The 142,160-nt window shown below is 32.8% G+C and overlaps 12 protein-coding genes and 2 pseudogenes across 24 annotated transcripts; 6 read left to right on the top strand and 8 right to left on the bottom strand.

Annotated features, from left to right (window-relative positions):
• Positions 1-3,444: 3,444 nt before the first annotated feature.
• LOC114418639 (chlorophyllase-1-like) lies at positions 3,445-5,414 on the top strand. Its single transcript, XM_028384096.1, has 2 exons — positions 3,445-3,826; positions 4,527-5,414. The coding sequence occupies exons 1-2, from the start codon at positions 3,569-3,571 to the stop codon at positions 5,217-5,219; spliced, it is 951 nt and encodes a 316-aa protein (XP_028239897.1). The 5' UTR covers positions 3,445-3,568; the 3' UTR covers positions 5,220-5,414.
• A 2,431-nt stretch (positions 5,415-7,845) lies between these two features.
• On the top strand, positions 7,846-8,976 carry LOC114419940 (chlorophyllase-2, chloroplastic-like). Its single transcript, XM_028385762.1, has 2 exons — positions 7,846-8,001; positions 8,767-8,976. The coding sequence occupies exons 1-2, from the start codon at positions 7,846-7,848 to the stop codon at positions 8,974-8,976; spliced, it is 366 nt and encodes a 121-aa protein (XP_028241563.1).
• Positions 8,977-24,347: 15,371 nt separating this feature from the next.
• On the top strand, positions 24,348-31,149 carry LOC114418638 (phosphoacetylglucosamine mutase-like). Of its 2 annotated transcripts, XR_003668069.1 has the most exons (9): positions 24,348-25,126; positions 25,209-25,328; positions 25,753-25,895; positions 26,017-26,268; positions 26,821-27,233; positions 27,306-27,487; positions 27,758-27,854; positions 28,467-30,947; positions 31,046-31,149. XR_003668069.1 is itself a non-coding variant. In XM_028384095.1 (8 exons), exons 1-8 carry the CDS (start codon positions 24,803-24,805, stop codon positions 28,619-28,621), a joined length of 1,680 nt encoding a protein of 559 aa, XP_028239896.1. In that variant the 5' UTR covers positions 24,348-24,802; the 3' UTR covers positions 28,622-29,212. The 2 variants fall into 2 exon arrangements, 1 of the variants encoding a protein (XP_028239896.1); XM_028384095.1 differs by lacking the exon at positions 31,046-31,149 and having other exon boundaries at positions 27,312-27,487; positions 28,467-29,212.
• LOC114419914 lies at positions 29,631-35,974 on the top strand. The gene is made up of 7 exons (XM_028385728.1): positions 29,631-29,706; positions 30,173-30,212; positions 30,311-30,411; positions 32,335-32,527; positions 32,603-32,701; positions 32,927-33,091; positions 35,925-35,974. The coding sequence occupies exons 1-7, from the start codon at positions 29,704-29,706 to the stop codon at positions 35,972-35,974; spliced, it is 651 nt and encodes a 216-aa protein (XP_028241529.1). The 5' UTR covers positions 29,631-29,703.
• A 420-nt stretch (positions 35,975-36,394) lies between these two features.
• LOC114418637 (kinesin-like protein NACK1) lies at positions 36,395-41,680 on the bottom strand. 3 transcript variants are annotated; one of them, XM_028384094.1, is made up of 15 exons: positions 41,602-41,680; positions 40,697-40,937; positions 40,475-40,564; positions 40,269-40,369; positions 39,978-40,094; positions 39,717-39,798; positions 39,563-39,630; positions 39,391-39,450; positions 39,188-39,312; positions 38,858-39,056; positions 38,662-38,772; positions 38,483-38,575; positions 37,454-38,404; positions 37,010-37,335; positions 36,395-36,850 (listed from the first exon to the last, which is right to left on the bottom strand). In XM_028384094.1, exons 2-15 carry the CDS (start codon positions 40,932-40,934, stop codon positions 36,523-36,525), a joined length of 2,889 nt encoding a protein of 962 aa, XP_028239895.1. In that variant the 5' UTR covers positions 40,935-40,937; positions 41,602-41,680; the 3' UTR covers positions 36,395-36,522. The 3 variants fall into 3 exon arrangements, with proteins under 3 accessions (XP_028239895.1, XP_028239892.1, XP_028239893.1); XM_028384091.1 differs by having other exon boundaries at positions 41,519-41,672; XM_028384092.1 differs by having other exon boundaries at positions 40,697-40,934; positions 41,519-41,651.
• A 1,472-nt stretch (positions 41,681-43,152) lies between these two features.
• On the bottom strand, positions 43,153-48,742 carry LOC114419902 (annotated as a pseudogene).
• Positions 48,743-60,980: 12,238 nt separating this feature from the next.
• LOC114418636 (LEAF RUST 10 DISEASE-RESISTANCE LOCUS RECEPTOR-LIKE PROTEIN KINASE-like 1.2) lies at positions 60,981-64,395 on the top strand. 4 transcript variants are annotated; one of them, XM_028384089.1, is made up of 4 exons: positions 60,981-61,310; positions 61,738-61,951; positions 62,116-63,147; positions 63,246-64,395. In XM_028384089.1, the coding sequence occupies exons 2-4, from the start codon at positions 61,774-61,776 to the stop codon at positions 64,052-64,054; spliced, it is 2,019 nt and encodes a 672-aa protein (XP_028239890.1). In that variant the 5' UTR covers positions 60,981-61,310; positions 61,738-61,773; the 3' UTR covers positions 64,055-64,395. The 4 variants fall into 4 exon arrangements, with proteins under 4 accessions (XP_028239890.1, XP_028239889.1, XP_028239888.1 ...); XM_028384088.1 differs by having other exon boundaries at positions 61,690-61,951; XM_028384090.1 differs by having other exon boundaries at positions 60,982-61,951; positions 62,116-62,931; positions 63,055-63,147.
• A 7,078-nt stretch (positions 64,396-71,473) lies between these two features.
• On the bottom strand, positions 71,474-73,420 carry LOC114419896 (LEAF RUST 10 DISEASE-RESISTANCE LOCUS RECEPTOR-LIKE PROTEIN KINASE-like 1.4). The gene is made up of 2 exons (XM_028385700.1): positions 72,890-73,420; positions 71,474-71,545 (listed from the first exon to the last, which is right to left on the bottom strand). Exons 1-2 carry the CDS (start codon positions 73,418-73,420, stop codon positions 71,474-71,476), a joined length of 603 nt encoding a protein of 200 aa, XP_028241501.1.
• Positions 73,421-83,571: 10,151 nt separating this feature from the next.
• Positions 83,572-88,000, bottom strand: LOC114418635 (probable serine/threonine-protein kinase PBL3). Of its 3 annotated transcripts, none has more exons than XM_028384086.1 (6): positions 87,686-88,000; positions 86,743-86,819; positions 86,499-86,602; positions 85,120-85,935; positions 84,822-84,914; positions 83,572-84,726 (listed from the first exon to the last, which is right to left on the bottom strand). In XM_028384086.1, the coding sequence occupies exons 3-6, from the start codon at positions 86,593-86,595 to the stop codon at positions 83,918-83,920; spliced, it is 1,815 nt and encodes a 604-aa protein (XP_028239887.1). In that variant the 5' UTR covers positions 86,596-86,602; positions 86,743-86,819; positions 87,686-88,000; the 3' UTR covers positions 83,572-83,917. The 3 variants fall into 3 exon arrangements, with proteins under 3 accessions (XP_028239887.1, XP_028239885.1, XP_028239886.1); XM_028384084.1 differs by having other exon boundaries at positions 86,397-86,602; positions 87,686-87,999; XM_028384085.1 differs by lacking the exon at positions 86,743-86,819 and having other exon boundaries at positions 86,397-86,602.
• A 14,135-nt stretch (positions 88,001-102,135) lies between these two features.
• Positions 102,136-116,905, top strand: LOC114418632 (LEAF RUST 10 DISEASE-RESISTANCE LOCUS RECEPTOR-LIKE PROTEIN KINASE-like 1.2). Of its 4 annotated transcripts, XM_028384080.1 has the most exons (5): positions 102,826-102,943; positions 105,876-106,669; positions 114,790-114,822; positions 115,410-115,685; positions 115,779-116,905. In XM_028384080.1, the coding sequence occupies exons 2-5, from the start codon at positions 106,027-106,029 to the stop codon at positions 116,702-116,704; spliced, it is 1,878 nt and encodes a 625-aa protein (XP_028239881.1). In that variant the 5' UTR covers positions 102,826-102,943; positions 105,876-106,026; the 3' UTR covers positions 116,705-116,905. The 4 variants fall into 4 exon arrangements, with proteins under 4 accessions (XP_028239880.1, XP_028239881.1, XP_028239878.1 ...); XM_028384079.1 differs by lacking the exon at positions 105,876-106,669 and having other exon boundaries at positions 102,136-102,943; XM_028384077.1 differs by lacking the exon at positions 102,826-102,943 and having other exon boundaries at positions 105,428-106,669.
• Positions 116,906-117,360: 455 nt separating this feature from the next.
• LOC114419886 lies at positions 117,361-118,733 on the bottom strand (annotated as a pseudogene).
• A 123-nt stretch (positions 118,734-118,856) lies between these two features.
• LOC114418634 lies at positions 118,857-123,178 on the bottom strand. 2 transcript variants are annotated; one of them, XM_028384082.1, is made up of 5 exons: positions 123,014-123,178; positions 122,739-122,798; positions 121,554-121,688; positions 119,550-119,705; positions 118,857-119,114 (listed from the first exon to the last, which is right to left on the bottom strand). In XM_028384082.1, exons 1-5 carry the CDS (start codon positions 123,114-123,116, stop codon positions 118,984-118,986), a joined length of 585 nt encoding a protein of 194 aa, XP_028239883.1. In that variant the 5' UTR covers positions 123,117-123,178; the 3' UTR covers positions 118,857-118,983. The 2 variants fall into 2 exon arrangements, with proteins under 2 accessions (XP_028239883.1, XP_028239882.1); XM_028384081.1 differs by having other exon boundaries at positions 122,682-122,798; positions 123,014-123,171.
• Positions 123,179-124,734: 1,556 nt separating this feature from the next.
• On the bottom strand, positions 124,735-132,558 carry LOC114418630 (LEAF RUST 10 DISEASE-RESISTANCE LOCUS RECEPTOR-LIKE PROTEIN KINASE-like 2.5). Its single transcript, XM_028384075.1, has 8 exons — positions 132,427-132,558; positions 131,285-131,377; positions 129,941-130,060; positions 129,309-129,347; positions 128,786-128,857; positions 127,469-127,543; positions 127,007-127,042; positions 124,735-126,342 (listed from the first exon to the last, which is right to left on the bottom strand). Exons 1-8 carry the CDS (start codon positions 132,524-132,526, stop codon positions 125,249-125,251), a joined length of 1,629 nt encoding a protein of 542 aa, XP_028239876.1. The 5' UTR covers positions 132,527-132,558; the 3' UTR covers positions 124,735-125,248.
• Positions 132,559-137,718: 5,160 nt separating this feature from the next.
• LOC114419882 lies at positions 137,719-138,303 on the bottom strand. The gene has a single exon (XM_028385682.1). The coding sequence runs from the start codon at positions 138,301-138,303 to the stop codon at positions 137,719-137,721; it is 585 nt and encodes a 194-aa protein (XP_028241483.1).
• Between the last annotated feature and the right edge of the window lie 3,857 nt (positions 138,304-142,160).

Below are 142,160 nucleotides of genomic sequence, written 5' to 3'. Positions count from 1 at the left end.
TATGAAATCTCTGAGAGATAAAAAAGAATACGCATGCTTTATTTATCACCAAGTAGAGATGAATACTATATGGTAGCAACAGGAAATTCTTTGGCACTTAATCGAGATATTTAGGAGGAAATTCTTTGGCACTTTATTTATCACCAAGAATTTCTTACGATAAGTTAAAGTGATAGCTAGCTTTTCAAATACGTAAAAAGAACTCAAATACATAAATTGGTTTAAACTCAATTCCAGAATTTTGGAGAAAACAATTTAATGTGAATGTATAAATACATGGTTTTGATGATGCCAAAGAATAATCAAACAAGGTTGCTTACAAGGTTGCTTCAAGATTAAAACAAGGTTGCTTCAACAAACATTCAAAGATTAAACATTGCTTCAAGATTAATACAAGGTTACTTCAACAAACATTCAAAGGTTAAGCATTACTTCAAGATTAATTCAAAAGTTAGGCATTGTTTCAAGATTAATTCAAGGTCAAACAAACAAGATCAAGAAAAAGATAAGGCCTCAAACAATCTCATTGGTTGATCAAACTTTTGCCTCAAAATACATTGTTTCCAACATCCAAGGCTTTGGTAATCGATTATCGGGCAGTGTAATCGATTACCAGAAGACAATTTTGAAAATCATCTTTTAAAAAGGGTTTTAAATTTGAATTTTGAATCGTGTAATCGATTACCATATGTTTATAATCGATTACAAGCAACGACACTTCAGAAAACACTTTAAAAAGTCATGACCCTTCAAAATATAATTGTGTAATTGATTACCAGAAACCTGTAATCGATTATCAGTGAAGAATTTCAGAAAAAACTTTTTGAAAAGACACATCTCTTCAAACCATTTTGAAAAGGCATGAAGGGCCTATATATATATATGTGTGTGTGTCTGACTTCGAAAAGAAAGAGAGAGATATTCTAAAGTGAACTTAATTGTTAAATGCTCTCTCAACAACTCTTGGGCAAACACTTGCAAATCTATTGAGAATTCATCCAGGAACTTCAAATTGTATTATCACCTCTAAAAGAGAGAAATTCGTCTAGGAACTTCAATTTGTATCATCCACTCTAAAGGAGAGAAATCTTTCTGTTCATCTCAGAAAGTCAGTTGTAATCAAGAGATTGATTGTATCTTGAATTGTGAGAATTGTAATCAAGAGTCGGGTTGTTTCTTGGAGAATCTTAATTTGAACACAAGGGTGAGAGATCACAAGGTGTGTTCAAAGTCTGTAAAGGATTTACAGATATAGTGAAAAGTCTTAAGTGGGTTGCTTGAGGACTGGACGTAGACATGGGAAGTGGCCGAACCAGTATAAATCGAGTTTGCATTTTTCTCTTTCCTTATCTCATTTATGTTATTGCAATCAATTTTGTATTGCATGTTTAAAGAACATTATTAAATTGATTGTTACTTCTTCTTCTGCATTTTGAGTTTATCATTTAGAAGGGGTTAAAAGTTTGTTAGTGGGAAATTTCAAAACTTAATTCACCCCCCTCTTAAGTTATTGATGCCACTTGTCTAACATTTAACATTTTAAATATCAAATTAATCCATTAATTAATCAATTGAGTCCTATATAAAGGACTTAAATCTCTTGTATATTCCATTATTGAGAGAAAAATTTGTGAGATGTGAGATCTTGAGAGAGTTGTTAAATAAGATAATCTTGGACATCTAACATAGATTCTCGAAGATCAAAATTAAAGAGACTATGCAATTTCAAAAGGATGTCGAGATCACTCGTCAAACTTAAAGGATGTCTCAAATAGGAATAAGAAGGATCGATGATAGTTCTATGTCAGTGTTAACAATGATTTAGTCAACTTAATATTTTATCAGAAAGACTTTGACAAGATCCAAACCTAATTTCGAGATTGATTGTAACAAAAAATTATAACATTTGTTAACTAATTTCAAAATGTTGAGAATAATGAAAATAAATTGAAAACAACAAAAGATAGTGGTAAACTTAACATTTGCCTCCATATAATTATCGTAATCTAAGCTACTCAAATCTTTCTCCCACTCATAAGAAAAACTACTACTGAAATAAGATTATCATCATCAAATTAAAAACTATAAACTCTTATTTTGGTGATGAAAGAAAACACATTCTGACTTATAAAGACAACAATGAATTCAATATTTGTAGAATACATTCTTAAAAAGGAATGAAGAGTCTTAAGTAAGATTAAGCCTCGAACTGAGTGATTATAATTGTTGTTAATAAAAAATAATGACGATAATGATTAGAAAAGAAAGAAAAATATAAACACAAATATTGATGCATTGAAAAATTACAACCATGATGTTAAATAAAATTCATACCAAATTTGTGGGTACTTAAAGAAGGATCATCTTTGGAGTTCCAAAGGGTGAGGAACACTAATTAATTTAATTACCTGAAGTGAAGTTTCCTATCAATAATTTTAACACCATTAATAAAATATAGAAGAGTATCATGTCTGAAGATACACCTATTAATCAATGATCAATCCCGCCACAAATTAAAAAGGAAAAAAAAAAAGGGAAAACAAGTTAAGAGAATCGTTGAGACCATGGTAGAGTTGGAATTAGTGTTCTGTACTCTGCACTCTTCGTTATCCATCTTTCCATCTCTTTTTTTGTCAAACTCTTTAATATTGCTTTGTATTTATGTGAAATTACTATTTGCCAAAAACTATAAACATTTTAATTTAATCTTTGAATGAGTTAAGATATATCGAAGACGAGAAAGAATTTCTCAATAATAATACTAAAACCTTTAAATTTCAGAAGGTAGTATAAACTCTTAAAAATAAGGAATTATCAAATTTCTCTTGAAAATTTATGACAAATATTTTTTTTTGTATGTCTTTGAACAATGAAGAAAATATTATTTAAAACGATTTAAAAATTAAAATAAAGTAAATATATTTTACAAAAACTAAAAGAACAAAATTATAAAAAACAAAAAAATGAAAAAACAGTACTGGAAAAAAAATATTTAACAAAATTTATTCTACCTTTCATATTCAGTCATGCATTTGATTCAATCTTGACCACTCATTAAATAATTCATATATCTATCAGTTACTATAAATTGGTCCAGGTCCATGTTAGGCGTCCCTTCCATTATTATGTGACGCCATTAAACGAAATGTCCTCTTATGGAATTTTTTTAACATCTACTTGCACTGTGGTCCCCCATATATACTATAGTATGAAATCGATCTTGGATGGGATAGTGGCCTGAGTACAACGCGCGAGGAGCAATGCAATTTACTCGTGCCAAATATCCTACCCACAAATACTTTATTTTGCATTTTTTTCACGTAAAATTTTATTGAAAGATATATATTTCTTTGGTCCAAAATAATAGTTCGTATTATCCCCATTTTACTGCCCGTTACATTATGCAAATTAATTGTATGAAAACAATTTATTTAGATAAAAAAAATCAAACACCGATAGTTGACACAACAGTTTTTCCCGTGAAGAAATATCTGTCTGAGATAGAAGCATAGAATAAATTTTACACTTAGAACATAGAAGCAAAGTGTTTGGTGTGAGAAGAGAGATAATGGCGCAGAGAGCTCAACCAGCGTTGGCCACCACGGATGTTTTTCAGAAGGGAGATATTCATTGGAAGCAATTCAATGTTGAAACATCCACTGCTTCTTCCTCACCTCCAAAACCATTGCTTATTTTTACACCAACCGTGCCTGGCTTATACCCTGTAATATTGTTTTGCCATGGCTTTTGTATTCGCACTAGCTACTACTCTAAGCTCCTAGCCCACATAGTTTCACATGGATTCATACTTGTTGCTCCTCAGCTGGTATATCTAGTACTCTTAACACTTTCGAATTTTTCTTCTTCTTCAATTTGCGCACCATTAGTTTTATATACAACTTTGTTTAATAATTTAAAACCATAAAATTAAAATTTTCAGGGTACTATCTTTATTATTTTATTTAATTTCAAACAACGAGTGAGGAATGATAAGGAAAAAACATGCTATATGAGAAACAGTTCTCTATTAATTCTTGTCTTTCTGTATTTTTTTAACTTCCTGGGTTATTTTAGAATAAGAAATGCTATTTGCACGCATACCAATATTTTTATATTATATTTATGTTGGTTAATGCATGTTTTTTTTTTTTTTATCAATAGTGTATATATTATACAAATTAGTTAATAGATTAGTAACTATGACCTGCTTATACAAATTAGTTAAATCATCTGAATCCGATAGTCAACTTTTCTCAATTTGTTTTCAATTTTTTACGTAATTGATAATATATTTTTTATAAATAAAAAATTGAAAGAATTTGATCGCTGTGGAACAAATCAAGAAAAAAAACCTATTTTTTAATTTTTCTATATACAATAAAATAAAGTTAAGATATTGATAGAATTCGTATAACAATTAATTAATAATTATTAAAACAGAACGATACATGGAAAATATATTTAACTCATTTTTAATTCTTTTTGGATTCTCTGACATTGCTAACTTTTGCCTCTCCGATGTTTAGTTTTCCATTGGGGTGCCTATGTTTGGACCAGAAGAAGTTAAGTGTGAAGGAAGAGTTGTGGATTGGCTAGATAACGGGCTTCAACCATTGCTTCCCGAGAGCGTTGAAGCCAAATTGGAGAAACTGGTTCTAGTAGGTCACAGCAAGGGTGGAAAAACAGCATTTGCTGTGGCACTTGGTTACTGTAAAACAAAGCTCAAGTTTTCAGCACTCATAGGCATAGATCCTGTGGCTGGCGTATCAAAGTGTAAGCCTTGTCGATCACTTCCTGATATCCTCACAGGTGTGCCACGGTCCTTTAATCTGAACATACCTGTTGCTGTAATTGGAACTGGGTTGGGCCCAGAGAAGGCTAATTCTCTTTTTCCACCATGTGCTCCAAATGGGGTGAACCATAAAGAGTTTTTCTCTGAGTGCAAACCACCTAGTGCATATTTTGTTGCAACGGATTATGGTCACATGGACATGTTGGATGATGAAACACCAGGGGTAATTGGGACAATGATGTCAAAGTGTATGTGCAAGAATGGGAAGAAGGGTCCTAGGGACTTGATGAGAAGGACTGTGGGAGGGTTAGTTGTGGCCTTCTTGAGAGCACAGTTGAATGAGCAGTGGAAGGATTTTGATGCTATTTTAGCGAGTCCTAATCTAGCTCCCGCCAAACTTGATGATGTGCGATACTTACCAACATGAAGTCATCACACAAACATTCATTTATGCAGTTTTTATTCTATTTCTATGAAAGGCCTATAATGTCTTTCAAATTTGTCTATATAATGATGTTATTCACATTGCACTTTTCAATTGGGTTTTTACATGGGACAATGCTTTTTTTATTTTTTATTATTATTATAGTTGAAATTAACAAAGGATTACACGTTCAAGTCACTGGGAATTAATTGTCCTGCTCATGTTTCCTTTGGCTTCCCTCGGATCAGGTGAACCCAATTGATTAATGAGTTAGACCTAATTAGGGAGTTAAAATTGTTGAACCAAGACTAGTTAGGAGAATAACTCATCGCAGTGATGTTATCAGACTTAAATCAATAATTGGATATCGATGTATATATGCTAACAAGAAGGTCGATTTGCCTTCATGATGGACAAAGGGATGTATTGATACACAAGATGATGTCTTTTGGAGTCATGAATGCTAGGGTAACATAACTAAAAATTTAATTTAGTTCTTAATTTTATTTTTTAAAATATTTTTTATTTTTTTATTTGCAATAAAAATTAATAATTTAATAAATAATTTATTTAAAAATATATAATTAAGTAAATTAAAATTTTCTTTAACACAAAGTGAGGGGGAATCTCATAAATTTCATAAACCTTACAAAACTTAATAGAATATAATTGGATTTAAATTTTTTAACTTATCTTTTTCACTACTTCACTCTTGATGATGTTAGAGACAAGTCAAACTCCTTTTAACTCATCTTATTATCAGGTATAGAAGATAAAGGTGGATCTTAAAAACTAGTTTTCATGAACTAGTATTTCAACTCAATGTCATTTATGAGATTAATTAATATTTGTATAACAAAAAAAATAATTAAAGTGATTAATTTCATTAATAAAATATATTATAAATCATTTAAAATAAACGTATAATTTTTTATACGTTCAATTAATGAATTATTTAATTTACCCGATCTTTTCTTTTTCTTTTTTTCTTGTAACAGAAAAATAATTTTATTGAATAAATGTACTAAATTTGGGTAAAACAGAAATATCAGAGGCACCTCCTCACTAATACAGGTTGATCCATGCCCTCCTCCTGCAACTTAAAAATTTTCCTTTTTTTTTCTTCTTCATTTGAGTTGGTAAATATGGCTTAAATATTTCTAGACAATTACTAAATGTTGTTTCTTATTGTTAAATGTATTTTTCAATATATATTTCTATTTTTTCACCCTTTTAAATAACACCATTTTTACAACAAGTCCCTCATACGTGTTCTTCATCAACAAGGACCACCACTAGACCCTGCTGCTACTCGTTTACAATGCATCAACCTTGTATTGAAGTTCACATCAAAGCCTCTACCTAATTAATGCTTGTACAACGTTGGTAGCAGTGTGCACTGCTGCCATGTGCTCCCCCATGACTCATAAAAAAATCGTTCTCATTAACTTGTGTTCATGGAATCAGGTGGGAGACCAGGAGAGAATTTTATCTACCGAATTGAAAGTAAATTAAAACCGCTCAAATAAATTTTGAAAAATCAATTAAAGATTATATTCTTTACGTTACGTTGTAGGAGAAGTTACTATAACAAGATACGCCTCTTGTGTTGCTGAGTTGTTCTGTCATGTATATTTAATATTCTAGGAAGTTTATAAATGTTGGAAGTGGAACACAAGTTACCGGTATATTTTACTTTTCTTTTTTTGAGGTAACAGTACTTTTTACTTTATGCTCTTTAATTTTGCATACCATAACCAATAGCAGCTGTATATATAACCACTACACCAATAAATTGATTAAGATTGTACATATGGTCATTTGAATAATTTGTCCCGAGGACAAATCTTTTTACTCTCTAATAAGGGGTACATTAATTAATTAGTAATTTGAAGCGTATTAATATCTAGTAAATTCACATAAATAGTTTGTAAATGAAAGGATCAAAATCAATAAGTAAAACATTATATTACATGAATAAAAACAAAACAAAATAAAAACTTAAAAAAAGAGAGACATAGAAACTAAAATAAAAAAGAGACATATATATGGAGATTACGAATACATAAAAGTTAGATATTTATCATTTATTCCATTAGTAGACATCCTAAATCTAAAACAAATTAATTGCGTGTGTAATGCAAAGTTCCTGTACATAGATGTAACGAACCAAAAATAGTTTTATATAGATTATAGAGTATACTAATCGATCATAAATCATGTTAAAGAAAACTTTTATGTTAATTAGTGTAAAATTTAATAAAATTATCATATTATATATATATAATAATAATTTATGATTCATTGATAATATAATTTTTTTAGACTGTTAGTATATATTAGTTTTTCCATCAGAAAAAATAATTTATTGTTTTTTATCATCTTTTTTCATTACACTAATAATCTTAATTTATTATAAATAAAAAAATCTTAACTTATGTTTTTCTTTATTAAAAAAGACGTACATCTAATTGTATAAATACAATTACTATTTAAGAAAAAAATGAGACAGTGACATTCTGACGCAACAGTACTTGTTTCTCATGAAAAGATATCTATATGAGGTACATCCATAGAACTCAATTTGGGTATTCTTAGAAGCAAAGTCTTTGGTGTAAGGAAAGTGATAATGGCGCAGAGGGCTCAACCAGTATTGGCCACCACAGATGTTTTTCAAAAGGGAGATATTCATTGGAAGCAATTCAATGTTGAAACCTCCACTGCTTCCTCATCACCTCCAAAACCATTGCTTATTTTTACACCAGCGGTGCCTGGCTCATACCCTGTAATATTGTTCTGCCATGGCTTTTTCATTCTGAATTGCTACTACTCTAAGCTCCTAGCCCGCATAGTTTTACATGGATTCATGATTGTGTTGCTCCTCAGCTGATATATCTTCTACTCTTAACACTTTTTAGTTTTTCTTCCTCTTCATATGTATTATTTATGCATGCACCATTAATATTTGTATACAATTTTGTTTAATAATAAACTGAACAAAAAATTACATTTTTCAACGCACTCTTTATTATTCACTTTAATTAATTTCAAACGAGGTGTCATGAATTGTATGAAAAAGTAATATATATGAGAAACTCATCTCTATTAATTCTTGTCTTTTTGTAATTACCTGGGTTATGTTTGCAAAAGGAATTTCATTTGGATGTCTACCAATATTTTTATATTATTTTCTTATGTTAGTTAATTAATGTTCTTAATTAATTAATAAAGTTAATATATTATAAGAATTAGTTCATTGGTAAATATTAATTACATATACCCATCTATATTAAAATGCAACATAAGAGATTAATATATTATAATTAAAAATTCGATTCTTCACAAAAATAATTTTTTATATCAAATTTTATTTATTTTTTGACTAAATTTTAGACTAATCAGAATCTATTTTCTTTGATGAATAAAATGGTTAATTAAAACAAAAATAATCCATCTATACAAATAACTGATGAGACATCATTAATATAAAAAAAATATTTTTAATTCCTTTTGGGGTTCTCTAACATAGCTTTTGCCTTTCCAATGCTAGTTTTGCAATGTGTTTGCCTGTGTTGGACCCAGTCAAATTAAATTTGCAGGAAAAGTTGTGGATTGGCTAGTTGAGGGGTTTCAACCTCTACTTCTTGAGAACGTTAAAGCCAAATTGGAGAAACTAGTTCTATCAGGCCACGGTGGAAAAACTGCATTTGCTGTGGCACTAGATCATGCCAAACAAACCTCAAATTTTCAGCACTCATAGGCATAGACCCTGTGGCCGGCACATCTAAATTTTGCGAAACGCATCCTCATATTCTCACGGGCTTGCCACGGTCCTTCAATTATTTACATTCTCTATCGGATTTTTACGTGGGACAGTGTTTATTTATTTTGGAGTTGGTGATCAGACAACGAACTATGTTTAATCACAGGGTGTATTACTCAAGTTTCCTTGCGTTCTCTCTGGATCCGGTGAAGCTGGTCGATTTGTGCACTAAGACCCAATTAGGGGAGCTATTGAAAGTTGTAATTAGATAATTGGATAGTAGTTGTAATTGAATAAGGGAGGACATTAACATGTAATCTAGGAATTTTACAAAGAAAGGTATTAGATTTTTTCCGCACAATAATGCATAGTATAGCATGTTCTTCTCACACAATTTAATCGATGTCTTAAATTGTGAGTGTCAAGAAGAAAGCTTGAATCTATAGATGTCCATAGTTTCGATCTAATTTGTAGAGAAAATTATTTTCTATTTAATCTCTATAGTTTTTCCACAAATATTACATGCATCAAAGTTGTTTAGTGGTCACATTTATTGGACTACAAATGAGCAACTTAACTCATCAGTCTACGTGCCATTCACGCATAAAAAGTTCAAATGATAAATATCTATAATTTAGTAAAATTTTATAATTAAATTAATTAATAATATACCATAATTGAAATATTTAATAGTTTAAACAATGTATTCTAAATAATTCAGCTGTAACTATCATAATGTAAACAAAGACAAAGAGAGAAAGATTGTCAGAACTCAGAAGTGTGGGAAAAATTAATTAGTAGTAGAATATATATTACTATTTTTTTTGTTGGTATTATATACTACTATTTTCGTAATACTTGAAATATTGTGGGAATAACGTTACTCTGCACGAAAAGGACAAGTTCTCTTTCAGGATATATGGGACTCAATGGGAAAACACCTTCCTATCAATTCACATTAATTGTTAACAGCAAGCCTCAATTATAGTTTACGCAACTCTAATATATGTAATATCAATTTAGGACATGTAAATTTAATTTTATCTACCATATTGCAAGTATGGCACATGTCTTGTAAAATATAAATATATAAGAGTAAATTTTAAAATTGAATTTTTTAAAAATTAATTTGGTTAATAAAATATCATTTTAATGATAATTAATTTACAAATGTCTTTAGTTAATTTGAAAATTTTGAATATTGATAAAAATAATTAAAGAAATTTGAAATTTTCTTTAATTTCACAATTAATTAAATAAAAAAATTGATTAAAAATTGTCTCATGTGTGACAAGAAAGATGGGTAATTACACGAGAAGAAAATTACAAATAAAGATTGTCTCATTTTTTTGAAAAAAAAATAAAGAATCAAATTTGTAATACAATACTAACTTATATTTAAATATAACAAAATCACAACAATTATGTTGTATATTATTTAGACATATTTTAAGTCTTAAACAATCATAAATTCACAAGAAGTCAAAAACAAATACTAATAACTTTTCCGTTACACCAAAATAAATAGTAGTTTACAAATTATAATTCAAATATGTTATAAATTTTATATGAAAAACACAAAATAATTTAGCTTTTTATATATGGAAGATAATTTTATTTTGGTTTTGATAATAGCCGAACAAATAAAGAAGGGCTATATATGTGCCAGAACCGTGAGATTTTAGGGTGCAAATATTGATAGGAAGCACCCATAACTGATATAGCCATATAGGTAATAGCTATTGAGGGATCCATGAAAGGGAGCCTTTACTGGTTGATGCTATTAATAATTCTTTTTTTTTTTCTTTTTTTACTGGTTGATGGTACGTGAACACGTTTTTAACAAGTGCATGCATACAGACATTATCGTAAACATGTATTTAATACAGGTGCCTTTTTAGAATTTGAATATTATTATATCCTTGCAATATATTGCGATATGCTAATCACCACTCCCTTCCTATGTTAGTAAAAATAAGGAATTTCATATTCTTTTTAACTTGTTGCTCTATGAAGATATTGACAAGTGATCACAATGGAAGTTAATTTTTCCGTTTGCTAGAACTAGAAATTGTATATATAGAGAAAGGAGGAAATTAGTATTTTCTTATTCAATAGAATTGTGACACATATTCTAATATAATTTATGAAATTACATGTTATTCTTCTAATTTTTTGAACTCCAAAATTGTTAATTAAAACTTAATAATTAAAAAATTTCGACATCTCATTCTATGGTGTCATTCGTTCAATCAATATATTGCAGGGACTCAATAAATAATTCCCTTCTTCCTATAAATTCACTTCGAAGCATTGTATGCTTATCTATTCTACCCTGTGAACATGGGATGAGTGTGATACCAACCTTCTTGAAGAGTTGCTTGCTCTTCATGATTCGGTGAGGGGACCTATCACTATCATCCATTACGAATTAATTAACAAATAGTAGAAACAATTAAAAGGCAACGAAATTCCATAATATTAGTTGGCATTTTCTTTTCGGAGATAAATTAGTTGGCATTTTTTAAATAGGTATATGCTCGAAGACTAAAGACTAAACACGTGCTGCAGGGGAATGTCGTCTGTGCAGATAGAAATGCCTAGACGTGGAAGATAAAAAATTTCAGACTTAAAAATTCTCACTTTTTTTTTTTTTTTTTAACTAAGGTCATTTTGGGATCTATACTAATTTGAATGTTCGGAGAACACAGTTATAAGAAACTATTGCTCTCTCAATTGGCTTTTATTTATTCTCGTGACATGTACTTTAACCTTGATTGCAACAAGTTCTTTTAATCTCTTAATTAACCTTCTTATACATGAAGGAAAAATATGATAAAATACTTTTCTTGAAAAGAATGTTGTAATCACGTTTCATGTTTCTTTTTTCGGAGCAGTTTTCCATTAAATTTTCCGGGGATGGAAATTGACAAATATTATACTCTCTTGGGATACCCCTTTCGGAAAACTAGCCACATTAGCATGCCTAATTAATCCCACGTCTCATACATGATCATAGGTTACTACATACTCTATTCTAGTAAATTATTCTGGTCCACGAAATCACATTATTTTTTCTGTGAAGAGTTACAGACTAATATTTTATAGAGTTAATTACTAAAATTCATCCAAGGACCAACCTCTTGTGATAAATGCTACTATTTTGTACAGAGATCTGAGTCAAATTCTTAACCACATACATAAAAAAATATAATTATCTATCCATCATCATGTTGATAAATCACATTATTAATATATTGAACGACACTGACAGGCTAGAAAAGCTGTTTAAAGGCTGAAATTAATATTGATCCATTCATCTTAACAAATTGGTGGCTTCAGCAGGCAAGGGTGACCTTGGAAGATTACTGCTAGATCTCTTGTAATAGTTATTGAGTTAAACTACATAAAAGAAACAGATAGCCTTGATTTTCTCCCTAAAGGAATATAGCCAAATAAATTAAACAAGCAACTAAAATGAAAAGAGAAGGGACATGAATCTTGAGAAAAAGTAAAGTTGGATGCTGGTGTTGGAGTTGGTGCTTGATATAATAATAGTGAGCTAAACTTGTGGAGATTGATACGTGAGATTATCATTATTGATGAGCACACTCTCTAGGACAAAATTGACTGATGTAAGCAATGGTAAATCATCAATGATCAACTGAGCATGAAGATTAAAAGTTGAAGGTGTTAGAATAAATCTCTTAACCTGTGATATTATAAACTACAAAAGAAACACAAGTTATTAATAAAATGCAGAAATTACATATCAAATCATACCTCCAGTCATTGTCATGAAGAGTTCCTTGTTTTGGTTCTTCCAAGCTCTCTCTTCCTCTCTCTAGATGGTGTATAAGTCTGAATTCGAAGGGATGAGCTCAGGGACCAAATTCATGTGTTTATATAAGCATTCTACCATCAAGAATGCATTTACTAGCCATTACCACTCATTATTGGCTGTTACAATTCATTAGTGGTCATTACCACCCATTAACAGCCATTCAATTTGGCTTCCAAAACTGACGAGCGTTACAGATTTTCAAAATGCTAGGACCAAATTATTACATTCTCCCACTTGGTCCAAACATTTTGACTTAATGCTCAATCTTCTTAAGAAATGAATATACGAATCATAGCGAAAGTTGCTCCTATAACGAGTAATATCATCCATGTATTACAATATACTCAATTTCCCAAGCAATATACTCAAAGTGGTAATAAAACTTAATGAATAAACCCAATGTTTATTCTTGGTCCAAAACATAATTTTTCTCAAATAAATCAATGTGCACCCAAATATGAGAAAATATCATAATATAAAAGTTTTAATTTTAACATATAAGTATACAATCATAAAGTGGAACCAAGTCTCATTCTTTCTACTTGATCCTTAAATTTAAACGGTGGCATGCCCTTAGTTAAAGGATCAACGATCATCAACTCAGTGCTTATATGCTCAATGACTACTTTCTTGTCTTTTACTCTTTCTCTAATGGCTAAGTACTTAATGTCGATGTGCTTACTTTGACTTCCACTTTTGTTATTCTTAGCCATAAAGACAGCAGCTGAGTTATCGCAAAAAATTCTTAAAGGCCTTGAAATAGTATCAACTATCTTTAGCCCAGAAATGAAACTTTTAAGCTATACACCATGTGATGTAGCCTCAAAACAAGAGACAAACTCAGCTTCCATGGTAGAAGTAGCAGTCAAAGACTGCTTAACACTCCTCCATGAAATAGCTCCACCAGCCATTATGAAAATGTACCCAGATGTTGATCTACGAGAGTCAACATAACCAGTAAAGTCTGAGTCTGAATAACCAATCACATCTAGATTGTCTGTCTGTCTATACATAAGCATGTAATCTTTGGTCCCTTGAAGGTACCTCAGCACTTTCTTAGCAGCTCTCCAGTGGTCAATACCTGGATTACTCTGATATCTTCCTAACATTCCAACTGCAAAAGCAATGTCAGGCCTTGTGCATACTTGAGCATACATGAGGCTTCCAACAACTGAAGCATAAGGAATGTTTTTCATTTGTTCCCTCTCAAAGTCATTCTTTGGACATTGGTTCAAATTAAACCTATCACCCTTCACAATGGGAGCAACACTTGGTGAACAATCTTTCATCCGAAATCTCTCTAGAATTTTGTTAATATAGGTTTCCTGTGAGAGACCCAAAATACCTCGAGATCTATCTCTATGAATCTTAATGCCGATGACATAAGATGCATCACCCATATCCTTCATGTCAAAATTCTTAGAGAGAAATTGTTTCACCTCATGTAGCAAACCCCGATCATTGGCTGCAAGTAAAATATCATCTACATATAAAACAAGGAAACATATTTTACTCCCACTGACCTTGTGGTATATGCATTGATCCATGGGGTTTTCCTCAAAACCAAATGAAGAAATTATCCCATGAAACTTAAGGTACCACTGACAGGAAGCTTGTTTTAAACCATATATAGATTTATTAAGCTTGCAAACCAAATGCTCACCACTATTAGAGGAGAAACCTTCAGGTTGTTTCATATAAACCTCATCCTCTAAATCACCATTAAGAAAAGTTGTTTTCACATCCATTTGTTGCAACTCAAGGTCAAAATGAGCAACTAATGCCAAGATTATATGAAGAGAATCTTTCTTAGATACTGGAGAAAAAGTCTCTTTGTAATCTATTCCTTCATTTTGAGTAAATCCCTTAGCAACAAGTCTTGCCTTGTATCTCTCAATGTTGTCTAATGAATCCCTTTTGGTCTTAAAGACCCATTTACATCCAATGGCCTTTGCCCCATTAGGCAACTCTACAAGGTTCCAAACTTTGTTACTCTACATGGAACTCATCTCATCCTTCATGGCATCATACCATAAATTTGACTCTTTACAACTCATGGCTTGATCAAAAGTTTCAGGATCATTTTCAGCTCCAATATTATAGTCAGATTCTTGCAAATATACAATATAATCACTAGGAATAGTTGATTTCCTTACTCTAGTAGACCTCCTTAATGTTGCATCAACATTTTCTTGGGGATCATGTTGTTCAACTGGTTGTTCATCATTTTCATGAATTTGATTATCAACTTGATCTACTAGATTATCAACAACAGTTTGTGGAATATCAATCATGTGTTGTTCATCATCCCTTTGAACTTGAGGGGTATGAATTACAAACAATCTTTCATTTGACGTGGAAGGTTGAGATTCTATATAATCAATTTCAAAACCTAAGTCCCTCAATTGATCACTCCCACTGATCAAATCATTTTCAATAAATTTGGCATTTCTTGATTCCACAATCCTAGTAATATGATGTGGACAATAAAACCTATAACCTTTATACCTTTCGGCATATCCAATGAAATACCCACTAATGGTCCTCGGGTCAAGTTTCTTCTCTTGTGGGTTATATATTCTCACCTCAGACGGACAACCCCAAACGCGCATATGTTTCAAACTCGGTTTCCAACCTTTAAACAACTCAAAAGGTGTCTTTGGGACAGCCTTGGTTGAAACACGATTTAATATATATACTGCCGTCTTTAGTGCTTCAGCCCACAAGGATTTAGGAAGATTGGAGTTGCTAAGCATACTCCGCACCATGTCCAATAATATTCGGTTCCTTCTTTCTGCCACACCATTCTGATTTGGAGAACCAGGCATAGTGTATTGGGCAACAATCCCATGTTCTTGAAGAAACTTTGCAAAGGGACTAGGTGTTTGTCCATTCTCAGTATATCTGTCATAGTATTCTCCACCTCTATCTGATCTCACTATTTTTATTTGCTTGCCACATTGGTTCTCAACTTCAGCCTTAAAGACTTTGAAGGCATCCAATGCTTCGTATTTGTTATGAAGCAAATAAACATTCATATATCGTGAATAATCATCTATAAAGGTGATAAAATATTTCTGACCATGTGCATCCATATCTGGACAACAAATATCAGTATGAATTATTTCTAATATGCTTGAACTCCTATTAGCACCTTTCTTAGACATGTTGGTCTGCTTACCCTTAATGCAGTCCACACAAGTCTTAAAGTCAGCAAAATCTAGAGTATTGAGTACCCCATCTTTCACTAACATTTTAATCCTCTCAATGAAGATATGTCCTAATCTCCGGTGCCACAACATAGAGGAATTCTCATTAATATTACACCTTTTAATACCATTTTGAACATGCATAGAACTATAAGTGGCATTATTTTGTAAACCAAGAAGATAAAGACCATCAGACAAGATATCATTCTCAACACATTCAGAATTATAAAATAACTCAAATGATGTGTCTTTGAAATTAAAGGAATATCCAAACGGTACAAGCCTTGAAATAGAAATCAAGTTTCGGGAAAAACTTGGTACATAAAAAGTCCTTTCTAATTTTAAAATAAAGCCACTACTTAAAGTCAAAATGCAAGTTCCAATGGCCTCCACATGTGAGCCTAGCTTATTGCCTGATAAAATGCTTTGCTCACTTCCCACTGGTTTCCTTAGGTTTTGTATACCCTATAAAGAATTTGCAATATGAATAGCAGATCCAGAATCAATCCACCAGAATCAATCCACCAGGTGTTAATATTAACACTAACCATATTAGATTCATAACATACTAATGAGATTGATTTACCTTTCTTCTCAAGCCATTTCTGAAACCCGGGGCAATTCTTCTTCATGTGTCCCTTCTTCTTGCAAAAGAAACACTTTGCCACCTTCTTAATATCAGCTTGAGGTGGTATTTTACCATTCCCCTTCTGATTAGCTTGAGACTTAATTTATTTGTTCTTCCCATAAGCAGTAGTCAGTAATGCACTCTCACTCATTAATTCATTGATAGACCATTTATCTTTATGTGTGTTGTAGGAAATCTTAAATGGCCCATATTCATGTGGAAGGGTGTTCAAAATGAAATGCACTAGGAAGGACTCAAACATATCAACTTCTAGTTTCTTAAGTTGAGCTGAAATATCTCGCATTTTCATGATGTACTCACACACACCTTTCACACTGGTGAGCCGAAGAGAAGAGAACTTCATGATCAAGGTGCTTGCTAAAGTCTTATCTGAAGTGATGAACTGGTCATCAATGGCCTTAAGCAAGTCTCGGACCTTTTCATGCTGGTCAACAGAACCACGCATCCCAGCCGAAATTTTGGTCTTAATGAACATCACGCTGAGCCGGTTGGATCGCTCCCACCGCTCATATAGCGCAACGTCAGCTGGGCTACTTTCATCAGTGATTGCAGGTGGTTCGTCTTTCCTTATAGCATAGTCTATGCCCATCCACCCCAATTGTAAAAGAATTCTCTCCTTCCATATCTTATAGTTATTTCCTTTGAGTTCGGGAACATCACATTGAATATCAGAAAAACTAATAGTTTGAGAAGCTGCAAAATCCAAAGGCTTATGTCAAAATTTGAGGCATACTAATCTTAATTGTATCTTTTACCAATGTAAACATACCATAAAATTGAATCTTGTGACATAAAAATTTCCTGTGGGCTAAATTTTTAATTCAATAAGAAACAATTAAACCTTATGATAGAATAATCAAATTACTTGCTCAATATTCATGCTTTACGGGTACAACATGAAAATAATTTAATTTCTATCGTAAATATTTACTTTATGATAAAATCGACAAATTATATATACATCATGATGCCTATGGGTAAATCATAAAAATAATACGTCATTTTATCTCAATTAATTATACAGATATAATAAAAATTCTTGTGAGATAAAATTCATTATATAAGTATAATTAATTACAATATTATGTCTAATTCCTTATATGATCTTTAACCAACTTAATATATAATTTTAATCAAATATAGATGCTATGGCTAATCCATAATTAATCAAAATTATAAAGATCACTTAGACATAAAACTTTATTATATGAGAATAAATGGTATTTTGCATTTTAAAATCAAGATACAATATAATTATGAATAAGATTCTCATATAATTTTATAATTGAAATATAATATTATGCATTTGATTTCATATATATATGCATAGAATAAAATTTTCCAAAATATATTCATGCATAAATTAAATCAAAATTCCAAAAACTATAAAGAATGAGTATATAACGTATTAAAAACGATTGCATATTAGAAAAGCTTTACTGGTTTAGTGGTCTGCTTGTACTACTGCAATCTAGGAGTTAAGGGTTTGACACCCAATTAGCGCAAAACGTAGGATTTTTTTTGACAAGGCAGAGCCAATTGTGGCTCTGATACCAAATGTTAGAATAAATCTCTTAACCTGTGATATTACAAACTACAAAAGAAACACAGATTATGCAGAAATTACAGATCAAATCATACCTCCAGTCATTGTCATGAAGAGTTCCTTGTTTTGGTTCTTCCAAGCTCTCTTTTTCTCTCTCTAAATGGTGTATAAGTCTGAATTCGAAGGGATGAGCTCAAAGACCAAATTCATGTGTTTATATAGGCATTCTACCATCAAGAATGCATTTACTAGTCATTATCACTCATTATTGTACGTTACAAATTTTCAAAATACTAGGACCAAATTATTACAGAAGGTACCATAATTTTAGGGCCCCACACGTTGCATGATAACAACCACTTTAATTGTTGAATAAAAATACAAACCCCTTTAATTTTGACTTAGAATAGACCAAAACAATCCAGTAAATTCAATGATTATGTGCGTGAATTCACGCCAATTTGATCACTCTTTTGCTTTTCCCATATGAATTATTGTAGAAGTGAGTTGATGATTATTATTGTTTGGCGTGCCTAACTAAAAGTATATAGTGTACTGCCAAGATAAATGTAAACTATGAATCAATTTGCAGCTATATATACGTTGATTATAGAAAATAGTAAAAGTATATAGTGTACTACCAAGTGCATTCAGAGATAGTAACATTGGGTAATTAAACTCAAGATTTTCCAATTAATTAAAATGACAAATTTCTTTAGTAGTTTGTTTTATTTTTCCCTTTCTATGTAATCTCTCTTAGAAATTTACAGAAGATCAAAATAAAACTTTGGAGGATTAAGAAAAAAAACAGCAGCCTTGTCTTCACAAGGCAGAGTGCGATTTGCATAATTTGCCTTCCACTCACACAACAGATCAATGATCATTGTAGCAAATCTGAACAAAAAATGTAACTTTCAAAAGATTAGGCGCCTACAAAGGCAAACACTGCACCTTCTAATTTGAACGTCACATGTCCTCCACTTGGTAGTTTTTTCACTTTGGACAAAAATTTCACATTCAAATAGCGAATCAAATCCTCACTTTTTCCCCATTTCCTATAGAGAAATCTTGTAGTGATGTGTCCAATAGAATATAGAACACTTAAAATTGGCAAGAATTGTTTAAGGTCGATCAATTAGATGGGTCTTAATCATTATGATCATAGGGATTTCATTAGACAATTAAGAAATTCTTATTAATTACTGCCTTTTACAACACACTAATTAACCCTATAGTGATCAAACTCATTCCAAATCCTTTGCTTCAATGAAATCTTAGAGACTGCTCTCAATTAGCTTGCTCCTTGGAAATAATTTTACATTGTTAATCATAGAATGTCAGCACTCTATTCCTTGTAATCCATTGCACTATGTAGTACCCTGCTTTATAATGATGGCTAGTGATTGTAAACTTCATCTCCCCAATTTCCCAGTGCGTGTTATAATCATCATAAGAGAGCATGTAGCATGTGACTTTATAATAAAAGAAGCATATACATGGGTGTAAATTACAAATACTCACCACATCAACATCACCGAAAGGTACCACGGCCGAAATGGTGGGTCACGGATATTCATGCACGGTAGTACGAGGAGATAATATTAGTGTTATTTTGATAAATATTATATTATTTTTATAATTTGTTATATAATGTGATTTTTATTGATCAAATTGTTAAATTATATTTATATATGACTAAGATTATCAATGTCAAATTTTGTCAAAATTAAACAACAATAAAAAGATAATTAAATGATTCATATTTTAGTATATTTTAAAATATTTATATTTTATCTTAATTATATGAATAAGATAATAAATAATTTTTGATTAATATAAAGTTTTGCATATATGATTTATGTGAAAGAAATTTTTAATTTAATAGTGAGTTTTAAGAAAATATTATCCAGATAAAAATTATAGAATATTATAATAGTTATCAAAATTATATCGATATAATTTGATATCTCTTTGAAAACAATTATACTATTTTTACAACTTAATATAAAATATAATTTTTATTGATTCAACCATTGAATTTTAGTTCTATATTATTCAAATGTAATTTGTATTATAGTCATATAAAATGTTTACTACATTTTAGTTTTTCCTCACTTATGGAGAGTGCATTGTAACATGCACTATAACAGTTTGGACAGCTACTCAAAGATGCACTTATTAATTTTTTTTATCATGAAGCTAATTCGAATGGAATTGAAATTCTTCAATTACAATTGTTTATTGTAATGAATAACTTCTAATGGTTTAACAATAAGTTAAAACATGACCTTATTTCAGTACAGTTTTATTTAACATTTTGGTGCCAAGAGTATGACCCTTGATGCCGCCAAGAAAAATTTGTTCTGAATTTTCTTTTTTTAAAAAGTTACCTATGTATTTTTTATGGGAGACTTTTTGCTCAAAGAATTATTATAAACATTAAAATATAAGTATTGACAATTATATATTTAATAAATAAATTTAAGATTATTGATTAAACTAACATAATTTCATACTAATTAATTCACACGTTCGGTGATGTGATAGAAATTAATATATATATATATAGGTATATTTTAGTTAAATTTCTCAATAAGTTTATAAGAAAAGAAAAGATAACCAATGTTTCTTTCATACATTAAAATCTAAATTATACACGTCAACATTTTTAAAAGTTTTTTATTAAATTATTTTCAAAGTGATGTATAAATGTTTTGATTTTTGGAGAAAAAATTTACCTTTTCAATTTTTTTCTTATAATTACTTATTACTGGACACAATTTTCTTTTATCCCTTTCTAAATGTCTTTTAGGCTGAAATCAGCAATCTGGCTTTTAGACTGAAAATAATTTCCCCGCATGTTTTGGAGTCGTCTTCCTTTTCTATCTTTTTACTCCCATTTGCTTAGAGATTGAAATTTTGCACTACAGTGAACAGTAGGAAATAATTGCATTTCGGGTGACTTTGGCTTCAGCTTCAGCAATTCAGTGATTTCAGTCTAATCTGTCTGTTACAATCGGTTTGACCACGAAGTTCCACCGAAAGGTACTAAAATAATGTAGATTTTCATTAACATATCTAAAATTTCAACTCTGAGCTATGTGACCAAGCCATATAAAATACAAACTAGTCATATGATCTTGACCTTCGTCCTTAGGAAGAAAAAGAAATTATAAAGTCAATATATAGATAATTACATCGATCTAAAAGTATTCAGCTATGTTAAATTTCTAAAATGATAAGTTTTATTAGAAAAAAAGCATCTATTATATTTTTATATAATAAGTGCTTAATGCTTTATTTCTTAATTAAAACCTATCTCTTTTAGATGTTTAAAATCAATCCTAAAGTCCAATTTAATGTTAACATTTTACATAAATATTTGCTGTTACCTGAAATCATTAAGCAGTAATTTGGATGCTAAATCTCTGGACTAGTAATCTTTACCATTTAATAGTGGACCAAATTAAGTTTAATTAAAGTGGTGGGATAAGGGGCAAACCTACATTCCCTCACTCTTATAATTTGATCCCACACCTTCCCATGCTTATTTTTATTTTTGTTTTCCACTAAGCTCACAGTATAAATAGGGACTAAACTAAATCCGAAATGCACCATCACAGAAGCAATTAACATATTCTCCTCTCATTCTCACTCAAAACACAAAATCCTAACTAAGGTGAAAATGAAGGCATCACGCATTGCTTTGTTCACTTTGGTGGTGCTTCTTTTTGTGGCTGAAGTTCAAGTGTCAAAGGCAGTGACCTGCAGCCCAGTGCAGCTGAGTGCATGTGTGAGTGCAATAACCTCTTCAACCCCTCCATCAAACCTATGCTGCTCCAAGATCAAGGAACAGAAACCATGCCTTTGCCAATATCTCAAGAACCCCAATCTCAAGAAGTTTGTTGACTCTCCTAATGCAAGGAGAGTTGCTAACACTTGTGGAACTCCCTTCCCAAGGTGCTAAGGTGTTACTAAATTTGAAGTGGTTTTAATTTCTCTGCCTGATTATGCATCTTGATATCTATCCATGTGTTCTGGCCAGAGACCAGAGAGTGAAAGAAATTATATATATATGTGTTATCATATATATATATATATATATATATATATACATATATGGTGTGGTTTAACGTCTCTATATATGTTTTAATGTTAGTGAGAATACTAGTCCTAATGGATATGTGATGCTTTGGTTTCATGTCATTCCATTTCAGTTCCATGGTGTGCTCTATCTCATCTTACGTAACGTTAATTAATTAGTTGTTGCAAAAGGCTGTATTTATAATTCAGAGAAGTATCTGTATCTAATCATATGTTTCCTCTTCTTATTAACTCTCTATCTATCTTATTAGTTTATAGTTGTTCATCACTTTGGAATGGAGTTGTCTGGGTAATTGACATTACTTATGAGAAAATTAAAGCATTCAACATAAATGTAACAAGCCATCAAGAACGTACATACAGAGAAAACAGAAAACAAAAATGTATTTTGGTTGCAGCATTGTAGTTGCCTTATGATTGTGGAAATGCCATAAGATCAGTATTTACACACTTTTTTCCCCTATTCTTGTATTTGTCATTCGACTCTCGAGTACACCCATCAAAGTTAAGAGGGAAATGAAAAAAGGAAACAAGAATATTTATATTGGTGGTTCCTCTCACTAACCGAGATTACCATTATTGACAATAATAAAGATTTCTACTAATTAATAATATTTACTAGTTTTATAGAAAATGTTTTTCAAATAATTGAAAATAAATTAGCATCTAAAAAAATCTCTGACTTGTTGACTCTTGAGATTTATATATACAATGTTGAAAACTAATCTTTGTGAAAGCTTTTTTTTTTTTCCTCTTATTTTAAATGAATGTTCATGCATTAAATGTTTTTCCCGTTTTGACAAATATATTATTTTATTTATTTTTTACTTTGTATGACATGTAAATTTTTTCATACTTATACTTATATTTATTTATTTTCTTTGTAATGTTGTCTAGTCCACTGTTATTTGATGTGAATCATGCTCTTTGATGTAAGAGAGTTGATAAGTTCTATCTTTTTGGTTTTTTTAAGACTACAAAGACTCTTGTTTGTAGGATACGCCATCAAACTTATAATGTTGAAGATGCCTTAAAGTCTTGAAGTTCTTATCAGACAAATCATGTGACAGACGAAGGTTTTAATATACTAATATAGATGGACATGTTAAGACGTATCAAGTTATTACATTAGGCAAATCATTAAGAAAATTTGTAGTACATAAATATGTTTAGTCTTTATGAAAATATCATAATTTTACCAAAACAGCCTAACAGGATTGGTGAAACTGGATTAGTTGGATGCTTTTCCTTGCTCTCTAGCTATATATTATTTGTTATCGTTAAAACTAAGCACCAGATAATCTTATACTTTACATCACTTATTTATATCTCTAAATTTTAGGACATTAATTTATTTTTAAAAAATTATTATAAAAAATACTTTTATGAGTTTTAATATTTAGTATACGTTTTTACTGTATATTTAGTATACTTAATAACTAATAAGTATCACAAAGTTTTTTTTTTTAAAAAAATCTAAACTAATTAAAAAGAAGTTGCTATATCCACTTCTCACCTTTTCTTATTCACTCTCCTTTTCAATTTGTTTTTCAAAAATATCTTCTTTCCATAAATAAATTTGTTTTAAAGTGTGCAATGTCATAATCGATGTGATGAGTCTCGTCTAGATTTGCACGTTCCTTGTGGTCTTGTTGGTTTACTCACACAACACCATGTCCTTGAAAATTTAAAAAATTTCTTTCGGTATAGCAATGAAAAAATAATGAATAATTAATTACCTTGAAATATGATTCTCAAAAGAAACCGTCATGATTAAAAATGTGTGTATCGTCATCTGATTATTATAAATTATCTTTTAAATTATTTTAAAAAATAAAAAATTTATCAAACATAAATTATTATTTAAATTATTTTATTTAATTAATAAAATTAATAAATTTTGTATAATTTATACTAGAGTGCATAATTTATTTTCTCTAATAAAAAACAATTAATAAGAATTAAAACTAAATCAACGAATACAAATTATTAACTTATAATAGTTTCCGGCTGGGGTTTATTCCCTTTTTTGTTAAAACTATATCTATTCCTAAACTCCAGTGGATCCGAAGCCACCTTCAGCTCTGAGTGTAGAATCCAAATCCTGAACCTCAACAACCTCCGGCATCACGATCTGCTGGATTATCATCTGTGCAACCCTGTCACCAACTTTTACTTCAAAATCAGTGTCTTAATGGTTGAACAGTATCACCCCTACGGGACCCCTGCAATCCGCGTCGATCACGCCCGCTCCCACATCGATCGAGTGCTTCCATGATAATCCAGATCGCGGTGCTGAAAAACAAAACAAAACGGGGAGATTTAAAGTTAGCCCTCGGCTGGGAAAGAAAGAAGGGAGGGGAAGAGATTGCAAATTCGAATTCCCCCAAGTCATTCTAACAAACTAACATTTGCACAAAACACACCAAAAGGAGTGAAGATCTAAACAAGCAATCTGTGTGTGTTCCGCCATGAACGAAGAACAACAGTGTTTGCTTCTCAGCTCAGCTTCTCACTTTTGGCCCCCCAAAGGAGTGAAGCTATCGTACGGCACTGCGGGCTTCAGAGCCGATGCATCACTTCTCCAATCGACGGTGTACAGAGTGGGAATCCTTGCAGCCCTTAGATCGCTCAAGACTCGCTCCGTCATTGGTCTCATGATCACCGCCTCACACAACAAAGTCTCCGATAATGGAGTCAAAATCGCTGACGCAAGCGGCGGCATGCTCTCTCAGCATTGGGAACCCTTCGCCGACGCCCTCGCCAACGCCCCTTCTCCCCAACACCTCCTCCTGGTTAGTTAGCTTAACACTAATAATTTCTTCCCACACTATCTTTTTTGTTGAAACCGTGTTTGGCGAATGTGGTTATGTACAGTTGATAAATGAATTCGTGGAGAAAGAAGGAATCTCGGTGGATGGGGACTGGCAAGTCGAAGTGCTTTTGGGGAGAGACACGAGACCAAGTGGAGATGCTTTGCTTCAAGCAGCTAAACAGGCATGAGCAAGGTTTTAAATTACAATCACAGTTTCTTGGCGCTCCTTGACATTGAGTGGACAAATGCGGTCAAGTTGGTCACAGTTGGGTTGAAGACAACCAAACACCCCAAAAATCGTGACGTTGTGGCTGAAATCACTGTTGCAGACCCTTTTTTATAACCTTGAGGGTATAAGAGTCATCATAATTTTAGAAAATGGTCTGCTACTATGATTTCAGCAGCAATGTCAAGGTATTTGGAGTATTTGCGACCGCAATTGTGGTTGCATGAGCTGCATTTGTCTGCTATTCCCTCAATGTCAATAAACTTGATGAAACTACAACCTCAATTTAAAACCTTGAGAATCATATATGATTGGGAAATTCCACCATCTTTTATTTTATTGAGTGGATTTTAATTACATATAATTGAATGAAAATGAAGGGCGTCACTTCAATTGTTGGAGCTGTTGCGACGGATATGGGAATCTTGACAACTCCACAATTGCATTGGATGGTTCGTGCTAGAAATAAGGGTATGAAAGCTTCAGAGCAGGATTACTTTGAACAGCTTTCAAGCTCATTCAGGTTAGTCCAATCCTGATATTCTTGTGGTAGATGAACATTGCTTCATGTTGTTCCTTTCTTTTGTTGATTTTTAAACCATCAATGAGCACATCCTTTTAGGGTCATTGTGTGATTGGATCAGGTGCTTAGTGGATTTGATCCCAGCTGAAAAATGTAAGTTTGATGGGGTGAACGACAAAGTGGTCGTGGATGGAGCTAATGGGGTTGGTGGAGTGAAACTTAAAGATTTAGGGAAATTGTTGAATGGTTTGATTATTGAGGTTCGGAACAGCAGTGAAGATGGAGGTGTACTGAATGATGGAGTTGGTGCTGATTATGTGCAAAAAGAGAAGGTTCTTCCAAACAACTTTGGTTCTAAAGACACTGGGATAAGGTTAGTCTGCTGATAATCTTGTGTTAGAAGTGAAGTTCATGCAGGCAAGGCATGCTGCTTGACATTTCTGTACTAATATGAAATTATGAAGTGTATATCTGCATCCCAGTAATATTCCAATAAATATGTTTAGATTTTCTTTCTAACAATTTAATCAGTCTGCAATTCTGCATGGCTACCTTACCGCAAGTAATTCCAACCACAATTGTAGAAATGGAAGGCTTGTTGTTCATTGAAACTTACAAATTTGTAACCATGAATTGATAGTTGTTAACATAATCCTTGAAATAATTTCACTTAAAAAAAATAATAAACAAAAACATTCGACTTAAAAGGACTAGGCTTCTGGCTTGTAAGTAATTTTTTTTTTCCATTTTTAATTGGTAGGGGGGAGGGTGTCTGTGATATGTGCAGGTTAGGGGAAGTAGGAGGAGGTCTTACTGAAAGCTGGATAAGTTAGCCCTACCATTTTAGTATATGTATTCTTTTAGTGTTGTTATATTGGTGTTCTTTATTATGGTCTTTACTAATGGAGCTAGTTCTAGTTTGTAGGTGTGTTAGTTTGGATGGAGATGCTGATCGGCTGGTTTATTTTATTGTGCCACCTAAAAGCAGTGGTAGGATTGACCTTGTTGATGGGGACAAGATACTATCCCTGTTTGCCTTATTTATTAGGGAGCAACTAAGCTTTCTTAATGAGAAAGAAGACATGAAAAATTGCCACCAAGCCCATGTTGGTGTCATACAGACTGCTTATGCAAATGGGGCATCTACTAATTACCTTAAACTGTTGGGACTTGAAGTCAATTTTACTCCAACTGGAGTGAAATATCTGCATGAAAAAGCCACCGAATTTGATATTGGTATCTACTTTGAGGCAAATGGCCATGGAACTGTCTTATTTTCAGAATCTTTCATAGAGTCGTTGGAGGCTAGAACTAATGAGATTTCTTTAGGATCCAAAGGTTTGTTCTGAGGTTCTGACTATTTTCACTTCACTTACAAGATTCAACTAAACATAAATGTGTGATTGTTAGTTTTAGGTTCAGAAGGGGAAAAAGCTGCTCTGAGATTATTGGCTCTTAGTAAGTTGATCAATCAAGCTGTTGGAGATGCTTTGAGTGGATTGCTCTTGGTGGAAGTCATATTACAGCATATGGGATGGTCAATAAATAAATGGAATGAACTTTATCATGATTTACCCAGCAAGCAGCTCAAGGTCAATCATTATTATCTTTTATCTTTTCTGTAACTAGAATTTTTTGCACTGCTGTCTGAAACTTATTTATAAGAAAATAGTGTGGTCCCTCCCTTAGCATATGGATTGAAGTTACTATTCAATTTAAATATTTTAATCTTCCCTCCCTTAGCATGCATGTGCCAATGTAATATATGTGATTATCATTCTAGTGTCAATTTATTTGTTTTTACTAATTAATTCATGGAAATTCAGAAATTAATGCTTGGTTTGGCTTTTCTCAACTGTCAGGTCAAAGTTGCTGACAGAACGGCTGTTGTTACAACAAATGCAGAAACTGTGGTTGTGAGCCCTCCGGGTCTACAAGAAGCCATAAATGAAGAAACTGGTATCTTTTTTCAATTCCTTCTTTTCAATTTGTGCGACATGTTTGTTTGAATTACCAATGTGTTTTACCAACTTTCACATTGATTCAACAAGTGTCTAAGATTAATGAAAAGAAAAATGTAGTAACATAGTATGGCACCACTCCTTCTGACATTGAGACCAGTTGCACTTCTCCCCACTGATTGAAGGAGGCCGAAGGGAGAGGGAGGCTAGTGACATTTCTCCACACCAATTTTGCAAGATTTGTTGGAGGCTTGTTTTTGTAATGTGTATATATTGCATTGTTTTGTTCAAAGACAACATTGTTTTTTGGTTTTATCATTGCTTGCTTGCTTTTATTTGTGAAACCACCAAGAATGGGCAGAGTGAGGGAGGCAAGGAGGCCTAAATAATACCAAAATTGAATGTTATATTTCTGAAAAGTTGGTGTCTTGTTTATGGGATTATACTATTACTGTTATCAAGTCCAAGTGGCTTGGCAAAATTTCACTGACTGCGAGATATTTGTCAGTTTCATCCATCCATGAAAGCCTTTTAGTGTGAAAGATTAAAGTGCAGAATTTCAGTTTACTAATATTGCAGCTTGATACTCTTTCCTCTTCTGCATTTACAGCTAAGGACCCCCAAGGTCGATGCTTTGTGCGACCATCTGGCACTGAAGATGTTGTTCGTGTGTATGCTGAGGCATCCACACAGGAAGCAGCTGATACACTTGCCAACTGTGTGGCTAAGCTTGTGGATCAATTCTTAGGGTTCAATAGCTCGTGACATCACAACAGCTCCTCCTTCTGTGTCTTTTTAATTTCCATTTGACATTACAACAGAATGTACTTGGCTTTGAAACTTAGCTAGCCATCGTGATTTTCCAATAAATTTTCTCCTGCATTTTACTAAGCTTATCCGAGAGTATTTGAAAATCTTCTTGAACACTCTTACCCAATTGCCAGAAAAATTACATAAATAGCAGAAATAAAAAAGGCTTAATTTTCTTAAAATTTTGCTCCAAAATTCCCTTCCACTGTACCCGAATGCTAATCTGAACCTGTAGGGTGCCAAGTTGGAAACTTTTTCCCTGAAAAATGATGGGGTTATCAGAATTAGAGGAGCTACTGCTTCTTCAGTGGCACCCAGAATCTGAAAAACAGCAACATGTTCTGTATCGAAAGATGGTAATGCCTCTGTTGAGACTGATGTGCCTTTCCCTGCTGATTACTCTGAGCTTCTGGAACAATTAAGTGTTTCATTGTCCTCCCTTTGCACCAATCTTTTGTTCATTGCAACATTCAACTTTGATATTGATGGACCGATGTAGTGGTGGTTTTGTTAATTTGTTATATGTCAATCCTGTGTTGATCGACAGAGCAGGTAAATTTTACTCAATAAAAAAGGTTTCGAACCTACAAATATGCAATTTTTGTAGTCATAATCCAGGAAATATTCAAATATTTCATCAGTCTCCTTTAGATAAACATTTATTTGGTTCCATCTAATGTTGCTATGTAAGCAATTTGTAACGTGGCATTCCTATGTGGCAACACTTCGAAGGAGTCGCATAAGCATTTTTTTGTAACAGAAGAATAAAAACAGAAAGTTTCAACATTATTGGGATTATAAACAAAAGAAAGAAAATTACAAAGATTAAAAGTGAAAACAAGTAGTATATTTACAAGAATGGAAAAGGTATTTAAACCACCCTAAACAATATAAGAAAAAATGGTTGGACTTATAGTTGTGTATCATGTACACTCAGACACATGCTAATTGAACACCAAGATTGGTGTCTTTGTTATTGAATCAACCAACAGGCCAGAGTAGCTGCAGATTTGGCTATAAAGGATAACAGACAGCTAATGGTGAGTAACATATGATAGTAGTTTTATTAGGAATTAGGAATCCAGAACTAAAGTTGCACACACTAAAGTGAGGAGCTAATCTATTATAGAGCCTGTAATGAAACCATCTTAACCTGGACCATTTGGCAGCACAGAAACAGAATCATCTTTTCAAATGATTCTTTCAATGGAAGCAAGCTGTTGGAAGATGCAGTGTTCCTAGTATGGTCATGGCTTAGAGCAAGGGAGACAGATTTTGTAATGCACTACAACCAATGGTCTAGTAATCTAAATGTAGGTTTTGGAAAATAGGACAGCTCATTAGTTGATGGATTGTATATTGGTACATATGGTAACTAGCTTGGATCCTATAAGGTCGAAATCCCTACTGGATCCAGTAGGTTGCCTATAAACCTATTCTGTAACATTAGTACCTCTGGTACTCCCATTTATATATATATAATACTTTTGCTGATAAAAAAAACAGGAGATTGAGTTTCCCACAGCTGGACTCGGGTCTGTGCCAGGTTCTACATGTTTCAGTTTCATTTTTTTGGTTTGAGCCCTGTTTTATCATTGTTTCAATCTAAATGGAAATTGATTCATCTCACTCATTACATCACAGGTGATGGGGAAGGTGGAATTGAAATGACTGAGAGCATGCAATTGATTCGTGAATTTTGTGACCGCTTCATTAGTTCAGAGAAAGCCACACGAACAAGAATAGTAATCTTCTTGATTTAAAGAATTGTTCTTCTTTGTGCCCCTGGAATGTGTTTCTGGATGAAAAGCTTTCTCTACATGTAAAAAAGGGTTTTGTGCTCCTTGCATTTTTCAAATAACTAGGAACTTTTTGTTGTTTTAGTTTTCTTTTTCTTAGCATACAATCTAACTATGTTTAATGTTAGTTACAAGTCTCTTGCTTTATAATTCCAACTCAGCATATATACATCAATTATGATCGATACACCTAGATGCCAAAATTTAATTCCATAGTTTGATTGTTCCAAATAGCTCTAACTTTCTTGTTTATGTATGCGGTCTCCCCCTTCTTCATTAGTTGATGGATTGTATATTGGTACATATGGTAACTAGCTTGGATCCTATAAGGTCGAAATCCCTACTGGATCCAGTAGGTTGCCTATAAACCTATTCTGTAACATTAGTACCTCTGGTACTCCCATTTATATATATATAATACTTTTGCTGATAAAAAAAACAGGAGATTGAGTTTCCCACAGCTGGACTCGGGTCTGTGCCAGGTTCTACATGTTTCAGTTTCATTTTTTTGGTTTGAGCCCTGTTTTATCATTGTTTCAATCTAAATGGAAATTGATTCATCTCACTCATTACATCACAGGTGATGGGGAAGGTGGAATTGAAATGACTGAGAGCATGCAATTGATTCGTGAATTTTGTGACCGCTTCATTAGTTCAGAGAAAGCCACACGAACAAGAATAGTAATCTTCTTGATTTAAAGAATTGTTCTTCTTTGTGCCCCTGGAATGTGTTTCTGGATGAAAAGCTTTCTCTACATGTAAAAAAGGGTTTTGTGCTCCTTGCATTTTTCAAATAACTAGGAACTTTTTGTTGTTTTAGTTTTCTTTTTCTTAGCATACAATCTAACTATGTTTAATGTTAGTTACAAGTCTCTTGCTTTATAATTCCAACTCAGCATATATACATCAATTATGATCGATACACCTAGATGCCAAAATTTAATTCCATAGTTTGATTGTTCCAAATAGCTCTAACTTTCTTGTTTATGTATGCGGTCTCCCCCTTCTTCATTAGTTGATGGATTGTATATTGGTACATATGGTAACTAGCTTGGATCCTATAAGGTCGAAATCCCTACTGGATCCAGTAGAATGCCTATAAACCTATTCTGTAACATTAGTACCTCTGGTACTCCCATTTATATATATATATAATACTTTTGCTGATAAAAAAAAACAGGAGATTGAGTTTCCCACAGCTGGACTCGGATCTGTGCCAGGTTCTACATGTTTCAGTTTCATTTTTTTGGTTTGAGCCCTGTTTTATCATTGTTTCAATCTAAATGGAAATTGATTCATCTCACTCATTACATCACAGGTGATGGGGAAGGTGGAATTGAAATGACTGAGAGCATGCAATTGATTCGTGAATTTTGTGACCGCTTCATTAGTTCAGAGAAAGCCACACGAACAAGAATAGTAATCTTCTTGATTTAAAGAATTGTTCTTCTTTGTGCCCCTGGAATGTGTTTCTGGATGAAAAGCTTTCTCTACATGTAAAAAAGGGTTTTGTGCTCCTTGCATTTTTCAAATAACTAGGAACTTTTTGTTGTTTTAGTTTTCTTTTTCTTAGCATACAATCTAACTATGTTTAATGTTAGTTACAAGTCTCTTGCTGTATAATTCCAACTCAGCATATATACATCAATTATGATCGATACACCTAGATGCCAAGATTTAATTCCATAGTTTGATTGTTCCAAATAGCTCTAACTTTCTTGTTTATGTATGCGGTCTCCCCCTTCTTCATATGTTTGTTATCTAGAAAAGTTAGTCCTGTTCTCTAAAGATGGCCATGCAAAATGTTTTTATTGACATAATTCAACTTCATCACTTCCAGTTAAAATTGATGCATGACCTTTTGATCAGTTTTTTCCAGAGGCTAGCGAAGTTGACTTTGCCAGACAATCAGTTTTTAGTGGATGTTCTTTTAAGTTGGACTATTTGACAAATCCTTCATTTTTTGAAGATTTTGGCTTTGTTGAGAAAATAAAAATGTCAGACAGGGTGAAGACCGGAGATGAACATTTCTTGGTTAGCTACCCATATTTTAATGCCAATGGTAAATCTAAATACCCTTTGTTCTTGTTGATTTAAACAATGAAAGTATCATGATTACTGCTCCCTTGTATTTCAGAAATACTCGTTGTGGAAGAACTTTATAAAGAGGAGGTCTTGAACACTGAACGGAAACTGATTATTTTCAATGGAGAACTCGATCGCATAAGATCTGGATGTATCCTTTGCCAAATTTTGCAGCTTTTTAATATGGATCTACCTGCTCCTATCCCGCGTATATTAAGAGTTATTTTCTTTCAAAATATTTGTTAGGTAGTAATTAGAAAATGAGTTACCAAAGAAAATAGGGTCAAATATGTGATTTTGAGAAAACAACAACATCAGAAAGTCTCGGTCTCTTTCTTGCTTTTTTCAGAAAATAGTTATCCTTGATTGGATCAAGATTATCCATCATTCTTCTACCCAAAGCTTGCTGCACTTACGAATGCTAGAGGAAGGACACCACCATTTCCATCTTGTGATGTGGCCATTAAGAGGGTCCCACGGTATTTGCCGTACAAATGGGTGTCGTCAACTTGTATGATGTCCAAAAAACTCTATGAAACTGACGGTGTTCGCGACTAACCGTATTCTCAACGATAAAATCGTCATGTAGTATTTGAAAATATGATCCAGGAGAATGATTTTGCATGTGTGTTAGCCACGACGAAAGTTTCGCATATGACTCATCACAATCGCTATATTCAATTGCAATGGCTTTCTGTTTCGCCAACCAAGCTTTTTTGTACAACACCTTGTACGCAAATTCACTGTTAATCCTCTCTTGAATTAATGAAATTTTTATTGATGGATCTTCTTTGATCATGCCTGTCAATAGAATAACAAAATTTAAATGACAATTAAGACTAAGCAATAACATAATATGAACATAAAATACGTACCTATTACACAAGTGGCAATTAAATCTGAATCAAGCTTCTCGTGATCTTAGGTCATGGTCATATTGAGACATGTGTGTGGTCCACCCCATTAAGTGACTTTCCATGAATCAATTTTTTTAGATAGAATTGCCCTCATATAGAAAGGGCAAGGACAATCTGCATTTTTATTCAAGCAACAAACGACATATTTGTCCCATTTGCTTTCAACCACTTTGAAACTTTGATGCATCTTCATAACATATTGTTTGACTGCATTCTTGACCGCATCTTTACTATCAAATTCCATGCCAACATATAATTCTTGGCCAACATTAAAACTGGATGGCATCTCCAAACCACAAATGTCCTCCTCATCAGGATGACTCCAATTGATATTATTATAATGCAAAGCATCATTCCAAAATGGATTTTGAATTCCTTGTACACCTTATAGTCCAAAAAAAAAATTCAAATCATACTTATTTAGTCTTTAATACAATTGTCGTCAAATAATAAATGTATTGACGTATTTTTTAAGAGGAAATTGTACCTTCTGCTGGGTGAACAATTCTTACTGGTGGAATCATGTCGGGGATTTCATTGTCTGTATCAGATATACCGTCAACACTGTCATCTTCGTCTAAAGACTCTTCAACGTATGAGTTAGACACAAGATCATCATCATCATCATCATCATCATCATCATCTTCGTCAAGATGTAAATTGCTCATATTTGTTGGCAGTTGTGTCTCATCATTAGATAAATAATTTTCACATGATGTAAGCGAATTTGCAGAATGAAACATTGAACCACCAGCCACATCCTTTTCTATGTACAATTCTAGAACTGACATTTGTTGTTGTCATTTAAAACTTTCCAGCATCGTTTCAACGTCTTCGTCATCACAAATTTGTAAGGCAATATATTTTCCTGACACTAAAAATCTACAACTGATAGCAGAAATAATTTCATTATTTTGTAACTTTACCTTGTCTCCAATTTTTTTCTTTAAAGCATTGAAACTAATTCCACGTTTAATCTGAATCGCTTTTTTACTGCCTTCAAATATTACACCATCATTATCTTCATATACCCTTCCATTGAAATACAACACTGTTATAACCGAATTCATCGTGTACCTACAAAAACAATATTTTAATTAATTATTCATAATAAATTCAAAATAGTAAAATGTAATCACAAAAAGTCTCTTTAACACAATTTGACATCAAAATTGTATTCTATAAAAAAATTATTAACTTTAAATATTTTTGATGGTAAACACTTAAAAAAATAAACGATTCCAAGGTAGTAATTTTAAAGCCCAAATAAATCATAAACAAAGTTAGTATTATTTATAAATAATTCATTTTCACAATAATAACTTCAACATACGTACTACAAATAAATATAATGGGAAAAAATTAATTTTAAATACCGTTCAAGTTGAATGCTCATAAATTTTTAACACACACCAGCAAATCATGAAGATCAATCTTATCTAATTAAAAAATTACTATAACTTTATATTAAAATAAATTTCCACTCAAAATACTTACTTCAAATAATTATGATGTTACAAATTTTAACACACTAACAAAGTATCAACACCAACCTAATCTAATTAAAAATATACTAAATATTTCATATTTACCAAATTTTTTCGGGACTCAAATATTTTCTTTAAATAAATATCATGACAAATTTCTTCTATTTTATACACACAAACAAGCATATAAAATATAAAAATAATTTAATTAAAAAATTATTAAAAACTATAAATTCAAACTACTCTAAAAAATGACTTAAAAATTATTTTATAATACAAATTATTTGACTGAAAATTACGAACCTCATTCACAAATTTAAGCCTCAAGAAGCAAATTTCAAACCTTATGCGGACATTTAAATCTCAAGAACGCTCACACTTTTTGAAAGCTGAAATCTAGTTTTGAATATACACCAACACTGAAGTAATTTAATTAAAAATTTGATGACAAATTTCTTCTTTTTATACACACAAACAACCATATAAAATATAAAACTATTTTAATTAAAAATTTCATAAAAGCTATACATTCAAACTGCTACAAAAAATTACTTAAAAAAAATTATAATACAAATTATTTTACTGGAAACTACGAAATAAAATATAAAACTAATTTAATTAAAAAATTAATAAAAACTATACATTCAAACTGCTATAAAAATTACTTACAAAAAATTATTTACAAAAAATTATAACACAAATTATTAATTTTGAAACTAGATTCAAATATTTAAGCCTCAAATATGAAACCTTATGCAGATAAATCCCTAAACACTCACAGTTTTGAAAAAAAATTATAACACAAATTACAACAAATATGAAACCTTATGCGGACAAATCTGAGCAAACAGCAACATACTTAAAAAAAATTATAACACAGATTATTAATTTCGAAATTACAAACCTGATGAAACCTTATGCGGAATCCCTAAACACTCACAATTTTAAAAACTGAAATCTGAGCACACAGGCAACATTGAAATGAATTTCGCGTATATAAAGCCTTTAAATCGCCATTAGTAATGGCTAATCCTTCTGCCCTAACTCGCCAATGGGAGTTGCAACTTGCCCTTAACTCGCCAATGGCAGTTGCAACTCTCCTTTCTCTGAAAAAGCAAGCCTATCACTGAAAAACCGAGCCTACGGCCTGAAAAAAGCAAACCTGTACATGCACCTCCTGCAAAGCAAAATCGCCAATCAAACCAGCGGTTTCCGAAACCACTGGCTGGCTCGCCAGCAGTGGTGGCAAGATCCACCTTGGGCGAAGTCGCCAACCCTACTGGCGATTTACTCGCCACATGTGCTCTCCGCAGTGAACCCGCCATTGGCAATGACGGTTTGCTTCGTACTGCATGCATGGTACGTGAAAAACAGCCCCCAACTACCCCATTTGGGGAATTAGTTTTTAAAAGTGCCCCATCTGGGGAAATTTGCCTAATGGGAATCCAATGAATTGGATTAGCTTATGGGGAAAAAAAATAGTCCAAAACAATAATTTTGAATAGAGAAAAGCGCCAAAATAATGAGCATGTACAAGATTTTAATGGTACTTTACAAACATAAATCCATTACAAATTAAGCAAGTTTGTCAAGTGATTCCAGCCCATCAACCATGGCCTATTGTCAGATGGAAGCACAAAGTTCAGCTCAAACATCTCCTTTGACATGTTGCCTCCTGTCCGGAAACTCACAAGCTTTGCAACTATCTCTGCACTCTCCTGTACATGGATTTGGTCATGAGGATCAGTCCAAAGTTTGCTGATAAACTGCATCTTCCTCTGCTTCCCATCAAGAGGGACATCCCATTTCATATACAACGCCTCCCTCTCCTCCAGCGACAAACGTGATGTCAGTCTCTTGGCTAGAAATTCCCTTTCTCGTTTCAAAGCTCTAATGCTGCATATTATAAAATGTATATTCAATGAAAAATTCTCATTCATAATGATGCATAATAACTCTACTACACATCTATCTATATTACTACACAGTGCAAGATATATTATACTCGATGAAATTTTCGGATCCTTTAAGGGACTTTTATATGAGAGAGTGAACCTTGAAGACAATGAGATAGTAGGTTCTTCTCCAACATGAGGAGCTGGGCTTGCATTCCCAAGTTCTGCTAGGTGTTGCTGCAACCATGTCAAACGCCTTAGTTCTACTTCCATGTATATTTGATCGGCTGGGTCTCCCTTGAATAACAAATAAAACTGGGTCCTGTGAATAATGGAGACATAACATAGATCCCATAATTCAAGAATCTGCTGCCGCTGCTCTTTAAATGCTATTTGCCACGAAATCTGGGGCTCCTCCGGTTCACATGAGTACTCTTCATTGTCTATGTTGTGGCCATTTGCTTCGTTTGCTTCAAGTTCAAGCACCTAGATATCCAAATAGAAGGACATGAGTCAAAAGCTAATGGAAAATACATTAAAATGAAGAATGTGCAATGGCATTGAAAGTAGGAAGGACTTTTTATATATATGTATATGTATATACCTGGCAAACAAGTAACTGCTTTTGGTACTGCAGTTTGGCTACACGTTCTTTCAATTCTGTCACATATGCTCTTATACTTCTTACATTCTCCTCTGCTGCATTCTGAAACATTTTCTGCATTTTCTTCATGTTAACTGAACTAGAGCGTCGATAAACTGGGGTATTTTCCTTTGATGAAACATCTCCAGCTTCTTCACTCTTTGATGGAGTCTCCTTCTCGGACTCAGGAAGAGTATCAGTTGAAACAATATCATCATTCTCAGGGGCTCTATTTTCAACATCAGATTCCAAAACTTGCTGCGTAGCAGATAATGGTGAGCAGGGAGATCTTAGGAAGTTTTGGCGATTGGCAGCATTGCTTGAAGACAAAGGAAGCAACTTTTTCCTTTTGTGTTCCTTTTTATTCTTAGGGGATGCTTCATTGGGTGAGTGTTGGAAGTTGTTCGGGAGAGACATCACCAACTTGTCTATGGACCTTTGAACATTTTCAAGCTGCTGTTCAAGATTTGCAATGGTGCTTCCTTGTGAATGAAGTCGGGTAATCTCTTCCTTGAGATTAGCACTGACACTCTTGTTGATAGAAACCATGCTTCCAACTCCAACATTCTTGGGTGTTATTGACCTAACAGCACGCATTTCCCTTATTTCTGCTTGCAGCTTTGCAATTGTCTCAGCTGCATCTTGGTTACCTAGTCTATGACATGCCACTTCCTTTTGTAATACTTCCAAAGCTCTATTGGCTTCTTCGCCCAGCTGCTCTTGGAGGTGCTCAAGTTTGCGAATTTCATGCATAAGGGTAAAAGGAGCAGTAGAGGATTGCCTCATCGACTGTCTTAATATTGAGCTTCTTACTCTCTCACATCCTAGCTCTGGTTTTAGTGATGATAGTGCACCAGTGAATGACAGGCACTTCTTGACTGGCTGATGCGGTGATTCAACTGGGTTTGAGACCTGAAGTGCAAAAAGTTCTTAAAAGTCAGTTGAAATGAATCATGACAGAGAGAAAGGGAGAGAGAGAGAAAAAGAAACCTTCTGGTCATCCTGAAGCTTTCTGCGTAATTCATCCACCTGAGTTTGTGCAAGATCTCTCTGGCGTCTCAGCTCTTCAATTTCCATTTCCATCTGGACAAAATCCGGAAACAATATTCAGTACTATGGTCATACTTGTTCCTAATGATCAGTTTTTTTTTTTTTTCTTTTCAATTTACCTGTTGAATTTTCCAATCCTTTTCTTTAGATGGATCAGGAGTGCGCAACACTGCCTCCAGCCTTGCAACTTCTTTTTGTAAATGTTTAACAAGCTGCTTGTCTGATACAACCTATTGACAAGAAAGCTGTCAAATTTTCTTCTGCTAATTTGGAAAACACAAACAAATCATCTGGCCACTGCGAACCAATAGTTACCATGTTAACATGAGCGTTATTTGTTACTTCCTTTGCCCTTGTAGCAAACAGGAGAGTGTTTCGTGATTGCTCTACATGGCTTAGTGCTGGACTCAAAGTACAAACAATTGCAGTGCGTGCATTCCCACCAAGGGAATGTTGCAATATACGTGTGAGCTTTGAATCTCTGTAAGGTATATGACCACTTCTTTTTCCAACACTGCATATGATGATATGAAAACAAGCAGTTAGAAGAAGGTGAACTCAGTACTCATTTGTAATGCTGCTACTAGATGATATTTGCCATTATAACAACCCAATAAACTTTCTGTAAACAACAGTGATCCTGACCTGAGCTTCCTGATAACAGTTGTAAGAGTCATCAAGCTAAGGTTAATATGGCAACCTTCTTTCAGCCTAGTGCCATCCGCATGTGTCTGTGCAGCCCTCTCACTTCCAGCTAGATCAACAAAGTTCTGCAATCACAGACATGAGTTATTCAACAAGAACTAATCTGTCCATTCAAAAGTAGATAAGTGGGAAACAACAATTACCAAGGTTGCAACAAAAGATTTCACACAATCAGAATTTTCACGAAGAGTACTTTGAATTGTCTGCAATATACACCAAAAAGGAATAAAATAAAAAATTGTTTCCATAAGTTATGAGGGAAAGGAAAATAAGATAATCTTTCGAGTTCCAACAAATAATTGTACTATCACTTACCAGTCTTATTATTTGGTGAGACCGCGAACTGTTATCATTTAGAGCAGTTTCACCAACCTGCCTTTGAGCTGCCATATAAATCAAGTTGAGTATGTTAAATTGTTTCAGTAAGGAAACAGGTATATACTTCATGCATGACAAGAGAGATTCCTACCTTCACAAATAGAGATTAAATGTCTCAAATGCCTGTCATCTTTTGCTGTTTCTTCCACTAATTTCTCAACAACAGTACCTTTCTACAATAACATGAAGGAAAGGTATATTGCTGAATTAGCTCATTAAAAAATGAAAAAAAGAAAGAAACTTCAAAAGATTGTCAAAGATGGATATTAAAATATGAAATTACAAATCCAGGACAAGGAAGCAACTGAATTTTGTGCTTATTAATTTAAAAATGGGGAAAATTGAATATTACCTCGGGATCATCAAGAAGCTTCAAACTGCGACCAGATTCTGAATTTAACAAGTCCCTTACATTCTCGTTGTATATCTCTAGTCCAGATATTTTTATAGTGAAATCCCTTTCAGGGCTCTGTAATAATTGAGAGATTAGTCACAATTTAACAACCTCCAAAATCCTATCTAATTTTTTCATACATATATTAGAATTAAAATTAGACAAAATATTGTCTTCATCTAGCAATAAGAATCCAATTTTACAACTGATAAAGAATATAACTTACAATGTAGCTTTCGAAAAACTTACATTCATAATATGCTCGTAGATATCATTGACAGCCTTCTCTGTTATTCCTCTCATTGTGTATGTCTTTCCACTGCTAGTTTGTCCATAAGCAAAAACTGTAGCTGCAATGAATAAGCATGCAATGGTTATGTAATGCAAATGGTCCTTAACAGTGTCACAAATCATAAGGAAGGTTAAAACAAAGATACAAATATCTGAAACAGTACCATTAATGCCGGTTAATGCAGATAATGCAATTTTCTTCACTCCTTCTTCATACACTGCCTCAGTTACTGAAGCAGGACCAAAAACTTTATCTGCAAGGCAAAAAGCTATGTCAATAAATATTTAAAAAAAAGGATGACATTAAATTAAGAAAAGGATAAAAGGAACTATGAACTGATAATGAGTAACAAAATTAAATCAAGGTGAACAATTTCATTAGATACCAAAAGTAAATGATGCTGGTTGAGAAGCGCGTTCATGTGCCGGTGGTTTATACACAATAGTATAATCATTGATGCAGTCCCATGCCACCTGATCTTTAGCCAATTGCTCCCTTCTGTTCAAAGGCCTTAGCCTCACTGTGACCACAATCTTCTCTTCTTTAGCTCTTGCCCCTCCCGGGGTTGATACTGGAGTCCTATCTATATTCGAAGCTGGTGTTCCAGGTGTTTTCACAGTCATCTTCTAGAAAAGTCATAGTGGAGAAATCATCAACAAAAAAATAATAGAAATAAAATTCAGTAAATAGAGAAGTCCACATTTATAATTCAACTGGGGTTAGTTCACTAGTTCCATAAATAATTTCTGTTCCTGATTATGTTCAACACGGAATTGATGTCAGATCAAAAGAAATCTCTTCCAATGTACATATATGGTGCTAAAATTAAATACCAAACAGAAAGCTTCAACTTTTAAAAAAATAATAATCGGTTTAAGATTTTATCAAAAATAAAATGAAATTCAAATGAATTTTAGGTGAAGACGTAGTATAGATTCGCCATGGAATAGTCAAATGAAAGGATTAAGGTTGGAAGAACATGGAAATGGAATGAAATTGAATTTTAGTGCACTAAACTCAAAAAAAAGGAAAGATTACATCTCAATTCAAATTCGACGCTAATTTTAAGCATTAAACTAAGCAAAACCATAAATCAGGAAAGTGAATAAATAAGTGTCAAAATCCTCAAATGAAAAAACTTGATCAACAGATCAGAAAGTTCAAAACGAAATCCACAAAATAAAAGGAAATGGAAGCATAAACTCACATCAACGTTAGTTGAGTAATTTCTTCAACTCAGACTCAGGAGAAGAAAGAAGAGAAGAGAAGAGCGTGCGTCGAAACTCGAACCTGAAAATTAAGGTTGGGAGAACAATCGCTGTGTGTGTGGCGATGGTGATATAAATGAATGGAAGGGCATTGGTGTGTGTGCGCGACACGAACATTTCATTTGAATTCGGAGAACCCTTCTAACGGCTAGTTTTCATTTTTTCCATTTTTTTCAGTTTATTTAATTAACTGATTCTATTGTTTTAATTATTAATTATTAATTTAATTATGCGTTCTTCCAACGTTTTCATTCGCCAGATAATCATTGACAAGACACTCACGCAGTGGGGGCCCCGTTTTGAATCGTAACGTTTTGTGTTTTGTTTTGTTCTGACATCGTTTTTTTTCTCGCTTTTATCTAATTTAAACTGTTTTTTATCCGACAAAAAATATCAAAAAGAAATGGTTATTTTATTGCAGTGATTTTTGTATTTCAATTGTGTTTAGGCATTTGGAGAATTACTGTTGAAATTGCAATTTTTTTAGCATTTTTTACGTGCCTAATATAATGTTTGTTAGAAGTATAGTATCAATTTAGTTAGTCTAGTATGGTTGGGTGAGTGTTTACAAATTTAATTTTAAGTAATCTTTATATTAAAAAAATTAAGTAAAATCAATTTTAAAGTAAAGTGTTGTGTGTTTATAAACTTATATTTTATTAATAAATTTATAACAAAATTTAGCATAACAAAAGCACCTATAATATTTCATCTAAATTTTACAGAAATAATAATCATACATCTATTTTCTTTTCCATCCTACTTTTATTCCATTTTTTTCTCTATTGCTCTCTTTTTTTTTATTTCATCATTTATTACATTTGTCACTTTATCTATTTACTTTGGGATGGTAGAGGTTAATCAGACTCTTGGTCAGTGGTCATGCGTTTGTGAGGTTACATATCTTAAATGAAAATATATCCTAATGATGATCATAGTTTGCAATATTACTATATAAGGTTCGTGATACGGGGTGTAAATCAATTGTATTACAATAGAGTATTGCAAAAATTATTTATGGAAATAGATAGTATTGTTGAGAATTTTGTGGAAAAAAGTTAGTAATATTATAGAATCTAACAACATAGTTGTATTGATTTTTGGTTGAAAGAAAACACATGCGTACATTTTATGAGTATAGAAAAGTGTTTTATTTAATTAGTTTCTTTCTGATTTGTTTCAAAGTTTATTTTATTTAGAGAATAACAAAAAAGAAACATTTATGAAATTGTTTCCAAAGTTTATCCCGTTGCATTACAAGCTGTAAGAATGAAGTTTTGTATCATCACCAATCAATACACATTATGCTTTCATCATAAAGTTTCATACTATTTCCCAACACATCTTTTTACTTCATCAATGTGAAAACTGAACAATATTATTTCATTAGGTGGGACCATTGACGCTCCAATGTGCCTATTTAGACAATGCATATTTTGCAAATTTTTCCTTACTTTAATAGTCAAATTGTGACTATTGGGCGACAACCGCTTATTTTCAGCTAACATTTTTTAGAAAACCTTTGGGGAAAAAGGATTATTTCCCCCATATTAATCCTATCCAAACATGCCACTAACACTGCCAAGAGCTCCATTCATACTCTTCCAAATAATAGAATTTTAAGTACATCACTTATTTTGAAGTAGTAGAATATTGTACAGTAGCATCTAATTTCCTCTCCCCAAGTAGTAAGGTGTTCATCAGATACAGACTCGGCCAAAATTGTACCTTGTTATACAGAAAAATCTACACATTTCATCCATTTTTTTCTAAATCACAACAACTACCAGTAAATATTTAAGTCTAAGAAAAACTCAACCATTATTTTAGCTGAAAAGTCTGGGACCATCTAGGTTAATCCCACATATATTCTTCCTGGTGAATCTCTTTCGCTGTATGTTTAGCTTTTCCTCCCTTTCCCATAAGGGCCCTACCACTTATGTGACAGTTTTTCTGCATACAAAACCTCTTTTCTTTTAATTTTCACTTTAGCAATCTCTCTTTTTTTTCTCTATTTTTTTTACTTTAGCAATCTCTATTTCATTTTTCACTTGAGAAGAGCTCATCTTTTCAGCTGCTTATGCAATGTGAAACAGGAATTCACATTAGAAATCCCAACACCATCAGTCTCTATGGATGGATTGATGGATAGATGGACCATACCAAGCTTGTATAGAGCAATGAACACAGAAATTTAAGGCTAATAACTTTAGGATTTAGCCATGAGAATGCAACGACAAAGTCATCTCATTTGCTTCACCTGTGGTATGTGCTATGCGATACGAAGAACTGATAATCAGGGTGATTCGCCTGAAGCAGCCTTAACCAGTTATCTGCAGCCTGCAAGAGAGAATTTGCTAGTTGGCTCTCACTAACTCCATTTTGTATCCAAATAGATCGATCCCTTTAACTTGTAGGAAGCCATTGCGAATGTCGGTAAGGAAATCTTTGGCACACCGCCATCCATGTCATTTGGATAAACCAAAATTGGAGCCTGAGTACTTCCATTTCCTGCAAAATGTAATCAAAAGAAAGTTGAAAATAAATTAAAAAGTTATTAGCATTGCACATAAACTGTGATTACTTCATTTTTTGCAATAAAACATTACTTATATATAAAAACTCAGATAAAATCAATCAGCAAGTGAATTTTCTTGTTCTTATTTGACCTTCAGAGTGCCATGCTTCTAACAAATGCAGGAACACTTGCAGTAAAAATATTCACAACTGCACAGTTTGCAGCTTGAGTACAGCTGGTCCCACTCTGTTTTTGGACAACTGCATTCAGCCACTAGCAACTGTAGAGGTGTTAGTCATGGGATTGTAAAGTGATGGGTATCTATATTTTTCCAAAACAGGAATTAATAGTAATGTATCTCTCTTTCTTTGTTTCCACACCTGTTACTATGTTATCATAATCAACTACACTCCTTATCCATCTTGAATTATTTTGCTCATTTCAAACATAAACAAGCACTAAAGCACAATATGATTATCTTTATTTACAAGAGTTAGTTGAAGAAGCACTTATTAATGTCAAATAAAAGGAAAAGATAGAAAATAAAAGCTTGATTCAGTAAATGTGTGCCATTGGGGTAGATGCTGTAGTAGGCGATAATAGAGTGCTATTCATAACACAGCCAAGCAGTCATCAGCTGCTATTTTTTTCCAGTGGCAACATCACATTTATCTGTTGTGACTATTGAAGTTGCAATCACCTAAAATGACGACATTTCATGAATGTTGACACTACAACTGTGAAATACTTTCAGAAACTCATTTTTGCCCTCAACCTTAATGTAGCAAAGGAATTTTCAGGGATTTTGTTTGATTTAAAGAAAAAGGATCAAAAAGGTTTTGGACAAAAACCCATTGTCTTGTACATTTCAGCCTTTTACCTTCATTTCAACCAAATCCCATTGGACCCATTGTTCATCAGCATTATTCCAGCCAAGCCCGAGGGTTTACCGGCCCTGCTGCATTTTCCTGCCAAGCATCTGTTCTTGAAGTCTTCACCCTTGTTTCGTAAGTTTCTGTGCTCTTTAGTAGCTGCGAAGTCTTTTTCTTTTTGTCTCTAGCTATTCACAGTTCTGTTTTCTTCTTGCTTCTCATTCCTTGTAGGCTTAAACTTATTTGATTCCTTCACTTTACTCATATATATGGCTATTGATTATTACTTATGCATTTGTATTTAATTTTTATTGTTTTTAGCATTTATACGTGCAGCATATATTGTTTAACCTATATCTAAATTTCAGTATATGACCGATCTATGCGCTATACCACTATAACATTTTTTAGACTGGCTGCTATGCGCTGCCATCTGGATTGATATGCTATGGTAGATGACCATCTTTCATATTTGATTACCAAAAAAAGAATATTTACTGGAGAATTTTATGTTCTTGAGATATGGTAAACAGGAAAAGAGGAAATAAGTTTTAAAATGAATTAATACATTTAATACTATTTACTCCAAATGAGTGCAGAATCTTGACATTAAAATGCATGAGTGCATCTAACAAAAATGAGCCCATTCAATTGATGAATCATGATAAGCTAGAACCACAATGCCACTTCCGATCAAACAAAGGGTTAAAGTTTCATGATTACCAGCCAAGGGTGTATGGAGTGTATGGTATGTAAGAAACCAGGCATCTAAATCTTTTAATGTTGGACCGGTGGGTATTCGATATATAGGATACCTGAAAGATTCCATTACAAAAACGTTAGTTGGCACAAAGGACAGCACTAAAGCAATAGATCAAGTTATTCTCACCATGCTACACACATCCAACTGGCTGGCAACAAATCACAAATTCTTAGTGATTTGAGGCTAGGATAGTGGTGTGCAAGATCAAGTATCTGTCCAAATATAATAAAATACATATGGATTGTTCAAATTAACTGCAAATAAGCCACATATTAATTGAGACCAGTACTAACCTTGTCAGAAAAAGGTTCACGGCTATAAGGAGGATCATGATCAAAATACTCAAAAAGAAGATCTTTAGGATTCCAAGTTTCACTATCATCGGTAGAAAATCCCACTTGCATTGTATTGTTATTGTGTTTATCATGTACAGATAGCCTGCTCATTTCAAACGAAGCATCACCTGTATGATATTGACTATTTCTTTGTGCTATAAAAAGTTCTGATCTTTTTCCAAATTCACTGTCACTGTTTCCCTCACTGCTTGAATCTCGGCAGTTCACTGGTGTACCTAATGACAACAAAAAAATCAGATCATGTTATAAACTAAAACACAATAGCACATTCTTCAGAAAAATGCATAATAGCATAAAGGAAGCAACAGATTAACATACCATGAAAATTATAACATTAAATTCCCAAAATACAGAACCACATTGACAACATACAGTAATCTCAGTAGCCAGAAAGAAAGAAGGAGAATGAAGAAAGAATGCAAGATTTTCCAATAATTGAGATAAAAAAAAATGTCTTAGTTTACCTAAATTAACACTAATTGGTAGTACAAAATGACCCAATTCCACAGAGCACAAGAGAGATCCATGAAGCACCACATCAAAACAAATTATATATAAATCAGATGCACAACATGTTAAATTTAAGAACAAAAATTCTCAATTCCCTCAAATGCTGCCTGTCTGCAAGAACCTCACAGTCAACAGCCATTAATTTGCACTTACAAATTAAAAAAAGTCTTTTACCAAGGATGAAAAGAGGATGGAAAATGTAAATGCATAAAAAAAATAAACTCTAATGGCAAAACAGCAAAAAGGTTTGTGATCTAGTGCAATTCAAGCATAACCAAAATTTCATGGTAAAAAATCAGAATCAAACCCATCTTATTCACTATAATAATCAGTTCCCATCCTAATTCTTCCCAATTTTTGCTACAATTTTCAATTCTTTCACTTTTTATATCTACCACAAGCATACATTTTACAAAATCTAAAACCACAAATGCATTTAACTTTTGTTGATTTCACCTTCCAACCAGTGCTACCAACATAATCAAGCAATTCATAAAATCAATTTAACCATAACACAGAACAAACAAACTACAGAAAAACTATAACCATGTTTCCAGTGATCAGTGTAGTCTCAACTCAAAGTTACAAATTCCTACACACATAAAAGCATGGCTCTACAAATGAAATGCCAATACCTTGGCTTAGCATTTAACTTCTTATCTGATTGACCATATAGTTGAATAGCCGACAAATACGGAACATAATATTGCACAACAGATATTCTTAGATCAAGTACCAAAGGGACATTCATCAATCTTATGTCTAAAGCAAGTAAGTAGTAAATTATTCCTGCTAGAGTTAACATTTCATCAACAGACCAAAAAAAAATGTTTGTTAAGAATCAAGAATTAAGATTAAGATTCCCGTTGAATCATTCAAAATCACATTTAAATACCAGCTAACATGATTTTAGTTAGATGTTCACATATTTGGTCACACACTGAGGAATTGATTTTGAGTTGAAAGAACAAGTAACTTTTGTATCAGAAAAAAAAAAAAACTGAATTTTGCTATCAACTTGCTTTTATAAGGAAAACATCCTAACATAAATCACTTCACTTCAAGCTCAATTTTAACTAAAATCAATTTCATTCAAAATTGATTTTGCCAATTCTCACACAAGCATACACTAAATGGAGCATGTTGTACCCTCCAAATCCCACAAACCAAAAACCATAACTTAAAACATAGCTCAATTGCATAAAGAACAAGATGAGATGAACCTTAGCCAAATATTGAGCTGTGACTGAAAGAGTTGTGGACTCCAAAAACCTATCAATGTTACTAGCAGGCTCTACAGAAGGGCAAGAAGATGGTTTGTTCAACGAGTATGAAGACTCATTGGGATTCCCATTCTCAGAAGCAGCAAGTTCCCTCTTTGAAACGGAATCAGTGCTCTCAGTTTCACCACCACTCTTCTCTCTCTGAACCGGTTTACGCTGATTCTGGTTCTTCCTTGCCTTCACCGGAATGTACAACCGATCATCACCACGAACACCTCCAAATTGCAGAGCAGTCCCCAACATTTTCCAACACTCAACAAAGTAAAAAAAAAAATGAAGGAAAATATGGTATGATTAAGAAGAAGAAAAAACAAATAAAAAAAGACAAGGCCCAGATTAAAAAAAATCTTGTCTTTTTAAGTTTTTCCAATGAAGAACGATGAAACGAAAGTAAAATCAGAAGTGGGTCATGCAGTCTGAGGTACTAGACTCCACAAACAAAAGAGAAAAATTTCTGAGCGAACAGAGGATGAATACACGGGAAAACATTGTTTTTTCTTTCTCGGTGATTTTCAGCAACCAAACACCAATTTGGAATTAGAAGATAATCACAGTGAGGTGGTGATGAGATTCTGCAGATGAAAGAAACCCAGAAGAGAGTTGACGAGAAGAAAAAGGGGATCAAAGAATATGTGGAAGGGAAGAGACGAATGAAGGGTGCTTTGTTGAATGGATTGGATGGGAGAAAGTGGAATGAATTTGAAGGAATATATGCGTGAAGTAATGAACAGAGTGAGAAAAGAGAGGAAGAAAACTTTTCTTCTTCAGCCCCTCACTGGAACAGAACAGAGAAGAATGGGTGCATAGAAATTTTGGTGCTACCTCAGAGGAGAATATCTTGTTTCTCTATTTTACTCTGGTGGGGTTAGGAGCATGATTATCGTGGGAAATTTTTATTAATTATTAATGCAAACACTTTGGATAAGTTTATGAATTAGTTGAAAGACTGGTACACATCCTAGGATGCAACTATTAGCATTATGAATTATATTAATTCCTTATTCTTGTTAAAAAAAATTAATTACCTAATCTCATAATAATTTTAAAAAATATATTAAAATTAAATAATTGTGTAATTTAAAGATAATTATCTCATATAAAATTCAAATGATATTAATTTCATTGTTCGTAAGGGAAGCAAATTTAAATTGCTAATAATACACCAACGTATAAACATGAATCAACACAAGCACATGTAATTTGATACGGTTTTTGACATGAATCAACCGCCAATCTCGTTCTATATAAGGTCATTGTTCAGGTTCGTCAAGTCCACCTGTCATGAGAGCCAAGAAGACTTGTTAGACACTTATCCATATAACCCCCATATAGAACTAAAGTCATTGAAGAATGAATATAATGCAGTAGTATTAAATAGTCATCTTAAACTTGATATAACTATTTGTTCAAAGTTAAAAGTTAAAACAGGATCTAGAAATATTTGTCTTCAGTTTCGCATGGTGTTGATATAACTATCATAAATTTAAATGAATAAATTATTGATATAAAGTTGTACAGTAAAAACCATCAGTGCATTCAAAAAATATATGTTAAAATAAGAAGGGTGGGAAAAAACATAAAATCAAGAAGAAACACACAGTCCCACTGATCAATAGAGACACAGATTGCTAGTTGAAATTATGAGTAAATAATTACCTGCATACATTAAACAGTGTTTATCCATAGCCCGAAAAAATGGCCTTGTTTTCTTCTCTTACGCAGCTCTTTGAAGTTCATCCCATGCTCTTTCACCATCTTCATGTGTAACTTTGCCTGTATTCACAATCTGCAATCAAGAGTTCATGGGAAGTGTCATAAAAAATTAGACAGAGCAAATGACATGGAAAAGCAAATATAGACAGGGAGTTCGAACCTTAGAAAATACATGGTAAGAGGGGCGAGGGATCCGTGCAAGATTATTTGCCCAGTCAACATCAACAACTCCAAACTTGGAATCATATCCATCAGCCCACTCCCAGTTATCAGAAATAGTCCAGAATAGGTAACCAAGTACACACACACCCTGTAGAAAAATTGCATGAAGCCTAACATGAAATTGGTGTTTAGAAAGAATAACTTAATTTTAAGCAAATAAAAATTTAATTCATAATCAAAGCCATGATCATGGCAGCATAAATAGCAAGCAAATGCTCCAAGAGATATGGCCGGCGGATCAAATTTGTCTCATCTGAAACCCCATTTTTAGTAATGATGAATGGAATATTTAGATGTTTGTATCTTTCATGATACTGAAGCAGCCTGCGGTATAAGCCATCAGGGTATACCCCACGACCAGATTCACTGTACTCAACATTTTCCACCAGCTTCAGGCCTGCACCTGAAACCACTTCCTGAAATAAATGTGAGAATTGTCATGTGAGTATGCCAGATATCATGCACAGTGCACTGTCAAGGTTAATAAAGCAAACCTACCCATAGTAGTTTATGCCTCTATAGTCCAGCTTCTCAAATATTTCATCAATGTATGGGAAGAGAGTCAATGAATTAGCCAATGAAACAACAACAATATCAAACAAACCATAGGATCACATAAATGACACATGATGTGCTACACCGGCTATTGAATTTAATTAATGGGTTACTGCCAAAAAGATAAGTTCCAATAATAAAAAAAATGTTACTTTGAAACTTAAGGAACAACCACAAGCTTCCTCTATTCCTTTTCACAAACTTCTAAAAGTCATATAAACTCTCTCATTCTTTATTATTCTCTAAAACTTTCAAGGGTTTGTTCCAATAATAAACACAATGTTCCAATAATAAACATAGTGCAGTTTGAATTTATAAACCAAATTGACAGGAAAGTTCCAATAATAAGCACAAAGTGAAGAAACCAAAGTTCTTAATAGAAGAATAAACACAAACACCTACAGTGCAGGATCTGTTTCTAACAAGTTTGCAAAAATACTCAAGGTCTGTTCCTAACAAATTTGCAAAAATACTCACAGTACAGGTTAACAAAATCAAACAATGAGCAACGGAATCAAACAATGAGTACCCACAGTATAAAACCAATGAAATCAAACAACTAAATAAAAAATAAATCACAAATTAACGGAAAAAAAATGAACACACTGTGGCACAGCGAGAGTGTGGGTCGAAATCGTAAGGAAATGAGCCTGCAGGTCGAGATCGGAGTTCTCAAAACCTCTGAAAAAAGACCCCGAGAGAGAGGAGTGAGTACCCGCAAAGAGAAGAGTGTTGCTGGTATGGAGAAAGGACAGAAAGGAGTGGAGTCAGCGCAGATGATAGAGAAAGGAGAAGAAGTGAGTACGAGCACGTTTTGAGAAATTGAAATTCTTAGGTTTTTAGGAGAATTTCATATGACTCAATTTTGGTTAATTAAAATTTCAGGTATTTAATTTCTCCTTAAATCATATCCAAACACTAAATTTAAAATGACAACAATTCAATATCTTATTTAAAATGAATTACTCAAATGAAAGTATTCATCCAAACACATTGTAAAGGTTTCCTTTTGTGCTTGGGATAGTGAAGTCTCATCTTACGGCTCCTTATAGCATTTTTCAACCATTTCCCAAACATTGTGTGCTCCAAGAAGGACCTTCATTTTAACGCTTCAATTGTCATAGGTGCTCCCCTTTAGAAGTGAAACTTGGAAGGATGCCGCTCCATTGCTCGTCATAGGATTTCTTATGAGAACCTAAGCTTTGATACCACTTTATTAGAAAGGAGAAGGTTATATGAAGTATTTGAGAGAAATGAAGGAGGAGAAAATATTTGAAAGAATGCTAGCTTTTATGATTTGAGAAATGTTTTTGTTTTAACTTCTTTGATTCTTTTTTGGTTCACTTATAAATGAGTCTAAAACTTGATTAATGGACTAAATCAAGTTTATATTATTCAACACCAGTGAAAGAAGCGTAACCTGCTGACCATCACCTTTGCTGATTAGTTTATAAATCACATTCAATAGAGTGATTGGCTGTAACTATTTAAAACTCACGGGAGGGTTTTCTTTAGGTATTAGCACCAACAAAGCCTCCATGACACTCGTATCAAAGGTTCCATGCTCAAACGCATTCTTCACAAAGCTCCACACATCATCTCCCACCGTATGATTTCATGGACATGAGTGTCGTGTATACTTCACTTTTCGTCACAGGTTCAATGAGCCTCAATCATGCTTCATGTGGCAATTTGTTCACATTCGCACCCAGTAGCTCTCCACCTATCGCTTTCCTTGTGCAAAACAACGACTAAAAGTACTTCAATGCTTCTTGCTTAAGGATTTGGGCATCAGTGCACCAGCTTCCACCTAACACAAGCATTCCATGAATACGATTCCGCTTTCGATGAATGACTGTGTGGGCATGAAAAAAGGCAGTGTACCCTTAAGGCGCCCTTCAATCTCCTTCTTCCTCCCCAATACGCTACCAAAAACCTCCTTATTAAACTTCACAAAATCCTTACACACATGCCTGAGTGCTCTTGGAACAACTGCTTCCCCTTTATGCCAAGCTTGGCTCACCAACTGCGAGTAGTCTTCATGGTTGCACCAGGCCACTTGGAACCAAAATGGCCTATTCTGTATGTTTGAAACTGGATTGTTGCAGCGAATCAACAAGGGATTATGGTGAGAACGTTGACGTGCCAAGTGTTCCTCCGATGCTTCTGGGAACCCTAGTCTCCACTTAATGTCAGATACCCCCCTATCCAAGCGCTTGGTCACTAGTATTCCACCAGAACACCGCTTATGTCATGTAAACTTACTCCCAAAGAACTCCATGCCCAACAAAGCTCAGTTGCTCGTGTCACCGAAAAGGTGCGACAAATTGACCAAAGCAGGTTCCTTTTAGAAACTTATTTCCAAAAGGGGTCTGTTTTGAAACTTTTTCCGGAGGGGTCAGTTTTTGGAGGGATTTTCGCCAGTGGAGTTGGCGAGTTAGACACGTGGCAGCAGCTGGGGGAACTCGCCAGTGGAGATGGTGAGACACGGTCCACGTGGCGGGTTCCACCATTCGTAATGGCGAAATGCTTTTTTTATGGAATTTTTTTTTAACTTGAAACGAATATAACTTTTGATAGGAATGTTCGTTTGAGACCCATAATATGTCAGAATGCTCAATATTTTCCAGGGGATTCCTCATTCAATTTCGAGCATTTTGACATATCATGGGCCTCAAACGGACATTCCTATCAAAAGTTATAGCCATTTCAAGTTAAAAAATTTCCATAAAAAAAACATTTCGCCATTACAAATGGCGGAACCCGCCACATGGACCGTGTCTTGCCATCTTCACTGGCGAGTTCCCCCAGCTGCTGCCCTGTGTCCAACTCGCCAACTCCATTGGTGAAATCCCTCCAAAAACTGGCCCTCTCCAGAAAAAGTTTTAAAACAGACCCCTCTTGAGAATAAGTTTCTAAAAGGAATCCGCTTTGGTTAATTTGCCAAAAGGTGCCCTCCTCTTGCTCCGCCAGCATGATAATATCATTAAAATCTCCCACCGCCATCCTGGCTCCTGCACTCTTCCCGTAACCTCCTCAAGGTACTTCCACAATAATCTTCTTGTGGCTACTCTTGGGCTCGCGTACACCCCAAAACAACACCAGACCTGCCTCTCTTTCATCAATTGTAAAGTAATGCACTGTGGCATAGACTCTATCATAGTGAACGAGAAGGCAGCTCCTTTCATACACAGCGCCCATATACCACCTGCATGGCCCTGCGCCTCCTTTACCCTGACCAGGTTGTAACCAAGTCTCTACCAAAACCCTTCTGAGCCCTCACTAGAAGTATGAGTCTCAAAAAGGAAAATTATGTCTGGTTTCAATCTTCGAGCAAGATCCCGAAGATGGTTGAAGCTATGGTTGTTCGCGCAACCTCTAATATTCCATGCAAGTATTGTAATATCCTTGAACCCAATCACGATAACAATAAATGCAATGGAACACTCGACTCAACACTGATCCTTTATTACTTCGTTTGACTCTGGTGACTGTTATCCAGTCCCCATACAACTGATACAAGTCAGATTCTCCTTGATTTATGAGAATACTAAGATCTCCACCCCATCTTTGGGTAAAATCACCAAATTGGGTCCCTTTTACAAATTTATTACTAGAATGGGTATGTTTCATAATTATTTACCAAGGGGTCTATTTTTTTACTATAAAGCGCTTACGTGAGGGGCGCGTTCCACAAGAAGACGACACGTGGCGTGACGTGACAAGTTGACAGGGGACGATGGGACAGAGGGGGGGGGGGGGAAGTGGTGGCCTGCCAGGCATGACCACTAGTGGTGGCCTACCAGGCATGACCAGTAGTGTTGGCCTGCCAGGCGCGACCACTAGTGGTAGCCTGTCAGGCGCGTCCACTAGTGGTGGGCAGCCAGACACTTTCCTCTTTCCTATAAAACCCCTTTTCCTCCGTTTCGTTTTTTATTACGAAATCGTTTCATTTTTCATTACATGTTTTTGTAATTTTACCTTGTCGTGTATCCTTTTTTTAAAACTCTCAAAACTAATACCACGCTTTATTTGAAGAGCTTTTTTAGGGCCTTCAAATGTGATACCATCATCAGTTTCGTACATCTTACCATTTAAATAGACGAGTGTAATAATTGAACTAATTTTTCAAAAATATACCTACAATAAATAATTAATGTCGTCAACAAACAATAATATAAAAAATATATTAACATAACATAAATTATTAACCTAAAATAAATTAACAACAACAAATTACTCAAAATAAATTAAATTACTGTCACAACAATTTCCTACTTCGCACACTCATGACGCAAAACAATCGGCATTTATTTTTAATGTCTATGTAAATTTTGGCTATTAAAAAAATATACCAACAACATCAATAAATATGCGCTTAACTAATAATAATAATAATGTGTTGGACATAAAAACTACTACAATAAAAATTATTATCATCAACAAACAAATATAACATAATTATAACCAAAAATTAAATTATTAAGTTACAAAAAATTACTAATTATCACACAAAAAATATAAACAAAATTACTATTTTATTTTATAGTCCGTGTCAATTTGTTTATGCACCTACAAAATATAATCATTATTATCATCAACAAAATAAATATTAATTAATGCTATAATGTATCGAAGATAAAAAAATATTTACTAATTTTGAGCAAAATTTCTAACTGATATAAAGCGTTTCAACACTAATGCATATAACAGCAACAAGTCAAATTCAACTCAGCTCACTTCAACGATTTCGTAATGAAAAAATGAAACGGAGGAAAAAGGGGTTTTATAGGGAAAATGGAAGTGTCTGGTTGCCCACCACTAGTGGACGCGCCTGATAGGCTACCACTAGTGGTCGCGCCTGGCAGGCCAACACTACTGGTCGTGCCTGGCAGGCCAACACTCCCCCCCTATCCCATCGTCCCCTGTTAACTTGTCACGTCACGCCACATGTCGTCTTCTTGTGGAACGTGCCCCTCAGATAAGTGCTTTGTAGTAAAAAAATAGACTCCCTTGATAAATAATTATGAAACAGATTCATTCTGATAATAAATTTGTAAAAGAGACTCAATTTGGTGATTTTGCCCCATCTTTGAGCCTTTCCCCAACATGCGGGATTTGATATGTTTGTCTAGTTAATAAGTACTAATGCTTTCTTTCAATTAACTTATGATTTTTATTAATTTATCGGTTTAGTATGATATTTTTAATTATTTATCATTTGAATTTATTTTATTTATTCTTTTGTAATTAGCTTTTGTAAATATAACTCAAATTTTCTTTCTTTTTTTTTGAAGAAATATATAACTCAAATTTTCAATTATATAATTCTATTTTTTTTATTTTTCTTATTTAGGAAAAATATATATCATTATATGTTTATAATAATTATGTAAAAAAACTTATACAGACGAATTATATAAAACTTTTTAAATGAAATAAAGAAATCTTTTTTGATACTCTTAATTTTTCTGTCGAAATTAAATTCAACCTAGTTATATATGAAACTTTATTTTTTTATTTAGGATTAATTTTTGTCATATACGAATCAAAAGAAAAATATACTCTTAAATAATTTGTTTTTATAAAAAGTATGGATGTAATCTATAGTTATAAAATAAGTTATTGCGATTAAAAATTATTAATATCGATTTTTCATGTGCATAGATATTTAGATAATCTCGATTTTTTATTTCAATGATTTTAACATTTTATAAATTTTTTAATATTTATAGTTTTCAAAGGAAATTCAAAATAAAAGAAAATATAGTAAACTAAGCATTAAATTCATAAAATGAAAGGTTATTGCCAAATATATAAATGATAAAAAAAACATTTTTTGTATAACAACTTTTTTCATATGAAGGTGTTAGACACAAAAACTAATAATGCTGGGCTCGAGGCCAGCTTCTCTAGAATTAAGAGAGGGAAAGGAGACGCAGACACAAAGAGAAAGGAAGCTCTATTTTCATTCATGTCTTATTGTTATTACAATTGCTTATTTATACTAACTTCCCTACTAATAGAATTTGTCTTCTTATGCTTAGGGAATATTTTCCAAATCATTGGCTAAGTCTATTGTGATCATGTTGTTCCCTGCAGTACCATCAACCAACAATTCTAAAATTGTGGATTCTCCTTTGCGCAATCACGTCAGCTTTCCTTCATACCAGCCTCATCATATGTAGTGGTTGAGGTAAGAAGGTCTTGTGATGATCCTGTTGGGCTTTCCTACTGACTACACCCATGTATTTTGTGACTACACCCTTACGTTGTGTTCTTGGTCCGTTGTTGCTATTTTCACCTCCTTCTTGTTTGTGCTTGCTTCCGTCTTTGTATCAGAAGGTTTACGAGGAGATATTGCTTCTTGTTAAGGTTAGGGTGAAGTTTTTAATTAGTAAATGAGAATAAGAATGTCGTTCTATCTTTAAAATAATTTTATATAATTATTCAATCATAAATTATAATATAGGATAACTTTATTAATTTTTATAATAATTATTTTAAAATTATATAAATAGTGAGTTGTATTGTCAATACATTACCATTAATTAAACTCTTAATATATTACAAAATAATTAAATCTATATCTATAAATAATTATTTATGTACGTGGATAGCTACATAAAACTACCTGCTTTCGAACAAGCTAAATAAAACTACCAAATAGTCTCACCGTCCCTTACCTCAGGCATGTCTTTAAAACAAGTGGTAGTATGTATATTTAGATGTTAAAATATATTCAATCTCAAATTCAATGAATAATGGATCGAGTTGAATGCAATGATAAATAAAGGACATTTGTACGGGAATAATCATCTTCAAACATTAATAACTGTAATTACTTAGAGCATTTTTAACAATATTTATATAAGCAACTCAATTTATCTCACTCACTCTTAAATAATTTAATTAATTTTCTCATTAATATTTATTTATATTTTTTTATAATGCAATAGGTATTTATATTTAAAAATTATTTAACTCATAAATATTTTATTTCTCTCTTATATTTAATAAAAAATTAAACGACTCAGGAACAATAATTGATTATATAAAAAACTCTCTCTAAGTTTTTAACTCACAAGTATTTTATTTTTCTTTTCTATATTTAATTAATACACAAAATTAAACAACTCAGAAACAATGATTACTAACATAAGTAACTCATGTCTTTACGAACCAACCAAATTTTATATTTTGATCATCACTTCCTTAGTCAAAATAGAGAAGAAGAAAAATCGAACTCTCACGTACTTATAGTATAATTTTGAATAGATATGCACTAATAGTATAAGCACTAATAGTATAATTACATAAATGATAATTAAAATTTTATTTTATTTTATAATTTTTAGGATTATTATTATCAAAGGTTAATTTTAGGATGTATTCATTTACACTCTATTTTAATTCATTTTAAACAGTGTCAGTCATTAACAAACTTAGCATAACTAATACATAGTATTTGCCATCTTCTTACAATTTTATTTGAATAGTTCAGTTACATGACACAAACTAAAGAATGAAATGATAAATTAATATAGAAGAAATATCTGCCAAGTTTAAATTTGAAAAATATTTACTTAAATTTCAAAAATTTATTATTTAAAAAAAACAAAGGCATATTAAGTGTTTTTTTTTTTAAAAAAAAAGAGTAGCGAGGATATTAAAATGAGCTTTAATTATCTCCCGAAGAGGGTTTCAAGTTATTACAATTTTGAGTTACTGATAAAGTTACAAATTAACAATTTAATGTTATGGATTAAAAGACTAACGATCATTATTATAACTACGGAAAATTATGAAAACTTATTTATAAGCATCGATCTTCAGTATAACTCTGTCATAAAACATTAGTATTGTCAACTTGTCTTATATATTTTTGGGTACATCTTGACAGTTTTAATATCACCAAACGTCATAAATTTTCACGTACGTGTTAATATTTTGTGTGTGACTAATAATTTTTTTTTTCATTTTGCATGTAATTTCTATTTCTATAAGTTTAATAAGTATTGCATTGATGTATTGATAGTATTGTTAATAAAAATATTGCACGTACTATTTTTATATAATTTGTAAGATAATAATTATAAAAATTAATAAACTTATTTAATTGGTTTGTAATTACATTAGTTATATACTGTTATTAGTATTTATTGTTGTTATTTTTATTTTAGAGCGAGTTTTGATATTCAAACATAAGGTTAAGGAAATTGTGTGATTAGATTTAAAGAATTGGATATCGATTGACTGACTATATATTCTTAGACTTTTCTAACTAACATGAGTGCAATATTTAAGTTAAAATAAAATGTTATCGTAATTAGAAATTATTGATATAATTTAATGGTCTATTTAAAGAAAGATAGACCTAGTAAAGGGTGAATTTAAAATCCGTGATACTTGTTTAAAATGAATTAATTTACTATATAACATAATGTAAAGGACTTTTATATTATTATCCAACATAATGTGTGATATTTTTTTTATAATAATTTTCTTGAAAATTATATTTCTAATTAAGTTATAATATAAAAAAATTAGCTTATAATTCATACAAATTAAACTCAAAGGGAAATTAAAGAAATAAATATGTGCATATTAAATTTCATTTAAGTATATGTTCGTGCATTGGGTATTTTGGCCAAAATATGTCACTAAGGCATAGCCCACAAGTCAATTTCCATCTTTTAATACATGGATATGACTGGGAAAAATATACATGATATATCTCAATCGAAAGGGAGGAAGCCAAATAATGTGTAGCAGAGAACAATTTAAGCGGTGGCCCCAGCCCTTGGGTCGATGTAGGTTTGTCACAGAAACTGAAGAAGGGACAATTATATAAAGGGGTACTTGGTGAAATTAAGATAAGACATATGACGACCCTCAGTCAGTGTGATTATCAAATGGATGGGACCCTTGATGGGTTCTTTTATTGCTTAAAAAATTAAAAAAAAAGAGTTTTATTAAAGTATATAAAATTATACTGTTTATAATTTTTTTATATACTTTTTATAATTCTTTTATAATAAATATTTCTTTGGGTCAAGATGAAATAAAAGAGATACAATTAATCAAGATGGAGTCAACAAGTTCTCTTTTTGGACGGACGCAAACATGAAAGTATTAGGAACCACGTTCTGTGTAGTGTCACCATGTAGAGGGAAACAAAGAGCATACCCTGGGTCAGTGGCCGACCAACCAACGTTCAAATAAGGGGTGTACTTGCAGTCTCTCATTTTTTTAAATTTATTAATTTGTAAATAAAATTTTATATTTTTATATTTTATTTTATTTTATCTATATTTATATAATTAAATCTATTATTTTTATTTTTTATAATTTGTCTCCATTAATTTAAGATTTTGGATCCGTCACTTCCTGCCGTGAAATTTTCTTATTACTATTCTGTTTTGATGTCCAGTACTCTGAATTAACATGTTCAGCTTTCAACTATCCAAAATCAGTATCTTACCTATGGACAGAGGTTTTCAGCAATTTATGCATTGGCGAGAAAGGGTATATATGGACACCAATTTATATAGTTGTTCTCTCAGAGAAATACAAATTTGGAATTTCAATCCATAAGTTTAAATTTGGAATTTGGTGGGAATGCTAGATTTGAAATTTGTCTACATAAAGTTGGGTCTAGATAGAAGCTTCAACAAAGTGATAATGGCTGCCAAAACAAGTTTGGTCTCTTATATTAGTGTTGAGAGGAACCATTGGTCTTTGGTAGCGAGGGTAGTTCGTGTCTGGATGCATGGTGGCTGATTTGAAGGTTGCTGTAATTTTATAATTTGAAATCACAAAAAATTTATGTTTTTTTACTGCATTTGACCAAACATACCAAAATACGAATGTTTGTTTTACTGCATTTCACCAAACATACCAAAATACTAATGTTTTTAACACTGGTCTACAGGTTTCATAAGGATATAAAAGAGTTTGTCTTATAAATAATAAATGAAATGCATTAATGGCTTGAGCTCTTTGATAGTTTAATTTTGTCTTATATAATAAGCATTTTGGAAACTTAATCTGACTATTCAAATGAATAGCCAATAAGAACTGAAGCAATAAATATATTAATAATGGAAGACGTTAAAAAAATTAAACAAAAAAATTTTAAAATAATAAAATTATGTCTTATTAATATTAGGAGTAATTTTAGAAAATATATAAATTTAAAATAAATTTAATTGTACTAAGTACGTTAACTAAATTCTTCAAGTTCAGATAGATAATTGAATTTTATAAATAGAATTAGGTAGACTAACTGGTACTACTTTCGTTACTTTTTTATTTGTCTTTTAAATTTTTTATGCAAAAGTAAAAAAATGCAATAATTTTTTGTTATCTTAATAAAATAGCTATAAAATTTTGTATTTTCTCATATATATTTCACAATAAATTACATATGTTTAAATTAATTATAAAATAGGTCAAAAGTTAAGATAAAATCCTCGAAAATTATTGTAGACCACAAAGTTATGATTCCCATTTTTTCAACTCATGCAAGAGAGACACAATGTGAACTTTTATATTGAAAACGCGTCTACCTTTCTAACTTTAGTTTGAAAACACGAATTAGAGGAAAAGCCATTATATCCCTACCTACTAAATGCATGTTGGAATTTGGATACAATCCGGTAGAACTCATAAATCCTTGTCTGTTCTGTTCTGCTGTATATCGTTTTTTCTCACCATGTTATGTTACATTGCTGCTTCTTCGCTAGCTCTTTCCTTTTAAATACCACCCTGACTGAACCTTAGCGCAAATTAAAACTTCACTTTCAATTATTTTTGATAAAGTTCTCAACTTCATAGAACAACAATAGCTAGCTAAGAAACTAAGAAAGGGGCAATCCATAGTCCAAAAATTGTTGGGGGAACCTTGTCTTTCGAGGGATTGCTTATTCTACACTAGGTAAGAAGTAAGAATCCTTATATACTCAATAATTGTGATGAATTATTTTGTATAAATGGCATTGTTCATCTCATTCTTTTTGTTTATTAATGTTTACAAGGAATAAATTTTTTATATCCTCGTAATACTTAGTCCATTGTAGTTAACTGTCCTTATTCAGTAACTTGATCTAGTATTCGATTGTTTGTTATAACTTAATTAGTGATTTTGAGTTTGAATTTGGGATATATAGCTGAATTAAATACTTAGAATAAGAGTTGGAACAACCCATTTTATTTTAGTTAATCCACCGCACTTTTCATCTTATTCCATCTAATTTTTAATTGTTTGATCTTAATTTAACATGAATTAGCTAGACGACATAGAATTTAATGTGCAGAGAAATTTGTAATTCTGATCAGCCATCTTTTACCTCACTCAAACTCAGCATCTCAACGACCCTTCAACGTTTAGTAATTACCTCATGAAATTTGGGTGTAAACTGTTTGAGTGCTGCTTCACTAGCTCATCTTCTGACAAATTTCCAGAGCACAGTAAGTTGAAGTGGCGAATCTTCCCCTACAAGGACCTTGCAAAAGTCACAAATAATTTTGATCAATCTCATTGTCTTGGAAAGAGAGGCTTTACCACTGAATATTATGGTAAGAGAACATGAAGTAGCCCTATGACAAAAGACTCACAGTTATCCAATCATAATAAGTTTGTTGATTTTTAGGACAGTTATTTAAAAGTCACATGAAGGATATAAAAAACTTAAAAGGACCATACTATAGGAATATTTTCTTCTGATTATTTACTGTTTTAGGAAAATTTGAGGATGGATGTGAGATTACAGTCCAGCGCTTTAAGGAAGACAAGCGCTACATTTTGCAACAGTTTATCAATGAAACTGTTATCCTAAATTACTTGCCTCACAAAAATATTGTATCAATTTACGGTTATGCTTCTCATCATGAGGAATCCCTGCTAGTGCATGAATACCTATCCAATGGTAATCTTGCTGCTCATCTTCAAAGTGAAATAGCCAAAAGCAGCAAAATTCCTTGGCTTACACGATTGGATATAGCCATTGATACTGCAAATGCGTTGGACTATCTTCATTATCATGGCATCATCCACCGCAATGTAAAGTCTAGCAACATTCTCCTAGATGCAAACTTTTCTGCTAAAGTTGCTAACCTTCATTTATCACGGAAACTTCCTGATGGAGTTCCTGTCCATGCCACCCATGTTACTACTGATATAATAGGGTCAGGTGGTTATGTAGACCCAGAGTATATGACAAAAGGCTGGCTTAGCGTAAAAAATGATGTTTATAGCTTTGGGGTGGTGTTGTGTGAGCTTCTATCATCGAAGCTGGCAAAATATTGGGTTCTGAATGAAGAGGAAAATCTTGCTACCCTTTTAAACAGAAAAATTGAAAACCAAGCTTTGGTGGAATTGTTGGATCCAAGACTTGGCTTCCAATCAAACCTTAAGATCAAGAGTATGATGACTGCTACAGCTGAGCTTGCAGCTTTGTGCATGCAATGTCCACAAGATCTAAGGCCAAACATGGAACATGTGCTAGAGATTCTCAATGGCATAAAGCAAGGGAGATACGAAACAAACTCGATAAAAGGTATAATAAGGCCATCTTTTTACCTTTTCCTTTCTCATGGATTTCTTGCTTTTATGGGCTTTTGGTGTCAACAGACTGGGGATAAAAGTTTTTTGCTCATGTCTTATAATACTCACATCTCAGCTTTGAAAATCTTCCACCATGCTGAACTTGAAGAAGCTACTAACAATTTTGGCACTTTCCTTGGAAAGGGAGGGTATGGCTCTGTGTACTATGGTGAGAAGCTAATTATTCTACATATTTTAAATAAGCCTCCCCTGTGAGAAATATGCACATATCTATACTTGTTCTGATGTAGTGCCATTGTATTATAGGAAAACTTCAAGATGGGAGAGAGGTTGCAGTAAAACGTTTTCATGATGAGAACGAGACAGAAAAGACCATTAATCAATTCATGAAAGAAACTGAGATCTTAAGTCTCCTGCACCATCAAAATCTGGTTTCACTTTATGGCCGCACTTCTTGCCATTGCAACAAACACATGCTAGTGTACGAGTACATTTCCAACGGCACTCTTTCTAAACATCTTCATGAATCTTCTTGTGGTAAACTACCATGGCAGACTAGATTCAACATTGCCATAGAAACTGCTGCTGCCTTGGTATTTCTTCATGACTCAGGTATCATCCACCGTGATGTAAAAGGGAGTAATATTCTGTTGGATGAAAATTTTACTGTTAAAGTTGCAGATTTTGGACTCTCACGGTCTCTTCCAGATTATGTTACGCACGTTTCAACTATTCCAGTAGGAACTCGTGCTTACATAGATCCTGACTACTATGACTCAGGAAGGGTCAGTGACAAAAGTGATGTCTATAGCTTTGGGGTGGTCTTGTTTGAACTCATATCATCCAACCCCCCAAGATTAATGGAAGGCACAGATTATGTTAGTCTTGCACAGTTTGCAAAGAGAAAAATCTTAAACAAGGAATTAAACGCAGTGGTGGATCCAAGTTTTCTGTTTGGTTCTGACAAAAACATTATGGAAATGATAACAGCAGTGGCAGAGTTAGCATTTCAGTGTGTGCAGTGTCCCAAGGAACTCAGACCATCCATGAAACAGGTGCTAGATACCCTTGAGGGCATAAGGAAAGGAACATGGGGATTCAACCAGGTAACATAATCTTTATTTTTTTTAGTGGGGTACAAAATGGCGCATACACTATGTTATGAATAGAACACATGAGGCACCACAATTGCAAGCAGCACCAGCAGAAGCACAATCATTATCTGAAGGATCACGGGTAATATCCTGACTAAAAGAATGCTGATGTGGCAGGATGTTATTGGCTCCCAAAGATCACCTTGTCTGCTATTTTTATAATTCTGTTATGAGCAAATCTTTTCTGTTATGCCCTGTAATCATAATCAATAGGAATGTTGTTAGCACTAAACCTCTATATAAAGAAATCAATCATATGTAAGGAGAAGCAGAGAAATATAATCAGAATTTCTTCTCTTTAATTCTCTTTTTCTGGAGGTCTCCTAGTCCTCGAACTTTAGGATCATAACCCATTAGGTTTAAACTTAAAAGATCCTATCAATTTACTCAAATTGATGTCATTAGAAATTTGTTATTTATGTTTGAAATATTTAGAATGTTAAGTTTAGATTTAAAGATATTATCAATTTGTCTTAAAATTTATTTTTTCTTTTAAGATTTGGATGTTGTTAGCATTTGAATTTTGCATTACAGTATAGTTCTATATACAAAGCTCAAGAAACAATGTTTTTGAATTTTGTATTACAGTGGTTCTATATACAAAGCTCAAGAAGCAATGTTTTTATATTCTTTATTACAGGCTCTATTATTGAGTAGTTGATAATTTGAAATTGTATTTAATTAGTATTTATATATATTAGTGATTTTTTAATTTACAATTAGTTAAGAGATTCAATTTGATAAAACTATCTGTTATAGAAAAATAATAAATAGTACAGTAATTAATATTAATAATAAAAAAACAAATTTCTAGGTCTTAACATTGCCTTTTCAATTCCACATTGCAATCCCACACTGTTAGTTTGCTAGCCAGTCACAAATTCTGCAGAACTCATCCATAGAAATCCAAAACAGAAAAATAAATATATATTTTAAATTAAATTTTCCCTAAGTAATTTTTTTTATTAAAAATTACATTCAGCACAAGAAGTGCCAAACTCATATACACAAAGCATGTTGTCTAGAAAGCCAAGAATGGCATACCCATACAACTTTCCATCCCACACCATTTTTCCAGCCCGCTAATAAACACAACGTGAAACAATTACTACAATTGATGTCTACACTAAAGAATTCTGCAAATGGCAACCATGCTGCTGAAGAATAATAAGTATCTGTAGTCTAAAAGTGATTAATCTTCTTTTGGGGTCGCGAGTGTACACAAGGTGAGTATTTTTCTCACAACATAATCTATTTCATACTGAGACCCTCTATCCCAATATGCATATAAATGAGAAAAATATATAAAACGTGAAATCTAATTAAATTAATTGTATTCAATAAAATCGTAAGTAAATCTATGTGGATAAAATATTCACATTCACTTCAGTGTTACTAAACAAAACTTCTCATAAATATTTTCAGCTCCAAACAAGGTCGTTTAATTAACAAAAGAATTCATGTTAAGCAGAATAAAATAAAGTAAAATAATATGTTCAGAATATCATGTAATTCAAACAGAAACTTATGCCCCAATTTCACATCCTATGAGAGCATTGCATTCCGACATTCTTTAGCACGAGGTTCCTTAAAGTAATCTACCTAGTCATCTACTCACAGAACACAAGGTTTGAGATCATCGCAGGATCCAAATACAAACAACACACGGGGAGTGAGTCATCACATTCATCAACAAACAGAGATAAATAAAAGCATACAAATATGATATAAACATAACAATAATATAATTATAACACCAATATAGGTATAACAAGACTCAACTTTGACACAATTTGTATCATTTCAACACTCAACACATAACATCACTTGTCCTAAAATTTAATCACAAATTACATTTTGCGCCTTCACGATTAATCACATATTCAAGACAACACATCTCAAATACAATATCACATCTCACACTTACACAATTCATTAAATACCATTACATAACAAGTCACAATCATCATTATACTAGTGTTATGCAACAGATACATAAGACTCAATCATATATACAATGTGGTACCATGTCAGTGAAAAACCTCGTCGGACGCCTAGGAGTACATGACAAGGCAGGCCATACACTAGTAAGTCAAGGTCACTATCACTAGGCAAAATCATAGGAAAACTAGTCAGGATCACGCTGTTTTGCGAGAATGCTTCAATCATATGAGATCGGCACAAGTTTAAAGAAACACTCAAACCAAGTGTATTTACCCCAATGCCTAGACTCCGAAGAGTCTACCAGGGTCTTCCCCTCCTGATTCAAGTCCAACCCAGAAATCATTTTAACACGTAGGCTTTTTCTATGAATTATAGAAAACATACGACTCCTCAATTGTTCTCAAAATAATTTTAACTCGTCGCGTCTCAAAGTGATTCAACTCGTCGGGTTCTCACAGTAGATTCCATCACAATACTCGTTGCACATTAACTCGTCACCTTTAAAGGATCTTACAATCGTGTGAATTTACGGAGCATAGTTAACAACTCAATTCACACAAACATCTCAATATATGTGTGATCTCACAATTTAACACATACTCAACTTGTCACTTACATACAATTCATCACACTTTCATAATTCCAAGACATCACATTATCACACCTCATGCATTATATACATATCTCACAATAATAATATTAATATGTTATATTCATATGACTAATCATCTCATTAAAACAGACATTTAAAATCATACATGTGCCATTGAAGTTTGAACTATGCAATTCACATAATTACTCAATTATTTTTAAAATTATTTTAACCCATCGTGTCTCAAAGTGATTCAACTCATCGAGTTCCCTCAGTGGATCACATCACAATACTCGTCGTTCATTAAATTTTTGCCCTTAAATGGTCTTACAGTTATGTGATTGTACAATTCATAACTCACAACTCAATGCGTACAAAACCTCAATACACATATATCTTACAATTCAACACATACTCAATTTATCACATACACTCAATCTCAATCACAATGTTATAATCCCAACGCAATATATTATCAAATCTCATGAATCATATAAACATCACACAATATTAATATTTACATGGCACAAAACACATATATATTAAATCAAATTATATTATTTTCAATTAAAAAATTAACAAATAATTAAACTAAAAATACATTAAAAGTATTTATCATTGAATCTTAATATATTAATTTCCTTTAATTTAATATTATTATTTGAACTATTAATTCCTAATTTATTTTAACAATTCATATACATATATATGTGTTATAATCATCAACACCTAATAAGCTTATGAGATCAAAACATGACAGAACATTTCTAACAATCTAATTCTCATGTTAATCTAATAAATCTTGTTCAAAACACAAATGAATTATAAAGAAATGATTTTATTAGAACCTAACCAAAAACTTGGATCCACTACCTCGTTGAATTGCTTGTTTAAAATTTTTCTCTTTGCATACTGTGTGAGAGTATCATCATTTGTGCCTTCCATTAAACTTGGCGGATGGATGATATGAGTTTGAACAAGACCAACCCAAAACTATAGACATCACTTTTGTGACTGACCCTTCCAGATTCATAGTAGTCAGGATCTATGTAAGCACGAGTTCCTACTGGAATAGTTGAAACATGAGTAGCATGACCTGGAAAGAGACCGTGAGAATCCAAAATCTGCAACTTTGACAGTAAAATTTTCATCCGGCCAGCAGAATATTACTCCCTTTTACATCATGGTGGATGATACCTGAGTCATGAAGAAATACCAAGGCAGCAGAAGTTTCAACGGCAATATTCAATCTATTATGCTATGGTAGTTTACCACCAGAAGATTCGTGAAGATGTTAGTAAGAGTGCCATTGGAGATGTACTCGTAAACTAGCATGTGTTTGTTGCAATTGCGAGAAGTGCGACCCTAAAGTGAAACCAGATTTTGATGGTGCAGGAGACTTAAGATTGCAGTTTCTTTCATGAATTGCTTAATGGTCTCTTCTGTCTCGTTCTCAACATGGAAACATTTTACTGCAACCTCTCGCCCAAGTTTTCCTAATACATTGGCATGCATCAGAACAAACATAGATATATGCATATTTCTTACAGGGAACACTGATTTAAAATATGCGGACTAATTAGCCTCTCACCATAGTATATGCTTCCATACCCTCCCTTTCCAAGGCAAGTGTCAAAATTGTTAGTAGCTTCTTCAAGTTCAGCACCGTGAAAGATTTTCAAAACTGAGATCTCTGAATTACAAGACAAGAGTATGAAAAAAACAGAAAAAAAAACCTTTTACCCTGGGTCTGTTGACAAAAACACACAAACAGAAGCTAGAAAACCAAGAGAAAAAGGAAAAGTGCATAATATGGTTTTCTCATACCTTTTAATGAGTAAGAGTTTGTTTCGTATCTCCTGGCTTTATGCTAATGAGAATCTCTATCACTTGTTCCATGTTTGTGATGCACAAAACAAATCAAAGCAATAACAAATTCAATAATAAAGTAATAGATAACAAAAATAAATTTTTTCAAACTTGCATAGGAGCACCAATAAAATATAAAATGCAAGATAAAAATTAAAAACACACAAGAGACACAATTTGTTTAACGTGAAAAATCCCTCAATTTAAGGGTAAAAATTACACTCAAGTCAAAATAGAGTATCAATGCTTACAATAGAGACATGAAACTCTAAAATGCAGAGCAGAAAATGCGAAACACTTATCTCCCTTTCTAGATATCATTTTGACAATCGAACCAGGCAATTTGAATTATTACATGTGTAAAACCTGCTGTCCAAAAATCAGTCCGATCCAACGGTGAACGAATCCGCAATTGCAATCTCCAAAACGCTCTTGGGTGGGTGTGCAAAAATTACAATGATTTTCTCTCTCCTTTCTCTCTCAATGTTTTGTAATTATTTTTTTTCTCTCAAATGAGTTTCTCTCTCATCTTAATTTGATCTCTCTCCACTTAAATAAGTGAGACAAAATGAATCTTTTCATTTGGACATTTACTCCACATATGAAGGAAGTGTTGGACATTTTAGTGTAATTGATCTCTTTATTATGTTAAAATAAGAGTGCACGCTTGTTTTAATGTAATAACGAGATGTTCGGTTTAGGCAAAAGGTTGGAAGTTACATGGAAGTTACTAACTTCCATCAACGGTTGGAAGTTACATGGAAGTTACTAAAACTTCCATTAACGGCAATTTTTTAAAAAATAAATAACTTCCATCAACCGCCAAAAACCACCTGTTCTTTGATTATAAATAATCATTCTGGTTCAGAAAGCATAACATGTGAAAAACTCACAAGATCAAAACAAAACTCTTGAATTATAATCTTCTGATTTTATCCGATTGAACAATTTTGGTTGAACCCCGAAATTTGATTCAATCTGAAAGTGTTTATACACGACTTCAGATTTATCCAGGATTATCTCGATTTTCAAAATTAACCAACAAAAGATGCATCAAGGTATTGTTATGTATATTTATTAAATACAAAAGATGAAGCTCTTGATAAATTTAAAATTTATAAGAAAGAGGTAGAACTTCATCAAAATGGGCTAATCAAAACTCTTCGTACGGATAGGGGAGGTGAGTATTATGATCCGGTTTATTTTCAATCTACTGGAATAATACATCAAACTACAGCTCCCTATACACCACAACAGAATGGTGTAGCCGAAAGGAAGAATAGAACCTTGAAAGAAATGGTGAATTCCATGTTATCCTATTCGGGTTTAAGTGAAGGATTTTGGGGTGAGGCTATGTTGACAGCCTGTTACTTGTTGAACCGAATTCCTAACAAAAGGAATAAGGTTACCCCATATGAACTTTGGCACAAAAAGACACCAAATTTGAGTTATCTCAAAATTTGGGGATGTAGGGCTGTAGTCAGGCTTACAGAACCTAAAAGGAAAACCATAGGTGAAAGAGGTATAGATTGCATATTTATTGGATATGCTGAACATTCTAAAGTATATAGATTCTATGTGCTAGAATCTAATGATTCTGTTGCTGTGAACTCGGTTATAGAGTCACGGGATGCTATCTTTGATGAACAAAGGTTTACATCTATACCTAGGCCAAAGGACATGAATTCCATGTCGAAAGTCTCAGTTAATATTGAGGATATACCTTTAACTAGTACTGAAACTAGAAAGAGTACGAGAGTAAGAAAAGCTAAGTCATTTGGTGATGACTTTCAACTCTATTTGGTTGAAGGGTCAAGGAATGATATTGAATTTCAATATCAATATTGCCTTAATGTTGAGGAAGACCCAAAGACTTTTAGTGAAGCAATGGCTTCAAGGGATGCTGTATTCTGGAAAGAAACAATCCAAAGTGAGATGGATTCCATCATGCAAAATAATACATGGAAATTGGTTGACTTACCTCCTGGATGTAAGCCATTAGGATGTAAGATGATCTTTAGGAGAAAGATGAAAGTGGATGGTACTGTTGACAAGTACAAAGCCAGATTGGTTATCCAAGGCTTTAGGCAAAAGGAGGGTATTGATTTTTTCGATACATATGCTCCTGTTGCTAGGATATCCACTATTAGACTGTTGTTAGCACTTGCTGCTATCCACAATCTGATGATTCACCAAATGGATGTGAAAACTGCATTCTTAAATGGTGAATTGGATGAAGAGATATACATGAAACAACCTGAAGGGTTTGTTATGCCAGGAAATGAAAATAAGGTGTGTAAACTGATGAAATCTCTTTATGGCTTGAAACAAGCGCCTAAGCAATGGCATCAAAAATTTGATGAGGTTGTGTTGTCTAGTGGTTTTGTTATAAACCAAGCAGATAAATGTCTATACAGCAAGTTTGATACTCATGGAAAAGGAGTTATCATTTGTCTGTATGTAGACGACATGTTGATCTTTGGTACCGACCAAGATCAAGTTGATGAAACTAAGGCATTTTTGTCTTCTAAGTTTGATATGAAAAATATGGGGGAGGCGGATGTGATCTTAGGAATAAAGATCAAACGTGGAAACAATGGTATTTCCATCTCTCAATCACATTATATTGAGAAGATATTGGAGAAATTTAATTTTAAAGATTGTTCTCCGGTAAGTACTCCCATTGATCCTAACCTGAAGCTATTACCTAATAAAGGTGTAGCAGTGTCTCAACTTGAATACTCAAGGGCGATAGGATCACTCATGTATGCAATGATTAGTACTAGGCCTGATATAGCTTATGCTGTTGCTAAACTCAGTAGGTTTACAAGTAATCCTAGTTCTCATCATTGGCAAGCTATGAATAGAGTATTCAAGTACTTAAAGGGAACCATTGACTATGGTTTGACATATACTGGATTTCCTTCGGTTATTGAAGGTTACTCTGATGCAAGTTGGATAACCAATATGGAGGATTATTCATCCACAAGTGGTTGGGTATTCCTCCTAGGAGGAGGTGCTATCTCTTGGGCATCCAAGAAACAGACCTGCATTACAAATTCAACAATGGAATCTGAATTTGTAGCTTTAGCAGCAGCTGGTAAAGAAGCTGAGTGGCTAAGAAATCTGATCTATGAGATTCCATTGTGGCCCAAACCTATACCTCCCATGTCTATCAGGTGTGATAGTCAGGCAACTTTGGCTAAGGCATATAGTCAAGTGTATAATGGGAAGTCTAGACACTTGGGTGTTAGACACAACATGGTTCGGGAGTTAATCATGCATGGTGTGATATCAGTGGAGTTTGTGAGAACTCAGCATAATTTGGCCGATCATTTAACCAAAGGGTTAAGTAGAGATCTCGTGAAAAGGTCGGCTGTGGGATTAGGATTAAAGTCCATCTGAAATCTCTTATGTTAAGATACCCAATTCCCATCTAATATGACATTAGGTGCTGAATTCAATGTGGAAAGCTTAACATGTAGAGATTGGAACACATCATCGAAAGTATCCCAAAAGGAATGTGTTCGGTTCTGTAAGTTAAGGAGGTTGAAGTATAACTTCTTAATGGTCCTTTTGAAAAATTGCATTTGCAGGTGCAAGAAAGAAAAGGACTACCTATATAAGCATGAAATTTAGCCGCTTCAAGAAGCTGGGACTTGGCTTTGATATGCTTATGAAGGATAGGGACACAGGCTAGTAAAACTAGTGTCGAGCAAGAGTAATGTTATAAACTATTGTGCAGATTATCTTCATGTATTCATTATGAATAGAAAGGGTTCAATCCTTAGTGACACCCTGATATTCGAATATTTGAAACGTGTAATTTGCTAAGATGAAATTCAATCGTCACGATATTTCATCTATGCAGTAGTTTGTGGTATGTTATGACTTTGGTGATTTGATCGGTAATTACACTAAAATGGGGGAGGTTTGTTGGACATTTTAGTGTAATTGATCTCTTTATTATGTTAAAATAAGAGTGCACGCTTGTTTTAATGTAATAACGAGATGTTCGGTTTAGGCAAAAGGTTGGAAGTTACATGGAAGTTACTAACTTCCATCAACGGTTGGAAGTTACATGGAAGTTACTAAAACTTCCATTAACGACAATTTTTTAAAAAATAAATAACTTCCATCAACCGCCAAAAACCACCTGTTCTTTGATTATAAATAATCATTCTGGTTCAGAAAGCATAACATGTGAAAAACTCACAAGATCAAAACAAAACTCTTGAATTATAATCTTCTGATTTTATCCGATTGAACAATTTTGGTTGAACCCCGAAATTTGATTCAATCTGAAAGTGTTTATACACGACTTCAGATTTATCCAGGATTATCTCGATTTTCAAAATTAACCAACAGGAAGCCCAAAAAACCCACCTGACCTTAATTCTTGTGGACATTAATTTCATGCGCTTAAGGGCAAGTTTAGCTGTAACAGTCATAACCTGTTTGATCTTAAGGTTTGATTCGAAGCCAAGTCTTGGATCTAACAGCTCCACCAAAGCTTGGTTTTCAATTTTTCTGCTTAAAATGGAAACAAGATTATCCACTTCATTCAGAACCCAGTCTTTCGCTAGCTTTGATGATAGAAGCTCACACAACACCACCCCAAAGCTATAAACATCATTTTTTACGCTAAGCTGGCCCTTTGTCAAATACTCTGGGTCCATATAACCACTTGACCCTGCTCTATCACTAGTAACATGGGTGGCATCCACAGGAACTCCATCCGGAAGTTTCTGCAATAAATGAAGGTTACCAACTTTAGCACAACAGTTCACATCTAGGAGAAAATTGCTGGACTTCACATTGCGGTGGATGATGCCATAATTGTTAAGATGGTCCAAAGGATTTGCAATATCAATAGCCATATCCAATCGTTTAAGCCAAGGTAGTGTAATATTTTCGTCCATTTCACTACGAAGATGAGCAGCAAGATTTCCATTGGATAGGCATTCAGTCAGTTGCAGAGATTCCTCGTGATGAGAAGCACACCTGTAAACTGACACTATTTTTATGAGGTAAGTAATTTAGGATAATAGTTTCATTGATAAACTGTTGCAATATGTAGTGCTGGTCTCTGTTAAAGCGCTGAATTGTAATCTCATGTCCATCTTCAAGTTTTCCTAAAACAATGTTAATAATCAGAAGAAAGTGTTCTATGCAAAAGCATGAGGTATATATAGTCCTTTATGTTAATCAAAATTATAGTTTTGCTTAGGTATTTAATGCCGAATTTGAATCTCAATCTTGATAGTTTCAATTACTAAGGTAAAATTCTAATTTTAATTAAATAACAATGCTCAAAACACTTAATATAAAAGGCTACAGCATAGTCTAACCTTAATAGTGAGTGATAAGGCCTCTCTTTCCACCTCTCTTTCCAACGAAATGAAATCGATCAAAATTATTTGTGGCTTTTGCAAGTTCCTTGTAGGGAAAGATTCGCCACTTCAACTTACTGTGCTTTGCCTTTTGCATTGTGTCTGAAGATGTGCTAGTGAAGCAGCACACAAAGAGATCACGTCTGAATCTCATGAGGTAATTACCAAACGTTGCAGGGTCGTCGGGATGCTGAATGTTAGTGAGGCAAAAGATGGTTGGTAAGAATTGCAATTTCTCTGCTGATTAAATTCTATAACATCTAATTCATGTTCAAATATGATCAAAGAAATAAAAATTTGGTGGAATAAGATGAAAAGTGTGTGGATCAACTAAAATAAAGTGTGGTTGTTCCCTCTAGCAAACCTATTATACAACCAAGTATATATAACAACAAATCCACGTGGATAAATAAAGGTTACCAGTTGATCCATGAATGGTATGAAATTTAGGTGCAATAAGAGGAAGAAGTTACCAAAAAGGTAAAATTAACTATATGAGAAGGGGAGTTAGATGAGTACCAAAAATTACTCCTTGTAAAGGAAACCTTTTTTAGTACTCTTATAATATATATTTCTTCCTTCAAAATTAAAAAGAACTGTTTTTTTGGTAGAGATTACCGTTGTTTTTCGGATAGACAATCCTATTCGAACCAAAACTCATTACAAGTGATAAAACTTCTTTACGAGTATTTAATACAACTACGTACTCATGATTTGAATTTGAAATCATTAGTTAAGTTGAAATAATCTTGTATCAATTATTCTACTCCTAATTAAAGAAATATTTTGAAACAAAAATAAGAAAGTTACCTAATAAGGACAGTTAACTACAATGGATTAAGTACCACAAGGATTTTAAGAATTTATTCCTTGTAATCATTACTAAACAAAAGGAATTAGATAAATATGATTTTTCCTATACATACTATTCTCATGTTTTAGTACTTTTGATGTATATCTTTGTGCTGACATTTTATTTTTGGTTGAATGAGATGAACAATATTGTCATTTACACAAAAGAGTTCCTCACATTTATTAAGTCTATAGCACCTAGGCGAGGTTTCTTTGTTTCTTACCTGGTGTTGAACAAACAATATATCCAAAGAAAGACAAGGTTGTCCCCAACAATTTTTGGACGATAAATTACCCCTTTGAAAGAATACTCTGCCACCGATCGAGGTAGTGATCCAAGTGTACTGACTCAGAAAGTCTCAACTTGGCGACTGATAAGTAATCTAGAAAATGAAATTAACCGAGGTAACGTCCTTCTTGAATAAGTTGAGAACTTTGAGGATCAAGAATAACTAAGATGAATGAGTTTTAATTTGCTTTTGAACGTGTATAAGTGTAAAGAATAGCATTTAAAAGGAAAGAATTGAACGAAGAAGTAGCAGTGTAACAAGGTGAGAAAAAGGAAGGAAGAAAAAAGGAAGCTACAGAACACACGAGGATTTTATATCCAAGCATGCTTTTAGTAAGATAATGACTTTGCTTCTAGAGAGTATTTTGATCAGGAGAAATGCTATATTTTTTAACATTTTTTTATCATTAATGGAAACTAGACAAATACTCGCGCTTTGTAAGGGTTTATAGATAATTAAAAATATATATTTAAATAAATTATTTATTTGATAAATCAAATTTAAAAATATAATCATCAATGATATTTTATATTATTTTTTGTTAAAAGAGATAAAAAAAATTACATATAAATTAAGATATTTTTTATTTATCAATATATATATCTATAAGGGAAAATTTCAAAATTGAAGTTGTCCACTCAACTAAATTGATTAACATGAAGATAAAAATAAACATTGTGTATAAATTTTATAAGAACAATATATTGTGAATAAAATACCGAAAATTATTCATTTAAATAAATTTTTTGTATTTATTTCTTTTGCTGGTAACATGTATTTTGTTTTCTTTGGTGTTTTTTTTTAAACTTTGATGTCAGAACAATTTGTTTATTTGTCTTTCTCCTTAATGGACTTTCTGAGATTAAATAAACTTCATTTGATGATGAAGATGCATCTTTTGACTTCTTGATTGCTTGTAGCTTTGAGCTTTTACTTACGATTGTTTTTTCACATTTTTCTTTAATGGACTTTCTTCTTCTTTTCATGATGAAAATGCATCTTTTGACTTCTTGGATAATTTTAACTTTTGATTTTGACTTGTGACTGTTTGTTTATTCGCTTTTTTTCTTAATGGACTTTGTGAGGTTTGATAAACTTCTTCATTAGATGATGAAGATGCACCTTTTGACTTGTTGGATGCTTGTAGCTTTGGGCTTTGACTTATAATTAGTTATTCATCTCACTCATTTGATGATATTTCTTGTGGTGAAGTGGACTCCTTTTTAAATAAAAATATTAATTAGTGGACAAAACTATTAATACTTTGTACAAGAAGTAAAACATGTAAATAAATTTAAATATGGTTACCTGTTTAATTTCTTTGAGAAGAGAATCATGCTAAATGATATTTTTTGGGATAAAAGTCCTTTTGATGATATAGGTTTGAAATCCTTCCTTCGAGTTGTGAGCTTGATTTCAAATTTAAAAGTGTATTTCCAAAGGGTATACAACTTTGGGGTATGTCAGTCTTATTTGCATTTTGTGTGTCAAGGAGTTCAGATGTTGTTGTGTTTAGGATTTGTTGTACATCTCGATCGAATATTGTAAATGTTGTTACACTCGTGTCATGTGAAACTTCCAATTGTATCTTGAACCTAAAAAAGATTTTAAAATTGTAATATTTATTTAATTATGTTATCAAAAATAATTCATTATATACAAATATTAAACATTGACGTTGGATACTTAGATGACTATTTGTATTCTCTACAAGTGTATTGATTTTCCTCTTTTGTATTTCTTTTGGCATCTCTCACATGCAACATAATTTCAATTAAACGTATCGTCAATCTCATTGATTGTTACATGAATTGTGAACACTCTATCCTATTATTTTATATATGTTAAAATTAAGAAAAAATCAAGTATTATTGAATATTGTGAATATGAAGGTTATGGTAGGTTAACATACATGTGATTCTGATATTCATTTCATGGATATTATATATTGTAGAGATCTTCTATTTTTTGACATTCTCTTGCCAAGATCATTGTTGGCAGAACTTGAAGCGGATAGTTCTTTTATTTGATGTTGCTCCATTTTTTTATGCAAAGTAGTTATTTAGAATAAAATTTATAATTTTTTAACTACATCAATCAAAGAATTAGAATAAACTAATAATTTTGTTTGTTGAATGTTATAAAATGCGTATAATAAGATAAAATAAAAGAATGAAGTTCATTTTACCATATCTTGAACTTTGCAAAATCACGATTGTCTAGGTTGATATAAATCTTTGTACTTGAAGTTAAGTTGATTGAATACTCATATGAAAAACAATTATTAAAATATAATTGTTAGTAAATAAAATATAAATAAGTTGAATTGACAACAATACTTAAGATAGTAAAGAAACATCTCAGATAAATAAATAAATGTCAAATTAAATAAACATGTTAATATAAAAATAAAGAGATAGGAAATTATAGATTGATTTTTATTTAAATATTATTTAAAGATTATTTAAAGATCATATGAAAAACAATTATTAAAATATAATTGTTAGTAGATCAATTTTTATATTTAAAACTTAATATAAAAATTAAATTCAGAAAAATAGTTTCAATTTCTATAGTGAAATGACATATGACAATCGCTTAATGTAAATATTAAGTACAATTTAACCATCCATTTATCTAGTTCTCCATATTTTTTTGGCTAAATTATTTATATATATAAAGAAAAGAAAAAAGTAGTAAGAAAAGAAAAGATATATTTTTTTTAGGCTATGTTTTGTCTACAAAGTAACTTTAATAACTTTATTTATGAAAATAACCTATTAAAAAGGGAGATGTCAAAATATAATATTTTATATTACATTTTATTGTGTAAATAAATATATATTAATGAATTATACAAAATTATTATTTAAACAAAATTTATAATTAATGATAAAGTAAGGATAATATATTTACTCTTTTGCTATAGGGTTTTGTTATGTTGTGAGTAAAATTAAAGTTGTAAGTAACATTAAAGAAGGGAGAAGGAAGATAGAAGTGATAGACACAAGAAGAAGAATGTTCTCCTTCCTCCAAATCATCAATTGTGCAGGTAATAGTAAGGAGCTCAACTTTTATATATTATAAATAAATTTGTTAGAAAGTGTGATTATGTCAAGGTGTTCTAGTTTAGTTGGGTTGTGTGACTTCTTATAAGATCTCTCACACATCTTTAATTATTATAGATAAAAAAAAGTGTGAATTCCATATTTTATTCGATTAATGAAATTTTAAGAAAAATAATTAATTGTGTGAAGAATAGGCTCTATATGTGTCTTGTTTCCATTATTTGTGACAAACTAAATTGTGTAATACTCCAATTTTCGTAAAATAAATTTAAAAATTTTCTATTTAAAAATAAATAGAATTTTAGAAAAATGATGAGATTTTTATAATTTAATAAATAAAGAGAAATAATTTTATTAATTAAAATAATGGTTTGAAGGAAAAATAGAAATGATATTTTATTTATTCATTTGATAGTAAATAAAATATAATTCTTTTTTATAAAATAAATAAAAAATAGAGTAAATAAAAGGCCCAGAGTACCCTAACTATAAATAGAGACTAATAGGTCACTATTTACATTTACGATACGTCTCTGCATTCCCTCTTCCTCTCAAATCCGTTTTTTCTTCTTCCTTTCCCAAAATTTTCTTTTTTTGTCAGATACACTCAAATCGATTTCAGTAAAACGACAATCTTGGACTCATTAACCGTTGGATCGTCGTGAAATTTGAACGGGTGGTTTGGAACTTATTTTCACACTCACCCACCATTGTTTTTGAGATAATGGCTATGGTGGAAGAAATGTCCCTCGCATTGAGCTTTCTCTTTTCCCGCAGACATCCAAAACCTGTCCCAATAAAATTACGATCACAGATTCGTCAACCGTTGGATTGTTGTGCAATTTGGGCACCACCTTCGGAACTCACTTTCACACATTCTCATCGTTGAGATTTGTGAAATAATATTTTTCAAAGAGAAATTAGTCTCGCACTTTGGCAGTAAATAGGAGGCTACAATTTCTTCCCCTTCTCTCTAACGCTTGGAAATCCTAACAGAACAAACAGAGGAAAAACTTGAGGAATCTTAGGGAATTGCTAAAGATGTCGCTATCACTTTCAGACTACACACGTGAGCCCCCTTAGAGGTAAGGGATGAGTTTATCGCAATTGGGAATAGAATGGTGTAGAAATCCTTAAGAGATCAAATTGAGATTTATTTTGAGATGTTTATTGAATTATAATTTTTCCTTTATGATTATAAATAAGATATTATTGTGTTTGACGGACCAATTGATGTCCTGATGTGAATTGGTTGATAAAATTGAATGCTCTTGGTGTTTTCGTGTTTTTAACCTAGGATTTTGATTCAATGATTTTGATATGATTGTGTGAAATTGTTTGAGGGTTTTACTCCCCATGTTGTGAGAAACATTTTTGTATAAATTATTTGTACTTTGGACAAGAATTGCTAGATTGACATGATAAATTATTATATTGAGATTGTGAAATTATGATTAAAATTGTGCCTAAGTGATAAATTGAATATGTGATGAATTGTGAGATAATATGCTACTTTGAGATCATAACATTATTTATTGGGATTGAGAATAAGTGCAAAGTTGAACATGCATTGATTTCTGAGATACACGTAAACATGTGATGATGGATTATGACATTATGAGATGCTAAATTGTGGACATGAGATTTGGTTGTGAACAAGTACACGGTTAATGTGATACCCTCTACCCCGACATATAAATAAATAAAATATATAAAAAAATATCGGTAACCAAATTCACACGGGTAAAAGGTTCACATTCACTTCACTATTATCAATTAAAACTTATTAAAAATATATTCGGCTCGAAACAAGGCCATCAAAATTTACAAAAATATTTTGTTAAATCAGTGAGATAAAATAAAATAGACTAAAATTATGCAATAAATATAAAACTTATGTCCCACTGTCACATCCTATCAAAGAATTGTGTCCCAACGTCCTTCAGCACAAGGTTCCTTTAAGCACTTCACCTAGCCATCTGCTCCCCCGAACACAAGGTTCAAGATCATCACAGGATCCAAACACAAACAGCAAACCGAGAGTGAGTTATTACATTTCTAACTACTAGAGAGAAACAAAACAACATATAGTAGCCAAATACAATTTACTTAGCATATCTCACATTATTTCATCACTGTCATTCAAAATTCACTTTTCATCCATCAATCACCTTACACAAGAATCACACGTTCTAATCAAGACATAATAACACCTCAATTTCATAATAAACAATTAGCAAGCGCATGAGACAATTATGCTAAGACTCAAGCCTACATGCAATGTGGTACCATATCAGTGAAAAACCACCCTGGGGCGCTTAGGAGTACATAACAAGACACACCACACAATGGGTTTGTCAGGTCACTCTCACTAAGTAAGATCATAGGGAGACCAGTCAGGGTCACGATGTTTTGCGAGAATGCTCCAACCATATGGGATCAACATAGGCTTAAAGGAGCACTCAAACCCGGTGACCCCCAAGGCCTACACTCCGAAGAGTCCGTCAGGGCCTCTCCCTCCTGATTCAGGTCCAACCCCTAAAATCATTTTAGCACACAGACACTGCTAGTGAATTATACAATACCCACGACCTCACACTCGTGTCTTAAGCACGTACAACATATTGCGCTACAATTTAACACTGGTTCCTAAATAGGAACCTACACTTTCTCTTTAACATTGGTTCCTAAATAGGAAACCTACATTTTCTCTTTAACACTGCGCATTTACACTTTTCTCAAGATAACACTGGTCGGGTTATTGTACAATTCATAGCTTACAACACAAGTAATTTCACTTCAAGTGTTAACTACACACTTATCCACAACTAAAACTCATTCACAATTTCACATCTCATAGTGTCACAATCCACCATCACATGTTTTCATGTATCTCACAAATTAACACATGTTCAACTTTACACTTATACTCAATCTCAATAACAATATTATAATCTCAAAGCACATGTTATTCCACAATTCATCACATACTCACAATTTGAATCATCATTTCATATCCTCAATATAACAATTTATACAAAAGACTATCACAACATGAGGACTAAAACCCCTCAAATAATATTACACACTTATATCAAAATCATAGGTCGAAATATATAAATATCAAGAGTACAATTTATCAAACAATTTTCATTAGGACATCAATATTTTATTTATAATCATAAAGGAAAATTTGTAATTTAATAAACATCCCAAAATAAAACCCCAATTTAATCCTCTAAGGATCCCTACACATGTTCTCACTAACCCCCAATTGTGAATAACTCATCCCTTACCTCTGAGCGGACTCACGTGTCTTCAGCCAGCGATAGCAACATCTCTAGCGGTTTCCTAAAATTCTTTCAATTATTCCTCCGACTGCTCCGATAGAATTTCCAAACGTCAGAGAGACGGAGAAGAGATTGAAACCTCCACTTGTACTGTCTTCATGCGATTCCTTTTTCTCCATCCACGAATAATATCTCGCAAATCCCAACGGTGAAAGCGTGCAGAATTGAATTTCAAATAAAATATCAAAATTTCATGAAAATCCAACGGTTAATGAAACCGGGATCGTAATTTTATCGAGACAGATTTGGGTTTCTGCGGGAAATTAAAATGCTACAATGCGAAGGGTTTTCCTCTAAGCTCAGATATGATTTTAAAATTCCCAACGGTGAGAATGTTCGGAATTGGGTTGTGAACATGATACTCAAATTTCACGATGATCCAACGGTAAACAGGTTCGAGATCGTCATTTTTCTGAGACAGGTTTGGTGGGCTGCGAGAAAAAGAAAGGGTTTTGAGAGGAGAAGGGGAAAAACGAAAATGAGGCCAAAAGGAGACAATTGACTTAACATAACTATTTATACCTAGGGTACTCAGCCTATTATTTGCTCTATATTTATTTATTTATTTATTTTTACTAAAAAACTTTTTAAATTTATTTACGAAAAATTGGGATGTTACAGTTAACACTTGATGTGACAATACTTGTATTGTGAGCTATGAATTATACAATAACCCAATTGGTGTTTACCTTGAAAAAAGTATTTATGCATAGTGTTAAAGGGAACATGTAGGATTCCTAGTTAGGAATCTAAAGTGTTAAATTGTAGCGCAATGTGTTAAACGTGTTTGAAACATGAGTGTGAGGTTGTGAGTATTATATAATTCATGAGCAGTGTCTGTGTGCAAATATTATTTTAGGGGTTGGACTTGAATCAGGAAGGTAAGGTCTTAACGAATTTTTCAAAGTCTTGGGGGTAAAGACACTCGATTTGAGTGCTCCTTTAAGTCTATGTTGATCCCATATGGTTAGAGCATTCTCGCAAAACATAGTGATCCTGACTGATCACCTTATGATTTTACTTAGTGAGAGTGATCAGGCATACTCATTGTGTGGTGTGTCTTGTTATGTACTCCTAAGTGACCCATGGTGGTTTTTCACTAACATGGTATCACATTGCATATAGGCTTGAGTCTTAGTATAATTGTTGCATAACGCTTGCTAATTGTCTATTATAAAATTGATTAGTGTTATTGCATCTTGACCTGAGTGTGTGATTCATGTGTAATGTGATTGGTGATTGAAAAATGAATTTTAAATGATAAAGTGGCGAAGTGATGTGAATTGTATTAAGTTGAGTTATGTTATAAATATTTTCATAATTTATTTTGATTACATCATTGTTTTTTTTAAAAAAATGTGATAACTCACTCCCTATGTGTTATTTGTGTTTGGATCTTGTGGTTAACTCAAACCTTGTGTTCATGAGAATAGATAACTAGGTGGATGACTTTAGAACCTCGTGCTAGAGGATGCTGAGACACAATAATCTGATAGGATGATCTAATATGTCTCTATTTATAGTTAGGGTACTCTCAGTCTATTATTTATTCTATTTTTTATTTGATAAAAATGAATTCGATTACTTCCTATCAAATGAATAAATAAAATATTATTTTTTATTTTCTAAGAACATATATTTATTTTATTTACCTTAAAATCATTGTTTTAATTAATAAAATTATTTCTTTTTATTTATTTAATTACAAAAACCTCATTATTTTCTTAAAACTTTAATTATTTTTAAATAAAATACTTTTTTAATTTATTTTACGAAAATGGAGTATTACAAGAATAAAACAATAGCATGCCTATTGTTGGATACAAATGATCAACCCTGAAGCAAGTTTGTTAGGTTCCTGTTTAATGAAGAAGGATGCATATCATGTATTTTAACCAGATGGTCCAGAAGAGTGTGAAATTGGGAGAATATTAGACTCTTTAATTCAATGGACACTATACAGAGTACTATGAAGAGTCCATTATCCATGTACAACAGCTGCCGACGGGTTACGCCTTTTATTTTTAATATTGACATTTGACAACTCCCTTTATCTCTACTAAGGAATTATCCATGTTTTTACTTTAAAGAGGAGGAGGAGGATAATGTTTGAAGTGATGTACTGCAATTCTGAGATGGTTTCCAGCTTTTGGTCTTTCTTATACATTTAGAACATGGAATGCATTTACATGTATCATGTAACAGCATGTTTGTATTGCTGTTAAACCACGTTGAACGTGAATCCAAGTGACATAAGGATCCATGTTCAACGTGCCTCAAAGTGTAATCCAGCTAAAACAAACACACCCTAAATAGTCAAGTAAATTTCTAACCTACAATAGGGCTAACCTGAAATTCCTATACTGCAGAACAAAATCATCTCTGTTAAGCCAAAATCCAATTACTAGACCACAAACCAAATGAATGGTTTGATAGAACCAGGAATGTTGGTAGCATGAATAAGGACTATGTTATCTGGTTGAATCCCCATGTTCCTTTCCTTATGCCCTCAAGGGTATCTAGCACCTGTTTCATGGATGGTCTGAGTTCCTTGGGACACTGCACACACTGAAATGCTAACTCTGCCACTGCTGTTATCATTTCCATCATGTTTTTGTCAACACCAAGCCAAAAACTTTGATCCACTACAGCGGTTAATTCCTTGTTTAAAATTTTTCTCTTTGCAAACTGTGCAAGAGTAACATAATCTGTGCCTTCCATTAAACTTGGGCGGATGGATGATATGAGTTCGAACAAGACAACCCCAAAACTATAGACATCACTTTTGTCACTGACCCTTCCAGATTCATAGTAGTCAGGATCTATGTAAGCACGAGTTCCTACTGGAATAGTTGAAACATGAGTAGCATGATCTGGAAGAGACCGTGAGAATCCAAAATCTGCAACTTTGACAGTAAAATTTTCATCCAACAGAATATTACTCCCTTTTACATCACGGTGGATGATACCTGATTCATGAAGAAATACCAAGGCAGTAGCAGTTTCAATGGCAATATTCAATCTATTATGCCATGGTAGTTTACCACCAGAAGATTCATGAAGATGTTTAGTAAGAGTGCCATTGGAGATGTACTCGTAAACTAGCATGTGTTTGTTGCAATTGCGAGAAGTGCGGCCATAAAGTGAAACCAGATTTTCATGGTGCAGGAGACCTAAGATCGCAGTTTCTTTCATGAATTGCTTAATGGTCTCTTCTGTCTCACTCTCATCATGGAAACATTTTATTGCAACCTCTCGCCCATCTTGAAGTTTTCCTAATACAATGGCATGCTATCAGAACAAAAATAGATATATGCATATTACTTACAGGAAACATTGGTTAAAATATGCTAACTAATTAGCCCCTCACCATAGTACACGGTGCCGTACCCTCCCTTTCCAAGGCAAGTGTCAAACTTGTTGGTAGCTTCTTCAAGTTCAGCATGGTGGAAGATTTTCAAAGCTGACATGTATGGATTATAAGACATGAATAAGGACAATTCTGAAGCTTTTTGTGCAATTTAATTTCTAATTAAGCTAGGAACACACTTTTTTATTGGTTAAAATTTATTAAAACTACAAAATTAGGAAACAATGTGTTCCTAACATGTCTCAAACTAGAAAACCATGAGAAAGGAAAACATACAAAAGACCATTTTTTATTATACCTTTTGTTGAGTTTGTTTCATATCTTCCTTGCTTTATGCCATCGAGTGACTCTAGCACCTGTTCCATATTTGGCCTTAATTCTTGTGGACATTTCATGCATAGATGTGCAAGCTCAGCTGTAGCAGTCATCATCCGCTTGATCTTAAGGTTTGATTCAAAGCCGAGTCTTGGATCCAACAGCTCCACCAAAGTTTGGTTTTCAATTTTTCTGCTTAAAATGGTAGCAAGACTATCCTCTTCATTCATAACCCAATTCTTTGCCAGCTTTGATGAGAAGAGCTCACACAACACCACTCCAAAGCTATAAACATCATTTTTTACGCTAAGCCGGCCTTTTGTCAAATACTCTGGGTCTATATAACTACATGTCCCAATTATATCACCAGTAACATGGGTAGCATAGACAGGAACTCCATCTGGAAGTTTCCGGGATAGATGAAGGTTAGCAAGCTTAGCACAAAAGTTCACATCTAGGAGAATATTACTGGACTTCACATTGCGGTGGATGATGCCATAATAGTGAAGATAGTCCAATGAATTTGCAATATCAATGGCTATATCCAATCGAGTCAGCCAAGGTAGTGTGCTGTTTTTGGTTATTTCACTTTGAAGATGAGAAGCAAGATTGCCATTGGATAGGTATTCATGCACTAGTAGTGACTCCTTGTGATGAGAAGCACACCCGTAAATTGACACAATATTTTTGTGAGGCAAGTAGTTTAGGATAGCAGTTTCATTGATAAACTGTTGCAACATGTGGTGCTTGTCTTCATTAAAGCACTGGATCGTTATCTCACGCCCATCCTCAAGTTTTCCTTAAACAAGGTAAATAACCAGAAGAAAATATTTGCATGAACAAAACTTGCAGATGTTTAGGTGCTTTTGCTCTTAGCTCTTCAATAAGAAGTTCATCTCGGTATTCAATGCTGATTTTAAATACTGACCTTCATTGTGTGTGTTAGCATGGTAAAACACGAATTTTAATAAGAGCACCAAAAGCACCTAAATAACTAAACCTAAGCTTTCTGCCATTTCTATTGGGCAAAATGCGTATGCAGTTCCTTAGGTCCTTTTGGTGTTGTTATCTAATCAAAATTGGAATTTCACATTTATAACCTATACTGATCTTTAATGCAAACTTTTATTACGTCAATTACCAAGGTGAACTCCAAATTTGTTTTGAGAACCGCTCAAAAAGTACTTAAGCTACTTTATCTAAGTTTTTTCCTTCTCTATTTACATTGTTCGTATAAAAGGATGCAGCTTAGTCTCTTACCATAATATTCAGTGGCAAATCCTCTCTTTCCAAGACAATGAGATTGGTTAAAATTATTTGTGACTTTTGCAAGTTTCTTGTAGGGCAAGATTCGCCACTTACTCTGCTTTGAAAACGTGTCAGAAGAAGAGCTAGTGAAGCAGCACTCAAAGAGACCAAGTCCCATTCTCATGAGGAAATTACTAATTTGCAGGACCATTGAGATGCTGAGTAAAAGTGAAAAATCCAACTGATCAGAATTGCAAATTTCTAAGTATTTTACATTCTACAAAGTCTAATTCATTTTCATATATACAACTGAAATGTAAATTGATAAAGGATTAAAACAAATAAATACTATACTTACATGGAAAGAAAACATATTCAAGTCAATGGCTGTAGGGTCCATGTCTAGACTAGGTGTGAAGGAACAACTCTTGGTAGCTAAGACAAAATAATAACAGATCATACTTTAAAAAAATACTGTATGTTGAGTGACTAACAACATAATTAATCTGCCAAAATAACACGAGCAGAAGATTCTAATAAACTCATTGGTCAAGAACAGGTTTATTAAATGAAGTAAAACATGCATTATTTAAACTGCTTATCTTCATCAAAGTGCTGGATTGCAATTTCACACCTATGGTCAAATTTACCAAGAGTATTTTTTACACACACACACCCTCCGAAGAAAATAATTTACTTATATATCATTTGTTTTGAAAAATAGCCAGCTGGGTAAGCTAAGCCCCTTACCATTTTTATACTGCGGCCAAGGAGACAATAAATTATGTAATCAGAAAACAATTACTACAGGAAAAATATTAAGTCCTAGTCATGTTTAAAACAAATACAACTAGAATAGGAAAAAGTTACCAAATAAAAAATGTTAAATGCAACGGATGTTAAAGGAGTACCAAAAATTAGTCCTTGTAAAGGAACTTGTTTTAGGACTCCTGCAGTATATACCCTTCCCTAAAAAATAGCAATATCTGCCTTTGTATGGTTACCATTTTTTCCTAATTAAAATTAAAATATTTTGACATAAAAATTATAAAGCTACTGAAAAAGGAGAGTAAACTGATATTCACACCTTGTAAACATTAATAAACCAAGAAAAAAAGATAAATATGATTTTCCTATACAGTATACATAGTATTATCATGTTTAAGTAGTTTTTATGTATATCCTTGTGTTTACTTTTTTTAAATTTATTTTTGGTTGAATTAGATGAAAATATCATTTGTAATATAGAATTCATCACAATTATTGAGTCAGCAATTAAGACGAGGATTCTTAATTCTTACCTAGTGCAGAACAAACAATCCCAAGAAAGACAAAGGTCCCCCCAACAATTTTTGGATGAATGGCCTCTTTCAAGGAATGCTCTGCCACTGAGATGAAGTTATGCAGTCAGCACCACGACATGCAAAGTAAGCAACATGCAAAGGTTACAACACTGGCTCTGTGCTGAGCATGTGAGCCTAAACAACAGTACTAAAAAGGAAAGAAAGAAGAAGTGTAACAAGATGATGAGGAAAAGGAAGGAAGGAAGGAAGAAGTGAACAGCAGAACACAAGTCTTCGGAGAAAATATGGAAAAGTCTGAACTCTGAAATGTCAATTTTTCTATGAAAATGATATTTTGAGTATATTACACTGCAGCCTGCGAATGGATACTTAAATATTATGTAGTTTTTTCTTTTAAAAAAATATTTTTTACTCTGCTGTAATATTATATATATATATATATATATATATAATATTTCTTTTTCAATTTAGTACATAAATTTATTATTATTATTTAGTACATGATATTTCCAAAATTTTACTTTTCATACTTACATTTAATCTTGATTTATTAAATAATGACGTAACAAACGTAACAGGCTAATAGAGTGTAGGAATAAAATGATGATATAACAAGCTTAAAAAAATATTTATTAAATAATAAATTAAAAAAATGATATATTATAAATATGAAAAATATATTTACATTTTTTATTCATTAAATCACTCAAATATGCAGTGCATACAATATTTACTTTAAATATAATTCATTCAAAAATTTCTTTGAACTAGTACACGGGATATATAAAAGTTTATATTTTAATTTGGTGCTAAAAATTGATTTATATCTTTAACTACCATGATTGAGTGAAGCCTCAAATTGACAGAAGCCATTTTTTGTTTAAAAAAAACGTGCATGTTGCTGGTATTGAATTATTGACTCCAGGCTAATTAATAGCATGAACCATTATTATGTGAACATCACTGTCAACATTTTAGCCTTTCTTCCTTAGTAAGGTTAAAATGGACAATTCATCCGAATTTCATATTCAAAAGTATTAAACATCACAAAATTTTATGGATTTAAGTTATATTTAATAAGTTTTACTCAAGGTTATTTCCTGCAATTTTTAATAAATTTTATCGAAAATTAAATAGAATATGTTAAAAATAATATATTAGAGAGTATGTTACTAATATTTTTCTTTATTTGATTACAAATGTTTGATGTGAAAAAATATTATATATGTTTTCATTCTTAATTATAAAAATGTCACACTTTATTTTTATTTTATTTTTTAATTTTAAAAGTTTATACCAAAGAAGTAAAAACAACTTTTTATTGTTTTACTTTTTATATTTTATTTCATCAATTCCTATATAAACTAAAAATATAAAAAAAATATATATTTTCTCAAACCTAAGGCAAATTCACAATACAAAAATGAAAGCGTGCTTGTGTTTTTGTATAATTTTACAATAAAGTGAAAATATATACGTTTCCGATTTTGCATTTGTCACAACAAAAACAGGCATGTTTATGAAGAAATACAAAAAATATAGGGAATGAACTTTACAAAATAAGAATGAATATAACAATCGTTCCACTGGATTATACAGTTGGGTAAGCGAATAAGCTGGCCCATTTAAGCTCACACCCATTAAACCAACAACTCACATAACTTGTCTTGCAAAGCTTGCCATTTAAATGAAGAGTGTTGCTAGGTGCACCCAGCAAAAATATAAAATGCCAAAATTACCCCTATAAGCTTTCTTCCTTAAAATGCCAATTTTTTTTCCGGAACAACTTCTTACTCCATTTTCAAAGAGCTTTCTTCTCATTTTCCACTTTTTCCAGCGGCATTGTCTCTGGTTCGTGGGGGTAGCAAGGTTGAGTGCAGCGGTGAAGGTGAAGTTTTCGGCGTGAAGCTTTGCGGTGGTCGGTGGCGGCAAACAAGGTACGCAGATGGCGTTTGTGCGTCGCGGACGTACGGATGGCTTCCGGATCAAGTTGATCCGTAAGCTTTTTACGGATCAACTTGATCCGTAAGCTTGTTACGGATTAACTTAATCCGTAACTTCCGGATCAAGTTGATCCGTAACATTCTTCCGGATCAAGTTGATCCGTAAGTTCCGGATCAACTTGATCCGTAAGTGTATTATTTTTGGTATTTGCTGTTTTTGCATTTTTGCATCAGTTTTTCCATTAATTTTCCTTTTTTATTTTAAATTACTAATTTTTTTGTATGGTCATTTTTTGTTTGATTTGGTTAGATGAATGAAGATGAGTGGATGTATGAAATAATGTTTGAACGAGCGGATATGGATTATGAAAATGCAGAATCATGTGGTGCGAATGAACCACATGTTGATTGTTCAGAAGCGTTCAAGACTTCTCAGGTTATAATGTTAATGCTTGTCACATATTTAATAAAATGAATATTGGTAGAAAACTTAAATTATGTGGTTTTTGTAGGTGTTTGGGTGCCGAGAGGATGTTTTGTAGGTGTTTGAGTGCCGAGAAAACTTAATAAAATAAATATTGGTAGAAAACTTAAATGAATATCGGAAGCGTGTTCACTATGCTGGCAAGAATCCCTCAAGTTGTGGTTGTGTGGTGAGAACCACGCTTGGTCTTCCTTGTGCTTGTGAGCTATCCAAATATGTTGGTGGTTGCATCCCACTTGATTCAATTCATATGTTCTGGAGGAGACTCAGTTTTTCAGACCAAGGGTTATCTGAGCCCGAGGTGGGCATCAAGGACGTAATGGAAACAATATACCAAAAATTCGAAGAACTTGATGTTTGTGGCAAGTTTACTCTAAGAAGTAAACTTTGGAAAATTGCACACCCTGATCAGAATTCGATGTGTCCTCCTCCAGCAAAGGTTAACACAAAGGGGGCACCGAAGAAAATTACGAGTAGGAACCCAAGGTCAACAAAGCGCGATCCATCTTACTGGGAGTATGTAGATGCCTTTGAATCACAACAAAATAGCAATTCGTCCGTGAGACGTACTGCATCATCCTCTGAGCAACCGATTCGAAGAACGATGATGCCCATGTTTGACCAGTTTCAGCCATTTATGCACGACTTCATTGATGAGATTGTTGATGTCAAAGGTGATGGTAACTGTGGATATCGGTTGATTGCCGGTTTATTAGGTATGGGTCGACTCTTGGTCGGTGGTCCACAACCATCTGCTTAAAGAACTTGCCAATTTCTCAGAAGACTATGTCAAGCTCTTTGGTGGCATGGAGAGATTTGAGGAATTAAGGATGTCACTACTTATTGATGGGTTAACCAAGGTATGTAATTTATGAATTTGATTTTTAAAACTTTAGTTTGAAATTAAGTTTAACGTGTATATTTGTCATTGCATCAAGGTATAACGTAATCGTTGTATTCTTGTCTAAACAACAAAGCATGACATTCTTTCCCCTTAGAAGTCAACCGCTAACAAATTCTTCATTGCATCGTATAATTTATATCAGTCATGTGTATGACAATCATTTTGTTGAGGTACATTGTAGATATGAAGTGTTTTTTTTTATGATTATGCAATGACTTTTGTAGGATTGAGTTAAAATTTTTTTCGCATACACAACATGTTTATTTAAAAGAACGTTGTTCCTTACCGCCTGTATCATTGTTATGGTCTAGCAATTGTCATCCGCAGGCGAAGTCATGACCAAATCCATATATTAGCATAATGCAGCATTACAAGAGCTTCATGATGTTCAAGAGAGACTATGTTGACTTAAATGATGATTGAACATGTAATTTATAAATGCCTGATAGTTTTGAACATGTAATTTATTTGTTACGTCCACAACAAAATTATTACTTAATTCTAAAAAAGCATGTATGATATATCGTTGTTTGACTTGACTACACATTGTGGAAAATCGTGTTTGATAAATTGTTGTCTGCATTAACATAAAGCGCGTGAAAGGACCCTGCACAGCATGACTACACATGCAGATCTGATGCAACCTAAAGCATGTCATGTCATTCGTGTAGTTGGCAACACATACAGAAAGCATGTGCATGCGTATTTTCAATCTTTAAAAAATGCAGCACTAATATTAAAACTCATCTATATATATGGCACAATCTAACCTTGTAAGAAAGCACAAGTTTCAGTATCAACCCAAGTCTTACAAAAAACTATGGCATTCTTGGGAGAGACAAGCAGTCAGACAGTTGTGAACTCCACATTAAGTTTTATTTTTCCAAATGGATCCATTGTTCACAACGACAGTGGTGTTTCCTTCCAAGCTTCCACTCCAGTTTCCATTCGAGTACCTAACTGGTGTGATTTTCAAACGTTAAAAACCAGAATACACAATAACCTTAAGCTAACCAACAAGCAATTTTTGGATGAAATTTACTACCGGCAGCCTTTCACGTATGCAGGTAATCAATTTGATTTCAATGTATGCAACTGAAAGATGATGCTGATGTTAACACAATGTTAATGTGTAATCATGAATTTTCGTTTGTTGGTCCGATTGATTTATTATGTAGCATTGCTAGAACCCTAGATGGTATTTTAAACTTACTTGAAACTACTATGACCCCTACTCATGATGCCCTGCTATATTACAATGGGAGGTGGAACATGTCACGCCAAAATGAGTTTGTAGGTTACTCGTTCACAGGAAAAAATCCCAAAAACTTTGACATTCCCACCGGATTTACCATGGATGAACTGAAGGATTTGATCAAACAAGTTGCGCCTCGTGGGATTCCCCCTTATGATGTTGATGAAACACAAATGGTAACGCGATTATTTTTTCAGAAACCAAGTCACCATGAGTATTCAGAAAAAGTTATAAAATTTGAAATAATTGAACTCAAAACCAACGAGGACGTGATGAAGGTGCTCATTGAGTCTAACTACTGGAAAAAGATTGGGCCAATAGAAATTTTAGCTGTTTTCAGTAAACCTTTACCGCAAATGGAAGACGAGTTGTCCTTGTCGCAAAATTAGCATGAGATAGTTAGTTGTAGTATTTTATGGAAATTTAATTTCGTTTGACTATGTTGAAGTTAATGTACTGTTTGAATTCATGTATTGCATAATCGTTTTCAATTACAAGAATCTCAACTAAAAAAATAGATTTCTATATATAACAAACTAATTAATAAATTATTTTTCTTCTTACGGATCAAGGTGATCCGTACGTTGATCCATAAGACACTTACGGATCAAGTTGATCCGTAAGACACTTACGGATCAAGTTGATCCGTAAGTGTCTTACGGATTAACGTACGGATCAAGTTGATCCGGAAGTCTCTTACGGATCAAGGTGATCCGTAAGAAGAAAAACAAGTAGGGGCAATTTTGCCATTTAAGAGCTTTGTTGGGTGCACCAGCAATAATGCTGGGTGCACCTAGCAATACTCTTAAATGAACTCTATTTAGCAAGCCCACAACCACATGTTTAGCTCTCCCATGCTAAAATTGGGCAGCCCACGTCTGAAAAAAAAAAAGAAATCAAATTTAAAAATTTGAAATTTAATTCAATTTTCAAACTCTTTCAAAAACAATTGTCCAAAAAATCAAATTAAAAAATTGACTAAAAATAAAATTAGCAACCCTTTTAAAAATTCTTTGTTATGATTTTTTAGTCCAATTAATCACTTGGATGTTTGAAAATTATTTTGTATGGATTTTGGTTTGGTGTTGATTATTTTGAAATATATCTAATTTCAAATAGAATGACCATGATTTTTTATTTTGTTAGTCTAGTTTCTATTTTTATTTTACTTTTACTAAATCACAAAAAAAAATTAATTAAGTTATAAAAACTTCATGGAGTCCACAATTAGACCTGACCAAAAAAATCCAATATTAAAATCTAACCCAACAATTGATTTGGCCCAACCCATTTTAATTATTTTTAATGGATAAGATCTTTTATCACATCCATAATTTGTAAACATTTATAAATCAAGAACTCACTTTCTTTTCATACAGTTTTTAAGTGAAAAATCCAAAGTCTATTGTTCAAACATCTTCTACACTCTAGTATCGCTTCCAACAACCTTCTTCAAAATCACGTTCAAATTTGTTTCTTCAAACCACTGCTTCATCTCCACCAACAAATCACTAGAAGACATGTCTCTTTTCTTTGCCCACGCTCTGCGTAGTTCTCTCAATGAACATTCATCTCAATTGATAAAATCATCATTCCTTCTATCTTCTATCATTCATGTGTTTTGTAATTTTTTGGAATAAGTTTTTTTCATCAGTCCTTTTTTCTATATGTCATTACTGGAAAAATGAGAATTCTATGACAATTTTTCAAAGCATTCAAAGATGGTTTTGAATCGTTTTAAAATTTAATGTCGTGAAAAGTGAAAACTTTCCATGATGATTCTTAAAAAACCATCTTAGCAAAATTATCATTCTAAGAAGATTTATAGGAAAATAATCATCTTAAAATGATAACATTCTAAAATGATTTTTAGTTGAGAAAAAATCATCTAAGAATGATTTTATTAAAAAATAAATAAAAATTTTAATACGATTTTCCTTCAAATGTTTACAATCTAAGATAATTTTTCAAAAAACTATCTTAAAATATCTTTTTTCTAAAATTTTTTTTTAAAAAATAAGAATTCTAAGATGATTTTTGGAAAAACCAAAAACCATCTTAGAATATAAATATTTTAAGATGATTTTCAAACAACCGTCTTAGAATGTATTTTAAAAAAAATAAAATAAAAATCCAATGCAATATTTTTTTCATATAAAACCTTGTTATAATTTCACTAAAAAGAAATAAATTGCTATAATTGACTATAGAATTTACAAATCATATTTAATAAAAATTGTCTCTTTTTTCACCGTGATCATATCTTGTTACTCAATAGAGTCAATTTTAAATTCATAATTGATTTGGTGAAAAAAAATCTTAAAACTTAAAAGAAAGTCACATTTTTTTTCTAATTATATCATTCAATAATATTAAACAATTTAAATGAAATTTTAAATTAAATTATTTATGAAGATTAGTTTAATTTCTCATGATACGCTAATTTTAATTATTTTACTTTACTAGGACTTCTTAATGTAAAATATAGATAATATTTTTAGAAAAATAAAACATTAACATTGACTAAATATATATACATATAAGCTTAATTTAACAACTTACGTTGCATGTAAATATAAAAATAATTATCAAAATATAAATCTTACTTAAACAAAAAGAAAAAAAAGATATACAGAAGAGTAAGAATCTAGTAAATTGAAATGCACCCAAAGCAAGAGATAAAGGGCAGAGAATGTCAGGTTTCATTCCAATTAAAAATTATAAGATGAAAGTGACAGCCAAGGTTTATAAGATGAAAGTGACAGCCAAGGTTTATAAGATAATATTGCCTTAGTGCACTTGACCAATGACCATACATGTCATACAGGATTAAATATAGAACAAAGAAACAAAGACAATCTATCCAACCTGTTACATCTTTGGAATGCTCGTTTAATTGTTTGATGACTGAAGGATTCTTAGATACACTGCACACAGTCAAGGTTCCATCTGATGCCCCATAAGCAAGTAGATCAGAACTCAAGGGCCCAAAATTCAACACCGCACTGCACATAAAGATTTTCAGGATTGTTCCACCAGGAAAACCAAGTAAAAACAGGGACTAGTACTAGGGTAATGGAAAGACAAATCTGGATTGGACTCTACCAGAGGCTTCGCACTGATCAAAGATGCAATGCATTCCAACAAAAGAATAGGCAGCCTCAACCCCACGATGTCTAGGACGATCAGAATCACTTACACTTGAGCCGAAACTTGTTCTATGATTATATATTGGATTTGCATTTTGCAGATCCTACAATGTAAATGAACACACAATTTTGACAAATGACATAAAAAAAGGCAATTATAAGTTTGAGAATTTAACTGTCCAAGGTGGACAAATCATCTAGAAATTTTTGACAATTATCTGATAAATTGTCTTCTTTTTATAGTCATACGAAATATATTTTATAAAACAGCACGAGATAGACTAATCGTTGCTTTAATTACTCCCAAGAAAATACTAATATCACTACAAATCTATCTAACTTTGTTATCTATCTCTTAAAACAAAAAATATAGCAGCAAATTCCGAGTCTCAATGTTGTAAAAAAAAAAAAATGCAGTCTTGTCTTGTCAAATAAGATTTGAACTTTGAAGTTTAATTTCTCAAATGATAAAGTTGAAAAAAATACACACAAAACATTTATTTATAACATAAGTGTCACACAAAATTAGAGAAAATTTGAATTTCACTTGAATTTGAATTTGTGGAGTCAAATTTGGAGTCAAAATTTCACTAATTATGATTAGTGAATTTCAGTTATGGTTCAGCCTACAAATCCAATATCGAGTCCAAGATTCTCTACTAAGTGTGTTTAGATGTCATGAGGCATGCAAAGCATGAAGGACATGTACAAAATGTGACTATATGATATGACAATGAGGTTTAGTAAGCAAATGTTTACCTCCCCTTAGGCTGGTTCGAAATTTAATTGAATTGTGCTTCTCCCAATTTAATTAAATTTCTCTCCCAACACATACATCAAATAATGCACTCAACCTAGAAATCAAGAGTAGTGTTTATATTGCTTGAGGCTTGGATAATTACAATTTGTGTTTGCTTATGCTGAAATGTCTTGAATAACGCAATTCAAGAGAGCTCAAGACTTATTTTGATTCACAAATTCAGCCACAACTTAGCACTACAACTCAATTTCTTCATAGGCATCATATAGGAAACTTAGAAAACAAAACAAAGTTCAACAACAAGACTACTTCTAGGAATTGATTTAGAACATGTTATGAACTAAATAACATGCATGAATTAGACTCAAAATTCAAAAGATAGGCTAAGAATGACAAGAATACAAGAGCAAATATATCTAGAATTCAATCAACAAAATCAAAATTCAACACAAACTTAGAACATAATGTGACAATTATTATGACTAAACATGACTTTAGGACAACATGAATTAAGTGATTTACACTTAGATTTTTGTGTTTTTTTTTCTAATCAATATTTTGGAAGAAAATTTAGATCTAGAGGTTCAGCACAAGAAGATTATGATTGAAAAATGATAGAATCTAAAATCAACACAAAAACATGATTCAAGAGTAGATCTATAAAATTTAAACCATAGAAATGCAAGAACAAGTGTAGATCTAAGATTTAATCGGTTTATTTTTTTGAATCTACACTAAACAGCACCAAACCATAAGACAATAGAGGATATACATGGAGAATAAGATGAATAACAAGGAATTAAAGTGAATTGACCAAACAAAAAGATAGAGGAAGCAAAAGAACATCACCTAGAGGAAGATGCTCTTGATATCACATGATATAGCTCCATGTGGAGCTTGTAGGCCTTGGATCTTCTTCATCAATGGAGTCATTTGCTTCTTGAAGATCAATGACAGCGGAATGGAGAAGAAGAAAGATGATTGGAGACACCACTTTAAGGAAAAGATGAGTTAAGAACAATTTCACCACCATAGGAAACCATCGATAAGATCTTGAAGGTAGAAGAAGATGAATGGAAGGAGAAGGAGAGAAGGAACATGAAATTTTGTGCCTTAAATGAGGTCTGAAATTTGAAGTTTAATTCTCAAATGATCAAAGTTAAAAAAATTCACACAAATGACCTCTATTTATAATCTAAGTGTCACACAAAATTGGAGAAAAATTTGATTTTCTATTCAAATTTCACTTGAATTTGAAATTGAATTTGTGGAGCCAAATTTTGGAGCCAGAATTTCACTAATTATGATTAGTGAATTTTAGCTATGGTTGAGCCCACTAATCCAAGATCAAGTCCAAGATTCTCCACTAAGTGTGCTTAGATGTCATGAGACATGTAAAGCATGAAGGACATGCACAAAGTGTGACTATATGATATGACAATGGAGTGTAGCAAGCAAATGCTCAACTCCCCCTCTAAAATTTAATTGGATTGGGCTTCTCCCAGTTCAATTAAATTTATTTCCCAACACACATATCAAATATTCACTTAATGCATGTGAAATTATAAAACTACCCCTAATACAAAAACTAGTCTAGATGTCCTAAAGTACAAGGGCTGAAAAATCCTACATTTCTAGGGCACCCTACCTACATTATGGAGCCCTAAATACAAGGCCCAAAAATAATGAAACATTAATCTAATATGTACAAAGATAAGTGGATTCATACTTAGCCCATAGGCCCGAAATCTACCTTAAGGCTCATGAGAACCCTAGGGCATTCTCTTGCATCTATGTCCTAATCTTCTTGGAGTTTTCTATACAATGTTCTTGGAGGGTAGGATTGCATCAAAGAAAGAGCATAGAGACATATCATAAATGTAAAAACTGACCTAATATGTCTTTATTTATAGCTACGAAACTCTCATCTTATTATTTATTCTATTTTTCTTTATTTTATTATTTTATTAAAAGGAACTCAATTTTATCCCCTATCAAATGAATAAATAAAACATATTTTTTATTTTCTAAGAACATATATTTATTTTATTTATCTTAAAATCATTATTTTAATTAATAAAACCATTTTTCTTATTTATTTAATTACAAAAACCTAATTATTTTCCTAAAACTCTATTTATTTTTAAATAAAATCATTTTTAATTTATTTTACAAAAAATGGGGTGTTACAACATTGTCGAAGAGTTTGTCTTACTACTAATGCTTGGACATCACCTCAAAATGTAAGCTACATGTGTTTGACAGCTCACTTCATAGATAATGATTGGAAGTTGCACCAAAAGATTTTGAATTTTCGCCAGGAAAGAAGCTATATGGGAGAGGCCATGACAAAATTTGTTGAGTCATGCTTGAATAAATTGGGGTTGAATCATGTTCTGAGCTTCACAGTTGATAATGCTGCATCAAATAACACATGAATTCAACTATTAAAGAAAATGCTATTGTGTTGGAATAACTTAGTTTTGAAAGGAGAGCATATTCATATTCGTTGTTGTGCATATATCTTGAACGCGCTGAACGACAAAACATTGAATATATGGGTCACATTGGCTTAGATGTTAAAACAGGTGGAATTCCACCTATTTGATGTTAAATGCTGCTTTGAAGCATAGGAAGACATTCTAGGAGTTTGAGTTTCATGATAGAAAAATATGCTAATGAATTAGGAAAAGGGACAAGTCTGACTTCCTATGAAGATTTGGAATATGTCAAGGCTATTCTACCCTTCTTAGGTACCTCTTATGTTACTAGTAACATGTACATGTTAGAAGTGGTAGGTATTTGGCATGAGATTAACGATTTGCTTAACTGTAGCATTAAAGATAGTGCTACACATAGATGACTAAAAATATGAAAGAAAAATATAAAAAATATTGGGGTGATCCTAATAAGTTGAACATGTTGCTAATTGCTGATCCAAGGTCTAAAGTAAAATATATGAATTAGGCAATTGATAAACTTTTTGATGTGGACAAGGAAAATGGGTCTAAGTCAAGGCTAAAGTCTTCTTTGAAATCATTGTTTAATGAATATAATGGTCACAAAGGGGGGACTCAAGATAACACACAACTAGAACATGTAAATGTACCTAGTTACAAGAAAGATCCATATGGTTGGAATTTATTTTTGCAAACATCAGGGTTAACCTTATAAAAAAAATCTAAGCTTCAAAGTATTTAGATGAAAGGATTGGTACAAGTGCAAATTTGAATACTCTTGATTGGTGGAAAGTTAATTCAGGTCGATTTCCAATACTTTCAAACATAGCATGAGAGCTATTAATTATGCCTGTTTTTACAGTAGCATCTAAGTTTGCATTTAGCAAAGGTGGAAGGGTGCTTGATCTATTTCATAGTTCTCTATCACATGAAAAAAGTGGAGTCCCTTATCTATACACAAGATTGTCTCAAAGACACACCTCCAACACCAATGTTAGACTTCAATTTGGAAGAGTTTCAAAGTTTTGACAAAGTATATTGTTTCCAATTTTGTAGTAATATTATAATTAAAATATTTATTGAGTAACAAAAAGTTGTTTGTTTCTTTATGGAGTTGATTTCTCGACAAGATGTTGGTTTAACTACTATTTCTCTTGAAGAGTAGTGTTTCAGATTAGTACTAGTTCCAACACTCTACAAATGGCAAGGTACTTTAATGTTACACTTTGCATGTGAATTCTGTTTTGTTTTGTTTTGAATTTTTGTGTATAAACTGTTGATTTTGGTTTTGGGCATAAGTAGTGTTGATGTTGGTGAAAGACAGGTATTTTGTTGTTGGCTACGTAGGATAAATCTGAGTAAAATTGATGTGCCATTGGATGGATGGATGGACTCTTGGATTTCGATATTTCAAAAATATAGTTTCGTTATTTTTTTTTATAAAATAATACTCTGAACAATGGGAATTAAACGGACAAATTGTGTTTTAAGGATATGTAGTTGTTATTATGCTTCAACATTCAGACTTCCGTTTGTTTGTTGTTTTGAGAGATTATATTACATTTTATTTTAGTAACTAGAGTATGATTATGATAAAAGTTTGTCAAGTTCAAGGATATGATTAATTCCTTGTAGTGATCTTTTAATTAACACATTTGCTATTTGAAGTAATTCTTATCAAGATCAACGGGATAAATGTTAAGTTTTTACTTTTTAACATTTAATTACTAAAATTTATAAAAAAAAAATTCTTATGACCAAATCTATATTCACTTTAAAAAAATTAAATCTTGAATTCAAATTATTTTTTAAAAAATATAAATATAAATTTAAGATATAATTCATGCGCACCCCTACCCATAATCAAACCCATTCAAGTCCACACTTTAAATTGGCTTAAAAATTAAAGCTCATATATATATATATATATATATATATATATATATATATTGTGAGGAACTGTGGGACACAGGCTGCCCGTAGACCCAAACCTACATGCTCAACTACTGGATTATGAAGGTATCCTAGGTCAAGTAGTCTGTGGAAAAGCCCAAACCAAAACAAAAGATGAAGTAGAATAAAAGATGAAGTGGAATAAGCCCACAGAAATTAATAAAACTAGATTTGGGAGTATTATAATCTATCACATCTATCGTGAAGGAAACGAGTCTGCGAATGCTTTAGCTTGTGATATTTACAGTCATGTTTTATGATATATGAACAACTTCCTGCTTTAATGCAGCAGTTGTTGTTAGCTGATATGGCCGGGGTTTCCTCTATCCGATTCATTTCCTTGTAGTTTTTTTTTCCCATTTGGCTCCGATAAATATTAAAAAAAAGTACAATAAAAGTCTCTATTTATTTATTCATTAAAAACACTAATAGCAGTAGGTTTATGTAACCCGCCCACAGAATGATTACTTCATTCAACACCATTTATTACGAATTACAAAGTTTTGATCTTATTATATGCGAGACTGGTGTTCCACTTTGTCTATTTCATCTGACAGGTGACAGCCCCATGAATACCTTTACTTCCACTTGACTAAAAGCATTGAACAGATGCAATGTACGTCGTTTATAATATTAAAGGAACGTGGCAGGCACGCGTTTCTGATTTTAATATTCTTGAAACATGATTTTAATATTCACTTCCCCAAAGATTTTTCCGAACCCAATAGGACTTCAAAGTTAAAAAAATAACCCATTGAATTTCGTGGAACCGCGTATTCAGTAATCGATCATTCACCAAAATTTTACAAGTTTCTGCTTGATTTCATTTGAAGTTGAAACTTGGGCTTCAAGTTCAATATTCTCATGAACTGTCATGCATAAAAACTCCCTATAAAGCTTATTTCTATAATAATTACGCGTAATATTGAAGAAGTAAAACAACTTTATAAAGTACTACTGACTACGTACGTTGATCAACGCAACTTGTCTCAAACTAGAATTCAATATATATATATATATATATATATATATATATATATATATATATATATATATATATATGTTAAATGTTTAATATTCGAAAAGAACTTTATTTATCACTTACAATTCTACTGATTCGTGGAAGATTAATTATTTCCTATAAAATAATACCTATTTAACTGTACTAAAAAAAATCATATTCGGACACCTTTTAATTATAAACACTAATAATTCATATAATTTATCTCTAATTCTTTTTTCTTATCCCATCATATCGTTCATTGTACCTATAATTTTTTATATTATTTTTCTTAACTCCCAAAATATCAAATAGTGTGTACAAATCATTTTTGAAAAAAATAACTTCATAAAGTACCAAGAGTTATAATACGTCACCTTGCTGCCGGGCCACTTGGGCATGCATGGCAGATTCTTTTCCCACTTACACCTGGACCACCCCTTAATTTCTATATCTAATTAAAGAATTAGACTCCAAAGAAAATTTTCTTTGACTACCTGAACACATTGAAGAAAATTTACAACTATATATTCAAGTATCAATTTCATCACCTCATTCATAATCAACACCCTTGGTACTATTAGCTTTGCGTATCTGAGAAACTAAGCCATGTCAAAACCCTTTTGCGCCCTCTTTGCACTGTCCATCATCCTTGTGACATGTCATGCTCAAACCCTTAATACATCAACAACATGTGAACCTTCTAAATGTGGTAACCTCAACATTAGCTACCCTTTTTGGAAGAAATCCAACACCAACGTTCAAGAATTTTGCGGTTACCCTGAATTTGGCCTTGAATGTTTGGATGACCAAGCCATCATGATTTTTCCAACTGACAGATACCAAGTCACGGATATAAACTATGATATTCATTCAATCACACTTCTTGACATAGATGTGTTGGGACAACCATGTCCTAGGGCTCGACACAACGTTTCCCTACACAATCTCCCTTTATCTTTCAGCTCATTAGATTTTAACCTAAGTTTCTATTTCAACTGCAGTTCTTACCCTTCATCTATTCAGCACATAGGGTGCATGAAACATGATAAGTATCAGTCTTACGTGTTTAAGACCGGGGATGAAGCTGAAAGTAATGGCTTTGATTGGCTTAGGCACTGTGAGGAGCATGTTGTGGTGACAGTGAAGCAGGATGAGATTGAAATTAGTAGTTTGATCACTGGTTTTGGTGATGCTATGCAGAAAGGATTCGTGCTTGATTGGATGAGAGCTCAGGATTGTGCAGTGTGCGAGGAGTCTAATGGCTATTGCAGATTCGACCAAGCCACTAAGCAATCGAGGTGCTTATGCTCAGATGGCAGAACTGAAGCCAAAAGTTGCAAAAAAGGTACAAGATAACTCATTTAATCTCTTTTGAAAAAATATTGTAGATTTTTCTATTATTGAAATCTTTGCTCATATTCACAACTCTGCTCAATTCATTGCTTTTATTAAGATTTAGAATTTAATTATACTTGCAACAGGTAGATTAGATTGACTCCTATGGCTTGATTAGATGCGTTGGTTCATTTTGGATGCTTTCTTTGACTGATTTTTCTTTGTGTTAATTAGTGTACGTAGTTTATAGTATCCCAATTTTCTTCTTCCATGTCTTTTTAAGATATTTTATTATTTTATTCGCTGGTTTTTGGTCGTTTCATCTCATTGTAATTCACGTTGATCACAAATTGTGTGTAAATATAAAATTTGTCACATCAGTTATAAAGAAATATGTTACGTGAATATTAAAAGTCTCTTTTGATCTTAAAGTGTATTTATTAATTAATTAATAATTTTAGGCATATATATCAATTTTCTTTTTCATTTCATTTTATTCCATTGTTTCCTATCTATCTCCCACATACATAAAATAAGGGCAACTCCAACTCCAACGACGCATTGCTCACTGGCAGCACATAGTTAAGAAACCGAAAAAAGCATTTTTAACCCGTTGGAGAAAAACATTGGAGTAGCTCGATCTGATGGCTTTGAAGTGTTATGCAGGAACTCATTTCTATTCCCTTTTTCGTGGGTCCATGCACAAAAAGTTTCATATTAAAATATTGTTTTATGTTATATTCTAGAGTCATTTGAGAAACTTTTGTGAATTGCATTTCTCGGATCTATTTCAACTTAATGTAAATAGTTGAATGTGTATATGAGTTCCACATGGTGTATGTGTCTTTTTCTCTCTTAGTATTAATTTCCTGGAGAGTTCCAAGCCCACTAACCCATTGAGCCTTAGGTTTCTTGGACAAATGAGCAACACTCAAGCTAAAACTTAAAACGACGAACTAACTCTCCTATGCTAAAAGACTTTGGACCAGGCCACTATTCACAATATCTATCACTTTCTCTCTTTTTTATTTATTTTTTCTCTTTTTTCTACCTCAACATGGACTGGACATTTATTGTTTGCCTTAATTTTGAGAGGTGTGTATATAAAATAATAAAAAGATAAAGAAATACCATGCGACATTTGATTTTTTATGCTAGAAAATGAAACTAAATTTGTAAAACAATAGATTAAAAAACTGTTTACATATTTTTAAATTGTAATATTTTTTATTCCAATAGAGAATTGGTATTTGGGAGAAACTGCTATACTAAATTTATTAAATGAGTTCGATTTATGCTGAAAATTCTGACTCGAAACTTTTTTTTTTCACATTTTTCTAATGGATATTATTAGAAAATAGTTATGAAAGTTAATTTTTTAAAACATGATAAATAATTAATTGCATAACTGAATGATAGAATCTAAAAAATTAAGTGAATAAAATTATTTAATTTGATTAATAAATTGGGTGATAAATTAATTTTTAAATAACTTTTTTTATCATTAATCTTTAACTGTTTTTCAAATTTATTTTTATATGTATCTAATAAGGTGGACCTAGTTGGGTATGTGGGTCGGGAATGAGGTACTGAATTTGGGCTTGGGCTTAGGAGCTGAGTTTACAAGACTGCTGGTTGCCCATGGCCGTAGTTGAAACTTGCTATGTACAATGCTATAAAATAAGTGTTTATTTATTTATTTATTTATATAGTTTTATTAGTCAGAGGATAACTGGCATGGGGAAAATAAGGACAACCATGTCTGTTGAATGAGAACCATTAGTCTGCAGATTATGTTTCTTTCGCTGACATAGTAATAAAAATGGTGCATACACAAACAGTGCTATTTTTTTATATCCCCTTTACTTAACTTTGCTTCAGTATTTTCGGATTCCTTCATATATAAAACTATCTTCGTTAAGAACATAATATAAACATGTATTAACTGAACTCTAACAATATATAAAAGGGGAAAAGCAGTAGGACACTTGATCTCATTCCCTTATGGCCTTATCTCAAACGTAGTAGTAGTAGTAAATGATTTTCTTTTAATAAAAGGGAAAGATTAAAAAAATAATAAAAAGCGGTAGGTGGAGGGTTTAATTAAGTTTAATTAATTAATGTAGGTGGACAGTTTTAGTTTAATTAATAATGTATTACCAGTTTGCTTGCACAATTAGTTTTGGACAACGGTTTTCCAGCAAAGCACATATTGTTTTTGTACTTGTATTGAAAATTTCTTTTCCACTTTCGTTGAATATATAATATTACACAAAACTTAGACACAATTTTGTATTTTAACCATTATTCTTTAATTAGAATTAGAGATTTATTATAATAATTTATACTAATTAACCTTTAATGATAACCTTTACAACAAGGATTATCGAAATAAAACTCTATTTTTAGTTAAAAGAATAATACCAAAAACATCTAAAAACGTGTATCTAAGTCTTGTTCTATTTTATATTATTAGATTTTCCTCTCTTTTATCATTTCCGATAGGTGAAGTTTGTCTTGATGTATTGATTCTATTGAATAAAATAGGAAAAAAATCTAATCAGCACGTCACTAACGTGACAAAGACACCGCAGCCCGTGAATAAATCTGACTGGATAAGTACATGTTTGGAGAACCAAAATTTTAAGGCTGAGAGTGTTTCTTTTAATGTTTACTTCCAAATAGTCAACACCATTTTTATGAAAGCCATCAAACTAGCTAGTCAAACGTCATTTAGTTTGACTTTTATATACGTATAGATTGTTGTGCCGTACTTGATCATTTGCCACACCAACAAACAAGACCTCCCACGAGGTTGATCTGCAAATTAAGGCCCTTCTCATATTAATTTCTATCATGAATCTTCCTCTTCTTCAACCTCTTTCTTCATTCATCAACACCCTTTTCTTCTTCTCACTCTTCTTCCCAACATATGTATCTAGTGATTCTGAAGGGTACTCAGCATGTGAACCTTTTAGCTGTGGTCAGATCAACAACATTAGCTATCCATTTTGGAATAGTGATCAACAACCAAGTTATTGTGGGCATCCAAAGTTCAAGCTTGATTGCCAACAAGACAGCGTGACAATTGGCATGGTGTCACAGAGATTCCATGTTATTGAGATTGATCAAACATCTAAGGTTTTGAAGATTGCAAGGTTGGATTTATGGAATGACCCTTGTACTGATGAGTATAGCGATGTCAAGTTGGATTCTGATTTCTTCAACTACACTTCCAATGATGATGAGTATACTTTGTTATATGATTGTGGTCGTCCTGTTTTAAACACGTCTAGAGTGAACATTGAAGGAACAATACCATTCACTTGTCCCATAGGTGGTGGTTTTCCAAATGCATTTTGTCTGTTAAGTAAAGATGTGGGTAATTTGAAGGGTCTGGGGTGCAAGAATAGAATCAATGTTTCTGTTCTAAGAGAGGCTATGAAAGATGCTTTGCTTGTGCAAAAAGTTTTGGAAGGAGGATTTGAGGTAGGGTGGAGTGGTGTGGATGAAGACCGATGTGATGGTTGCATAAAATCTGGTGGGAGATGTGGGCACAATGAATCTAAGGATGCATTTATGTGCCTCTGTCTTAATCAGCAATCTAGTGATGAGGTTTGTAGCAAAAGCCTAGCAAGGTCTCCATTAGCAGCACAAACACCTAGACCAACGACAGCAAAGTCGCTGATACCCCCTAATTCTCCAATATTTCCAAAACAGTCTCCACATGCTCCGAGTATGTATTCTTCCTTGATTTAGATTAAGTTCTCCTACTCAATAATCTTGTTCTTTTGAATGGTGGCATTCGATTTTATTTGAGGATCCAAATTCCTTAGTGCATGTTTGGTTTGTAGTTGAAAATGCTACGGCATATGTTCCATTGCAAATTTAACGGACAAAGTAAAATGAATGCAAAAGTAAGGATCCTGATATGTTGATAAAATTATTTTTACCTTAAAACATAATTTTACAACTACAAACCAAACATACTCTTACATGCTAGTTTAGAAACCCATTGAGAAGTAAGAAATCACCTGTAGGATATAAAAGGCTAAAAGGTATAACTGCCATCTTCTCAATAAATGTGAAAAACTATATCTGAGATGGGAAACCAAACACACTAGTACATCCACTCTGGATTAGGTAGAGCTTCATATTCTAGACATGGAGTAGAATTGTTTGTTTTGCGTGTTGGAAAGTGCACTTTGGTTAGAATAAACACACTAGTACATCCACTCTGGATTAGGTAGAGCTTCATATTCTAGACATGGAGTAGAATTGTTTGTTTTGCGTGTTGGAAAGTGCACTTTGGTTAGAATAATTCCCTTTGATTTTTTTTTCTTCATTCTGTGGAGAAGATTTATAATATAGGATCGAAACTATTGAAGATTGCGTCGTGAAATAACGTGTCAAATTTTATAATGTCTTGTGTAGGTTTGGTAAGGTGAGCTTGGCTTTCGTTGACTTTTAAATATTATTACTTGGTAATAACAATTGAGTTTAAGCTTTTAAAAGCATGCTGCATATAACAATATGGTAATGGTGTGTGTCACTATGGTGATTAGATGTTAAAAATTTGGATTTTCATGGAAAGATGACAGCAACAGTTATCTAACAAGCTGTACTACTTTTTCTTACTATAATTTTCAATATATGAAACTTGATTGCCATAATCCCATATAACTGACTGTGTTGCTTTGTCGCATACAAATTTGGATGATCCCTTGTGGGACAGCACCTACACAGAATAGAAGTGGAGCATTGCAAATCAAAACTGAAATTAATAATTTGTTAAAACACAAAAAAAAATTTATGCAAAAACATTCCCTCTAACATAAACTTTTGATTTTGAACACAATTCTTTCTCTTATTTGAAATTTATTAGAAATCATAAAATTTTGTGAGTTCCATTCCTTATTCAATAAATTTCTCTTACGATTTAATCATAAAATTTTGCTATATACCTCACATGCAAGGTATTGCAATAAGCTTAGCTTCTAAGAAGAAAGTAGAAAACATAGCACCTTTCTATTTAACTATCTTTTGTATTGTATGCTTGGCAAATCTGAATGGTACTTTCCTCTGTTTGGGGTGGAACTTAGGGATTTCCATTTCCCAAAAGGGTGACTCTTCTGTCACTTCCATCTTCATATGATTTTGGTATGTGGTTTCAGTTTTAGCCATTATGTGGTTGCTGTGGCGCGCCAATTGTTTGACTTCAATGATAAATTTTGTTTCTTACTCAACATCAATTCATTGGAAATTAATGCTTTCCTTAACTCAGTTCTATTTGCAAGAACTAGAGAATACTATACACGTGTTTCTGCATGAACACCAGCTCATGCAGCTACTTCATTAACGCATATATAATTAAGTTGGCTCTCAAAATTTCTCCATATCACCAACTATGATGATTGCTCCTCGGATGTCAGCATCATTCTCTGATTTCCACCCTCTTCCAATATCTACGGTGCACAACATCACCATGTTCTATGACTGTGATCCTAGGTTTTTCATAGGCCAATTAACAATTTTAGGTGTAAGGTTGTTTTCTACGTTGATGGAAACCTGTTCTAGGTCTGGTTTTCAACAGTGGGGCTTCTTGTGTACATGTTCCCATTTTCTGGGGTGTTTCTCTTAATCCTAATGGTGGGTCAAAGTGAAGCAGCAATGATAGACTCAATTTGATAAAATGCTCTGTTTTGCATTCTCATTTTGCATGGATTTCTCTTGAACACATAATAGTTGAGGCTTGAAAGATGGGTTGAGGAATAACTTGTTAAAACAGCTTGCATTTTGTTTACTAGGACAAGACAAAGTTGAAGTTTTCATTATAAAAAAACAAATATATCCTTTCACATGTTTCAAATTGCTTAGAAATCAGCATGGGATACATTTATATTTATAATAAAAATAAGAAAAAAATAAAATGGCCGGTTTATTTCAAATAGTGGGTGGTTAGGTCACAAGTTCAAATGCTACACGTTTGGGAAAAAATGGACAGCTAAATAAACAGAGCATGCCTAGAACAAGGTACTGATAGTTAATGAAGAAAAACTCAACTGTTTCTTTTTCCTTTAGGTTATGACTAAGGTTTGAACTAAAGTAACTAAAATGGAAATGGTGCGTTGCTAATGGGTAGTTTATACTCTTTGGATTAGAAAAAATTAACATGATAATATACAAATTAATAGAGAAATATAATAATAAAAAGTTGATTACAAAAATATTATATGTTACACTATTAAAAAGAAAAGCATTGATCCATACAAAAGTATGCATGGTATTGGGTATGATAATCGATTTATGGGCTAGACAAAATTGTATGTATAGCTTGTACCTTGTCACGCGGAAATGAATTAAAAATAGTAAAAATAGATAGTATTCCGTCTAATAAAGTAAAGTTGGGTGAGGTGAGATATGATGTATGTTGTTTTAATCGGGTGTTGTTGATTAAAAAAACATTTAGTATGAGAAATAGTACAAGAGGACTAGTAGTAGACCGGGTCCGAATTTTGAATAGTATTTTGTTTTGGTGTGGCGAAATCAGAAGAAGGCACAGGGTCATGGAGAAAGAGGAAAGTGGGTGGTAGTTTCGTAGGAGGAGTTTTGCTTTATGTGTGAATCGTGGCCATCATTTTCAAAGAACATGCATTAATGTGTGGAAACGGCATGATTTATGTGTGAAGGGTGATGCGCGCAAGAGAAACAATGGATTGCAAAGAGCATATCCCCATGCTCCGTACGGTGGTACTCACCGTCTCTTGGTTGTTGTTAATCACTCTGCTATACTGTGAAGCCGCATACAATTATTCGGAATGCAAAGAGCAAACATACAAATGCGGAAGTCTGATCAACATATCGTATCCTTTCTGGGGACACGACCAGCGAGACTCTGAATGTGGTGGCGGTGACCTATTCGAGCTCAAATGCTATGATGATGATACTACACTTCTAATTGGCTCTCAAAATTACACGGTGAAGGAGATCAACATCGCCACTTACACCATGAGACTGGTCCGAACAGACCTTGCCCGTGATGTTTGCTCTCCGCAATTTGGTGACACTTATCTGAACCCTACTCTGTTCTCGTATCCCCCTGAAGTGCACAACGTCACCATATTCTACGATTGTACCCCCATCACAAATCCACAGTTTCCAAACAGCATTACGTGCGGGTATGCTGTCCCTAATATTGGGGAGGGATTTCAGTATTCACTTATAGAGCAGTGCAAGCGACGTTTGCACGTGCCGACTGACGATCCTGAAGTAGATTATGGTGGTGGTAAAAATTCTGCTGTCGAAAAGGCTCTTGATAAAGGGTTTGAGGTCAAGTATACTGTTTCTCAAGATTGCACAACATGCCTGGGAAGTGAAGGAAATTGCTCGAGACATGATGCTCATTTTTACCAAAATTTATGCCATTATTGCCCTGATGGATCTCACGCCCTACACTGTTCTAAAAGTATGTCTTCTATCCTATCCTCGCTCCTCTTTTCTCCTACCAACTTACTGTTGTAGCAAAATCCTCTTCATACTTTGCCATCTCTATGCTCTTAAATCTGCATCTGGTTCCCGTTAGGAAGTACGAATCCTCCAATTCAACAAAATCATCACGTCAATAATTACTTTTTTTTTAAAGCAAATTATCATTTTTTTTCTTACAATAATGAAATCAGTGTCTCAATTTCCCTATCCTAGCTGCCTTCCTAGTCCCCACTTAATAGTTCTCTCACTTTTTTTTTCTCCCCTCGGCAAGTCGTATAAATTATAGGTATAAGCATGGGTATTAATTGTTCTAACTTCTGGACAGACATACATTCACTACATCACCCAAAAACAAGAACAGAGTGGAATGAGATTAATTTCTAATATTATATTACGTTGAAGTGTATCTCTCCTCGATAAATAAATAGTAGTAAAAAGTCGAAAAGTGGTACTTATAATTATAATAAAAATAATTATTAAAAATTCATATTTCTAACACAAATTTACTCAATAATCTCTGGGAAGTTTCAGTTACAGTTACGTTTGTTGACTTGACATTGAGAAAAACTAGATAATTGACTGCATATTTTTCCTAGTCTTGCTGTGTCCATCTCAGATGGTCCCCTTCAATACAAGTATTAGGTGGTTCCTTCTTTACAGCTTCATGATTTGGTTTTTCCGTTCTCAGTTTTTCCTGCTTTTCTTATAAGTGTGAATTCAACTTTGACTTTTAGTAACGTTTCCTGATATTTTCCTTTATAACCCTTGAATAACATTATCAAGTATTTTCCTATGAATTAGTGTCCCCGTTGTTTCGCTGTATTGGTTATGTCTAAATTTGTTTTAACCATCATTCCTTTTACAGTTATTGGATTTTTAATAGCTACTAACCTATTATTTTTATTTCCATGGTTCGTATTGTTCTTGTATTTAAAAATTGTTTGCCGAATAAATTCAACATATTATACTGCCATGCATGTAGTGCATATATTATTAAACATATATAATTATTAACAGAATACATGAGCATGGCTCAAGACAAAATTTCCAGCAAACTCTTTTAAGAGGGGAAACTGTTATATATGTTTGAAATTATTATTCATATATAATTTACAGTATGAGGATAAATGCTATAAACATTTATGTTAATTTTTACTGCATATCACTTGTCTGGGATATAAGCTATATTTTGTAGTCACACTTTTTTATTCTCTTTTCTGTGGTCTAAAGTTATAAAAATGTCCTTTAGATAAAAATAGTGATACGCGAGGGAAAAGTTGATCCATCCTTTTTCCACTTTTCCTTCATTTACTTTTATTTCAGGGATGTATCATCAAGCAATTCATTTTTAATAAATAATTTTTAATTTAATAATTTCTTAAAATAGGAATAAAATAATAAATTGGTGTAAATTTAGTATTCTAATCTTTATTTTTTTATAAACATTATATAACTTTCTTGATTTAAAAATAAAAAAATTGTCTGCATTTCCTTTTTCTCCTCCCAAAATCTCACTTCCCATTGCAAACACACTAATTTAATAATTAGGATTTTTTTTAAAGAAAAAGTTAAGTAGGGTATATTTGATTGAAATTTTAATTTGCACATGTTTTGAGGGGACAAAACAATCAATTGGTTGAAACTTATCTTAGATAAGTGATATGACTTGGTAATAAAATAAAATCACGACGTTTATCATATTCATAGCTCGAGATTATCAATGACTCAACCAAGGAAAGAAGAAAGGGAAATCATTGATTTGAAAACAACAATGTATTAAGGGTATATTTGTGATTTCTTTTTTCCAAAGGTGTTGTTGCATGTACCCGCATTTCTATGCAAGTGCAGCAAATATCTTTTCCTTCTTTCTGGTCCAACACGTCTTTCACCATCATGGACATCATTTTCTGCTTTCTTTCTTTCTTTCTTGCATGTTACGAAGCAAGCTTTGATTTCTCCACTTTCCATTAGAAAATCCTTTGCACAAATCAAATCATCCACTTATTCTGGTTTTCCCCTTCATAGTCACAAAATATTACTCTTAACTTCTAGTCATAACTGTGCAAAATCTGTATAAATAACTTTGTATAAATTTAATTTAGAGCAATGTATTCAAATGAAACTGCATACATGCGGTTGAATTCGGATATAACACCAACATCTATGTGGATAAAACATCAACAGTACTGTGCATTCCATAGGTTCATCTTTGATTTGTTATGTAGGTAAAGAAGTGATGTGCCAATCACCGGACAAAAATGTTGATTTGTATTATTATGTATACGAATCTTCTAACTTAAAAATTGTTTAATTAATTAATTAGACGTATATGAGTGATTGGCGGCAGATCTATTAATATACCTGCAGTGTCATACTGATGTCACCATTACTGGGGATGATGTGGTTTTCATTCTCAATTGTATTCCTTGTGTCAATACAATACTTATTGTATTATGTTACTACAAAAAAAATGGACTCTGCAAACTTCCATTGGAAGGTACTTCACCTACTTTCCATTGTGGGCGTTCAACTTTTGACCAGTAAGATGGATGGACATCCACCTATGAAACTACAAAAACACCCTTAAAAAGTTCACAAAACTGCTAATTACTTGTTCAGGAAAACAAAGATAGGGAGTTAATCTACTTCCTCATCTTTGTAAAAGAGCCAATAACTGGTTACTATTGCTTGAACTTTTGTTTTGTCTTCATTTATGTTTTCAAACTTCAATCATTAACCCCATTATAAAATAGTAGCATGTTTTCGTGGAAAAATTTCCTCAATACCTGCCAACCACTTTGAAATTTCCTCTAAATTTTTAACCAAAAAAAGTTTCCTCTAAATGCCTAACTTAGACTCCACACAATTTCTCTTTTTGTCTTGTCTTATCTTCATCTTTTTCAAATCTCCACAACCAATTTGACTCTTCAAATCTTCTTCCATTACAATAAACCTCAACTATGCTGTCTATGCATTATTACCACTATCTTCTTCTTGGCTACCACTGTTCTATCTTCCAATCCAAAATTTGAGGCCTGTACACCTAGAAGTTGTGGAAATGGCCCACCCATTAAGTATCCTTTCTGGATTTCTTATAAACAGGAATCATTTTGTGGCTACCCTCAATTTGAGATCACCTGCATGGACAAAAGTCCAATTCTCAGAATTTCTAATTATGGTTTTCTAGTGAAAGATATCTATTACTCTAACTCCTCATTTGCTGTGGCCAACATAGATGTCTATGAGGACAAGTGTCCTGTTCCCTTATATAATTACGCCTTTTATCAAACTCCATTTACCTACAGTTCAGAAAATTGGAATCTCTCTTTCTTCTACAACTGTTCCACAGAACCTATAGATTACCCCACTTTCGAAGTAGATTGTGCTAAAAATGCAACTCATTATTCTTTTGCGGTTTTTCATAAGGAGGCACTGGAGCACAAAAACTATTCCTTGAATGAGTGTCAGTTTATGGTTAATGTGCCATTGAGCATGAATACTGCTGTTAATTTTACAAGTTTATTGAGAATGAATTGCACTGAGATTTTGAAGATGGGGTTTCTTTTGAATTGGATTGCACCTGATTGCCAGTACTGTGAGAAAAGTGGTGGACGTTGTTGATCTGATGGCAATCAGTTCCTCTGCAACTGCAAGGATAAGTCCTACTTAAAAAGTTGTGGTAGTGGTAATAATACATTTGGAAATATTGTGATCATACTTTTGTTGTTTGTTCAGCAGGCACACTTCTCTGTGTGCAAATTCTATTTCTTCTTTTTTTGTTGTTTAATTTTCAATTTCCCTCTTTCGGGTACAAATTCAGTTTCTATTCTAATATGCCATTTTAGAATATGCTAACCAAAGTATACCAGATCTTTGCCTTTCCTTTTGTCCTGTCTGACACTCGCCTTAAACTATCTATAATTCTACATGTTAGATGATTATGGTTTCACTGTTTCAAAGTGTATTTGGATTACATAATATGTAGCCATGAGAACTATTTTGCATTTTTGTAGACTCAGTAACAAAATCAACTGTGTAATTCTTTGATATTCTGTATATTTCATTGTCTCATTGTCATGATTTCTTCATCAGTTAGAACCTAGTCATATCATTAATTTGAAAGAAAACAAAATATGTTATGGTTAACTTTTAAATTGTATGATGTTAGTGCAGTATACAGTTATTGGTAATTCCCATTGTGCCTCTCTTCAGATATCATGCCATAGCCATTAGAGTGTACTTTCTTCATGAGGCCTTCGGTGAAAGTACATAAATATACATGTTTATGTTTGTTATATTCAACTACAATATCTTCCTTGAATTGGCACAATGCTAACCCATCTCTGCTTTCCCTGCTGACTGTTGCAGGAAAAATTAATTGGAAGGTGAAACTCATTATAGGTAATAGAACGAGTTTTCCTTGAACTTTTTTCGTTATTTTATGCATATTTATTTCTCTTAACGAGGAGTACTTTCAAACACTCTCTATTATTAAAATTAATTAAGAATTACAAATTTAAGAGAGACTCATTAAATATGGAATTAATTTTTTTATAACTTTCAAGATTTCATTAAATATGGCCAAAAAGGAATATGTTTCTAACATTTCTTTTAATAGTACATAATATCTCCTTCGTTCCAAAAATTATTGATCCTTTAACATAAAAAAAATCCCTAATTGACTCTCATTTTCAATAAGTAACTTATTAGTTTTTGTTTTTAATCCATGTGAAAAACCTTAAATATCAATCATTTTAGAATGAGGGTAGTATGAAAAATTGTAGCAACACACTCTTTATTACTTGCTAAGTTTATCAGAAATCATAATATTTTGAGTCTCAGTTCTTATTTAATGAGCCTCACTTATAATTTTGTAGTTCCCAATAAATTATTAAATTTTAACTAATAGTAGAGAGTGTTAGGATGAATGTGTTGCTGACACTCCTCTAACAATATATTAATTGAAATTTCCAATTTTTGTTCTTTAGGTGTTGTTTCTGGAGTGGTGGGGGCACTTGCTGTGGGCATTATCGGCTATCTCTGTTATCGTAAAAAGAAGAATCGTTATACAATGTCATATACACAATCTCGGAGCCTCTCTTCTGATCCATCTTCAAAAGACACTGAGAAGGGAATTCAACGCTTTACTCAAAGCTTTGTACCTGGAGTGCACCTCTTCACATATGATGAACTTGAAGAGGCCACAAATTACTTTGACTCATCTAAAGAACTAGGAGAAGGGGGCTTTGGAACAGTGTATTTTGGTAAAAGCAAAAACCCTTTGTTGTATCTCTGTCGTTTTTGTGCTTTCGATGACCATTAACAAAGGTTCCTGTCTTGTGATGTTTCTTGTCTAGGCAAACTGCGGGATGGGCGTTCTGTTGCAGTGAAGAGGTTGTATGAGAACAACTTTAAGAGAGTTGCACAGTTCATGAATGAAATTAAAATCCTAGCAAATTTGGATCATCCAAATCTTGTGACATTATTTGGATGCACCTCTCGCCACACCCGTGAACTTCTGCTTGTATACGAGTACATTCCTAATGGAACCATTGCCGATCATCTTCATGGTCAACGATCCAAACCTGGAAAACTCCCTTGGCATATTAGAATGAATATTGCTGTGGAGACCGCAAGTGCATTGAAATTTCTTCATCAAAAAGACATCATCCACCGAGATGTGAAAACCAACAATATTCTTCTTGACAATAACTTTTGTGTAAAAGTGGCCGATTTTGGACTCTCACGTCTTTTCCCAGATCATGTCACTCATGTTTCGACAGCTCCACAAGGGACTCCAGGTTATGTGGATCCCGAGTACCACCAGTGCTATCAGCTTACTAAACAAAGCGATGTCTATAGCTTTGGAGTGGTGCTGGTTGAGCTGATATCGTCCTTGCCTGCTGTAGATATTACAAGGCATAGACAAGAAATCAAATTGTCCGACATGGCCATCAACAAGATTCATAGTGAGGCACTGCATGAGCTAGTGGACCCTAGCCTTGGGTTTGAATCGAATTTCAAGGTCAGGAAAATGATAAATGCTGTGGCAGAGTTAGCATTTCAGTGCTTGCAGAGTTCCAAAGAGATGAGGCCTTCTATGGAAGAAGTGGCAGACACTCTCAAGGATATACAGAGTGATGGCAAACATAAAAGCCAGCCTGAGGTAATGGATATCACAAGCACAGCTGATGATGTTGTGTTGCTGAAGGATGACCCTCCTCCACCATCACCTGATTCTAATGCGGTGAGCAAGTTGACAACACCAAATGCTAGCGGATAAGAGGACCTTCTTTCTCACTTCCATGAAATTAACCTTATCCAAATTTATGTAAGCAGAGTTAGTTAGCATCACACTGGTACCAGTATCCACCCAGTTACTGCCCGCATATTGTCATCTTCTTATGAGGATAAATTTTAAGATTGAGATGTATATATTGATGATAAAGCTGCTTTGGTTATGAAATTTCATCTTTAACAATTATAGTTATATATTATTTTATTTTTTTGGTTAAAATCAAAATTTATTCCCTACACCTAACAACATTTTTCACTTGAGTCTTTGTATGAAAACCTTACATTTTGGTCCCTACATGAAAAAACATTTACAAATTGATCTTTGTCGTTTGCCGTAGTTATAACCAAGATTGGTAATGAACCAAACCAAATCAATATTAGTTGAACAAGTCACATTTGAAAGCGATACGTCAAAAATTAAGCTATGTCACGAGCACCATTGATTATGGGATATTTTACAGACAAGGCATGACATGTGAGGTTGCTGGATACTGCAAAACTGATTATGCTGATGGTCATAACATATGTCGTTCAACTAATATTAAGTAAAGGAAGTATATTAAAACTGAAGACCAGGTAACATATATTTAGTAAAGGACTTGGTAGTCCGAAATTTGAAGAATTTAGAAAATAACTAAACGATGACCAGAAAATAATAATTTGTATTGAAATAATAACGAGAAAAAAGTTTAGACTGCACAATCCTCTAGTTCTAGTTGTAATTTTTGAATATTGGAGGAAAATACTAGATATCCTAATAAGACTAGAATGTAAATCTATTTTCAGTATTATCTACTTTGATTTGGCTTGTTACAAGAAATTGGTCTGATTTTTGCAATCAATGTAGCGGCAATTTATCACATATGTGAGATCCATTTGATTTTCAGGACGATTAAAAAGTACAAAACAAATATGTACAGTGATCCATTCAGATTTGCTCAAAATGCAATGTAACTAATTTCAAGAGGAAGACTCTGTTGCCGATCTAGTAGGAGAAGAAAGCATAGGTTTTGGTGGCATTTCCAAGGAATTCATGCTGCCTTCCAACATTTCTATCACTCTACTCATTATAGGTCGATCATTTGGAAATGTTTGAATGCACCATAAACCCACTATGGTCATTCTCTTTGCAATCTCATTTTCTTCTGTGGTCATAACCTCATCGGTCTTAAATCATTGTCCAACTCTAGCCTCTTGTATGCCAAATGCGGGAAGTATATCTCACTTGTGCGACTGGCTTCAGCATCAATGTTCTTCCTCCCTCCTACCATTTCTAGCAACATCATCCCATAGCTATAAACATCAGACTTATGTGAAACTCCACCGAAATGTCTATTCCACATTTCTGGAGCTACATACCCCAGTGTCCCTCTAGTATCTGACATGGAAATAATGCTCTCTTTTCTGGGACAGAGCTTTGCTAGCCCAAAATCTGATATCTTGGGGCAAAAATTCTCATCCAAAAGAATATTATGTGGTTTTATGTCAAAATGTAGAATTCGAGTGTTGCATCCCCTATGCAAGTACTCCAATCCTCGCGCTATCCCTATTGAGATTTGATACAAATTCTGCCATCTCAAAGATGCAATGGTTTCTGGTCCTCTGTTGTAGATAAACTTGTCCAACGAACCATTGGCCATAAACTCATAGATAAGAGCTTTTTTGCGGCCTTTCAAACAAAATCCAAGGGTCACAATGTTAACATGAGAGGTTCTACTGATGCTAGCAACCTCATTGGTAAATTCTTCACCATTTCCTTTGGATGAGTTCAATAATTTTACAGCCACAGGACAACCAGTGGGTAGCTGTCCTTTGTATACGGCACCAAAACCCCCTTGACCCAGTTTAACTTTAAAGGAATTGGTCATTTTCTTGACTTCTGAAAATTTGTATCTTTTTTGTGCTACAGCTCCTTTATTTTTTAAGAATGCTTCAATGTCTTGATCACTCTTTGTGGTCGAACAAAGTTTGATTGGTTGGATTAATAACTTGTATCTAAAACAACAAATTATGATGCAACCGCTTTCTCATGTTGTACAACACGACTAAACCTGGTACCCCTCGTACTTTGGCTTACCTTTAATTTTAAGAATACTTTCTTTTTTGGCTTTCAAAACAGCTTTTGATTCTCTGTTGGCTGGTCTCAACGGATAACTTTCTATTTCGAAGAATTTTGAGGTTATTTACATATATATAAGTTTTTATTTTGGATTCATCAACAAAAGCAGATCAAGACATGGTTTAAGATGGCCTCTAATTGTTCTTTCATTGGAGACGGATTACAGATTTGTCATATATAAATGTAAAGCACAAAATTGTGAAACAGGAAATATAGAAAGGATAATAGATCTTTAATTTACCTATAACGACTTTCGTTTTCCAAAATTGGTGGTTACCTGCGACGACAGTAAGTAGTGAGAGCAAAGAGGAGTTGATAAAGTAAAGTGACTTAATTCTTTAAGGAAAGATCGGTAGAAAAAATCTTAATCGTAGCAATTGCTTGACATTGAAAGGGGAACGACAAATATTACCTATATAATCTCATTTCACTTATCATATCTCTTGCAACCTTTCAGCCTCTTGTATCATAAAATTTTAGTTGCGACTAAAGAAGTAGATGAAAGGGATTCATTTAACCACATAGAATTTTAATTTGTACGGGTCAAATACCATGTCTAGACAGTACTCTAGGAAATGGTGTTGTTCTTTTACCTACTAGTGTGGATGTAAATTATTTGGCTTTTCAAAAGTATATCCAATATTATCATTATGAGAACTTAATCAAAATTAGGAGAAAGAATAATAAATACTTGAAGAATGATAAAACTGACCAGACACTCGTATTAGTATTGATGGTGACGAAAATGTTGGTACTTGTGCTGGTGACCCAGTTGGCGATAAAAAAGTTGGTGGTGGCGATAATGGTGGCAATGTTGTTGATCGTCTTGATCTTGGTAGTATTTTTACTTGTTGTGCCTGTGTTGTTGCTGGTGGTTGTATAAAAAAATTAGTAATACATGGGTAAATTTTCTTCTACAACTAATTTTTTTTTGGTAAAATTGTATTTTTGGTCCTTCAATTTTTCTTTAATTTCGATTTTGGTTCTCCTTTAAAATTATTGACGAATTTTGTCCTCCTATTTTATTCAATCACGTAATCTTGGTTCCAAATCCAGAATTGGACGTTGACTGTCACAAAGGAATGTTGACGGTCACGTGTCACGTTCTTATTGGATGATGACTATCACGTGTCATGTTCTGATTGGCCAATAACAACAACAATGTATTTCATCTTCCATGAATTCAACATCTAATCAGAATATGACACGTGACAATCATCGTTCAAAAGGTGACACGTGACAATCAACATTTCTTTATAACAGTCAACGTTCAATTTTAGATTGGAGGCCGAAAATTGGGTGATTGGATAAAATAAGAGGACAAAATTCGTTAATAATTTTAGAGGGGAATCAAAATCAAAATTGGAGACAATTTGAAAGACCAAAATGCAATTTTACCTATTTTTTTTGTATAACCGAGAGATGTAATCTCCTTCCACCGGATCGGCCCATTTCTTGGGATAAAGTGAGACCTCCGGTTGTCATTCTACTCAAATTGAAGATTGAATCCCTAACCTTGATTAAAGGTTTCACGTAGCAAGTTACTTGTGTCATTATACCACTAATATTTGAAGATATACATATAAAATTATATTTACAAAATATATAACATAATGAGAAGCGAAATGTAGGATTTAATTTTAATGATATTAGATCCTAGGTTACTCGCGAGTTTAATAAATTATTTAAATGTCAAGTGCTCAATTAAAAATAATAAAATTTTATGCTAAATGCTAATCAGTTAATTAGAAATTTAGAATCTTACACGCATTAATTTACTGTGAAAAATTTAATCCCCTTGACAATTTAATATGAAAGACTCAAAAACTTGAATGAATAATTTTTTATATTGTTTTTTTGATGGGAAGGGGACATTTTAAGGATTCAGATGTCGAACCTATTACTTTGAATTACACTAAAGCTTTCTACAATCAACTACATACTAATTTAGATTATAAAATTTGAACATATTATGTTGTTATATATGTAGATTTTAAATCAGATATATAGAATTAGTATAACCAAAGAGCTGTTTTGTTCAAGCAAGCCAAACAATTATATGCCTAGGAAAATGGGTTTGTTCTTTCACACCAGTGAACTTAAGATAAATTTTTGGGTTGGCATTTTCTTTTTTGCAAGTATCCTCATTAAAACTAAGCTAGAGTGGCAAGTGGGAAATGGGATAATTATTGATTTTTGGCATGATAAATTGGTGTGTGAGAATTGGATTAATGTCTCCAAGACGTGGCTAATATATAAATTCCTCCCGTACTTGATCCTTAATAAAATTCATGAGTTGACTCAACTATTTTGAGACCAATCTGGATGACCATTTCGTCTAGAAGCAACACAATGATGGTTATTTTAATATCGCATAAACATATATAATAGCTTTTGTGACCACATAGGGGGCCTAATAGGGTGGACTATCACTAGAAGAGGAGTTGACATAAATAGTGATCTTTGATAGTTTATGCCTTTGTTTACACAAATATAAAGTATCTTCTGATTTGTGTGCTCAAGATGCTTATTGGGAATCAGAAGATGGTTAGGAGCAATGAAAAACTTTCTGATTAACTCGTGTAAAACTTTTTATATAAAAGGTTGTGCATATGTAAGAATTTCTCAGAGAAGTTATTCGGGTTGTCAAAGAAAATCAAAAGCTAACATTTTGGAGAACCTCATCATCCAAATTAGAAGAAGGAAGAATCCATACCATTCACGGTCTTATTAGTACGAGTGTAACTATTGTTTACTGCATATAGTTTCACACCACTGTTAGTTACACGTGCCACATTACCAGAATCACCATCACTTCCCGGTGAGCGTGTGATCACGCTACTGCTGCAATCTGTTTAATTACCAATTTTTTTTGGTTAACATCCAACTTTTATAACAAAATTTAAGAATAAGTAATATATGGACAATGGTGTAAAAATATTTCTTTTTTCACATTTAATATCGAATATTTTTTTTAATTTCTTTCAAATATCCTATCCACATTAGAATATCTATCTTACCTTGAATAAGAATGTTTTAAGAAACTATTCTTTATGGGAGCTTTTTAAGATTTATTTTTATAACTAGAGCGTTTTAGGTATTTTTTTTAACTTCTTATCTTTTATCTTTATTTCTAAATTAAATTTCAATATTTTTAAAAATAATTTTCAATATATAATTAAAAATAACCATATACATTGTTTATTATAAATCTAAAATATATTTAAAATATTCATTTATTAAAATTTTTAATTATAATATAATTTGTATATTCAAAAGTGTTTATTTATTATATATTTTAGTTATATAAATAAATATGTATCTTGTATTTTTCACATGCTAAAATACTAATTAATATTTAAAGTGTAAAATATAGTCCTTCTCTCAAAGATGCTAAAATTACATTATGGTCTTCTTTAATTATCAAAATTAAGCTTGTCTCTCTTAATAAAATCATGCGTTGATTAGTTTATTTTCAGAGTTTTAATTTTCATATACTATTTTATAATTATTTTTATAATGTCAACTTATTAAAAATCACTTTACATATGACTTTTAAAATAATTTTTTATAATTTAAAAAAAAAATTATTATGAAAATTAATAATTTTATCATTGATATCAAATTATGATAACTATACCAAAATTTAAAATAAATAATTCTCATCTTGGTCCCCCTAACTTTGTGAAGGCTGTTGTGTGTTAATGTTGAAGAAATTAACCAATGAAATTTAATTTAATTGATTGAGCAAGTGGGTGAGTTATTTTAAAATTTTTAGTATCTCCTTGTTTGCTACTGATAAAAAAAAAGTTAAAAGAAATTAAAATTTCACACTATAACGTACTTTTCCTATCATCGCATGCCATGAAAACATAATCGACTTTAAAGTGGCGCCCCTTACTGCGTTTGTTGACAATTTTAAGTGTTGCCGTTGCTGAGCCCCTGTTTGAGTGATTTTTACCTGCAACCAGAAACCATTCAATAAGTATTTATATTTTATAAGGCTAGCCAGCTGAATCAAGGAAAACCAAAACTTAATTACGTATAAAAAAAAATTAACACTACTGCACATGTATATATAATTCCTTATAATATATGTGTGTGTTGTTTCATATATATACATCTATACAATTTAAATAGAAGAGCTTATTATTGCAAAGGAATTCATACACGTACCCTCAAGCACAGACGAAGTGTTAAAGTTGACATCACTTCTACTTGGAAGAAGAAGCGTTGCAGTTACAGAGAAGAGGAAGAAGAGAGGGAGACTGCGGAACATTTGGAAAGACGACCAGTTTCAATGTATCTGAAATGGTAAATTATATGAGCCAAGTGTCAAAGGGAATCATAGTAGATGGAGCATATAGCATAGGTTGTCGAATGAAATAATTAAAACCACAAAAATTATAATTATTATTTATATTTTTTAAATAAGATAAAATGTAATAAATCTTAATAAAATATATTAGTATTTCGTTTTGTTTATATCCCGAGGCCAGAGAAAATCAAAAGTCTCCCTAATACAATAAAATCTATAACAAGCTGCTAAAACAAATATAAGAGGTGCGTTTGTCTAAAAAACTTAATCTTGTTAATCTCTATGACAGAAAATTGATAATATTAAAAAAATTAACTTATTCCTAAATGCAAGAGACTCTAATTACTATTCCTTACAACAAAATTTTACTTGAATCATCTTTGTTATTATTTTACGTTACAACGACAAGTCTAGTCGTCTTCTATGTTATAACGCGTGGTTTGTTGGTTACATATACTTTTCAGACCCAATAAGGTCTAAATATACTTTTTAACGTTTGAATGATCAAATTGAAAGGAAGCAGAATTTTCTCTCCAGCTGTAAACATGCCAAAGTGTGGGACCACACTCTAGCTATTTTCCAGGAAAGGTCAAGTCAACATAATTGACCCTGAAATCTCTAATCGAGTTGTTGAGTAAATTTTGGTTAGAAATATTTTTGTTAGTAATATGAATTATTTTAATTATCATATTTAATATTTTATCATATATGCCAACATTAACAAAGTTGTCTCGTGCAGATTGAAAATATATATCTTCTTAACAGACCAAATTATCTTTCTCTAATGCTCTATGTCAGTAAGTGTGAGTAAAATTTTCTTTTTTCCTTCATTGTATCATCTACACCTTTCTCCTGTTAGAAGCAATATTTTGATTGAAATTCATGGCTCCTTGACAAATCTTTTATTAATCATGCATGGAACCAAAATTATCAGGGTTGGACATGGTTCATCTCTAGACTCAAGGCTGCAACAAGGTGAGAGAAAGACACGTGACCTAGACTCCATGCCTTTCTCTTTCCTTGTTATTACACCGTGCAAATGGAGATTAGGGGGTTCAATTAGTTTATTTTAGAGAATAAGTATCTTTTTCTTTTCCTAACTTTCTGATATTTGTATATACAATTTTATGATATATCTATACAAAATGAGAAAAGGCTTTGTAAATCCTAAATTAATAAAACTCAAAAATGGAAAAAAAAAAAAAAGAGACTAAAACTAGATAGTTGGATCACACTACAGAAGTGGTGTTACGACACATCATGTTGTTTCGTGATTGCTGAATTTTATAAAGCAAAGCAACACTGCATAAGTAAAGGCAGATTGTTGTTTCCACATGGGATAAACCTTGTCCCTCTTTCCCACTTAGCAGATAAGCCTAGCATCTTCAGTAATAAGCCCAATTTGATCCATCAATCCGTTATTTATTCGTATATAGTAGTATATACTCTTTTTATTTTATTTTATTGCCAATGTAGTACTTGCTAGAGACATAAATTATTCTCATCCAAAATTATACTTCATATGACTTAATAAATCAAAGCATAATGGTGGTCACTGAAAATGACAGTAAGATTTTAATAGATCAATGCAAAAACTTCATTCTCATTCATGTATATTATAAAATACACACAGGAGAAAGCTATTATGAAAGGAAAGAACAAATGCATAGGGGAAAATCAACATTCATAAGAGGGGAAAAGAGAAGAAATTCAGGAAGGAGATCTTCCAGAGGGAAATAGTTCTCAGCATTTCCCTAGTCTTTTCCTCCTTCTCGCACCATAGATCCTACTATTCGGTTCAGAGCCATCATTCTCAATCTACATGATCGGTATCACTTTTCAGCTATGTCTGCCATTTGTCTTGAGTTAAACTATTTTATCAGAGTCATCCACTAAAATTTAGCTTGTTACAAGAAAGTTATCATACAAAATTGGTCAAAAGCTTTTGAAAGCAATGTATTAATTGACAATTTAACACACATATGAGGTCCATTTGCTTTTCAGAACGATTGAGAAGTACTGAAGAAATATGTTGAGAGATCCGTTTCACAATATAAGTTGAAAGATATTACCAAAATGCAATGAAAATAATTTCAAGAGGAAGATTCTGTTTCTGATCTAGTAGGAGAAGAAAGCAAAGGTTTTGGTGGCATTTCCAAGGAATCCATGTTGCCTTCCAACATATCTACCACTCTACTCATAGTTGGTCTATCATTTGGAAATGTTTGAATGCACCATAAACCCACTATGGTCATTCTCTTTGCAATCTCATTTTCTTCTGCGGTCATTAGCTCATCTGGCCTTACATCATTGTCCAACTCAAGTCTCCCGTATACCAAATGCGGGAAGTATATCTCACTTGTATGACTAGCTTCAGCATTAATATTCTTCCTCCCTCCTACCATTTCTAGCAGCAGCATCCCATAGCTATAAACATCAGATTTGTGCGAAACACCACCAAAATGTCTATTGCACATTTCTGGAGCTACATACCCCAGTGTCCCTCTAGTATCTGACATAGATATAATGCTGTCTTTTCTGGGACAGAGCTTTGCTAGCCCAAAATCTGATATCTTGGGGCAAAAATTCTCATCCAAAAGAATATTATGTGGTTTTATGTCAAAATGTAGAATTCGAGTGTTGCATCCCCTATGCAAGTACTCCAATCCTCGCGCTATCCCTATTGAGATTTGATACAAATTCTGCCATCTCAAAGATGCAATGGTTTCTGGCCCTCTGTTGTAGATAAACTTGTCCAACGAACCATTGGCCATAAACTCATAGATGAGAGCTTTCTTGCGGCCTTTCAAACAAAATCCCAGAAGTGTGACAATATTAATGTGAGACGTTTTACTAATGCTAGAAACCTCATTGATAAAATCTTCACCATTTCCTTTGGATGCATTCAATAATTTTACAGCCACAGGGCAACCAGTGTGTAGCTTTCCTTGGTATACTGCACCAAAACCACCTTGACCAAGTTTAACTTTGAAGGAATTGGTCATCTTCTTGACTTCTGAAAATTTGTATCTTTGCAATGATACAACATGAATTTTTAAGAATGCTTCAATATCTAGTTTGCTCTTTGTGGTCAAACAAAATTTGAATAGTCCGGTTAATGACCTATATCTAAAACAATATACTATGATGCATATCATGAATCCTCCCACTACTGCACTTGCAACACCTGTTAACAAATATATTACGATGCTTAAGAGTTAAGAAACTGTTAAATAAATGACCTGTAAAACTTTCTAAAATGCTTCTTTGCTGTTGTAATAGGTTTGCTTATTCGGTGGTGATGTTATGTTAAGTAGGTATGGGTTTGGTTTGATTTTGGGAAAATTTGTATGGCTAATGAAAGTGGGTACATGTCCTTTTACTGAAAATGTATGGATATGATGATTGATATTCATTTGGCATGTATTTCACATAATATGAATGGAAATTATTTAGAACTGTATGGCTATGCAACAAAAAAAATCACTTTGTTTCTATTCTCCATTCTTCCTTTTCATGTTTTTCTTATCTATGGTTCTGTGTTATGGTTTTATAGTATAGGATTTCTTCTTTTAACAGTGATATCAGTACAGTGTTCAGGGAGTAATGTTGTCTATGTTGTTCCACAATTTTCTAGGAAAAATTATCATATATGGATTGTCAAAATGAGACATGTTTAAAGTCTTTTAAAGTCTGTTTCTATTTTGCTCTCAATACAAACCCATTTTTTTTTTCATTCCTTTTAAATAAGATTAGCATATAATTGATTCGTCTTCGAGAAGTATGACCTAGGTTCATAAATGTAATTCAAAAAATAGTGAAATAGGAAATATAAGAGAATAATTGATTACCTATAATGACATTCCTTTTTCGAAATTTGTGGTTACCTGCATAAAGAAGTAGCAAGTGCAAAGAGGGAGTCGATCATTAAACTATCATGACTAAAGTCTTCTAGGAACGTCATTTAAGTTAGAGGAAAATATCCTATTTGATATATATAAATCATTTGACATTTAGAGGGGAATATGGGAAATAATGCATACATGATCGCATTTCGATTGTCATAGCTTATTCCACATTTTGGTCTTCCATATCATAAAACTTTATTTGAAAATAGCTAAAGAACTAGATCAAAGGGAGTCATTTAAGTTAATTTTAACCAAATAGCATTATGCATGTACCGGTTAATCAAACGTAGTTGCTCTTTTACCTACCAAAGTGAATGCAAGTTATTTGGCTTCTGAAAGAATATCCAATGTATGTTATCAATTTTAGAAAAAAATAATAAATACTTAAAGCATGATAAAACTGACCTGATACAGGTATCGTTGATGGTATTGATGGTGGCAAAGAATGACTTGGCGATTGTCCTGGTGGTTGTAATGAAACTGGATTACAAAGAATCGATATCACTGCTGATGTATTTTTTTTCCTACTAACAATTTTTGAAGATATACAGATAAATATATTTACAAAATATCATTTTTGTACCGGCAAATCAAACACGTCTAGGAAATGTAGTTGCTCTTTTACCTACCATATTGAATGTAAGTTATTTGGCTTTTGAAAGTATTTTAGAAAGTTGGTTTATGGCCTTACCAATGGCCCGCCAATGCTCATTCCTTCCAGGAGTGTGGCAAATGCATACGGTTCACCAAATAGATTTAAAATATAAGCTCTAATCATATCAGAAAATAAGTTTATAAACCTAATTCAATCTTACAAAATCAACTTATAAAAGAAGGATTATCCCTCTATATCCAATTTAGTCATATTACTAATAAATATAGAATCTCAATCACACCTACCCATGGCTACTTGCCACAACTTAAGGTTGGCTAGGGCTGGCCCTTCCTTTCACCCATGGCTACCGCCACAACTTAAGAGTGTTCATGAGTCGGATTGAGTAGAGTTTGACTAAATCCATTATTCAACCCGATCAAAATTTGTATAGATTGAGTTGGATTGGATTTTTGCAATCTTTTTTACATACGCAACTCAAACCAACCTCATCATGTTGGAATATTTAAAAAATGTTTTTTAGAATTTGGTTTTGTTAATATGATTAAATTCACTAAAAAAAAACAAATTGTCGCAATATTTGACTAATATAATTAATGATTTCAATGTTAATATGATATTTTTATTTTAGATAGAAATAAAGTATAATATTAGCATGCGAAAACATAAACAAAATCAAGACAAAGATAAAAACAACTTGAAAAAGAAAAATCATAGGTGATTTAATTTAATAGTCCGTGTGAGCTAAAAATTAATAATGTATTTTGTATTTAATAATTAATTTATGTAATAATAAATTTAATTATATGGTATAGATTGGATCGGGTTCAAAAAACATAACCCGTTACCCAAGTAATTTATGATTGAATCTTAATTGGATTATATCAGATTCAATTCAAATACTTCAGGAACTCAATCCAATATAATTAAGTAAGAGATTGACTCATGAGTAGACTTGGACCCGTGAACACTCCTTCCACGGTTTAAAGTGGGCAAGGAGTGACCGCAAGATAGCTTTCCAACCAAAGTATATCAAATGTTATCACTATTAGAACTTAACCTAGATTTGAAGAAAGAAAAATAGGTAGTTGAAGCATGATAAAACTCACCTGGTACTGGTTTTGGTGGTATTGATGATGGTGGTAATGATGATGGTACTTCTACTGGTGTTGGTGCCGATTCTAACAATAGATTATGATGATTTAAATTGTATAGTTTTAAGTAAAAATATATATGTACAAATATTTCTTCTACCAAGATATACAAATATATATATATATATATATATATATATATATATATATATATATATATAATAAATTTAATTATATGGTATAGATTGAATTGGGTTCCAAAAATATAACCCATTACTCAAGTCATTTATGATCAAATCTTAATTGGATTAGATCGGATTCAACTCAAATACTTTTGGAAGTCAACCCAATATAATTGAGTCAGAGATTGAATCATAAGTAGACTTGGATCTGTAAACCCTCCTTCCGCAACTTAAAGTAGGCAAGGAGTGACTACAAGATAACTTTCCAACCAAAGTATATCAAATGTTATCACTACTAAAACTTAATCTTGATTTGAAGAAAGAATAATATGCAGTCGAAGCATGATAAAACTGACCTGGTATTGATGATGGTACTTCTAGTGATGGTGGCGGTTCTGACAATGGATTACAATGATTTAAATAATATAGTTTTACATTTAAAATTATGATAAATGCTAATTCAGTATTTTAAGTACATTAATTGAAAAATTATAAGTAAAAATATATATGTATGAATATTTCTTCTTCCAAGATATAGAAATATATATATATATATATATATATATATATATATATATTTAATTATATGGTATAGATTAGATTAGGTTAAAAAAACATAACTTGTTATCCAATTCATTTATGATCGAATTTTAATTGGATTAGATTAAATTCAACTCAAATATTTTATACTTTAGGAACTCAACCCAATATAATTGAGTCAAAGATTGAATCATGAGTAGACTTGAACCCCTAAAACTTCAAATGTCATTTTCAAGTTTAAAATTTCTTCTACCAAGATATATATATATCATATTAATTAAGTACAGACAAATCAAACACCGTCTGGGAAATGTAGTTGCTCTTTTATCTAGCTACCACATTGAATGCTATATTGGGCTTCTGAAAGTATATCTAATGCCATCAAAATTAGAACTTAATCTAAATTAGAAGAAAGAATAATAGATACTTGAAGCATGATAAAACTCACCTGATACTGGTTCTGGTGTTGGTATCGATGATGATGACAAAAAAGGACCAGGCGATAAAGTTGTCGGTACTTGTGCTTGTGGTTGTGGTCCATTGGTTGGTGGTGGTAGTATTGATAATTCTAACAATGAATTACATTGATGTAAATTATAATTTTTAAGTCATGTTTACTTTTTTAATTATTTTTTTTCATTCACAAGGATTCATGATTCAAGAAAACTTACCCAAATTTAGAAGGATACATGGCCAATTTAGTCATATAGTTTATACTTGTTGACAATTTCATCCTAGTACTATAAGAATTACCTAGTTAATCTACAAATGTCAAATGCCACGATAATTTTTTCCAACCATTAAAATCTTTCTGTCTCCATTAATGGTCATAGCCTACGTGATTCAAATTGGTCTATGTAGAAGTAAGTGTATAATACGCATAGACTAAATTGTCATTAAAATTAAAAAGTTTAAAACACTACAAAAGTCCTTTCTTGGAAGTTTTCTTTTCAAAAAGCCAACCACATCCACCAAACCATACTCCACTCCTTTCTCCTTGTTGTCGTGACGCATACCATTAATTCCCAGCATCGGTTGCGCTTCCTCCGGTAGCCACTTGTGAGAACGTGGAGGTATGTCATGTGATCAAAACGTGATGTCATCCCCACTACCCAAGACCCAGAACATGAATGTGACGCGCATCCTTCTCAGTTGATTGAGCTTTTGTCTAGTGGCCACTTGCGAGAATGCGGCCAGAAGCAACACAACTAAAGCAACGTGGCAAGAACAATAGTTTATGTTATGTGACATTGGGAACTTGGGTATGTTATGTGTAATGAAGAACAATTTTATGTTCTATGAATGCTTGTTTTAACTTTGTGGACTACGTGCATTTTATCTTATTTTATAGATGATTATGCTAGTGAGTGCATGTTATCACTTATTTTAGGATTAGTTTACAGTTAGTAATATTTGTTAGAGATTGATTTGTCCATAAATATATATGTTTTGGTGAAAATTGTTTAGAAGAAAAGTTCATTTGTGTATAGCCATTATGTTTATTACTTTAAAAATCAATACATTAAAAAAAAAGTAACAATTTAGTCTACAATGACGAGAAAAGCTATTCTGCACACTTGCTTTGTCATGTGGATGAGTGTGAGTCGTGTAGGCTATGTGTGTTAAGGGAGATGGAAAGATCTTAACAGCTGTATTAAATTGTCATGATATTTGATTTGATATTTGTAGGTTAAATAAATAATTTTTATAATACAGAGATAAAATTGTCAATAAATGTAAACTACATGAACCAAATTGACCATTTATTCTTAGAAGAAAGAAAAATCCACACCTGTTGCATTAGTTTCCTCCAGTGATCGTAGCACGTTAGGAGAATCACCGCTATTACTTGCCGTTAAGCGTGTGTCATAGCTACTATTGCAATCTGTTTACAATTTTTTTGGGTTAACAATCAATTTTTATATATATTGAATTTAAGAATAAATAATATATGATGATAGTAGTGTAAATATATTTATATTATTATCTAATTACTAATTGTTTTGTATGATAATTTGTTGAATTTTAAAATAATTACATTAAAAGTATTTAAAAAATAATGTATAATTATTTAATAGTGTAAAATATGTTACATGGACACTACATGCTTTTTTAAACTTTAAATCTAAATATTTTTATGAGAGTGAAAATTTTAAGATTTATTCTTGTTTTATATTAAACATCTCATTTTTTTTTATTTCTTTCAACATTATTATTTAAATAGTAAAGTATATTTCTTCTCCTAAAGTATATTACACTTAAACATGCTTAATTTTTATTTATTATCATTGTAATAAAAATAAATTATATGGATATCTAATAAAAAATTATGATTGATATAATAAGATATTTATTAAAAAAAATTAACAACTTATTACAAACACAGATTAAATAACAAATTCATATAATATTTTCTCAAACAATAAACATTAAATGTGGGTATTTAGAATCAAGCAAATTAAAATCCTACAAAATAACGTACTTTTCCTATCATTGTTCGCCATGAAGACATAATCGAGTTTAGTGGGGCGCCCCTTACTCTCTTTGTCGACAATTTTTTCTCTTGTCTTGCTCCAGTTTGAGTGTTACGAGGGCCTTAGGGCCCATATATATATAAAGCTTAACTATGAGAAAACCAAATGTTAAAAAAGAAAAACTCAACTCAGCGAATGTACAATTCCTGCTGATATGTGGTTGCATGCATGTATATGTTAAGTTAGATAAACTTTTCTATAAACACTGAGAGAAGAGAAAAAATATATTTTTCTCATAAATTAGCATTAACTTATGTATAAGTTAATATGCAGAAGCTTGCTCTCATATTAACTATGATTTATATGCAAGAATTTCATTTCATTTGTTTATTTCTTATTTTCTTCTCGAGAAGTTTATTTAAAGAAGTTAAATTATATGTTATTACAAAGGAATACATACCCTTAAACACAGATGAAATGTTTAAATTGACATCACTGCTACTTGCAAGAAGAAGTGTGGCCGTTGGGCAGAAGAGGAAGAGAAGGAGAGTGCGGAACATGTGGAAAGACGACGAGTTTCAACGCATACAAAATGATAAAGTTGAGCTAAGTGTCGCAGGAAATCATATATATATATAAATTGTAAAAAGAAATAAATAAAAAAATCATATAAAATTATAATTATTTTTTCATTATAGTGCTTACTTATTTTGTTTTTATTTTAGGTTATAATGATAAGTCTAACTTAAACTTTGTCGTCCTCTGATGGTCCGTATAAGTCTCGGGTGTTGACTTGCGTACAGACTGTATCATCAGTTTTTTCTTTCTTTTTTGTTGCATTCAATTCATTGTTACTACTCATTCACATTGGTTTATTGCTTGCAGAGTAATTAATGGCACAATAACCGGTCCATTAATTGCTTCCTCCCCTCTTTTATCTGATTGAGCAAATTCCACATAATCGTGTCTTTATGGTAATTAGCTTCATCTCTACTACATTAGAGTATTGATTGGTGCCATGCATTGTTGCCTCCTTGAATTTCGGCCTCATCATCCTCAGTTGTCTGCTCTAAAGCTCAATTCCACCATTTGCGGATGCCATCATCCTCCTCCCTCTCAAAATGTTGTGGACTAAATTTATCTGAATCTCCTAAGTTTCTCCTACTTAAAATTTATCAAACCTGTTGCTTGATAAATATGAATTAATAAAAAATTGAGTCATAGTTACGTTTGTTGACCTGACTTGGAACATCTTCAACATTCTTTATCAAGTTGTTTATTTTTAGACATCCATTTTTTTTTTTTTACCATCAGAGGTAATCTATGTGTTATATTGAATTCCTTAAAATTAAGCACTGTTTGCTTATATAAGCAACAATTGCTTATGAATAAAAAATATTTTCTTATTATTTAAGAAAATAATTTAAGAGTACGTTTTACTTAAAACTATATCATTAAAACAAAATATATATGAACGTTTTAACTATGATGTGACATTAAAGGGATCAATTAAATAAGATAAAAGTATTAAAAAAATTACTTAAATTACATCTATTGAAGATGCTCTAAGAGAAAAACTTGAGTTATTAGTCATTGACTACACATTTTTTCAACTCTTAATCAGGTGGTTTCTTCTTGATAGCTCATATCCAAGGTCTATCTTTGGTGGTGTCAATAAGCAAATTAATTAATAGGTTCTTTATAACATTTTATTTTTCGTAAAATAAATTAAAAATAATTTTTATTTTAAAATAAATAGAATTTTAGAAAAATGATTATGTTTTTCTAATTAAATAAATAGGAAGAATTAAATTTATTAATTAAAATAATAGTTTGAAAGAAAATATAAAAAAAAAATTTATTTATTCATTTGATAGAAAATAAAATACAATTCTTTTTTATAAAATAAATAGAGTAAATATAAAATAAGCTGAGAGTACTCTAGCTATAAATAAAGAAGTCATGTTTCAGATTGACGATACATTTATATGCTTTCTCTTCCTCACAAATTTTGTTTTTCTTTCTTTCTCTCTCAAAATCCTCTCTTTTTCCCGCATACACTTAAATATGTCTAAGTAAAATGACGATCTAAGACTCGTTAACTGTTAGACTGTCGTGAAATTTGAACATGAGGTTCAAAACTTATTTTCGCACACATCCATTGTTGGAATTTTCAAGATAATGTTTATGGTGGAAGAAATTTCCCTCACACTGAGTTTTCTCTTTTCCCGCATACACTCAAATTTGTACCAATAAAACTATGATCCCAAACTCCTTAATCGTTGGATCATTGTGAATTTTGAACATCACATTTGCAACTCATTTTCGCACAGTCTCACCGTTGAGATTTGTGAAATAATGTTTCTGCAGAGATAAATTAGTTTCGCACGTTGACAGCGAAATGGAGGCTAGGAAAAAGCTTGAGGAATCTTAGGGAACTATTAGAGACACTACTATCACTGTCGAATTGCACACATGAGTTGTTTTACAGGTAAGGGATGAATTCATTGCAATTGGGGTTAGGATGAACATGAATAGGGATCCTTAGAGGATTAAATTGAGGCTTATTTTAGGATGTTTATTGAATTATAATTTTCTTTTACAATTATAAATACAATATTTTTTTGTTTGACGGACCAATTGATGTCCTGATGCGAATCGGTTCATAAAATTGAATGTTCTTGTTGTTTCATATTTTTGACCTATGATTTTGATTCATTTATTTTAATATGATAGTGAGAAATTATTTGAGGGGTTTTACTCTCCATGTTGTGAAAAACGTTTTTGTATAACTTTTTATATTAAGATTATGGAATGATGATTCAAATTGTGAGTAAGTGACAAATTGAACTTGTGATGAATGGTGATATACATGTGTATTGAGATGTTATATGTATTGAGTTATGAGTTATGAACTCTATAACACAATTGTAAGACCCTTTAAGGGCAATGAGTTTTTGCGCGATGAGTATTGTGATGGAATCCACTATAGAAACCCGACGAGTTGAATTACTTTGTGGCTTGACGAGGTAAAATGATTTTAAAAATAATTGAGTAGTTGTGTGTATTGCATAGTTCATAAGTGAAGTGTATATGATTCATGAGGTGTGATAACATGCTACTTTGGGATTATAACATTGTGATTGAGGCTGAGGTAAATTGAGTATGTATTAACTTGTAATATATGTATGCATTGAGTTGTGAGCTACAAATCATATAATCACACGAGTATAAGACCCTTTAAGGGCGACAAGTTAATATGCAATGAGTATTGTAATAGGAATCATTGTGGGGACCGGACGAGTTTAATCACAAGCGCGGTAAGATAAAATTATTTTGAAAACAATTGAAGAGTCGCGTGTTTTGTACAATTCATAGATAGAGTTTATGTGCTAAAATATTTTCTGGGTTGGACTTGAATTAAGAGGGAGAGGCTCTGACGGACTCTTCGGAGTTTAGGTCTTCGGGGTAAATACACCCGGTTTGAGTGCTCCTTTAAGTATGTGCCGATCTCACATGGTTGGAACATTCTCGCAAACCAGCATGAACCTGATTGGTCTCCCTATGATTTTACCTAGTAAAAGTGACCTGACTTACTAGTGTGTGTTTTGTCTTATCATGTACTCCTAGGTGTCTGATAACGGCTAAATATGAGCTATTTTTTATTATAAAAATATATTGAAATATCTTTAAAAATATTTATTTAACAATTATTTTTGGCTTAAATGGTAGGAATTGATATTTTTATTATTTATGGCTTGCAAATATGAAAAGGATAGATTAAAACAGAAAAAAATCGAGAAAATATCAAAAAGTAAGATTTTTAGCATCAAGCCCAAGTCCATTACAACAAATATAAAAAGGGAGTCAAGCCAAGCATAAACACAACAACCACAACACAGAACCCCCTCTGGTAGGGGTTTCATTTACTCCCTTTCTTTTTTTCACCCCGCCATGAGTGGCTAAACCCCTAGTTAGGGACTAGCAGGCCTAAAAGCCAAAACGATGTATGATGTACTCTTCACTATTTATCAATGCAATACCAGGTGTTTTCTATTCTATTATATTTTTTGCTCTTATCTTGCATTATTCATCTTTATATTCTTTTAGGGGTTAGACGCTCGGGAGATGGTAACTTCTAAATAAGATTTAAAAATATGTATGCATTAGTTTTATGGATTAGACACTCGGAAGATGATAACTTCTAGTAAAACAAAAAGAAATGATTTCATAAGAAAGTCATTACTAGACATAAAATGATTATTTTATGCTCATGCATTCTTGCAAACATCTAAAATTTGTACTTCATGCATTTTATTTGTTGAGTCTTTGCAAAGGAATTTGGGAGATAGATAAATAAAATATGTTTGTCATCATGAGGAATCAGGGACAAGTAAATGAACATATGTGGGTAGAATAAAATCACCTAAATTGATAAAGAAAAATCATAAATTCATACATCTTAGGCAAACAAGGCAGGCCAGGTCCCAACATGATCATATCTTGAATTTATCTTTTTTTTATCTTTATCTTAATCTTTTATCTTTCTTATCTTATCTTTTTTCTTTATCTTCTATTTTTATCTTTAAACCTTTTATCTTTTATTTTAAACCTTTACCTTATCTTCTATCTTTATTTTAAATTTATTATTTGTTCTAAAGTTATCTATTTTAAAGCTCAAAAACTTTGAACAGTAAACTAAATCAAAACTTTGAACAATAAACTAAGTTATCTATTCTAAAGCTCAAAAACTAAGAAAATAAAAACAAAGTTGAGAAAAATTACTTGGATTGTTGAGGTTGAAAGCAAATGGAAGCAGAGATGCAAACAAAGAAAATGGAAGTGCAATGTAGAGTGAAATGAGAGAAGGTGAAGGAATATGAAGGAATGCAGAAAAAGTAATTGCCCAAGGGCAGTAAAGCCTTTTGTTTTTTTGGCAGTTTCGAATGCCTCGCTTAGCGCATGGACTTGCTAAGTGAGCACTCGGTGACGGTTGAGTTTTCAGATTCATGCGCTTACTGGGCATACTCGCTTAGCCGAATGCAAAAATTGAAATTTCTAGAGAAAGATTTGGGCTTAGCGCGAAGAGTTGCATTTAGCAAGTTCTACAACTCTAATTGGTCTGCAACTCACGCTTAGCGGGCCATGGGCCGGCTTAGTGAATTAACTTGCTTCCAGATGCAGTAGATGGGCTCACTTAGCGAGAGTGTCTCGCTTAGCGCAATTCCAAACCAGAGAAATATTTGGGCTTAGCGGGCTGACCCGTTGGGCCAAATTCTCATATATGTTCAAACAAAGAGAGAATTGTGCTTAACGCATGTGAGCACTTAGCAAGATGAAGTTGTGCGCTTGGCGAGATGACTCGCTTAACTCGAGTCCAAAACATGAAATTCCAAAGAAATGTTTGGGCTTAGCGCACATGGCTCGCTTAGCAAGGCCCTTTCAGCCAATGAACACGGGTTGGTGCGCTTAGCATAAGCAATGGCTCGCTTAGCGCATGAAGAAAGATTCACTTAGCACGTAGGATGCGCTTAGCGAGTGGATGACTAAAAAAAATTTCTAAGTTATTTTTCATCCACAACTTCATAGAAGCTTAATCAACCCCTTATGTTAATGCAAAACATGCTGATAAATGGCTTATACAATCACAAACAAGCAAACTCTGACTAGATGCAATGAAAGAGAATTAAAAAAGGTTGGGTTGCCTCCCAGTAAGCGCTCATTTAACGTCATTGGCTTGACACATAGTTCTTCATGGGTCAGGGTCAAACTTGGTTCCAACCTCCAGAACCTCTTCCTCAAACTCCTTCACCTGCAAACAAACATTCTGGTCCAGCAATTGCTTTTCTTCATCAAATAGATCAAAGCTAATCTTCTGATCAGCAATTCCCATCTCAAGCTTTCTCTTCCTCATGTCTACCATGCAACTGGTGGTCAGCATGAAGGGACGTCCCAAGATTAAAGGAATCTCAGAGTCCTCTTCGATGTCCATAACAGTAAAATTAGCTGGGAAGGTGAAATGTTTTACTCGGACCAATACATCTTCTATCACTCCATAAGGCCTGGTGATGGAGCGGGCCACTAACTGCAGCGTCATTCTTGTTGGCATTATCTCCAGCTTTCCTATTCTCCGACACATGGAGAGTGGCATCAAATTAATGTTGGCTCCTAAGTCAATAAGAGCCTTCCCAACAGACACAACACCAATAGAGCATGGTATAGTGACACTTCTTGGATCTTTGTGATTAGGTGGAAGGATGCGTTGAATCACTGCACTACAATTTCCCTCCACAACAATGGTGTCACTATGAATATACTTGTTTTTTCGCGCTAGCATGTCTTTCAAGAATTTAGAGTAGAGTGACATTTGTTGCAAGGCCTCTCCGAAGGGCAGTTTAATCTCCAATTTCTTGAAGATATCAAGGAACCGAGCTAGATGTCGTTCCTTGTCCTTCTTTGAGGGTACCAATGGGTATGACACCTCTTTCCCTTCAGCTAGAGCTGCCTTCTTTTTCTTCTCACGGGCACACTCACTCTTACTCTCCTTCTTCTCTTCATCCTCTTTCTCTTTTTCATTTTCTTCTTTTTGTTTTTGTTTTTGTTTTTCTTTCTTCTTCTCTTCACTTATTTCTTTCCTTTCATCAATTATTGGTCCCTCCTTCAGCTGGTCATCTTCCTCTTCCTTTTTTTCTTCTTTCTCTTATTTAGCAACTAATTTTGGGTTCTCATCAACTTATCTCCCCTCATCTTCATCAAGAATGACTCTCCTATCGCTGGTCATGATAGCCTTACACTCCTCCTTCAAATTCTTTTCTGTATTAGCTCAAAAACTGCTTGAATGATTGTCTGCCAGTTTCTTGGCCAACTATTCCACCTGGATCTAGGGATTTTTTATGACCGACTCTGTGCTCTTATGATTTGACATAGAAACCTACAAAAACTGAGCAAGAGTCTCTTCCAGCCTTGTGGTTCTCTCATATAGGTTAGGCCATTGTTGTTGTGGCCTATTGGAAGGTCCACCCTGGTCATTGTTGAACAGGTTACCAGGATGAGATCTCCACTGTCCTTGTTGCTGGTTGTAGTTTTGACCATGTTGAAATCCTGAGTATCTACCTACATTAAAATTTGGTCTTGGCTGATTCCCCATGTAATTTACTTCATGTGCAGTCTCATCAGTAGGAATACAACAACCAGACTCGTGAGCTCCACCACAAATAGTGAAACCTGCAACTTGCAAAACAACAGAGGGTGAAAGTTGACTAGCATTTAATTGAGTTGGCAACTTACTTAATGTCTCCATTAAGGTCTCAAGTTGCTTGGATAGAAACTTGTTCTGTGCCAACAAAGCATCCTGTGAGGAAAGCTTTAATAAACTTCTCTTGGTGGGATGATGTGTCCTGTCACGCAAGATAGCGTGATCACTAGTAGTCATGTTCTCAATTAATTCCATTGCCTCTTCTGGGGTCTTCAATTTAATTTTGCCCCCTATAGAAGTGTCAAGTAACTGCTTTGACTGTGGCCTTAACCCATCAATGAAGATATTAAGCTGGATAGGCTCAGAGAATCCGTGAGTGGGAGTTTTCCGCAGCAAGCTATAGAATCGTTCTAATGCTTCACTCAATGACTCATCGGGAAACTGATGAAATGAAGAAATTGCAGCCTTTCCCTCTGTAGTTTTTGACTCAGGAAAATACTTTTTCAGAAATTTCTCAACAACCTCATCCCAAGTCTTCAAACTGTTGCCCTTGAATGACTACAACCATCTCTTGGCTTTTCCAAATAATGAAAATGAGAACAAGCTCAGCCTAATTGCATCTTCTGGCACACCGACAATCTTGATAGTGTTGTATATCTCAATATATGTTGCCAAATATGCATATGGGTCCTCATTGGGTAGATCATAAAATAAATTTCCTTGTATCAACTGAATTAAAGAATGAGGGTATGTGATGTTGTGTGCCTAAACTTCTAGTCATGCAATGCTTGTAAAGAATTGTGGCATAGTAGAACTAGAATAGTCCTCAAGGGTGACTCTGCGAGGTTGATCTTCAGCCATCCTGTGAGCTTCAGATGCACCTGTATGAGATTCCTTCGTTTGTGGGAAAGTAGAAGATGACTCTGATGAACAAGGCTCCTCTAGAACTGGTACTGCCTTTTTCTGCAAAAAATTTCTTCACCTTTCTACATTGTTTCTTCTGCAAGCAGCTTCAATCTCCCAATCTAAATCAACCAAACCACCTATAGAAGATCTACGACGCATATAAAGCACTAACAAGAATAGTGGTTAACCAATTCAAGAGAAAAATAAATTCTGTACTAACTAAATATTCACAAAAACAATGAATTAAAGAATAAAGAATTAATGCCTACAAACTGAACTAAACTTCCCAAATGGAAAGAAGTTCCCCGACAATGGCGCCAAAATACTTGTTCACTCCCCTATACTACTTGTTATTATGGATGAAAAATCTAACTGGCAAGTGTACCGAACGCGTGTGATGTCTCGCTGGGCGAGCTGATGACGTGCCAAGCACATGCTTGCATGGAAAATTCCCTTCAAGATTCCTCTTACTTGCTAAGCAGGCTAATGTCTCGCTTAGCGGACGATACTCGCTAAGCGCATGTCCTAGGCTTAGCGAGACACCAGCTGCAACACTTTCCAAATTTACACCTTTTTGCCTGAAAATGAAGTGAAATTTGCATTAATCCCATGTGAAGAGCATCTACTGAGCAAAGATTAAACTAAACAAGAAAATATTTACAATCTTACAAAAAGAACCATAAATTGGAAAAAATATATACATTTTGTAAAAATTTTCTATACAAAAGTTAGTCATAGATGACGACTAACAAGCGTCACAATCCAATCATGTGTCTTACCCAATCGCTTGGACATGACAGTGACACACGCATGGATGTAGTCACACGAGTGAGACATGAGGTTCAAGATCTCCCTAATGTACTTGTCACTGGCAGGGTCGTCGTCGTGGCTCATCGCCTTCAAAATCGTGACCTCCATCTTTCGCGCCATGTTGCTCGCGACCTTGGCTATTCCTATGTTGGTCTGGTCCTTCACTACCCTAATCGCCATCCGAATCATCGTCAGAGCCATCACAAACCCCAACCTTATTCACTTCGTGGAGGGTTACTCGAGGTCCTAGATCTGAGCGAAAACGGGTTGGATTGGTGGTAGATTATAGGTTCGGGTGTTCGGGGGAACATCCAATGGAGAATAAAAGCGTTAATCCTATGATATCTATTTTAGATCTATGGTGGCCTTTTCCTCTTCCAATCCACCCCATTCGCTTTGGAGGAGGCATAGATTTTGGCTCTAAACTCAAATGACCAAGCTTAGTAAACATTGTTTGCTTTATTGGGCTTTATTAGGGAACAAATATGAAGATGGTTCTTTCATGAAACCCATCTTCGTTTAAGTTTTCAATAATTACAGAAATGTCACCATGTCACATTCTAAGACGATTTCCGTATAACCATCTTAGAATGTGCATCATAAAAAATAAGTTTTTTTAGTAGTGTGTGTTTAAAAACTTTTAATTAATTTTTAATTTCTTGTTCTTTTATTATTAGTACATATATGTGTGGGGTAAAAGATGTCATAGTATGCATAGCACATAGTTTGGTCTAGCATTTGAATTCAATTTGTTTGCTCATGTATGACATCCACTTTGTTTCAAAATTAATTAAAAGTACAACATAATCATGTTGAGCGATCTGTTTTACAAAATAATTTGAGAGATCTACCCAGATTGCAATGAACTAGTGGTAATTCGGGAACCGATCTAGCTGGAGAAAAAAGAACAGGTTTTGGGGGCATTTCTAGGGAATTCATGTTGCCTTCTAGCATATCTATTGCTTTGCTCATTGTAGGTCTATCTTGCGGAATTGGTTGAACACACCATAACCCCACTATAGTCATTTTCCTTGCTATCTCTTTTTTTTGTAAAATGCAATTGTTTATTACTTAAAATTCATGTGATTTTTTTATGATTCTATCATTTAATAAAAAAGACGAAACTCATGTTTAGTGACATTAACATATTGCCTAATAATTAATAAAGTATGATAAAAAAAAGTTCAGTGAATTTTATTTTATTGTTTAGATAGTCTTTAGGGAAATATGTACATATATGCTATGCTCGCTAAAATATTTTAATTAATTTTATCAGTTAAAAA

The sequence above is a fragment of the Glycine soja genome, chromosome 7, assembly GCF_004193775.1.
Source record: "Glycine soja cultivar W05 chromosome 7, ASM419377v2, whole genome shotgun sequence".
Classification (NCBI taxonomy): domain Eukaryota; kingdom Viridiplantae; phylum Streptophyta; class Magnoliopsida; order Fabales; family Fabaceae; genus Glycine; species Glycine soja.
The sequence above is the reverse complement of the archived record's forward strand: the minus strand, read 5'-3'. Positions and strand labels throughout refer to the sequence as shown.

Coding starts and splice junctions, on each gene's coding strand:
- LOC114418636 (XM_028384089.1), top strand. CDS start 61,774: ATGAAATTTGGGTGTAAACTGTTTGAGTGCTGCTTCACTAGCTCATCT. Junction 61,952..62,115: donor CTTTACCACTGAATATTATG/GTAAGAGAACAT, acceptor TTACTGTTTTAG/GAAAATTTGAGGATGGATGT. Junction 63,148..63,245: donor GTATGGCTCTGTGTACTATG/GTGAGAAGCTAA, acceptor ATTGTATTATAG/GAAAACTTCAAGATGGGAGA.
- LOC114419896 (XM_028385700.1), bottom strand. CDS start 73,420: ATGGACGAAAATATTACACTACCTTGGCTTAAACGATTGGATATGGCT. Junction 71,546..72,889: donor TAATGTCCACAAGAATTAAG/GTCAGGTGGGTT, acceptor TTTGTAATGCAG/GTCTGTTTCTTGGATGCCCA.
- LOC114418637 (XM_028384094.1), bottom strand. CDS start 40,934: ATGACTGTGAAAACACCTGGAACACCAGCTTCGAATATAGATAGGACT. Junction 39,799..39,977: donor AGCTTCTTGATGATCCCGAG/GTAATATTCAAT, acceptor ATGTTATTGTAG/AAAGGTACTGTTGTTGAGAA. Junction 38,576..38,661: donor AGGATTGGAAAATTCAACAG/GTAAATTGAAAA, acceptor GATTTTGTCCAG/ATGGAAATGGAAATTGAAGA.
- LOC114418639 (XM_028384096.1), top strand. CDS start 3,569: ATGGCGCAGAGAGCTCAACCAGCGTTGGCCACCACGGATGTTTTTCAG. Junction 3,827..4,526: donor TACTTGTTGCTCCTCAGCTG/GTATATCTAGTA, acceptor TCCGATGTTTAG/TTTTCCATTGGGGTGCCTAT.
- LOC114418630 (XM_028384075.1), bottom strand. CDS start 132,526: ATGTTCCGCACTCTCCTTCTCTTCCTCTTCTGCCCAACGGCCACACTT. Junction 131,378..132,426: donor CATTTCATCTGTGTTTAAGG/GTATGTATTCCT, acceptor AATTGTAAACAG/ATTGCAATAGTAGCTATGAC. Junction 127,043..127,468: donor ATCAACGATACCTGTATCAG/GTCAGTTTTATC, acceptor TTCTTTATGCAG/GTAACCACAAATTTCGAAAA.
- LOC114418635 (XM_028384085.1), bottom strand. CDS start 86,595: ATGGTCCTGCAAATTAGTAATTTCCTCATGAGAATGGGACTTGGTCTC. Junction 85,936..86,396: donor ATTTGCCACTGAATATTATG/GTAAGAGACTAA, acceptor ACCTTGTTTAAG/GAAAACTTGAGGATGGGCGT. Junction 84,915..85,119: donor TGAAACAAACTCAACAAAAG/GTATAATAAAAA, acceptor CATACATGTCAG/CTTTGAAAATCTTCCACCAT.
- LOC114419914 (XM_028385728.1), top strand. Junction 32,528..32,602: donor CCCATATTTTAATGCCAATG/GTAAATCTAAAT, acceptor CTTGTATTTCAG/AAATACTCGTTGTGGAAGAA. Junction 33,092..35,924: donor CAAAAAACTCTATGAAACTG/ACGGTGTTCGCG, acceptor CTGAGCACACAG/GCAACATTGAAATGAATTTC.
- LOC114419940 (XM_028385762.1), top strand. CDS start 7,846: ATGGCGCAGAGGGCTCAACCAGTATTGGCCACCACAGATGTTTTTCAA. Junction 8,002..8,766: donor CGGTGCCTGGCTCATACCCT/GTAATATTGTTC, acceptor TTCCAATGCTAG/TTTTGCAATGTGTTTGCCTG.
- LOC114418634 (XM_028384081.1), bottom strand. CDS start 123,116: ATGTTCCGCAGTCTCCCTCTCTTCTTCCTCTTCTCTGTAACTGCAACG. Junction 121,689..122,681: donor GGCATGCGATGATAGGAAAA/GTACGTTATAGT, acceptor GTAATTAAACAG/ATTGCAGCAGTAGCGTGATC. Junction 119,115..119,549: donor AATACTAATACGAGTGTCTG/GTCAGTTTTATC, acceptor CTGTCGTCGCAG/GTAACCACCAATTTTGGAAA.
- LOC114418638 (XM_028384095.1), top strand. CDS start 24,803: ATGAACGAAGAACAACAGTGTTTGCTTCTCAGCTCAGCTTCTCACTTT. Junction 26,269..26,820: donor TCTAAAGACACTGGGATAAG/GTTAGTCTGCTG, acceptor TCTAGTTTGTAG/GTGTGTTAGTTTGGATGGAG. Junction 27,488..27,757: donor TACCCAGCAAGCAGCTCAAG/GTCAATCATTAT, acceptor CTCAACTGTCAG/GTCAAAGTTGCTGACAGAAC.
- LOC114418632 (XM_028384077.1), top strand. CDS start 105,790: ATGAATCTTCCTCTTCTTCAACCTCTTTCTTCATTCATCAACACCCTT. Junction 106,670..114,789: donor ACAGTCTCCACATGCTCCGA/GTATGTATTCTT, acceptor TGACTGTTGCAG/GAAAAATTAATTGGAAGGTG. Junction 114,823..115,409: donor GAAGGTGAAACTCATTATAG/GTAATAGAACGA, acceptor TTTGTTCTTTAG/GTGTTGTTTCTGGAGTGGTG.
- LOC114419882 (XM_028385682.1), bottom strand. CDS start 138,303: ATGCTAGCGCGAAAAAACAAGTATATTCATAGTGACACCATTGTTGTG.